General features: G+C 39.8%; 2 protein-coding genes and 1 long non-coding RNA gene across 3 annotated transcripts; all 3 read right to left on the reverse strand.

Annotated features, from left to right (window-relative positions):
* Positions 1-2,985: 2,985 nt before the first annotated feature.
* Positions 2,986-8,860, reverse strand: LOC128809175 (uncharacterized). Its single transcript, XR_008437643.1, has 5 exons — positions 8,534-8,860; positions 8,367-8,454; positions 7,765-7,828; positions 4,700-4,772; positions 2,986-3,149 (listed from the first exon to the last, which is right to left on the reverse strand). It is a non-coding gene; the product is annotated as an uncharacterized LOC128809175 (long non-coding RNA).
* Positions 8,861-13,022: 4,162 nt separating this feature from the next.
* On the reverse strand, positions 13,023-54,765 carry LOC128809131 (mucin-5B). The gene is made up of 48 exons (XM_053980862.1): positions 54,684-54,765; positions 52,762-53,017; positions 51,209-51,323; positions 49,784-49,871; positions 48,754-48,887; positions 48,120-48,345; positions 47,216-47,341; positions 46,384-46,501; positions 45,032-45,170; positions 44,339-44,440; positions 44,068-44,137; positions 43,713-43,850; positions 42,970-43,134; positions 41,985-42,079; positions 40,362-40,488; positions 37,093-37,345; positions 36,071-36,123; positions 35,590-35,690; positions 35,137-35,288; positions 33,290-33,428; positions 32,465-32,575; positions 31,862-32,041; positions 31,232-31,468; positions 30,203-30,359; positions 29,864-29,992; positions 29,360-29,444; positions 29,121-29,158; positions 27,908-28,063; positions 26,969-27,034; positions 26,553-26,645; positions 25,661-25,902; positions 24,959-25,136; positions 24,414-24,664; positions 23,806-23,989; positions 23,081-23,273; positions 22,248-22,426; positions 21,698-21,767; positions 21,422-21,543; positions 21,021-21,052; positions 20,404-20,581; positions 19,695-19,799; positions 19,035-19,075; positions 18,349-18,471; positions 17,016-17,111; positions 15,559-15,687; positions 14,648-14,687; positions 13,851-13,974; positions 13,023-13,294 (listed from the first exon to the last, which is right to left on the reverse strand). Exons 1-48 carry the CDS (start codon positions 54,763-54,765, stop codon positions 13,120-13,122), a joined length of 6,393 nt encoding a protein of 2,130 aa, XP_053836837.1. The 3' UTR covers positions 13,023-13,119.
* Positions 54,766-63,636: 8,871 nt separating this feature from the next.
* MUC2 (mucin 2, oligomeric mucus/gel-forming) lies at positions 63,637-117,382 on the reverse strand. The gene is made up of 58 exons (XM_053980695.1): positions 117,313-117,382; positions 115,415-115,679; positions 112,871-112,985; positions 112,628-112,718; positions 112,125-112,234; positions 111,687-111,903; positions 111,120-111,245; positions 110,332-110,449; positions 109,889-110,027; positions 109,250-109,360; positions 108,200-108,269; positions 107,699-107,836; positions 106,991-107,155; positions 106,344-106,438; positions 105,324-105,454; positions 104,414-104,665; positions 103,897-103,949; positions 103,521-103,630; positions 102,954-103,105; positions 102,384-102,522; positions 101,711-101,821; positions 101,231-101,410; positions 100,013-100,252; positions 98,605-98,761; positions 97,278-97,406; positions 95,271-95,421; positions 94,515-94,558; positions 93,736-93,945; positions 93,352-93,381; positions 92,553-92,987; positions 91,636-91,974; positions 90,571-90,723; positions 88,806-89,402; positions 88,001-88,153; positions 86,626-86,850; positions 85,532-85,669; positions 84,131-84,361; positions 82,896-83,051; positions 81,131-81,727; positions 80,296-80,478; positions 76,044-76,891; positions 74,688-74,862; positions 73,888-74,135; positions 72,576-72,759; positions 72,249-72,453; positions 71,425-71,612; positions 70,721-70,784; positions 70,297-70,397; positions 70,106-70,137; positions 69,757-69,931; positions 69,023-69,127; positions 68,384-68,424; positions 67,636-67,758; positions 67,096-67,194; positions 66,314-66,442; positions 65,581-65,620; positions 65,172-65,301; positions 63,637-64,063 (listed from the first exon to the last, which is right to left on the reverse strand). Exons 1-58 carry the CDS (start codon positions 117,380-117,382, stop codon positions 63,889-63,891), a joined length of 10,188 nt encoding a protein of 3,395 aa, XP_053836670.1. The 3' UTR covers positions 63,637-63,888.
* Positions 117,383-121,896: the final 4,514 nt, after the last annotated feature.

Genomic DNA, 121,896 nt, shown 5'->3' on the forward strand with positions numbered 1-121,896 from the left:
CAAATGAGGCAGAATTTTAAATGTTGTCCAAGATTGCAAATTACTCACAGGCCTGTAGAGACCCAACAGCAGCAAACACTGCTTCAGCCATTATCAGCTCCTGTGGGTTGTCAGAAAGGATGTGGGTTTGTGATTGATGCTCTGTAGGGCCAATAGCACAGCCCTAGTCTTCCAACCCTTCCTGCCTCTTTTGAACATCTCATTCTGGGACTTCCACCCTGTCTGACCCAGTACTTTGCAGATGAAGCCAAATGTGAAAATAAAGCTTTCTGAAGCTTTAAAAAGTGTCTTATTCTGAATTGGTTTTTTATACAGACCTCTCACTTCCCAGACAAGAACAATATCCTAGGGAGCCAACCAATGAGAAGCAGCACAGTTTAAATTCATACACACACCCTTAATACAAATTCACTTCCATAAGGAGATAAGCTTTCTGCAAGTTCACTAATCAACCAGTATAAATGGAAAAAGCAGAATGGGAGGTGTGATTTCACAGCTTAATTTTCCAGGATTTACATTTAATTGAAGTCAAAAGTGGAATGAAATTAGCTCCCATGCTAATTTACATCAGAAACTTTTTTTTTTTTTTAAACAGGCCAATATTTGCTCATAAGCTCAGGCAAAAAAATAAACTAAGAACCAAGCCATAAAATAGTTGCAAAATTATAATATACTTGAACCACTCAGGACATTGGGTGATGTACACAATACATTTGATATGCTCAGAGCTAAACTCTGCAGTGACTGATGTAACTCTTGCCTCTGCAGAAACTTACTCTTGGTGAGTTATCAAAAGAAGCTAAATTCTCTAAAGATTCTACAGAATCTTTAGTAACATCAGGAGGAAAAAACATGACTGCAGCTAGTTTTAGCCTATTTCTTAGAATGTGTACTGCACAGAAGCATTTCTGGTTTGTGAACAGGAGTTGCAACTTAAGAAGGAGGAGATGGGTCCATTGTCATTGCAACTAAGTTGTTTCTTTAATTCTGGGTCATTTTTGCAGGAAAACAGTCCTAGTCCTAGTAGAGCTGGGTTTGTCTCATTACTGCTTTGTTATCATCTCCAGTGACCACACTGAAAGCCTTTGGCATCCCTACCTTTTTGCAGTGCTGGCCCGTGATCTCCCATTGTGTGTTCTGAGCAACAGGCTGCAGGATTTCTCCAGACCCCTTGTAGATCTGCTGCTCCCCAGGTAGCTCTTGCCACTTACAGTGACATTGCATATTTACCAAACCCATACATTTGTTCATCTTTGTTGTGGAACTCAGTGGTATGTGACAAAAAGACTCAGGGCTGGACGTGTATGGGAAGAATAAAGATTCCAGTCCTTTAAAGCTGTTCAAAAGCACTTGCTCAGTCACAAAACATCTAAGTTTTGTCCAGTAGTGTTTTGTCCTGCTTTCAAAAGTGCAGGGATTTTAAATTGTAGCTGCTTCCTTGTAATTAACTAGGCACAAAAGCTGAACCCCTGGAAATTGTACAGTAAACACTACTGCTTACTGGCATATGGGAAAGAACAATGAGGGCTCAGACTCCCATGCTACAACCTAAGAGCAGCACAATATGCTGTATTTTGGGGTGATTGCATTGTAATGGCATGTGATTTAGGGAGAAATAGTTGCTTTTGCCAACACAGAAACAAATTTTGTCCTGCCATTATGTTAGGGCCCCTTTTCACCTCTCCTGTGCAGAGTGTTTGCTGAAGTCTGTCTGGCCAGTTAAGCAGGAGGTTGACTGTGCTGCAGCAGACTTGTGGAAAGCAATTAAATGATTTATTACTTCTATTGAAAATGGGTTTTGGAAAGCAAACATTGTTCAGTGCAATATCACCACTAGTGACACACAGCAGTTTGCTTCTCTAATGTTTTCCTTTAGGACCTCACGAAACATGGGAGAATACCACTGGAGTAACACTTGGTCCCACAGGATATGTAATCCTGAGAAGAAAATGTGACTGTGCTAGGATAAAGGAGGTACAGTCAACTTTTCTGCAGTATGAACACCAAAGAGAGTCTGAATTTGTGACAGTGAATTTCAAACGTGATTCATGAAACAGGCAGTCTTACAAACCTCCACAAATCCCTGCCAGGCACAGAAAAAAAAAATCCAGGTTCTTGATTTAACTTCAGGCTTTGAGATTGTCATATTCATGGTGAAGAAAGAGTCACAGATTCAATAAGGGGACATTCAGCAACATTACAGTAATTATAACAGAGATTACAAAGCTAGTGCTAAAAGTCCAGTGTGGGAGCTGAGTAAGGAACACTAGTTCAGGACATGAACTTTGTTAAGTGCTCAGTCTGGCAAAAGTCCTGGACATGCCACTACCATCATGATTTATGTCAAATCATGTACTGAAAGCAAGAGGACGAAGTTTAATTTGGCTCTTTGGACAGAAATACACCAACGGTCAGGAACATGTTGTTCAAACAGGCAATATGGACTTCAACGTGCACTGAAAGTATCAAGGTGGCCTCTTGACTCATGCCACTAAAACTCATGCATCTGGTTTACGCATGAAATTTAGTATGACTCTCCAAGTGAAAGACAGTTCTGAGATCACCAGATTCCCTTCTGGTATCTAGAAAGAATAATATCAGGTAATCCCTCATAAATTTATTGATCTCTGCCTTAGACCAAATAGGTTTTTTACCTTTGCCATTTCCCAAAAAAAAAATTGTTACAGGGCCTCACACATTTGATGGCTTAAAAATTATGTACTATTTCAAATTACAGACTATAAAGCAAATAGCTCTGTAAAATCTGTTGATTGTTCCACCCTTCTTGTATTGACTTTCTGGATACAGATGATATGTGCATAAAAATATGCAAATGGGCTCTTTACCTTTCATCTGAGAAAGCTGTCAGCATCAGATCTGTTTGGTTCTCTACAAACATTCATTTCTACAGGCACATAATAGAAGGACTATTGTTGTAAGTAGGAATTAGGAGCACTGTAGCACAAAACACATGAAATAACAGGATTGATATACAATCAAATGGATGTTTTACTTATAAATCTAACACTTTACTGTAAACAAAAGAATAACTCTCTCTTCGCACCATTTCTTTATTGTCTCACTAGAGTTCTTCTGACTTCAGTGAATTTTGTTCTGCCTTATATTGGCCTAAGTAAAAGCAGTAACACCTGCAACAAAAACACAGCATTGTTTCAAAGATACTTAAAGGGTAATACAATCAGCAGTGCTTGATGAGTGATACTTTCTCACTATCTGTATACATTATGCTAAAACTGATGTAAAGTTATTATGCTCAATAACTGATGATGGAAATGTATTGACAGAATATCATAGCAATGTGAGGGCAATAGGTTGGTGCAAGCAGAAAGGGGGAAATGGTTATCAAAATACATTTAGGAAATCATAAATTCTATATACAGAAATAAAAGATGATTTAAGAACAGTAAGCATACCCATAATGACTATAAACAAAATTCTTAGATGCTAAATAGTCTGATATTTAATGAAATGGAAGAATGGAAGACCATCATGTTATCTTCAGAACCGGCTTAAAAAAGAATTTTCCCTATGTTTCCCTTAAATCCAAAAATAATTTCCAGTAAATCAAGAAAATATTAACCTAGGATTGACATGTGGTCAAACTGTGGTGCTTTTTTCTTAAAATGCAATCTTTGTGGATGCAGTTTAGTCTAATACTTTATCAAAATATGAGAAAGCATTTCAATGCTTTTAGGTGCAACATAGACTTTTGACTTTTAATTTGTTTTGTTAGTAGCTTCGTTGTATTAATTCTCATCTTTAGATATTGTAAAGGAAAGATTAAGACCTACCAGAGTGAATGAACTGGCACTTTATAAAGTTTCATTTCTGGAATGCCTACTATACTCCTGGTATTCTTCAAAAGCCAGAGCCCAAAAATATTTTTAATATAGCAGCATAGCAATCTAAATTAAGACCTTTGAAAAAATCACTTTGGGAGTTTTTACACCTTGCCAATTTGTCGTATTTAAAAATACTGCAAAATTTCAGACCAAGGTTATTTTCTGACATAGTATTATAAACCTATGCTCAAAGAAAATCAGGATTTATGTAAAAAAGATGCTTTGCTCAGTGTTTGTAGTGAACCCTGTAGTAACACCATCATTGAAGGGAAAAGACAGACTTGCAAAAGGGTTTCTGTTCCAGTGATGTAATTACGCACAAAAATTTATAACAGCAGAAATTACTATAATTTGCAGTTATTTTGTTAATATTTTGTGGCACAAAAGCCAAGGCTATGGTATAGGTATAGATTGAGACCAGCTGCAAGTTAAGCAACTAGAAAGTCAGTCAGTGTGCCCTGGCAGGTTAGAGCCACAGGCCCAGAGAACAAGCAGGAGGGTTTTTTTGGTAGTGGAGAAGGTACTGGAGTAGCTTTCTCTGCCAAAAAGGGGCGCAGAACACTGCCATGTTCTGCACTTGTCTTTGCATTTCTTAAACAAAAACAAAAACAAACCCAGCTAACCAAACAAAAACCCCAAAGAAACTATTAGAGATTTTCAGTTTGGTGAAAGCAACTCTGTTGCATGTTCTGATAAAGAATGCATCTCTGGAGAGAACAACATAGAATCTTACATTCATAGAGTGGTTTGGGTTGGAAGGGACCTTCAGAGATAATCTAGTCTAAATTGCCTGTAGGGGCATCTTTCACTACAGGTTGGTCAAAGTGCTATCTCACCTGACTTTGAACACTGCCAGTGATGGGGCATCTACAACCTCCTCAGGTAACTTGTTTCAGTGTCTCACCACTACTATTAAAAAAAAAAATTTTTCTTTATCTACAGTTTAAACCTAACCTCTTTCAATTTAAAACTGTTGTGCCTTGTCATGTCACTATAGTCCACGGTAAAAAGTCTTGCTATACCTTTCATATAAGCCTCCTTTATATATTGAAAGGTTGCTGTAAGGTCTCCGTGGAGCCTTCTCTTCTCCAGGCTGAACAAACTCACCTGTCAGCCTCTCTTCATAGGAGAGGTACTCCAGCTCTCTGGAACTAACAGGTCTGTGTCTTTCTTGTGCTGGGGACTCCAGGGCAGGATGCAGCACTCCAGGTGGGGTCTCACCAGAGTGGATGGAGTAGTACTCCCTCAGCCTGCTGTCACACCTCTTTTGATGCAGCCCAGGATGCAGTTGGGTGTCTGGGCTGCAAGGGCCCATTGCCAGCTCATTTCCAAGTTTACATCCCCCAGTATCCTTCAGTCCTTTTCTGCAGGGATAACTCACCATTAATTAACCACACGGATGGCACAGATACCAGGAATTGCCCAGTACTAGTTGCAGAACTAGTTGAAGTAATCCCTCTTTAGGATGATGGCTCCTTTCCTGAGAGATTTATCTGGGGGAAGGTTTGGGAAGGCAAATGCATACAGAGGGGGTATGAAATACAGGAGCTGAGCCTGCAGCAGGAGAGTAGACTGGGAGAGAAGAAGCAGGGGCTCCCTACAGCTGAGGGCAGACCTAAAGCCAGATTTGAGAGATGAAGGACAGAAGGAGGCTTCCCAGGGATCCTGAAGACAGCTGACAAATCAGAGGTGCTGGCAGGGGCTGGACTGGGGGAAAGCTCCTACTCTTCATGAACAGAGCTCACAGGAGACCTGTTTAATCAAACTTTTTAAAACAGATTCACCTCAGAGCTCTGCACTCCCTCTCAGGGTCATCCCGCTGCAGATTATTATTCTGTGTTCTAGTAAATCCAGTTGGAAGATTTCTGGGGGGGATTTTTTTTTTTTTTTTTTTTTTTTTTTTTTTTTTTTTTTTTTTTTGGTAAGGGAGAGCCCTTTTTACTTTAAAAGCATTCCACTTCAGTGAACTGGCTGCCTAGGGATCCTGTCACACCATGTTTCTGTCACATCATAATACCATTTTCAATGTCTTCTTGCACCAAATGATAGGTTGGGATTTTCAGTGAAAGCAAAGGCTTTTCTCACTTTTAGGTTCTGCTGGTGTTAAGCATATATTCCACTCTAAAGGACAGTGCTGACCCATCTCAGGGCTTGAGCTGTACTGCAGTCTGGATATATAACTAATTTCGTTTTCTTTCAAAGAAAGCTGTGCAGATGACGCAGGACCTGCTAGTCCAGACAGATTTCATTAGCAACAAAGATAACATGTTTCAATGTTTGCTCCCTTGTTTTGACTGCAGGAACAAGGAGAAACAGTTCTTAAATACTAATAATCCCTTGCATGCATTATTAACAGCCTATTTTGTTCAAATAGCCAAGCCTGCAGTGTTTTACAAGCTCCATGTACAGAGTAATTCCTCTTTGCTGATGATAATGAAAAACTTTTTTATTATTTTGTTGGAAGACTTTCTTAGGTAAGGCAGCCCACCTTAAGAGGAAAATAAAAACAAAAAATGTAGTTCAGTTTTAAAGCTGTAGTAAAAAGCTGTGCTTAGAAAAAAAAATCCTGAATTATCACATATTTATAAAATAGAAAGTAGAAGAGAATCAGGCCCAAAGCTATTAGAAACTAGGGAATTCAAAGTGATAAAGAAGCATTGAAATGGAAGTGTATATGGAATCCCACAGTATCTACAAGCAAGGATGATGTTACACAATGCTGTAGAACTGTTCATCAGATAAAATAACAACTCATTTTAATAGAACAGACAATTTTGTTATCAGAAGTGCTATGCCATCCCACAATATGCCCAGAGTGCAAAGAAGCTCCTTTCACTGAGTCATATTCTGCAGTGAAAAATCAACATCAAAAGCAAGCAGCTTAATTCATTAGCCATTAATAAAAACATGTCAGGAAAGTTGAACACACTTGAGAGCATTGCACTGAAAGCAAAATATGAGACTGCTGGGAAACATTTGTTTGCTTTTTTCAACTTGATTGGGGTTTAGTTTTCAGATTTTTTTCAAGTCATCGAACTTGAGGGAAAGGTGAATTAAGAGGCATAGTTTCTCCATCTGGTAGAAACCTTTGCATTGAATAATTATTCCATTAAGAAAGTGTAGATGTAGGATGACAATGTCTTTGAAACTGATTTTCCTTCTATAATGGCTATAATAGTCATTATTATGTTTTACTGTGAACAGCACAACATAGGACACAAAAATGTCACCCAGTCAACTACTTGCTCCTGGAAAGGCACAGGCATCTCCAGGAGGATGTCCAGTCACCAATTTATTTGGTGATGGAGAAGAACAAACATCCACAGGAGCTACGGGAGCTATTCTGGTTCTCAGTGAACAGACACCAGACAACAACTTCCCCATACAGACCAGCACTGCAAGCTATAAAAATTCTTCAAAGGATTTTCCAAACTACCTATTTAGGAATAGTGTGGTGAATGATAGCACTTCCTAAAAATTTTCCTGGAGCAACAGTGAACAAAGATGGATTTATAGCATATATCACATACCCAGGAAATCTATTCCATGCCTAACCTGAAGTCTGAAAAAACAGAAAACATCATCAAGAGGAAAGTTCAAGTAGGCATGCTACAACTAAATTGGGGTATTTGGGGACGTTAAGTTTTGTGCACTGGTCCTTGAGAGAAATAGCCCTTGTGGAAAGGCTAATTTCAGGCCATAAAGTAGCAGCTGGTATGGCTACAGTGCACTTTAGTAGCCTTTTGTTTATAGAACAATGTGCACTGCAGGTCAGATTAAACTCTGGTTTTAAGCCAGGTTTTTATGGCATTACAGGAAATACATCAGTCAATATAGAATAATGTCGAGATACGTGAAGAAGTGAAGTCAAGATGCTGTAAAGGAGTGGCAATGGACTTACCTCAAGATTCTCTTTGAATAGCAGTTTAGGGAGATATGGCAACATGAAACAAACCATTTCAGAGCTGGAACACAAAACAGTTTATGCACTTCAGAGACCTTCATACATTGAAGCTGAATATAACTTATAAATAAAACACACAGGAATGGCACTAACTTCACTGCTAATTTAGCCCATTTTTAAGCTCCCTTTGATTTGCTGGAATCATGCTAAGGGACATTAATGTAGGTTAAAATACGACTTATTCAGTGTCAGGGTTGAGAATGAGATCAGTTTCTAAGGACTACATTTAAATCACAAAAATAACAGTGAAGGGAAAATTCAGAAGATGACTATAAATGTTAAAAGCAAGTCAGATTAAGCCCTTATAAATAATCTATTATAAGCTATGAAACTGTTCTAAGCATTAGTCTTAGTAAAAATCAGGGCGAAAGAGTTTTTCGCTGAAAGTGCTGCTGGTTGAGATGTTCAAAATAGGATATAGGGTTGGCAGAATTTGTGGCAAATATCTGGTGCTTCCTGTCACAAATATGTAATATTGGCATTTGGGATCAAATCCTTACATTGCTTAAAGGATTTAGATGAGATAGGGCTATACTTACCTCATACTAGGAAGTCAAAAGAAGGAGAGGTAGGAATATTTCCAGAGGAGGGCTGGGCTGAGGTAAGATGCATAGCAATTTTCAGTAACTAAACAGAAAGAGTACAGTGCTTCAAGTTCTGATTTTTACAGACTTTTTTTAGCTAAATGGGATGAACCATTGCCTACCTATTCAGTCTTTCTTGCTTTCTGGACTGGATGCTCTGGAGAATCTGTAGTTAAATAATTTTATTTCCAACAAGAAGGATAGTTTAAAAACAGGCCTTTGGAGAAATATCTGTGACCGGAAGTGTCAATCCACAGTTACAGGAAACCACTGGACAGATTGCATTTGAATTTTAAAAAATAATTAAAGCCAGGGAGTATCAATTAAACTGCTTTACAGACTACTGATGGAAATTGGACCTTCACCTTCTTTAGAGAAAAGTAAAGGGCTTTAAGAAATGACAACGTTTCTGTGGCTTCATGATCAAACTGTGGCTTACTCCTGACAGAAGGCCAATTACCCAGGCAGGCCTCCAATGAGGCTGCTTTCCTGAGAGAGGAGAGGCATTTCGATTGTCAGAGGTTTAAATGGCTGTGAGAATGGCCTTGTACAAGGTAAACTGAGACTCTATTGTTGCCCTAAAGATACTGAATAATCAGATCCTTTGAAGTGTAAAAACAAGAAAGATTTTCACAACTGATACCTTTGTCTTGGTGTCTCTGGAAAACTGTCACAGTTTTTCTCCAAAAGGATGTTTTGGATGCCAGGTAAGTAGCAAATACCATGTTGTATATCACTGCATGAAGGCTTTATGAACTTAAATGTTACAATCATATGAAATAAACAATCCCATAAAAGAAACAGAGGCCTACCTTTGTCCTTATCTTAGATCAGGAGGGAAATATAAACAAGGCCAAGAACATGTCTTTGAACACATGCAGCTGTAGAAGCATCAGACACAGCTCTCGGACCACTCAATCTTTATTCTCCCCCTTACCTAAACGATGATCTATCGAATTTGCCAGATTATTTTATTTTCTGGTTCATTACTAATCAGATAACTTTCCTGAGTGATATTTAGACAATTTTTTTTCATGTTTACCTTGCAACTTTCCAATTGTTAAGCTGGTACACTGAAACAAAGTAGGTGTAGCGTTCTTTTAAACAATCCCTTCTGTATCAGAGGGCATTTACAGTTCACCGTCTTTGTTCTCAGCTCAAGATTCTAGATATCAGAATAGATTGATATCAATAAAGCACACCATAGATAACACCACAGGTTGGATTCCACAGCCAGGGGATCACTCAGTAGAGAACTAGGTCAAAGAATACCGTCTCTCCCCAAATAAAAATTCAGAGTACAACCTGAATTTTCTTCTCCTCCTTGCAAATACCAACAACTGGTAACAAAAGCAAAATACATAATCAGCGAAACTACATGAAAGTAGTGTTGTGAACTGACCTTTCCAAGCCTCAAACCAATAGGCAAGTCAGAGTTCATCTTATAACAGCAATCCAGACTCAGAGCACACCAGTAAAATGATAAAGTGTCTTAGGAATTGTTCACCTGACATGAGGCAGTATCTCTGACAAATATTTATTTTAGCAATATGTGACAGTACTTCCTGGTGTGTTGGCTAAGAACTGTTCAGTGAGTTGGGAGTACCATCCTTGCATGATAAGGAAAGAATGGCTACAGGCTGAAACCAGCTGAGCCCTGGCCCAGCTGGCTCAGCTGAGCACTGGTTCTCCTGGGGTTACCCTACTGAAGTTTATGCCAGTGCAAAGAATTCATGCAAAAGGAAGAAACAGTACTTGGAGTCATGCCACTGATTTTTCTTGAGTTCCACCAGGGAAATGTTTGACTTGCAGAGACCAGTCAGTAACCAAAAGAGATGGCCTTGGGCTACAGATGAAGGCTCGACCCTGCACACGTGAGAAGCAGCCACACAGCAACAGCAGCAGGATCATGATCAAATCAAGCTCTTTCAGGCAAAGTCACCTGTGTTTCACTTTGCCTGTTCTGGTGGGGAGCTTGTGGCAACAGCCTAAAGAAGGACACACAGACTTCTGCTGCAGTCCAGCTTGCTCTGTACAAGCAGAAGTGCTGCTGCTGTATGCAGAGGCACAGGCTCTAACCAAGAAAGGCCAGCTTGTCAGCATCTTGATCAAACAGCCTCCAGACTGATTTTTGGCTTTGTGGGTAGGGAGATGTTTGACCCATTGACTTGAGTATTGTGTGTAGTTTCAGTCACCACAATATAAGATATTAAACTATTAGAGAGAGTCCAAAGGAGGTCAACAAAGTGAAGGGCATTGAGGGGAAGCTGTATGAGGAGGGTCACTTGGTCTGTTCAGCTTGGAAAAGAGGAGACTGAGTGGAGACCTCATTGAAGTTACAACCTCCTCGTGAGGGGGAGGGTAGGCTTCTCTGACCAGTGATAGAACCCAAGGGAACAGCCTGAAGTTAGCAAAAGATTCTTCACCCACAGGGTGGCTGAACACTGAAACAGGATCCCCAGGGAAGTGGTCACAGCACAAGCCTGACAGAGTTCAAGAACCACTTGGACAATGCTCTCAGGCCTATGGTGTGACTCCAGGGGATGTCCTGTGCAGGGCCAGGAGTTGGATTTGATGATCCTCGTGGGTCCCTTCCGACTCAGCATATTCTGTGGTTTTGTAATATTTACTGACTGTCTTTATTTACTGATTGTCTTTTAGCTGAATAAGCTGAAATTCTCATTAAAAAGGCTTTACCTTGCTGGCAGCTAAGTAAGACTCTGCACCTCCAAACAGAGAACCAGGAAGTTCTCTTTAAAACCTGGCCATCAGGCCTCTAAGTAGTATCACATAGGCCAGTTAGATGCTGGATTCAGTGAGTAAATGGAATGCCAGGTGTAACTGGGAATGAAAAAGGAGCATGTGAGATTTCACATGATCAAAAGCATCCTGGAGATGGAAATATGCCTTTGGTTCAAGCATTTCACTTGCCTGAAAAGCAAAGTGCATGCCAAAAATGAGCAAGAAAGCATGCCTTTAAATCAATGCCATTCTCAGCTTCTGTGCAAAATCTCATCATTACTGAAACAGACAAGAGAATAGAAATCTAAAGACAGCTGGTATGATTAGATTGTGGTTTATTGCCTTCTCCCACCTGAAGATAATGCAGAGATGTTAAAGGTTTCTGATCCTGTTCCTGCTAAGTCATCTTGCTGACAATTATCAATTTGCAGGGTTGGCTGGCTGGTTGATGAGTCTACTTACTATTCTGATGATTATTCTGATGACTCAAGAATGACCTCTTCCCCCTCAGGGAAAGGCAAGGAGGAAAGAAAGGGATGTCTTGGTTTTTTGGGGGTTTTTGGGGTTTTTTTTGGTGGTATTTTTTTGTTTTTTGTTTTTTTTGTGGGGTTTTTTGGGGTTTTTTTGGTTGGTTTGTTTTTTTTTTTTTTTTTTTTTGGTGCTGTTCTTTGCATTGCAAAAGCATTTCTATTAATAAAAACAGTTTTCTGGACTAACGTAAAATTTGTACATAAGCCTTAGTCAAGCAATTGTGCCTTCCAAGGGAGCTGCATTGCACAGAGTTAACTGAATTATTTGGAGGTTCCTATAACTTACAATCAAGCAATGTCAAGGATCCCCACAATTGTAAGATCAGTAACAGAATGATGAAACAATACACATCAAAGAAACCTGACATCTGCTGAAAGGATTTATTATGAAAAATAAGCAAATTAAAGATTCCTTGGGGCTCAAGAGCTCCAACACTTAAAAAATGGAAAGCTAAAGTATAATGAATATCATACCAACTTGGTCAGTTCAAAAGCATTCCCTGCAAAACAATTCTCAAAAAGCCTCCACAGCAGGCTGCAGGACACAAAGAAAGTCACAGTCTTCAGTTCTCTTTTGGGTCACAAAAGACAAATTGCTCAAATAACAGAACCATCTGCGTTCCTTATCTACTCTCAAGACATTGTTGGATCATCTTCATCCCTGTCCACCTGAAATACAGTCACCAGTACCACTGGGCATGCTAGCTGGGAATCAATTATTTGTAACACAAATCATAGTCACGTAACCAGTAGTGAGACTAAACTAACACACAGATCAGAGCTTGATGTTGGCAAATAACAAAAACCCCCAGTGAGATAAGGACTCCCAATAAGGGTGCAAATATATTCATTTTGTAGTGTATATGTAAGATCCATATTTTTACACTCCTTATATAATGCTCACTGTGAAGAAGGAAAAAAAACACCTTGACTTCCTCCAGTGACCCAGAGTCACAGCCAAAGTAGATTTGGGGCCACTGGGGAGAGGAACAGAAATGTGGCCCTGAGCCAAGTCCTGCCTCTGCCTGAACTGCAGCTGTGGAAGTGATTGTTGTTTCACTTCTAAGGGAAATTAAATACATGTGGTTATGGTTTAAAAATGTGCACTTTCTTCAGGCAGGACTTTTGAAAGGCGTCACTTGTCTCTAGAGTGTCTTGTAATAACCTTGGTTTATACATCAGTGTGAGATTGAAGACATCAGCCACTTTGCCCCATTAGCAGCATCACTGAAACAGGAGAACAAGTCCTCTTTGAAATGCAGTTTATTCTACAAACATTTAGAGGAAAATCTTAGCTAATTTCCATAACTGCATATAATACCAGAAAGAAAAAGCGCCACTATAGTCATTTGAAGGTTACTTACAGCTATTTTCTAAACTACTCACTTGCTAGGGAAGGATTAAATGGGAGATGAAATGTTTCCTTTAGTTTATATTCATGTTATCCTCTTTGGGCATTTTGTTTCCACACATCCACATTCATCTACGTACACATATGTGAACTGGACTGTTTTATGGTCTGGGCAAACCAGTTCCACCTTCACTTTGTGACTTCTTTTTTCATGGCAGCAAGTGCATTTGTGTTCCATTTCACTGGCCTCCAAAGAATACCTACAGAAATGAGATTTTTCATATCAGTCTGCTGCCTGTTGTCTTCCCAAACTCATCTGTATTTGCTGCTCCAAATGCATGTACTACTAAGGAACAAAATTTCCTATCTATTTTTCTGCTTATTCATAACAGCCTTTCCTCAGGACGCTATTGGCCATGCAGGGCCAGACGCTTTGACACCAGTGGGGAAAATCCCAGTAACTTCAGTGGATTTTCGATTAGGCCCATTCTAGCAAGACAGAAAGGAGCAATTCATGCAGAGAACAAAAGGCAGGAAAGCCTCCTAGAGCTGTTCAAAAACCATACAAGGACATGTTTTAAGAGCATGTCTAATAAATTTAGCTGATGTCTTTCCCAGGGGATCTATTTTCCTGGCAGATAAGTTAAGGCACTCTATGACATTGAAGCCATTGCTAATGACTGCTCTTCTGCATGCCCAGTTTCCCATCCGGGTCCTTTCAAACAGCAGGAAGGGGACAAAAAGCTGCAGTCTACTGGTGACAAGAACCCAGGAAGACAGGCCACAGAAGAGGACAGAGAAAGGCTTCCTACTTACACAGAGTAGGTACTGCACATCCCTTCACAAAAGGGCACTGGGACAGGAGCAGCTGACTTGCAGTTGCCATGGACGATGTACTGCTCCTTCACATTGCGTTTGCATTTGTGTGGTAGGTCAATACCTGGGCAGAAGAATACTTCTGTTAGGCTTCTTCAGACTGGGGAACAAATGTTTTGAAAGGTATCTGCTAGTAAACCAAGGACAATCCATCCTAGTAAAACTTCTCACAGTTCAAATGCACAACCAAAACCACAAATGAGAGTGCAAAGAGGCATTAATTCAGCAAAATTATTCCCCACTGGTCAATGTACTTTTCCATTTGTGGACTAGCTTTAACACGTAAAGATACTGTTGAATCAAGACCTAAAGGAGACATGAAGGGTTTAGGTTTTTCTAAAATTGCTATAAATTACATTTGTGGCTCTATAACAACCTGGGATTTCTGAGTAGATGCTACAGAAAAAAAACCCCAAAACTTTGTTTCCATGCAATTTGCAGATGCAAGAACACAGAGAATATTTTCTACAAGTTTTCTTATCAGGAGTATAGTTCAAGCTAACAGTATTTCAGTTATTTAAAAACACAGAAAAGGAGATAAAAAATTTTAGTGTTCCCATTGGAAGAATGAGGCAGATTTTTAGTCTCGGCTGTGAGGTACAGAACAGTTCTGCTGCTGTAAAACTGTTTTTCAGTCTGTGGAATGTGCAGGCTCTCAGTGCATGCAGAAATAGGGCTACAAGCAGGGAAGGATCAAACAGTATTGGAACAGAGAAGCAGTGATTTAATGCACTCACATGTCTTACAACAGCCATCTGAAGACACCTCAACTGTCCCCTGTAACCAGAGTAACCAGAACAGTCAGCTGAGATGCATATAGACAGACAATAGCAGACAGTAGCAATTATGAGAGTTCATTACAGTCCCTCATCTCTAATCCACACAAATTCCTCATCAGACCTATTTGTGTACCAATTATATATAAAGCTGCTTACAAACCCATACCAAAACAAATCATCCAGCAAGGAAGGAGAGAATTTTCTTAGAACAATATATCCTCTCACAAGCCAGGTAAGATACCCTGTAATACATACCTGATCTTATTTAGGTCCTATTGAAACCAGCATTAAACCCCAGCCCCAGAGATTGACAGCTGCCCTGGAATTGAACACCCTGGCCTAGGCAGAGCCTACCCGAGAGTTAATTCAAGTATATGGCTGTCCCAGTCCCTGCTTTGATCTGCTATGAAGTCCCAAAATGCTACTGAAAGTTACTGGAAACCACCAATAGCTGAAAGCCCAGGTATGAATATTACCCCTTGCTCATTCATGTTCCACCTCCTCACTTAATGGTACACCACATGTCAGAAAACACTTTGTTCATCAGTCCTGCAAGGATCCATGGTGTGTTACCACTTGTACAATTGCATTTTATAACACTGATGTTTTTCAAGTGATGAAAAATCCTTCCTTGCTATTGATCCAATACCCTTCTCTTTCAAGTTCTAATGCTTATCCCACAACAATGTAAATGGTGTGGGCTTGTTTGCAAATATTTTTGGCTTATTTCCACAGGACACAGGGCTGGAAAAGCACATTTCCTTCAAACAAGGAAAGATCAAGAAATACTCATTCAAAACAGCAAATATAACTCCAGGCCAGGATCAGGGCTCATTACAGAAGTCTTTTTTTGGCTGTAAAATACTTACTGGCACACAGTTTGCTTCTTCAAATGGTAGGCAGACCTTTATTGTACTAGTCAAGGAAAACTGGCCTGCTGATTCAGTGCACGTATACTGAGTGCAGTTGTCATATGGATCTTTATAACTCTTTCCAACCTGATAAAAACAGAAAAAAATTATAAAACAAAATCAAAAACAAACAAATAAAGACAAACAAACACAAAAAAAAAACCACAAGCCAATGGAATATAGCAATAAAATTAGAAAACTGAAATAGTAATAAAGTCAATGAACTGGCAGAGACTGGGTTGCTCATATCACTCTGAAAGGGCAGAGAAGTCTGCAACTCAGATTTACAAATTATGTACCAAGCTTGCCCACTACCAGTATATGCAAAATCACTTCTGTGGCCTCACTCCAGGGGGAAAGAATGAAAGAATACCAGAATGAGCATAAAGGTATTAGCAGAAATGCCAGAAGGTAGGTATGCTAATGTTTGTGGGCTAAAATATACACAAAAGAAAAATAACTCTTTCAAAGGATTTAAACAGTTTTCTTTTTTAATAGATGGAAAAAAATGAAAAGGAATGAAAGAGAAAAAAAAGTCTGTGCAATAGAGATTAATGGATAACTGCAAAGCCTCCTCATGCGGAGATAAAAAGTATATATTGGATCAGAAAAATCTAGCTTGTAAGATAAATTATCAAGGAATAAAAGGATGAAACAGAAAATATGTAGAACACAAGAGCTGTCAGAGAAGCAATTGCATGTAAGACAAGCCACTGGTTGAAACAGCATCATTAACCATACACAGGAATAGCATGCTGTAATAAAACCAAAAAAGGCCAGAATAATGGAATCACAGTATCATTAAGGGTGGAAAAGACCAAGCCATAGTATCATTGAGGGTGGGATCATCAAGCCCATTCTTTAGAGACTCAGCTCCTGCCTACACAACACTACATTCACAAGACATGATGTATTAGCTGTGTGTGTTACCAAGTCACACAACAATACAACAGCTGTGTCACTTGATTTCTGCCTCAGCAAATCCAGAACTAGTGGCAGCACAGCTCTATCAGCTTGCTCAGACTGTATCCCTGTATCTTCAGGGCAAGATAATGAAACTGCTTCAGATGGGAGCAATGTGATGTGAAGCCAGCACATGTATCTCTGCAAGAGCAGTATTACACCATGTCACCATCCCTTCCAAATTCTTTCTTGCTATCTCACGTCATGAGAGTGGAGGTAACATGATTTCCATTCCTGCCAGAGAATATAATTGTCAACATGGTAGTGCCTATGAAATGCACACAGCAGCTATATAGGGAACAGCTATATAAACATCTACATTCACGTTGGAAACACAGACATTTTTACATCTCCTTGAGGTTCTCCCAGCCTTGAAATGCATGAAACTGGTTAAAAAATGCTGAGGTCGTTTTGATAGTTCTGCCTTGTGTGCAGAGCAAGGGAGTGCTTACCTCAATGGTGACATTGCCAAATGGAAAATTTGCCACACATGCCACTTGCTGGCACTGGCTGCAGCACTGACCCTTCTCTTCCACATAGCGAAAACCCTGTGGGAATAAAGTTTCCATTTATCCATGTTAATCTGTGTCTTGTTGCTGAAGCATCTTTGGATCAAAGCTACACTGAAGATGGCAGAAGAAATGAGCCAGCCTTCTGGTTTCAATTTTGATGTCTTTTGAAATCTGTTGGAACCATATTAAGCCTGACAATCAAAGCTGGTAATTTTTCTACCTTACTGAATAATGACTTCTTGGTACTTCAGTTGCCATGAAGACCCTGTCATTGACTGACGCTGTTAAGCGGGATGGGAACACAGAACTCCAGATCAGAAGGCTAAGAAAATGAACTCTCTCCTTTATTTCAAATGTACCGCTCTATATATAGAGAACATTGAGAAGACTAATTTCATTGGTCTTAGAGTAAAAACATCCCACACCATTGGTGGGCAGTGAATGACGCACAGTAGCAGAACATATCTATAAACAATGTGAATAACAAGATAGATTAGAGAATTATTTACATTCTTTCCCAACTGTTTCCCAGGCTCTTGCCTGGTTAGAAAACCTTTCTCTTTCTCTCTGAGCTGAGAATATCCACAATTGACTATTCTTCTCTTCAGACTAACACACAAAAAGGTCAAATAAATTAATTTTGCACATGATTACTTGCACAATCTGCCACCACTGCTTGGTCTAGTATCATTATCTATAAGAACTATTGCTGTCAGTCATGCAAAGATTTTCTCCCCTGTGTTTTAGGTATGCATTGGTCTTCTGGTGACTGTGGGTGTGGCTGGCTTCAGGAAAAAAGTGTAATGAAAGGTTTTGTCCATTTTTAACATTGGTGGTGCATCTGTCCTTATCTGGGTATGCATGGAAAAGCAACCACCCTACTTATATTCAGTAACAGATTGAACAACTTGAGTGCTAATTCTCACAAGTACTGAAAAGTAACTGAGTATTCCCCATCCACAAGAGAAAGTGTCTGGAAACATATAGAGCACTGTGCAGTTTCCTCACAATCTTCATTCATGAGCTGACAATGGACAACATGAACAGAATGACACAAACATCTTGTCAGACTAACAGGTTTGCAATCATTTCCCTTCAGGGCACCTTTCCAAGGGTGACCTCTTAAATTTTCTGGAGCAAAAGTAACAGCACCTTAAAAAGGACTTTACAAAACAATTAATAGAAGAGTCTATCCTGCCTGTGTTGCACAGATAAAGCAGTTACACTGTTCCTGTTTCAACTCAACAGCCATTGTAGTCAAGGAGGTGCTGACCTGCTGACAGGTGGTTTGGCATTGCACAGGAAGGCACTGGATGCGGTTTGTCTGTGTCATGGGATCCTGCTCATCCATGCACACACAGTTCTCACAAGAGCTTTTAGGCACCATTGCCCCTGGCTGGAAATACAGGGGAGAGAGAAAGCCATGACAAGAATTCAGAGGGTTCTGGAAGAAACATCCCCCGGCCTATCAAAAAAACTAATGCTTATGAGGTTTATTTTTGGAAGAATTTCCTGAAATGAATACACATCCAGATCTCTAAAACTTCACCATTGGTATCACAAAATGAACACAAAGCTGACACTTCCAGGTGCATCAGTGATGTTAAATGAGTTCTCATAAATTCCAAGCATCTATTTTTCGTCAGTTTGACCAAGCAATAATCTTACAACATTCAATGAGATTTAAAATTTGTGTTCAATCACAATTCTGACCCATTGACTCCGAAGCATAGGCAAGATCTCTTTTAGTAAGCAAGTTACTGGTCTCTAGCATTACCTATTGAGTAACCTATCCCAGAATCACAGATTGCTTGGTGTTGGGAGAGAAACTACTAGCAGGAAAGAATTACAAACCATTCTAATCCTGCTTTTTGCATGAGTGTTGAAAACAATAACTTCAAATAATTCTGACTTAGGCAACATTAACTCGTAGGAAGAAGTGTCTGGAAGAAGGCCTACCTTGAATTCAACTCCTTCAGAAACACATACAGCTTTTGGTACTGTAAGGAAAAAAATGAAAAGGTTGTGCTAGGAATGATGCAGTTTCTGTACTTATCTTTGAATTGTGAGCGATTTAGAGAAGTCAGAGTAGAGCTGAACTTAACAGCCCACAAAAGAGAGGGGAAAAAGCAACTAGTACATGGTGCTATTTGGTATTCAGAAGTCCACATGTAGCATCTGCTTAGATGTTATGCATCAAGTGGGGATAATTCTATACCCTGGTATTTTCCATAATGTAAAATCTATTTGCCTTGTGGTTTTTTTACCCATACTTGAAATTACTTGACCTTTTCTTTATTGTTAACCACTGTGCAGGTAACAAAGCTAATGGGCTTGTGTGTGAATCTGGAAATATAATTTGGCAGCAGAGCTTCTGGATGGGTTCAGTTTAACCATCATTCAGTATGTGGTCAATAGCTTACACTCCCTGAATACTGAATATAGAGACCCTGAACCAGTTAGTCTAATTACAAAAAAAAAAGAAAAAAAAGAAAAAAACAGCCCAATTGTAAAGGCTGAGAGGGAAGGGAAGAGGCTTCTGCCATGATGTTAACTCATTTAGGAAAATCAAATACTTCAAAGAATAAATAAAACATCCTAAGGAAACAAGGTACTTACTGCAGGAGAAGATAGGGCAACAACCATCCTCAGACATAGCAACCACTGGCTGGAAACCTAAGTCACATCCTGTTTTGTTGATAATGCAGGTTTTTATATCACATTCTGCAATAGACAGCAGAGACAAAGTGAGCCAAAGCATCCCATGCAGCAGTGTTACTTGCAGACAGACCTTGAAAAAAACCATCCTATTACCATTGCCAGGATTCTCTGTCCTGTGTCTTGGTATAGATACTGGGAATGGCCAGGTTTAGGAGGAGGCTACTCCTGTGCTGTGGTGAGCATTTGGGACTGGGAGGGTGCAAATGCAAAGCTGAGGGCAAACATATGTCAGGAGCCTCCACAGAAAACCTTAGGGAAGCCTGGAAGATGAACACAACCTCTCTTACTGAGTGAAATCTCTGTGGTGGAAGGATCACCCTCTCAGAAGGACAAGAGCCAAAGGATCCTGGAAGGCACCTGCTGGTCCCAATGATCCAGAGGAGATTTTCCAGTGTAAATATCTGTCAGGTCACAGCACTAATTTAGAGTACAAGCTGGACCAGAGGAGTTCTTTTCTGCTAGCAAGAGCTCCTGGCATATAGATGGAAGAAATGACCATTCCAGTGTGCTTATTTGAATCTGCTACCTGTGGGGCACCACATCTCACTTTAGGATTACTGATGAAGGCAAATGTTGTCATATTGTGGCAAGTGAAGGATCTACTCACCGCAGACTGTCTCTGTGCAGCAGGGGTCTTCCAAACGTGGTTTTATTTTGCGTACAAAGCCTTCTTTTGTGCAGTTGATAGGTGGAGATTTAGCACAAGGGCGGGGGAAGCAAGAGATGTTCAAGGTCACTTCATCACAAGTACAGTATTGGCAGTCATGTTCCCAAGCATCTCTAGGCTTTAAAAACAAGAGGGATAGCAGTTCAGAGAGCAAAACCTGGAAGTATTATATCAATGAATGCCTGCTGCAAGCCAGCGTAGGACTGAGTTTACCTAATTTATTGTGTAGGAAAATTGCAATTCAAATCCCAGAGGGAGAAGAAGAGAAGAATAAGAAAAAATGTCATTATTTGCCACCTTCCTTTGGAGGTTTATGTGTTTCCAGGAGGAAAGCCTGATAGTTCTACCAGGAAACTGATTCTCACAAACTGCTCTTTCTATTTCTGTACCTCAAGTGATTAAACAACTTCTGGAGTTAATAACATCTTCTGATTTTCTCCCCAATGTCATTGCAGTTCACTGGTTTTTAAGCTTAGAATTAAAAGAAACAACTTATGCAGTCATTTTTGCAGAAGGCCACAGAACACAGATAAAGACAGTATTGTCCTTTCTCTTACCTGTTTCACTGACCCATCTTGTGCAGTGCAACCTATAAATGAATTAGATGTTACTTTAAAGGTAACTCCATCAGGGAAAACAACAGAAGCAGAAAAACAGGAACAGAAGGAAAGTATTGAAATCTGAGAAACAGACACCAACAGAAAGAGAAATTCAGAGTGCAAAGTTACAGGTTGTAAACATAAAAACATCTTAAACATGCTATTCTTTGTTCTTTTGAAAGTTGCGTATTTTGTATATAAGAGCAGGCAGAAACTCTGAATCTGGAATGCTTCCAGCTTCACCAGAAAGGGTCAGTAAGAAGGTCTCCCCATTTCCTCTGTACCCAAAATAACCCCCTTAATATGCACGTCTAGTCAGGCTCTTACCCCCACTTCCCACCATTTATACCATTTCTTACCACAAACAGACACACAAATGCCATCATAATCATTCAGCAGAATTTTTTCATCAGGACAGTAGCATCCTTCAACAAACACTGATGTGCTATTTTGGGAAGGAAGGGTGTCCATAACGACTCCTCTGCACAATCAGAATATAAATGAGAATGAACAAGAGGCAAAAACGTAGCCCAGGGCAATCAAGACACCTAAATCCCAAGGGAATGTGAACTTCAAATTTCCCCGGTAATCTCCACATTATGGACTTGAACAACGCCTTATAGGAGATGACCCACCTGCTGAAGCAAGTGTTTCTTTTTGCTTCCCCGCATGGCTTGTACACCTGATCCCCAGGACAGCTGGCCTCTGTGGAGCATTGCAACACACAAGTTAAAAAGCCCAGACCCAGGTGCACCCTCTGATGCAGGGACACGAAGGGACAAAGTGCCCGCAGCAACCTCGCGGTTCCCACAGCCCGGCGAAGGGGCCCTGCAGCTCCAGCAAGCGGGGCGGATGGAGCCAGCAGGGTGCAAGCGACAGGACCAGCAGTGCTCGCCCTGGTTCACGGGGTGGCCCGAGCAGGGCAAAGCACACAGAGAGAAGCGGTGCGTTGCCATGCAGTGCCCAAGCTGCGGGGAACACACAGAGCTCCTCGGCTGAACTACGCAGGAGACGCTGTGGGCCTGGTTCCCCCTTGTTTTGCACCAGGTCTGGGCTGGAACAACCTCAGGTTTGTTCCTGCTTTTTCTCAGCTCCAGAGCAGCAGGGGAGGACAGAGCAGACCAGACTTGCTTCACCCCGGGAGGTGTTTTCCGAGCTTAACTCACTGCCCGTTCCCAGGCTCACCGCACTGCCCGCTCGCCAGCCTCCTCCAGTCCACGCAGACCCCGTGGAGCCCGCAGAGCGCCGCGTAGGTCTGCATGCTCTGGCACTCGGCGCTGGGGTGCTCCTCCGAGCACCCGCTGGCCACACACGCCTCGTAGTAGGGCTGGGGGGGCACCACGCCGTGGCACTCCGTCAGGGTCCTTCACAAAGCAAGGAGAAAAACCTTGGGCTATTTCCAAGGAAGAATTCAACTCAGAGCCAAAACATCCCCCCTGCCCCAGGCAAAGCCTCAAGGTACAACTACAAATTGTTCTCATAGGCAATACACCCCCACAGCTTAATAAAGAATGAGCTTTACCTGCCATTCCTTACAATGCTTTGAAAGAAAACAATATTTTGTTGGACTGCTACCTGCAAAGGCTCCCGCACAACTCATAGCTGTAAGTCTATATGCTGACATTTTTATGCTAGTGTGTTTGAAAATCCTGCTTTAAACCACAAAATTATTTTAAAAACAGACACATATATTTGCTTACTATATTCTGACTATGTTCATATCATTCAGAGCTTTCAGATACCAAATTATACCTAGTTCCCACTTGGCCTCTCCAGAACTGACAGGCAGAGGGACTGCCAAGCAGCAGACACTATTAAGAGAGGACTGATTTTGCTGATGCAGCTGAAAAGTATCTGCCAAGCTCAAGAACACACACATCAGTTCACTGCTCAGTTTCACAATGTATGCAAGACTTTGTATTTTTTTCATATCCTAGAATCACTTCACCCAAGCCATTTAGTGAAGAATGAAATTACCCTGTGGATTTATTTTTCTGATACTTTTGGAGTTGTCTTACCAGATGATTTTACACAGATTAGAAGGCACACAATGCTGATGATACTCAATCTTCGATGGTTGTGAGACACCAGGGTTACAGTATCTGTTGGTAGGATATGGGACTTTCCAATCTAATGCCATCTCTTTGAAGGACTTGACAACCTCACCATTCCTTTTCATAGCATCATCAGATTTCTGGTTGGTGCAGGTACCTGGTAGCAATGTAAAAATAACAGTTCAAGAACAGTTGATGCTGATGAAGCTGCTTTTAGAGAAAATCTGGGGGGAAGTTCTCCTTGTGTGAAGGGAGCAACATGTGGGGTCCTGGAAAAATTCACACAAACTGTCTCTAGAAATTGAAGGCTCAAAGAAACAGTTTGCCAGCTGCTCATGGAAACCAGAATTGATGTGTTGGTTCATACATTTCTTCTGGTGGCCAGAGAAACTGAGATGGCACAGGACTCTCCTCTCCACATTTCCTACATTCCTTTATGAAGCAGATATGCTGAAAAAGAAGAGCCTAGAAAAATTCTATCTCCATCCCCCAACAGATTGAGGATGTGGACAGAATGAAAGATATGACTTAAAACTACATTTCCTGACAGTGTCTTTCCATTAAATAAATTTATTAACATTTGTGAGAAATAGTGAAGTTGCAAGCATTTAGAGATTTTGCAAGGGAATGAGAGATAGAAGGAGGAAAATTCAGAGCAATAATTTTTGTCAACTGATGGGAACACTCACCACAGAGTCCCATGGTATTGTTATAAAACTTGCTGAAAGGGAGTTTTATGTAAAATGCAAGTCGACTATAGGAGATGTAAACCTCTAATTCAGGTATTTTGATTATGGCATAAAGGCCAGAACTGGTTATCCTGATACCATTCTTAAAAATGTCTGGAACAACTTTCTTATTATCAAACAAAATCTAAAAGAAAAGAAACAAAAGGTTTTTATGGACACTCCTTCAATGAGTAAAGAACATGATTAGTGCAACTGGAAAGCAGAGCAGCACAAATTCAGACCTTAGGTGCACCAAATGATGTCTGTCAAGGGCAGTCATTTAAGCAGTTGTCTAATATTCCTTTTTAATATATTACAATTTATATTTGAATACTCATATCAGGACAAAAAACACAACTTTCAGTTATGTGATAATTTCCCAGATTTTTAGAATATACAGATTTTATTGGTACAAAGCAAAAAAGAGAGAGAAGAAGCAAAGCAATTGCATTTCTTACCCATTCCATATTTTACAAGCTTAATCCTTTGTCATGACAGGACAACTGGAAGTAGAGTAACATAGCTACAGCAAAACAATTTTGAGAATTCATTTAAACACAATACTTTACCAAGTTTGTTTCTTTTCCATGTTCCATTGCTTGTGTCAGAATAACAACAGAGTTGGAGTAAAAAATCATGAGGGACATTGAACAAATTGCTCCACCAGTGGCAGCACAGTAGTAGTTGTCTATGTGAATCCAGAAGTTGTGAGAGTCAGGATGAATTGACTTCACAAGGACATAGGTGCAGTTTTCTTTAAAATGGTAATATGCTCCATCAAAAGTCACATAATGCTCATTTCCCCATCCACTGCAAATACCTGGAAGACAGAATGACAGGCTTCAAGTGTGACTTCTGAGCTACCTGTAAGTACAAGCTGGTTTTAACCTTTTTGCTTGCTTCCAGTGAGAGATAAAATATCAAGTTTGATAAAGAAAAATTACTCTAGCAAGGACATCTACTTTTAACAGCCAAGATTTCAGATGGGATTTCTGTTCCATTGTATCCTACTGAATTGATATGAACATAATATTTGATGTTGACGAGACAGACTTTTCTTTTTTGAGGCCCAGCTGAACATAACATACATTTCAGGAATGCTCCTGCCACTTACACTGACATTCAGAGACTTCACAGCAACCAGTTTCATCAGAGTGTTTTGTGAACGGGAAACCATTGACACAGAGTTTCAGTTGCTGAGGTGGGCAAGTCATGACAGATAATTTGATATTGTTTCCTTCTCCCAGGCAAGTGGCAGTATGGCAGTTTCCAAAATTCCATGTTTCATTAAACTATTGAGTAATTGAAAGAAAAAAAAAAAAAAAAAAAAAAAAAAAGAGGCGAGGCAAATAACAAAGTAATGTCACAAAATCTTTAAAATCACACACAGCAACTGTATTCCATTCAGTTAATTGTCTAGCATGGCAAAATTTGGTGTCTACTCTGGCTCTGGAAACCAGACAATATGAACCATATAGAAATACAGAGAGCTTTGATATCTACTTTTTTGGTGTATATATATTAGGGTCCTGGTCACTTCTGATAGTAGGACACTGCCAGATGTGGCTTCTTAGTCTTTGTTCAGCTTAGGTAGCTCTGCTCACATACAATCATTTAGGTGTTTCAGGTGAACAGAAGAATCTTCACCTTATTCTTTCAGTGAGGGATTTCTGGCATACTTCTAAATGATGTCATTCAGCCACACCTACAGTCCAGCTGTAGTGCTGGATACCAGCATCAGAGAACACCAAACCTTGGCTGCAGGCAATGCATGAATGGTGGAATGATTAAATACATCTTCTGCAGAGTCTCTCACCTTTCTGGGAGGAGTGAGTGCAAGACAATCGCTCACAGAAGTCCTTGTGGGAGCAGGAACTTGGTTTGTTACACCAGGAGCAGGTGTTGGTGGACAGGTTTCAGAATGTGGATCACAGACCTTGAGGCTATCAGTATGACCAGTTTTACACTCTGCCCAAATTAATTCAATCTGACACGATTTATTACAGACAGAGTAAGCACAATGACCTGATACATTCACTGGCAGAGAAACATTTTCTCCTGCAAGGGCAAAACCCGAGTGTTAGCCTGAGGCCTGATCACAAAGCAGCTGCATTCTCAGCCCTGCATTTAACTATCTCTACCCAACAGCCACGCTCAGGGAACTGTCTGTCTGCAGCTCTGGGGATTCAATGGCTGAACTGGACAGCAATTCATCCAAATGGCAAAGATGGAGGGAGAGCCATAAGGCCCAATCTGAAATTCTGCTCTTAGGTACAGTGGAAGGAATTGAAAATGAATACAAGAAGAGCCAATACTGAGTACATCACCAAGTGCATCTGCTCTTCACAAATACCAGGAGGTAAGTGAAGCAGGAGCTACTAACAGATGAAGAAGAGTCTTTCCTCCCCTGCTTTTGGAATATTATTGTCAGTTACAAGCTCATGTTCAGCAGTTTGGGATTCAAGGCTCTGCTGACATCAGCAACTGCTCTAAGTTTCCTTACACCAGGGGTATTCAAACCAGAACATAGTTATTGGGTATGGGAGAGTTGTAGTTCTGAAGGTGTTAGCTGCAATTCAAAGATGTAACGACTTCTGGTAATGTCTAATTGTGACAGGCAGAATAAGCACTTGTCGAAGCATTTTTATCTATCTGTACATCTTATCATGTCAACAATGGTGCAGAAAAAAACCGGTATGATTTCTCACCCATTTGTATCAATTGTCCATTGTCATTGCAGATGCAGGGAGTGGCTACCTCTGATGAGGGAGGTGCAGATGTTACATATTGCATATGTGGTTCTGCAGGAAATCAAATAAATTAGTGTTTAAATCCTCGACTACTCTACTTTCAAGCCCTATGACATCTCTTACATTCTCTACAACTACAAAAAAAAAGAATTAAAAAAATATTTTTGAACCCCCACTACATTCTGTACACATCCACACTGAAACCATATTCTCTATTTATAAACACTCCCACTATTACACAATATGGTGCTATAATAGTATACACACATCCTCCCACATCTAGGGTTTTTTTCCCTATACAGAATACAATAAACAGCTCTTCTTCTGTCATTTATTCATTTCAATTTAATGTTTCTAGTCCTACAGTACTTCACCTGACTTTGGAGAGGTGATTTCCAGTGGCACTCCATTTGGATTTTTAATGCTTTCTTTCAAAGAAACTGTTGGTTTAAATACAGACAGATAATGTAGACATTTTACTATGCCACCTGCAGTCTGCTTTCAATAATCCTCCCTTTACTAGGTATTACTCCACTGTACTTATTCAATTTTTAAACATTTTCAATAAATACCAAACACATGGGTTCACCATCAAGTATTTAGCTCTTCTACTCACATGAGTAGAGAAGCTAAAATTTCATTTTCCATGTTGTCCTTGTATAATTTGCTATCGGGATTATTCACATATGTATATGTATATTATATGTATATGTATATGTATGTATGTATGTATTTTAACCACTTATTTTTATTTGTAAAAATCATGTGGCAAATTCCCCACTTTTCTTTATATCTTTTAGGAAAAAGAGATAAAGAAATTTTCTGATTTTTCACATTCCATTCATGCTGGAAAATGTCTTTTGAACTGGAGTTAACTGCCAGGAAGCTTTATTTTCATATTCCAGTGACCCCTATAAAACTCACTTTTTCCAATGCAGAAAACAGTACGATAACAAACAGAGTGTGTTATGGGTGATAAGAAGGGAAAAAAAAACATTTAGAAGTATGAAATATTGAGACTAACAACACCAGAGTGTCAACTGTGATATGCTCAAGCTTATTGTAAAGTTTGTATGAAAAAATTGCTGAATCTTTCTAGTCTCTCTTAACCTCACTGACAGTAAGGTCAGCAAGAGTCTGTAAGATTGCACTTTTGGTCCTCACCACAAGACCCACAGTTTTGAAACTTCAACAGTCTCAAATTCAGCTGTTATCCTAGGCATGCTGGAGGAGTCTTTTCCCAGAATGGATAAATCTTATTACCATTGTGGACTTCCACAGAATCACCACCAAGCCTCTTATCAATCTAGTACCTTGTGCTGGTGTAGATGGAGTTCTGCAGTGGGTAAGGGTTTTAATGATCTGTCCATTAGGGCCACAGACAGCTTCACTACACTTGGTCCCATACACGTGTCTGTACACAGTTTCATTTAAGGTGTAGGTCTTCCCATTGTAGCAGCACAGGCAAACTGAGGCAGCAAAAGAGAAAATGCCATGGCAACAGAGGATACTTGCAATATAAATACAAGTGAAAATCAAACCACACTCTGCATTTACCCTTCTGAAGGTGACAACATCAAACATGAATTACCTGACTAAGAAACTTTCTTAGTTTCTATTTGAGAAGCTGCACTGTGAGTCTATCTCATTTATTTAAAATGTGTTGGATTTTTCTGGTTGCTGGTGTTTCTTGGAGTCAGCTTGCATGGAGGAATTACTGGTTGGTAAAAGTGTGAGAACTGGTACTGGCCTAACTCAGCATGGAGTTAGGAGAAATCTCTCTGGGCAGGGAATGTGACTGGGATTATTGCCTCTCTGAGTGACAAGACACTGGCTCAGGAGCTGTTGCACAGCCATTTCCATCCACAAATGAGGAGCATGCAGTGGTACACAATTTCAATTAAATATATTAGAAGCTCTCCAGATTTTGGAGACTGTACATGTAGGAACCAAAGGAAGTGTATATATTACTGTAACAAAATCAGCTAAACTGCAAATGTGTTATCTGCTGGGTCAAGCCCGGTGTTTTGGGATGTGCTTTCTCCCAGATATGAGAATGAACTGACACTGTACCTTAACCAAATGTGTCATTTAGGCACACAAACGCATATCTAATAAGCTAACGGTCTATTTTATTAAATGAATGGTCAGGGAGCAGCACTTCTACAAGATTTTCCCTGTTCTAAAAGTACTTATTAAAAGAGGCAACATGAATGGCCTGCTACAGACTACAATCTGTCTTCATTGACTACCAAGGAAGTGGAAAAGTGGAAAAGTGGTATTAACATGCGTAAGATGAATCCTACATATCACACCTGTCTCCTTCTTCCTCATGATTATCATTTACACAGTTATTGAGGTCAAAGGCTGCATTTTGCTTATCAAAGTATATCTGTGCTGCTTTGCACCCACATATTAAACTACTTGTCTGGTCTCCTATTACCAGTACGTTTGCAGTAACATGTGATGTTAGGTTGTTGCAGTCCTGCCATCACTCAGTGCATGGTGAGGGTGGTGAAAAGTTACCTTTGGAGTCTTCAGCACATAGTTTCTCTTCAGGATCGCTGAAGAGAAAGAGTAAAAAAGAATTGAAATGAATTTGTATATTTGAATTTGAATAACAGTGTCTGCAACTGTACCTACTTTTACAAAAAACCTACTCCTGGATTTAATGGTAGTTGCCACTGCCTATAAACATTAACAAAACATCTCCTAGTTTGTCCTTTCCAGTCCTATTCTACCTTTCTCACCATCAACTGACCTACCATGAAGTGCAGCTGGGGAGGGAGACACATTCTCTGCTCTCCTCATCAAAATACGGTTTGTCAGGACTACACTCTGGGTAACAGCCTGGAAAATTAAAGTATTCTTAGTCTGGTCATACAGACACAGGAAAGCACATAAATACCAAATATAGATTTGATCCCCAAATGAATGTGATTCCAGTATGAATGTTGTTTTTACTACCAATTATTTTTTCAAGTCCTCTTTTTACCTCTGTTCCCAGAGATTTCATTTACTACATTTGTCAACAGATAATTATTCTATACAATTTTATATTGAATGGTGTTTTATCTCTTTATATATTTAAAAGCAGCAGGCAAATGATGCTATTAATGGCACCATCACACAGGGAATTATCAAGGCATGGTCAATGAGCTTCTGGGACAGATGGGATAACCTTTCAGTCACCTTGATGCTTCAGACATTTAAAACCAGACTAGTAGCTGCAACTCCCATAAACTGCATTAAAGTCAAGGAAGAATTACCTTCTAAACTGTACAGCAAGTTCCCACATTTCCCTTGTGGGTTCCTGCAGGTCTTTAGACAAGGGGCTCCACAAGGTTTATAGAACCACTCATGTTTGTCAGGTGGATTGTAATAATCGCAGAACACAGCTGGAGCAGAATAGAAAACATTTAGGTCTCAGACACTGGGCAGGGACAATTTTAAAAATCTTGTTTAAAATATTTTAATAAGATAAACATGATAAAAAGAGCTTGTTCAGTCACACATGCATAGCAATGTAGGTGTTCTGCTCTTCTGTACCCAGTGTGACTGAGCACAAGGGGCACTGCTTTCTGTGTGCATTTCCCTGCAGTACTTACGGCAAATGGCAGGGGTTCTCCAGTTGATGCAGACACCAGCTCTGCTGCAGCTCCTCGAATAAGCAGCAACTGAGGTACAAAAGCACTCACAGTCTCCCACACTGTCACAGCCACAGAAGTCAGACACACAAGATTCATAATATGGAATTGGGTTCACCTGTCAAAGCACCAACAGAGCTGTCACCACAGCTGTGTCTGCTGCACTGTGTTTTAATGAGGGAAAGGGCTCTGAATTTCTGTCATGCACATGGTTTGTGACAGACTGGGATTGTCATGAAGGAGCTATGATATTTTACAACAGGTAGTTTTCTATTTTCACCTGCCTGGTAGAATTGGACTCTAAATCTTCCTATTCTTATATGTGTAATGCTGCCACTTACACTTAAAACGCCTTCCCAGTGTGGCTTCTGCAGGAATTAACTACCTTGTTTTGGCTTAGCACAACTACAACAGTGTGTGCACTCTTCAACTGAGAGACAGTGATTGAGTATGAAAGGAAATCCTATTTCCACTAAACTTCCTGTCTCTTGTTTTTTAACCGCTGCCAACATAAACTAACAAAGGAAATTAAGCCGAGTTTGTTTTTAAAATTGTTTACTAAAGTGCACTGAAGCTTTGTATAGACATTCTAATTAAGAAGATCAGCCTTGTTTCTGTTTAAATTAATTCAATTTGTGACTCAAATAAACAAAATAATTAGTCTCTTTAGATAACTTGAATGAACTTCCCAAGGATCATCATACAAACAGTTCTAGGCTAACTTATCTCTACATTTTACAGATACCTAACTTTCTACTTCTGGTGGCCAAATATTATCCTCTTTATCTTCAGTTGTTCAAAACAGGCACTGCTGCTTCCTCAATACTGTGCAACAAGTTTTAATTGGCATAGCTGTGAAATGAGGTTTTGAGAGAGGTAGCCAAGTACTACTATGTAGTAGCTTCAATACTAAAAATATGCTGCAAATGTGCTGCAAAACAGCAACAAATATCTAGTGTGAAACTATTGAGGATGAGAGAATAGGATTACCTTGCTGTGACAAGCTTCAAAGATGTTACTCTTAATGATGCTGCAGTGCTTCTGTCCCAGGGCAGACTTGAACGGCTGATCCGCACACAGGTCTGTCATGTTTATATTTGAGCAGGTGCTTGTTATTTTCCAGCCGTTTCCAAACTCCTGGATGCTCATCTCCATGGACTGCCCTCTGGTTGTGAAGTCATTCCTTGTGCGGCCGTCAAAGTCTCCACAAAGACCACAGACTTTTCCCTGTGTAAGTGTGTAGGCACAGTTAATGCTTTGGTTATTTTGAGTGCAGCCCACCCTTTGACAGAAATAAACTATAGAACCTGTAAAGGCAAAAGTAAAGGTGCAAGTTTCTAAACTGAAAGCAAAAAAATGGCTTAGAAAAAGTTGGACTTCAAGTGACCTAAACATTCCTAATGTGTTACCAATACTTCTAGCCCCAAATATTCTGGAGTGTTTTATACTAACTGAACAGTGCAATAAAACACAAGGTATGGCCTGCTTGCTGTTTCTTCTTGTCCACCACACCAAACTTTTTGCAAGCCTTTTTTCCCAAGCCCTGGAAAAACTGGGGCTCTAGTTCTGGTGCATAACTCTGACTTTGAAATCATAACTCCCAGTCCACCCCCTACTTACCTGGAAAGATGGTGCCACGTGAACAACAACAGTAGTCTTTTGGTCCCACATGAAGTTCATCCCTTGATTTGTTTCAATTACAATATAACCTCCTCTGAGGTCCACTTTGTAATTTTTCTCAGCTCCTGGATCAGTGGCTATCTCCTGAATTCTTCCTTCCAAGAGCCTTATTTCACTGTTCTACAAAGCAAAAGATACATTGCATGGAAGGAAATCAAATAGAATACTTAGTGCAACAGCACTGGCACTCTGCCTCATTCTTCGTCTTATTTTTCTGTCATCTTCACACTCTGTCTTGGTAGATAGGTGAGCCACAGTCACAGATGCACTGAGCCTACTGTCACAAATGCAAATACACACACAAATGCACATTCACAGAGTGTTGTTGATTTCTTGCATCTTTCTCCTCATCCACAGAAGTGTTCAATCCCTGTTAACATCAAATACCTAAGCCTTTCCCAACTTCCCTGCCTCAGCTTGTTGGCTGTTTGACTTCCATAGGTACTCTTTAGCAGCAACTGAGAAGGAATACAAGAGAATGATACAGTAATTACTACAAAATCAAGACTACAGCTCCTTGGTTATAACTAGTTCTAGACAAACCTCAAAAATCAATGTGATCTTTAGGGAGCAGATGGAGCGTGACTTCCCACAGGCGTTGTTCTGAATCACAATCCGGAAGGTGCCAGCATCCATGTTATTAGGGCAAAAATCCTTAGGAAAACAGATAACATTCTATTAGATCTTGTCAGGCAACTAGGCCAGTCATAAGCATTTTCGGAGCTCTAAATGAATGACATACTGATCTGACTTCTTTATTCACTAAAACGATAGAATTCTGGAAGTATCTGGTGGAAGATGACCTGGTGGCAGATGCATATATGAGCAAGATTTTCAAAAAGAAAAACTAAGGGAAGGAATGAACTTGTCATAGCAACAGTCCAAAAAGGTAAAAATATATTTTCTTAAAATTAGCAAAACCAACTGTAATTTGGGGATGACAAAATGTCTCACTGAGTGCTGTCTCATTACATGCAATTATTATATATGAGGCTTACACGTTAACCTCTGCGTACTTCCATCACAACAAAAATAATGTCAGTCTTGGATGGCTGATGGAAACACTTTTCAACACCACACCAATTCCTTTCCCTTGAAATTGCTGGAATGCCTTCAGGAAAGGGCAGTCCAGCCAAGGAGTTAATCATTTGGGATCACACAGTGCCCTCTTGTGTCACTTCTGAGAGTCAATTTGCCTTGTGTTATTTGGAAAATCTCACTCTCAGATCTAGGTGCAAGAGGAGGGGAGTAGGCTCTGCTCATCAATTTGCCTATTTTGTATGGGAATGCCTTTTAATTACCCAGACTGAAGCCTACACTGTGGGCTGTGAAAAGCATATGCATGGGAAATTGAAAATAAATTGATACCTGAGCTAGGATATAGTCACAGTCTCCCAGGAAATCAAACTTCTCTCCATCAAAGCTCATGTAATGCCCATTTCCATACACAGTGCAGGTTCCCTTGCAGGGATTGTCCGTGCAGTTCCACTGCCTTTTGTTGCAGGTGCTGGGAGGCAAAATGCAAAGAATAACAACGTTTTCATTAAACATGGGCTTTCCTTAACCCCAAGCAGGGGCAGAATAATTAAAAGGTTTGTTGTTTGCAGGTCCTCGCAACTGCTCTAAGATCCATTTCAATCAGAAAGTTCCCGTTTACTACCCTGAAACATTTATTCTATTATTTCCTTCAAATATATTTTAAATAATTGAGTCCTGGCAGCAGACAGTGGGGGTTTAGGAGACAAATTCAAGGTGAAGAACTGAATATTTCTACCATTTCTGAATTTTAACCTGTGAGGGATCATATTGCAGTTCTGTTACAGTGGTGTGAACAAATATTATCTGTCTTTCCTTGGGTCTGGCTGAGATGGAGAGAATTTTTTTTCCCTCATCAGCCCTTACAGAGGTGTGCTTTGCATTGGCAGCTACAAAGGTGTTGGTAACATCTCAGTGTATTGGCTACTACTGAGCAGCACTCCCACAGCATCAGTGCAGTCTCTTCAGCATTCTCCCCCTCACCAGTAGGCTGGGGCATGGATAAGGTTTTGGGAGGGGACAGAGACGGGACAGCTGTCCCAAGCTGGCCAAACGGATATTCCAAACCATGTGATGTCTGCTCAGCAATAAAAGCTAAGAGAATGGGAGATTGGGGTGGGAACAGAGTGGTGTATGTTATGATGTTTGTTTTCTGAAGCCCTACTCCTTTGAAAGTGGGCTGGACATCACCTGCTGGTGGGAACAAGGGGATAAATATTTGGTTTGCCTTTTCTTCCGCACACAGCCTTTGCTTTTGCTTTATTTTGACCCATGACCATCTTGTTTTCTCCCCAACCCTGTCCTGCTGAGGCGGGTAGTGATAGAGCAGCTAGGTGGCCACCTAATGTCCAGCCAAGTCCACCCACCACACCTTGACAAACCTCACCTCTAGTTCAGGAGGACTGTAGACAGAAAATTTAGTTGTTATAGCCATGACACAGAGACTGCATTTTCTTTCCCATGTGTGTCCTCTTCTCATAAGAAAACTAAGCCCTCACTGCACTGAAACTTCTTAATGACTCTGTGATAGCAACAACAGCTTATCAGGTTTTGACTTCACGGGTTAAACTTGACTGCCTGTACCAATGGTGATTAGACCAAAGTGTTTCTAGCTCTTATTTTCTGTGCATCCATTTGGCAGAACTATACAATCTCATCCTTGCTAAATAATGGATAAGGATTGAAAGCATTTTACCCACCATGGTCAGTAATAACAGCGAAATCTATGGCACCAAATTTGAGCAACTTGAGTATTAATTTATCTTGAGAACTATGCATCTGGAAGCACTGCAAGTCTCAAGGGAGGGCCATTGCAATTCCTCTGACTAAATTCAATCATTTTCCAGGGTTCAGCTGTGCCCAACACACACAGACTCAATTCCCCCTTATTGAATGAGCAACCACACACCAGCCAGGGTAAGGTTGATGTTTCTGAAGCTGGTGGGGAAACAGAAAAGGATGGAAATTATTTAGCAGAAGATATTGGTGCTTTTTCTCCCTAAGTGCAGGCTCATGCAGCATGATGCAGAGAAATACTTCCCCTTTTATTTTTACTAGCAGCCCAATGGCTCTCATGATGAAGAGGAAGGCTTCAAAGCACACCCTGTCCCATGGGTGCACTATGGACTGATAGTTCTAACAAACTTTGCTATAAAACAAGACTCCCTGGGATAATTTACCATGTGTTGCAGTCCACTTTGATGGTTTCCCCAGGTTTATAGAAGTGTCCTCCATGAACACAAGGGCATTGATCTTTGGGAATACATCCTCCACTGCCATCCAATACCAGTCCATCGGGACACATGCAGCCAGAAACACATTCTGTGACATACTGCATGTTAGAAGATATAGGAGAAGACAACTTGTTAGTGCACAGAAAGAACAGGGAACCAGCAGAGGTGTGCTAGCTCTGGATGCCAAGATTTTAGATTTTTAAAAAAACTCCTTAATTGCAAGCTAGTGGAAATCCTGCTACAAGCATCACAGGTACATTGTTAGCTACAACTGCTGTGTTATCAGTGAAGCAATTGGTGTGTGCCCAGCATGGCATGTTCCCATCAGTGCTTGATAAGGACAATCCTACATGCACAGCCATGCTGCGCTGTGCCCCTGCTGGGAGGTGAACTCCTTACACAGTGCATGTCCTGCGTCTTGCAGCTTTTCTGACACTCTGATCCAGTTGCTCCAGGACCTGCAGAGCTGCAGTTGAAGTAATACATAGGAGCTGGGCAATCTGCAGTAGGAGAAAACATTTCAGGAAGGTAATTTAGAGAGAGCAATAAGGATGACATCAGCAATTGCAAAACCAGCCAGAGGATTTCAGAGGTCAGCAGGTGTCTATCATTTAAAGTTTCTAATAGTTTTGCTTCTGCCCAATAACAGTGAAGGGAGAAGGCAGATAACTGCTAAGCTTTGGGAAATATTCTCATAATCTAAAGAGTCTAGTAAGTCTGGTGACATTTTACAAAGACAAATGTTATCAATAACTAACACATTTCAGGGAGAATGGAAAAATGTGCAGAATACTAAAATGTTACAGAAAGTGAAGATAACACAGAAAAACATTATAAATACTGTCTGACACCATAATGCCATTATTTAACAAAATCTCACCTTTCACCAAGACAGTTTCTCCAATGCAGTCTAATCTTCCTTGAATGCATTTGCTAAAGAGATTCCATAAAACAGAATACATCAGCTCTTTGCACTTTTCTACCTCACCAGGGAGAAAGGCACTGCAAAGATTCACTTGTCACATGATTAACAAATTCCTATCAAAATGAATATTTGTTACAGCTATCAGTTTCACAGACATGCATTATAATCCCCAGAAGGAAGGTTAAAAGACCCAGCTCTTAAAATACTCTTCCTTCATCTGGCATGGGTTTATTGTGTGTTTTCCTTAAATCAAGTTTTTCCTAAGCATCCATTTTCCACTCCATGAGATAAGACTAATACTTTCTTAAATAAGAGATCTCTTAAATTACTAAATGAATATGTGATTATAAAATAGTCTAGAATCCTCAGCTGGAAGACAGCTAGAGAGAGAACATGTAAACATCTAAAGATAATAAAGATTCCTTCCCCTGGTAGTTGTTTCCGTTGATGCCCTAAGGTAGTTGAAAATGAGAATAATGACAATTGTTTTTCAATGCAGATGCAAATTAATTACACTATTTTAATTATTGCCCACCCACCCACCCACCCAGTTTCTCTCTCTCTCTCTTTTCTAAAAAAATCAGTTTAAAAACTGAAAATTGGGTGGTTTTTTTCATGGACCATTTTTATTTTTTAAATAATCTGCAGGATGGTGTGGTGGTTTTCACTTTGCTTTTTCATTTCAAAGCCTGAAACTCCTCCAAGCCTTCTGTCTTCTAGAAAACTTGCTCCCACTCTTTGTGGATATTTTTTACACAACAATGAACTCTGCAAGAGATAGATTACAAATATTGTTCTATTTAACATATTTTCAGGTTCTTGTTTGCTAGCAGGAATATGGGATCTTGACATTTGCTGTGGCTGCACTTCCTGCCAGGGGAAGATACAATCTAGGAAAAATTTGCCATTATTCCTAACTGTAAAATGATGCCATTCATGGATTGGAGAGCAGCCTTTGCATCATCAGAGCAACTCACCACATGAGTTTATCCTCTTGGAAGGAGTTGCCAGGCTGAACAATCTTGCCTTTATAGTAGCAGGGGCAGTCATCTGGAGCCACGCATTCCTCCTCATCGTTAAGGTAGGTGCCTTCTGGGCAAGCACAGCCCTCCATGGGCGCGATCCGGACCTTGCACAGCGGGTCAGGTTCATCCAGTGAGCGGCAAGACTGGTTGCAGTACTTCACACTATAGTTATAAACCATAGTCTCAGGACACTCCTCAGAGGGATCTTTGCAAGAGAAATAAAAGGGATGTATGGCCTTCTTTGCGCAATCATCTCTTATGACTTTAGAATGCATTTCAGCACACTGGTAGCCATAAACATGTTTTTATCAAACTACCAGACCTTGTCTCCCAGGATTCTGGGAGAATCTACTTGCATAGCCTATATGACACTGAACGCTGAAATACTCAACAGGGTGTAAATTTTTGTAATTTCCACAATTTACATTTCTATCTTATGCCAAGAACTGAAACCAGTAACTTCTGAATTGCTAAAATTTTATTTTCTGATCTTTCCTAATGATTTCTTTGGCTGGGGATAACTTAAGAAATGACCATATTTTGTAAGAGAGAAATTTCAACATTAAATGGCAGTGACAAGGAACTCTGCCAATTGATTGATGCTACCAAGAAAAGGGTCTTTCAGTTCTCACAGATGTCATGAGGAAAACTCATGTTGTCATCCTCTGGGGAAATGAGAAACCACAGTTTCTAAGATTTCTAGCTGAACCCAACAGGTAAATACCAAAATCTAAAAAGCTCAACTAATCTGGTAAGATAGTAAAAAGCTGGTTAATTTTCACAGGCTGACAGTATACACCACTGTCAAAGGTCTGCCATAAAATCCACAGGACTGACCCATAGGGATGACATTAAATTTGGTCAGGAAACATGACCCATATTAAGGCTGCAAGAAAGTCTGGCATTCAGATTTCTTTGAAATTCAGTGAAAACTGGAGATCTAGTCATATTGGGCCTCTTTCTGCAGATTTAACCCTGCAGCTGTTTTTCAGATACACACGGATGCACTAGAAGGTACAGGGGTGTTGATCATGGGCACCTGTGCTAATCAGCTTTGCAGCAATGCTAAGAACTTATCAACAATAGGTTCCATGCTTAAATAAAGCTCTGTATGTTTTTCCAGTCCATGACCATGGCACACTTTTTTAGATTAGTTAGTGTGCTTCACTTGTGTACACATTCAAAACCAGCACCTCTACCACCATAAACCGGTTGGTTTTCTGGTCCTAGCTGGATCAAACACGATATCCTGTGTGTAAGTCAGGCAAGGCATATCCTCCTACTTTTTATTCTTTGAAGATACAGCAAATGGTATTTGTAAGTCAAAATACACCAAATAAAAAAGATATTCATAAAGATGTTGAATATAAATTTATATCTGTCTCAATTGTTAGCTATTAATACAGTAAAATAAGCTATTTACTTTTTCCCTTTAAATTTTCATAGATGAATAAGATCACTTTTGATAAAGTAAGAGAAAGGTATGTGATTGAAAGGTAAGAAAGGTAAGAGAAAAGTATTTGATTGTAGTGTTCATGGTCACAGGTGTGACACACGTCTAAGATACAAATCACAACTGGAGGCATGAGAGCAGAGAACATGAGCATACCAAAGATACCTTCAAGCTAGCTTGCACAGGGAGCACTAGAAAAGCAGTGCCAAGACTGCTCACCCCAGTGATCTGCTGGGCAACCAGTAATGGCTCATGCTTCTGCTAAAGAGTGTGTAACACGCATGCCCAGGGTTTACCTAGCAGGATTTGCTTGTTTCACACACTCTGCTGACTGCAGTGCAGACATCTGCTTGGGATACTACCTGCTTTGGATGCTGCCTGCAGCTTGGCAGAGTGGACGCAGCTTCAGGAGCTGGAACAGTTTTTCCAGCCCCCACAATGGGACAGAACACAGAGTGAAGGTTGTGGCCCGTTTAGTCTCACTCATGGACAGTGAGTCATAAACAACCATTCTCTTATCACAGCCATGTACTCAAAAGATTATTACTTCTTAAATAAGGCCTAAAATGATTGTTCTGATTAAAACATTATTGTTTTTTCTCAAGGTTACTGCACTGTTGAGGCAATATTACTTACTGTACCTTAAGAACACAAATTTCAGCCAAACCCATGCTTTGAACCAGTCTTGATTTGCCATAAAAAATGTCAGTAATTCCATGTTGGGAGCAAAGCTTTCAATAAACAGTGTCTGTGTCTAGTGCATAACTCTGCAGGATTCCTGGACAATTTACTGTGGACTACACTGTGTTCCTTTGAATTATTTCAGCACAGGTTTGTGAAATTGTTCTTATCACAGTCTTAAATGCCTCTGGCAATGCATCACACCAGTTATATTGTTTGCCTTATTAAGTATCCCAGCTGGCCCCTAAGTCAGGCAATTAAGTAGATCATTGCTGCATCAAGATCCAAAAACATAATCATTGTTATGTTATCTATTCAGATCTGCAATTAGTCAAGAAACCCATACATCTATTTTCATGTCAACAGAGGCAAATCTCACTTGAACTATCTGACCATCAATGACAACCTGGGGTTGTTGAAGCAAAAATCAAGATCCAAGATAATGAGTTTTATTCTCAGATCTTATGCCATCTTGTAATAAATTCTGGCAGTGCCAAAGGAAAATACATACATACATGGACTCTGAACTCAGGATTTGGTGACAATGTTTATGTCCAAGAAACTTTTGTTCATTTTTTATGTAATCCGGAGCTGAAAATTTTTTAAAGATTTTCACATTCTCAAATATCACCAATATATATTTATTTAAAAATTTTATTATTTTACTGTAACATGGAAAAATGTGGTTAATGAGAGTGATGTATTTTGTATTGTCTGGGACAAGAGCACTCAATGTAATGCAAAAAAGGTATTGGACTTAAAATACATGGGGAAGCCCATGTGTTCAAAAGCAACCTAATTGCTAATTAAACCTAAACTAAAACTAACCCCGTTTTTATTTTGAGTAATATGCCTTGTGCTATTTTGCTTCTCTGAGTACTGAATTCACCTAAGATTTTACACAAGGGACATGCATTGTAAGAGCATGAAGCAGTCACAAACTGAATTTTATAGAATAAGTGCTTATTCTGTTTTTCAAAGGCTCTCTAACTTGATGACTAAAGACAAAAGACACTGACTGCCACAAATGGGGCTGTCCTGAAGCTGTTCCCCCATATCCCTGCCCAAGGAATTTCAGTTCACATACCACAGACACCCTGCCTCCAGCCCTGCAGGGACACGCCTGCTGAAGCACAGTCTCTGGAGTAAGTAGAGAGCACACTGCACAGTGCAACTTCACTCTTTTCAGCATTACAGGTGTCATACATGCATTTCTAAAGGACAGAAAAGGACGTGGTTATTATTATGTCTACCTTATAGAAGAAACTGCAAAACATGTAGCAATTAAAAAAGCAGTCAACCAATATATTTTTTAAAAAAGTATTATTACCAATGAAACTTATTATCTCTAAGAGAAAATGTATGCTAATGAAATACTATGCAAACCTGAGAAACAGCAAATCAGTTACAGAAACTGCAATGACATTATGTCTAACACTCATTAATAGATGAATATTTAAAAATATAGAGGCACCTAGAGTACATTAAAGCACTAAGAAATGTCTTTACCAGCCTCCTGTGAGGATGCACAATCCAGGACCTGTCAAAATATATCATCTGAAAATATTGCACAGTGATGACTGACACTTTGTGTACATATCTAGTAAGCAGCTGAGATGCACCCAATGACATGACAGGTGGATGACAGAAGATGGTTTATAGACAGTCACTTATATGTAATGACATTTTAAGAACTAGTTATATAAGTATAGCTGGAATTTAAAGCTTGAGTTCTTTTAACACTGTGGGTGTATAAAAGAGCACAAATACAGCTAGTCACTCTAGAGCAGTAGGATCATACTGGATAGACAGTGACTTATCCTGCCATTACTGATGATGTGGAAAAGGCTTTCACGAATCGTGGTTTAAAATCTGATGAGATCAGCAGGAGTAACAGACACATCTGTAAGAAACTGGTTATTACTTCTCCTTAACTGAAAATTGCAAAATCCTATTTTATTTATAGTTTACATGAATTCTGAAGTATATATATTTTCTTCTGGGAGAGGTAAAACATAAGCCATATTTGTCAAGGTATTTGAAGACATTACATTCTAGGCAAAATTTCAGGCTCAGGTATTTTCTCAGTAAGTTGTATCACTCACACACAAACACCCTGCATGAACTTTCTGTGGTTTTACAGGAACTTCTTTACCATCCACATAAATGTGTCAAGTCTCTAGCTCAGACAGCTTTCTCAGCAGCATAATAGAGCTTTACACCAAGAGAACATATGGGCAGCTTCATGCATTCAAAACTCAAGGAGACTGACAAGATTCAAAGGTAATAAATGAGATATAAACAATGTAAATTCATATTCTCTCCCTCAATGTGAATTTTGAACCAAGTCAGAGGGAATCCGTAGGGCTGGTAAAACTCTCAATTCAATTCCACACAGAAACACTGGTTCTGTTAGTTGAAGAGTGAACAGTTTTCATTCTTTGAAACTGAAATGTTGAACTGATTTTTTTCGTTTTGCTTCTGGGTCATGCAACAGAAGCCAGTGATGCCAATCAATTATTTATTGGGCTGTAGCCAAAAAGGCCCGTCTTGCACAAACTCTTATTTTATAACTTTTCTAATCAGCATCAGTGAACTTCTTCGTGACCGGTCACTACTGTAACCTATTTCACTCCCGTAGGCCAGACAGCCTTCATGTGGGATCAGTCTCTGGACTAGATTAAACCACCCATTTGAAGCAGTGCCTTACCTTGATGTACACAGAAGGGTCTACAACAGAATGGCAGGCAGCAAACACACTGCTTGTATTGGACAGAAGAGCACACCAGTGCTGGGCAAATTTTTCTGAAGTGGGAAAAAATATCATTGTCCATAGTCACATAAACCACATTACTGTCTGAATCAATATTCTTATCAGGTATCACATTGAACTAGAACGTCCTGAAGCGTTTAGGTAATGCTGGATGGAAATACAGGTCATTAACTTATCAAAGGGATAAGCATAGTTGGATGGATGACCAGCCATTTTCATAAAAGAAAGGTTTCACCTGCTAAGTATTAACATTATTACTGCAGCTGGATTTCCAGAACATGTACAGAACCTCCCCATTTTCATTGTTTTTCATCAAATTTTCTTAATTTTTTACAGCAAGGTAATTCCTTATAGTCAAGCAATAATATCAAGCATGTAATAATCAGCGAGCTGTGTGGCTATGATTAGCCACTGCTAATTGCTGTAGCCATTGGCTGCAGCTTTAATTATATGTGGCAGTACCTAGGAGAGGTCAGTCCAAATACTATATATATCCAAATCCAGTCAGAGTGAAAAATCAGACAGGATACCTAGTGCAGTGCAATGCTTGCTTAACTCAGTACTGTTGGTAACTTCCTCCTCTGGACTTCAGCACAGCTGTAACAACCTAGACTAGATGAAGAACTTGCCCAAATATTGGCAACCAATGGTGCTCTGCCTTAAACTTAAATTACTGTCATTGATGCTGTATGTGCTTTTCAAGTCATCAGTGAATGTGTTGGCTCTTTCTCCAGCAGTGCTGTCTTTTTGTTTTGAAAGCAAAGCTGTCCTCTCAAAGACCTTCAAAACACAATATTTTTTCTCTACTAATAGCCTCAAAGGCAGAGGGTTTTGATGTTTATGAGATTTCTAAAGTTTTTTTGATTATCCATCATGTGAAAATTATTTCAGACTGATAAGTCAGGGATGAAAAGCCTGATACCTTTATCCACACTGTTTGAACAAGGATCTTCAAAGCTGTCCTCAACATCAAAACAGCTGGCTCTAGTTTTCCATGAGTTACCAAAAGCAGAAGCTGAATCTTCCACAGCTCCAGTGACCGTTCTGAAGTCATCAGTCTGGATGTTATTGAAATTGCCACAAAGACCTTGTGTGGGAGGCAAAAAAAAAAAAAAAAAAAAAAAAAAAAAAAAAAAAAAAAAAGCAAAAGAAAATAAAAAATTGCTAGATGCATGAAAAAAGGAATGGCTTCTAGATGAACACTCTTAGCTCTGTAATGGACCTTGCCTGAGACAAATCCATTTTCCTTCAGAGACTTCCTGATGTTCGCACAAATCTGATAGGACCCTGTGTTTAGAGTATATTTATTATTTTTCTGCATTGCAGTAGCACTTAGTGATAGCACAGGGATTAGAACTGCTTAAATGTGCTTTAGTAAACACTGGCAGACAGAAAGATCTTCCCCAAAGGCTTATAAATAAAGGAAATGGCAAAAGAAAAACAAAGTGGGTCAGAGAGACAGGGTGTAATCCCATTGCACAGATAGGAAGCAGAAACACAAAAATCTTAAATGGTGTAAACAGGCAAAACCAAGAATAGAGTCTGCACTTCACAAGTGTCTGATGAAGGCCTGTTTAAACAGATGGAGTCTAAAAGATTTGCACACACTAAACATCACAGAGATTTTCTTCAGCACATTGAAGGGTTTAGCCTTATGTGTCCTACCAGATGTGAGGTTCTGAAAAGAATGATCGACTGTTATGGAGAGCTGCATTACAGGTTTCATTTGCACTCGGATCTGCACTCCAGCTGAACTCAATATTTTGATGAAAAATGTAGATTGTCTGAAGATGGTGATGCCATCTAAAGAAGAAAGAGAAAAAGAAAAAATATTGTATGCACTTGCAAAGCTGAGTAAACAGGAACTTCCATTTGCCAGTGCATGCAGTAACACGAAGATTCCCATACCTAGTATCCACCTAACAGTGAGTAGGCTCCTGTTCTTTTCAGAGAAAGGAGCAGGAATTCCTCTGCAAAAGATATAGGCTATTCTGTGGAAGATGTGAAGAATGGGATTTACCTTTTTTTACAGGCAGTTTCACAATGAAATTGTTCATGTAGATATTTCCACAGGAACATATTTTTATAGTCTGCAAGGAAAAGGAAAAAAGCCCACAGTAGTGAGATAGACAAGAGCAACCTGACAAGCTTCTTTAAGCATTGAGAAGTAGTGTATTCAAAACCTCATCACCTCTGGGGTCAGTGTAACTCAGTGTCCAGAAAACATACAAAGAATGTAGGGAAAACAGAAATGACCTCCTATGTATTGCTAATTAAAGGCAGTTACTCACAGTTCTTCCTAGTGTGACCAATACATTCTTTAGGCAAGTCATTGTCCTTGAAGTCCCACACTGAATGATCTCCCCAATCACCACAACTGTGTCATCAGTGTTCTGAGAAGACATGAGAAAGGTATGTGCAGACATTGTTAGCATGTTACAGGCTGGGAGCTTGAAGAGAAAAACATGCCATTGAAAGGCTAAGAAGGAGTAATGAAAGAACTGTGATATTTGATAGCTAACTACAAACTGTTTATTTCATTGCCAAAATCAATCATTTCACTAACTTTCCTTTTCACTCTTTTCCCTTGCTATCAGCTTGTGTGGATCTCATTTGCAGGCATTCACAGATAATTCAGTCTTTTCGCAGAAATTTTGGTTCATCTACTTCCTTCTGACAGTCACACATGAAGAAAACTTCAAAAGAAATGCTTGAATCAACACTAATACATCCATTAAGAAAATTATTTAATTTTAAAAAAGTACAAGTATGTTGAAGCTGCAAAACTTTGAAGCTAAGCATCAGCAATTGATTTGCAATCCATTCAAAATTCAAAAATTTATGGGGTTTAAGACTGAGCATGTGTTGAAGTGCTTTGCTGGAATGGTGCCATTTAATTAAATTAAGTCATATAAAACTCCAGCACTGTTTAAAGCCTCGTGCTACTCAGGAGATTTAGGAGTGAAAAGAGAAATTGCTCATACCTTAGCTAAGACATAATGACAGTTGCCATGAAAATTGAACCTCTTATTATCAAATGTTGTTATATGGAATCCTCCATCTATGTGGCAACTTCCAGAGCAGGGCAGAGAGATACAGCTCCAGTGGCCTCCTTTGCAAGTACTGTGCAAAACCCAAAAAGCAGCCATTAGAATAGACACAGCTTCAAGGGAACAAAGGTGCTACACCATTTTAATCTGCACAGATGTGGCCTCTTTGTATTTTTAGCTCATTATCTTGGCTTCTTATTCAAACCCTGTGTGTGGAAGCCTTTATATTAGGCCCTTAAAGTGTAAGGGTTGAATTCCTATCAGTGAGAGAGTTAACTGCACTGGGCTTTGGACTGGCTCCCTCAGGGACACACTGAGATGGGAAAACAAGAGACGGTTTTCTGGGCATAATTGTTTACTTAACTTTTTAAAGAAAGAAAGATCTCCTTCAAGCAGGATCTTGCAACATCTTGTGTTACTGATGCAACTGTTCAGCAAGTTACTGATATGATGTTTCAGCAGCTAATTGTGGAGGGCCTGAGATAATGAGCAATTGTCACACCCATGCACACAAGAAGAAAGCAGTCCAGCCACATAGGCTTGGGCTTTGAGGGGAGTAAATGAGGATGTGGTAAGATGGGAGCTACACAAAGCCCATTAAGTTCAATTACTCAAAATTTCTGGGATTTGAGGAGCATTTTCTCTAATCCAAAGGGGCTTGCAGAATGTTTGGCCATGTACCATACCATATTTAATTCCTCCCTATAGTAAAACTTTAACTGATGGTCAAAAAATGATGTTGTGTCACAGGAGCCCAGATAGTACATACAGAGTAAGAAATAAAACTGTTTTGAGAGTAATATACCTAAGATCTTATCACCTTTCACCAGTGCAGATGGAGATGGGTTCAAGCTGCCAGGTTTTTTTCTAAATCAAATCATTCTCAAGGATCAGGACTTCTGAGATCTGGCCTTTAAACAGCCTTGTGGAGATCCAGATGTTATTGGAAATGCCACTTATTAACATGGTATGACTTCTCATCTCACTCTAGTGGCCAAGGTTTCTGAATTAATCAGTAAAGAGTCTCATTTTTCTACATTCTGAAACCTTGAGTTCAGTTTTCACAAGCAGTTTCAAGTGAAGGTGGGTAATAACTGTGTGGTTGAGGAATACCTCTAAGTTTTCCTACACTATTGGAATTCAGAGCAATGTTTTGAATTGTTATTTAAGACAAGTGACAGGAAAATATTAAAAAGAAAAAAAGGAGGAAAGTACAGAATGCAACTTATCAGTGTTTTGAAATAAAAATTTCTGCCTTGTTAGTGCAATCAAAACCACAACAGTACCAGTTCTGGCAGGGAGTGGAGTAAGTTCCTCCAGATGAGTAGACTTTGCCTTGAAATGTACAAGGGCAGCTGTCTCTGGGGATGCACTTCTTGCTGCTGAGGTCATCAAGGATAGTTCCTGTTCGGACACAATGGCTAGTTAATATTCCTTTGGTAAGTCTGGGAAATGCCATCAAGGAAGATTAGTGTATGGAAAAAACTCTAGAGTATTCAGCACTTCTTAAAATGAATGGGATACTTTAAATGTATCCCAGGCCCTTTCAGATGTTAATGGATGGGTAATATTTCTTACTAGAACTCAAATGAAAGCAATGCAAAACTCAAAAAGTATTTCCTTTTACAAAATTTTTCGCTGTGAGCAGGATAATGAAGTGCCAGATTGCAAGGGTGTGAGCCAGTCTCCATCCTTTTCTAATAGTGAATCTAACAGAAATCAGAGCCTCATCTTAGACTATTTCATGTGCAAATTTACGCATGCACATACCTGGAAATGCATGTATGTTTTGTGTCACTTAAGCTACAGCCAGATTTAGTGTCATAGCAGGGAGGCATCTCATGAGACATCTTCACCTGCATTCTTACTGTCTAGAGAACACCTCTTCTTTTTCCATATCTGCACCATTTTTTCCCTGTCTAGTCCTTAGAAGTGTTTGCCTCCTTTCTCCAGTGTCAGGATCTCATATCTTTAGAAATCTGGCTCTTCCAAGAAGAAAGCTGGTGAATTATGCTAGAAACAGCTGTGTATTTGTTGTGTGAAATGGTAAAGAAAGGGAACAACCTCCCTTTTTGTCCCTTGATGTGTGTGATCATTGGCAGAAGTGAGCTGCCTTACCAGGAGGACAGAAACAGCCATCCGTACATGGGGCTTTACAAATCTTGCTCCTTTCTGGATCTGCACATGTGTCAGCACAGGAATTTCCACATTCCATGTACTCCATGTTGTTTGGGCATTCCTGATCTGCAAGACCAAAACGGAGTATGTTAACGATATATTTATAATATCTCTCAAATTGCTGTGTCACTACCCAAACCCTTCTTCCTCCTTTCCTCCATATCTTGTTTGCAAGACCTTCTATCCAGATATGTTGTGTTTGTTTACCCTCTTAAAGGAATGTTTTATGGCCACTTTTACTTTATCTTTTGGACAAAACTGTGCTGCTGGGAAAGGTGAGCTATTTCACATTATTTTACTAGCTCAAGGTTGGAGGAAGTCACAATACAAGCAAAGAACACCAGAATCTTTTAGGTAGTCATAATAGTTTATTATTGCCTGAAGCATCAATTCTTCTGGAATTAATTTGCTATCCCAATCCACACCAGCCATTTGGTCTTCCCCCTGGATTTAAAGAGATTTTCTGCTCAGTAACTGGACTACTGAGTATGAAAACACAGGGTAAGATAAGTACAAACATATTGCTCTTCTCAGTAACTACTTCTATCTAGTTGTCACCATGTTGAAATAAGGCTCTTTATGAGTTAACTGTGCAGAGTAAAATTAAAAAAGAATTCAAGAAAACTTAGTTGTAAGAAGAAGGTGGGCAACATCAAGGTATAGTTCTAATTTAAGGAGCAAAATCAAGTTAAATTTGTAGAAGTTTTTCCATTAACAATATTTGTGTCAAAATATTTTCACAGATTAATTCAAGGTAGTTGCCAGAGGTCCTAGCTTTGCTCTGCTGGGATCAGAATAATTGTGCAAATGTCTGAAATAAATCTCCAGAGCTGTAGTTACTTACAGCAGAGTTCTTTGGTCCTCCATTCCCCAGGGTCTCCCTTCCTCAGGACACAATCTCGAGAGTACTGATTTAAAGTGCTGCATATGCAGCTGGGAACTAAATCAGAGTGAGAAGAATTAACTGCACAGTGGCACATATCCTCAGCACAGGTCTCTATGTAGTCATCAAAGGCAACCACTCTGGGGCAGTTTCCAAAACGGGACATAAGTTTCTTGCATCCTTTTTTCTATTAAAAAAAAAAACAGGAGGGAAAGAAAAGCAATACTTGACATTTTACCACCTTTTAGGTTTTTGAAGATACACCCCAAGTTTTGATGACACAATTCCAGGGTCACAGAACAATTCAAGTTGAAAGGGTTCTCAGGTGATTATCCAGTCTTTCTGGCACTAGGTCCTTTGCCTTGGACTGGAAGCTGTCATTCAGTTGGGCATTTTCCCAATAACTATTTCTTTAATACCATAACAGGATATTATTTCAGCTATAAGATTATAAATATTATAATTTTGCTCAAATTCATGTGTAGAGTTCTGAAAAATTCAGCTTAGTGCATGCTCTGAAATTAAGATTTGTTTCAACAGTCTCTTCAACACTGTAGGTCAGGAGGGCTTGTACTTCTTGGTCCCACACACTTACATATGTACTGCATCTATTGTCTTTCCTCCTGGGATGTCTTCCACTGTGGTCATCTGGGCTCACATCAGGACACTTTTGTGATGGATCCTCTACTTTGTGGAAGTTCCCAAACTGTCTTGGATGCATTTTATACCCTGCAAAAAATCCCAGATGCATTTCATTAACTTCCCACAATTCTTTAAGTCAATTAATGGGCTATAAAAATGCACTTACTCTCTGGGCTCGGAGGCAATATGCACTTCATGAGATACCCAAATTTAACCAGCATCCATATCTTATAGAGGATGACAGCCTGATATGACCTTTTGTTGGGCTAGAGTCAGGAATCTGGCACACTTGTATCAAGACCTGCTGTCAGCCCAGGAATTTAAAATCATGTAAGAATCTTGAACTTTCTGTTACTTCGGATCATTTCTAAAGACTTCTCTTTGTTTTGGGTGTGTTTGATCTTACAGAGTTTTCTGTTAACATGTATAACAGTCATACAGGTATTACATAAAGGGATGTTGCTACAACTTTGGATTCAGTCCTGCAGCTGATATCCCAGGATGAAGGTTTCTTTCCATCCATAGAACCTGCTGCAGGATTAGAGGCTCAACTATTTGCAATATCTAAAGGTGTCAGTGGATGGCACACAGTTTCTTCGAAGATACTTTATGTTTTCCCTGATGCTTTCATTTCATTATAGAGGCAAAAATAATCACAAAGAGAATGATTAAAAAAAGAAGAACAGAAAATGCACTCATGCATTTCCTGAAAGTATGTTATTGTCAGTGGGGAACCTGGCAATACTGCTGCATGATAGCCAAGCAATTAATTTTGGTCAAAGAGGTTGGAGACTCTTATAAATATGAAAAGTGCAGAAAATCTCAAATATCTCAGAACCTCTTAAAATACATCTCCTGTATATGGAAATGTTCATGTGCCTGTCAGGAAATCTGAAAGTCTGCTCAGAGGAAACAGATATCAAGTTTCATGTCATGTATAAGGAGGTCTGTTCTGGGTGGAATATGTTGTATTTATGACCTACCATCCAAAATCAAATCATTCTTCTCATTGCCATCATAGTTCCCACATAGACCACATATTTTCTCTTTATATGTTTCTTCCAGGTCCAGCTACAAAAGAGGAAACACAGAGTTTAAAGGCTTTTCCCCATACCAGCAGCGCTTGTTGCAAAGTGATTCACAACAGAAAAGTGCAATGGCAGAAATGCCCATTCCCAATTTGTAGCAATCTCCTTTTCTGGTACAAATCTCTCATAAAACTTATCTGCAGACAGGCTGAATTCAAATGTGAAGAGAATCCTCCAGCAATTGTCGTTCCTGCCCACTAAAGAGGTAACTGAAGCATGTTGAATACTGGATTAATCCCTGCACCAGTGTCTCCCAGTATAGAGAAACTGGTATAAAAACATTTGGTACATCTTGCAGGGTACCCCAGCTCCTCTCTGAACAGGTCAGAAAACTATGCTCTAATGCTGGATGCTGTAAAAAAGCAGCTTCTGACTAACTTTTAGCCATGTATAATGGGTTTTCTAGTCCATAGGGTGATGGAAAATTTTATAGCACTTCTAGGTGTGGGTCTGCCAAGTATTACTTGTTTTCCCCATGCTTAGAGGAAATAAACAGCCAGGTTAGCACACTATTGTCTTGCTTCATAAAACTATTGCACCTTATCACTCCTACATGCTCGGGGAACAGTACTGGTGCCACTCAGGTCCACCCAAAAAAGGCAGTGCTTTTCCTACTGTTGTGTCCACTCTGCAGTAATGTACAAATACTGCCTTTAAAACTTTAGATATTAATTAGTACACAGGAAGGGGGAAAGCAGATACTTCAATAAATCAGAATTTCAATATCACCTGATTACTTTCTGATATTTTTTCTCTGTATTCCCTTTTTACCCTTTCTCTATCTCTCTGAATGACAAAACATGACACACAATCTCCAGTTAGTTAATCTCAGTCCTGATTGTGAAGGATAAGTGTTCACACACAAAAGTGTAAATGCACTGGTACAGAAGAGGATATTCCAGGTTGGATGTTTAGAGGAAAATTCCGACATAGCATCACTTTGGAATGAAAAAAGCCAAGGTCTGGACTGGTCACACGTATCAGTTTCCCATACAAGATGGGCACGAGACAGAGTAGCAAGGCAGAGCTGGAGGGCTGTTGCTGCCAGTGCCCCATGGAGCAAGGAAATAACTGTAGATGTGCTGTATCCAGGATTAACCCTTTTGTCAAATGAAATTAGCTGGAAATACCATGGGGTTGTGCTCCCATGCCCCTGCCCTCTGAAACTATTGCCCAATTTGGTATTTCTCTATCTGGTTATGGATAGAGTGATACCTCCCTCCCATAATCTCATATATCAACACAGTGCCTGCATCCAGCCCTGCTTTTCATTACTGATGAGGTTCACCAGGAGGAAAACAACTAACTGACTGTTCATACTAGGAGAGTGTCAGCCCAGTTCCACTTGAGTGTCAGGCCCAGCTTGGAAGTGACTTGGAAGTAAGTACAGGTGTCCTCAATCAGAATGCTCTTCAAGCTGAAAGGCATGGCAATCCTGGAAATTTGAGGGGACAAAACAGATTGCAGTGAAAAAAAGACTGATGAAATCCTTACAGATATATAGGAAGGAAAACTAGAGTTAAAAGGAACTAAATAAGACATGGGAACACTCTTTGCAAGGTCAGACTTTGTCCATACAATGCATTGCATTGTCCACTGTGTCCTTTTACCAACCTTAATCCATAACACAATGCATTTTGGTCTTGTGTCAATACTACATCAGCCACTCAGCTGATAGAAAGCAGCCAAACCCAAGGACTTAACCCAAAAGTTTATAAAGAGCAAGATGAAAATATTGGGAAAATAACCCTCCACATAAGGACACTGCAGGTTGTCATCATCCTTCCAGGACCTCCTTGATATTTGGGATTCACAAACAACTCTGTTCTCTTCTCTGTTCTCTGTTATGGATGTACTCATGCAACTCAAACCTACATTATTTTCCATCTTACCAAGACAATTACCATTCTGTTTGCAACAGTCTAAAAACTTAGAAGTTGAGAAAATGGCTAGGAGAGAGGCGATTTTTTGCCTCTTTGATCTAGAAGACACATATGGGCTTCAGTGCTATAATTACAACACAGTGGTGCTATTCTATATTTGGTTGTTTCTAGAAGCCTGTCAAGACAGCCCATATGCTTACAATTTTCTCTTCAACAAAATTATGAGGGGTTTTCCCAGAGTCAAAGGTTGCCTAGGCCCTTCATAATTTTTTGCTGGGACCAGGACTCTGCACTTCTCATGAGGACTGCCCTTAATATTGTGTCCAACTTTCAGCTATTGTTGCATATGATTTTTACTTCGGGAATATTTTTACCCTTCTCTTTGCAGTTTCCTTTGTGCTTCACTTTGAATTGGAATTAAAGGTGTGGATTTTGACTTCTAAAAATTCTGCCTTTTCTTATAAGAAGATCCCTGGGCAAGTTGTGATCTGCAAAGCAGAGCAATTTTCTAGACTAATCTATCTGTAAATGGAAAACTATCCCTAAAATAACCATCTGTTCCTGAACAGCAATATAAAACAGTAGGGTTAGTACCACAGAAATAATATTTTGAGAAAAAAGAAAAAACCACCAAGCTTCTACATATCTAAACTTATATAAAGTGTTGGGGGTTATGTACTTTCCTCTATCCCTCCTTCTCTAATCAAAGCAACATTAAGGAAACCTTAAAACATCTTCTTAAACCTCAAAACATCATCTGGTTTTATAATATACATATTGCTTACTACTAAACTTGTTGGTGTTGGTCCCTGGACCGTGTAGTTTAGTTTAAATGCTTCTTGCCTTCTCAAACCCTATGGGGAGGACTCTTCACAATACCCTGTTCCAAAAGCTATGAACATCTCATACACAGCCACTGCTTTCCAGTCAGACCACCTAACATGTAGCGATAAAAATGCAGCTAAAACCGATATTTCAGTCTTTACTCACTTCTTCCTGTTCACTGTGATTCCCGTCTCCTTCACCTCCAGGACCACTCCATCAATGGTGACAGTGAAGTAGATCAGGAAGCTGTTCTTGGCACTGCGCCTGATCTGAATGTTAAAGTCCTGGTAGCTGTCATTGCAGTGTGAAGCAAAGACATATGTGCAGGTTCCAGGAAAAGTAAACTTTACATGGTCAAATGTATGGAAGTGGAAATTGCCCCAGGTGACACATTCACTCCTACTGAGAGTAGAGACCTGGACTAAAAAAAAATCATAGGAGGGGAGCTTAGAAATTCACCCCATATGAGGTAGGTGCTTGTCCTTTTTTTGCTGAAAAACATTAAAGGGGCAGATTTTCAAAGGCAAAAATGATAACTCCTGGAAGATACTAGCCTTTGGGAAGCAATTTCATCTCACTGAACTTTTGAAGTCCATGACTTTTGAAGTACAGAGATACCTGCAACGTGAGCAGATTAGCCCAATCTCCTTTGAAGTTAAGAGTGAAAAGCAGAAGTTAACAGTGAAAAGCTGAAGAGGTTCAGCTTCCTCATCTTACATATATGCCTAGCAAGAAGATGCTGTAAACCACATGCATCTCTCCATTGTCTAGAAAGGCTATGTCTATATTAATGCTATAGACATATTTGCACTGTAGATATCTAAAGTGAAGTGAGGAGAATCCCATTCTGGATGTCTAAATCTCATTTAACTCAGGCAAGACTTTGTGTTGAGTGCTTTCCAGGAGATCTCACAGGTGGCGTGAATTTACAGCAAAGTGGCAGCTGCAGATCTCAGTGGTTGAGGCTGCTACCAGCCTCAGCTGTTGACTAAGAGAAATTTGGTTTTCCTTCTCAACCAAAACTCATGTTTTGGACCTCTAAGCTGTACCTCTGTCAAAGGTATAGATACATAGTCTAAGTGCATATAAGACTTTACTTCAGAAAGCAATTTTCACCCCACTGAACTTCACAAAGAAAACATGAATCACCTTGAATTAAATTCTACATGCCTGCTACAAAATGCTTTCAACATTTCTTCAGAAAGAATGACAAATAAAGGAATGACAAATAAAATTTCTTTGTGTTGTTCAGGTAGCACGTTTAGGACTATCAACACAGCAACATCCACCATAGATCAAATCAAAAACAGTTACTCATTTACTCAGTGAACTCTAAAATCTTATTAAATATTCCTGCCTAAGAATCAGCAGGGAAGAACTGAGAAATTCAGATCCTTATGTTATAAATGTGCAGCCCAAACTCAAGAACCCAGTCAGTCCTTGCAGAAAAAGCTTTTTAAAGGGATTGCTACTGTCATAGGTGGTTGCAGCACTGAAGTGGAGTAGGGCAATTTAGCACTTTTCTACAGAGTTGCGAGGGCAAGTGAGACAGTCTGGCTATCCTGGAAGTGAAATTGCTGGAATTACTAAGGCAGCAATAACTGGTACATCAGCTGTGTATTAAGCAGCTGGGAAAAGTATAAGACATTAAAAATCAAACCAGGAGGCAGCAGTGCAGCAGACCACAAAAAATGTGATTCCTGCTAACACAGCATTTCATACTGGTCAGTCAAGCCTAGCTGGTGATATGGTAAATACTTCTTTTAGGAAGAATATGTGTGAAATGTGTTGAAAAGGGTGTCACCATTTTTTTAATTTGTTTTTTGGTGCAAACAGCATTCAGAGAGTCTCCTCTAAGTTTAGTCACTTAGGATATAAAACAGTTGACACACTACCTAGTAATGAAAGAAGAAAATAAATACCTAAATGGTTGACAATCAGGATAAAAGTGTACAATGTTTAACAGTATCTGGTATGTCTAAAGCTCTTCCCTGAATATATTACACATTTTCATTTGTCAACTCTATTTCTCACCTATGGAGAGCCATATGAGAGCAAGTAATGCAAGAATTAGATTATTTTCTTACCTATCTGAACTGGTTCTTTGCCCTTGCAAAAACTCCAAATTAGGCAGAAGATCCAAAATGATCTCCCGTTTTTTATTTCCATCTTGCCATGAAGTCGTAACTTGAAAATCCTTTCAGGGAAGTGTTTTTTCTTGGCTTATAGGCAGATTTTTTATAGTCCAGGAGGTTGGCATGAGAACAAAACACTGATGGCAGGGTCCCTGAAAGGTGGAGCTTCATTAAATTTTCTTTCAGTCATTCATTATTAGCACCCAGAAACCTCCTCTCTTTCAGACAGGACAGGTATCCAGTTCTTCCTTGCTTTATAGGGACAGAGAGCTGTCTGTTTCTACTTTCCTCCTTTGAAAGTAAGTCCCCTCACCCTCCTCCTACAATTATTATTTCTTTGGCATCAATAGTTTTTATTTTTTATAACATCTGATTAGTTAGGAGCAATCACTGACCTCTTTCAGAGTTTTTCTCTGTCTTGCATATCAGCAGAATCCCCCATCACAAGAAATATGTTTGTTGCCTCTACCAGCTTTAATGGTGACTTCTAAACAGAGCAAAAAGTATTATCAGGTCAGGCATAATGTATGGTTTATTTAGAGCAAAATCTTTTGGCAGGAGAGTATTGCCCTTTAAGAAGTGTATCTAAAATATCTTACAAGAAAAGGCCAGATCTACTGCTTCAATAGACCAGAAACAAAACCAAAAGTGTAAAAATTCTCACCTCAACTGCACAAATAGGATTTAATTTATTCTGTATGCACACAGAACTGGTGGATTCTCCAAACATCATAAGGGAGCAGTGCCCAAGTCCCATCATAATGTAGACCACAGTTCGTTCCTTCACCACCTAAAATACACTGCTATGAAAGGGTCCCTTGGTGCCCTCAAAGTACTTTAATACCCTACCACATACCCATAAAAATTCAGTGAGCTCAGTCATGAACTCTACAGCCCCTTGTAGGACATCCTACAAGGGTATTTTGATATCAGTAATTTTAGAGTCCTTTCTAGAGATTTACTTGCTCTCTTGACACAAACTGACCTTGCATTTCTTTTCCTCATTTGTGCCATGGGGGAACTGCTCCTGACAAGAGAGGAAGCTTCTCACCTACTCCCAGAAAATCAAACATGGATAACAGACATTCCCATGCTTCCAGCTGTTCTATCCCCTTTGGGAAAACAGTAAAGTCAGAGTGATTGCCAGTAGTTAAGTGGGCACAGATACAGTTTAAGGTGTACATAGTTTTGCCCCTTCTCACAAGGCCTCAGGTCAAGCCTGCCCATGCACCCATTGGGGAATAATGAATGCCTTTTACCTGGTTGGCAGGCAGCAAGCTGGGCCTTGGGAACAGGGTCTTGCTCACTGCTTTGCCAGACTTTGTGCTGTTGCCAAAGTGGAGTGTCCCAAAGCTGGCCCACTGCTGCTGCCCTACACAGGTACAAGGCGCTTTACAGAATTGCAGGTGACAGCATCTGCCAGACGGAGATTTGCTGCTGCCCTTGCTCTAAAGAAAACTCTGCACTAGCGTGTGTGAGCATTGTGAAGGACATGAAACATGAGTTCGTGTTACCCCTTTGCCACTGTCCATGTCTCATTAATTCCATTGTCAGTTGCACTTGAGGCAGGGCGCTACTGGAAGGCAGTTCTTGAAGCCCTGCCATTTTGGCTGGAATACAGAACCAACAGACTTTATGGCGCTGGTGATAGAAGTCATGGACTGCTGCTGCTTTTCCTTTTAATTACAACACATCTTCTCTCCTGATCTCTGTCCAAATAGGTACAAAGATAGGAGAATATCAAGTAGTTAAATTTAACCATGAGAATATGACATTAGAAATATGAGGATGATCTGAAATTGAATATAGTGAAATATCAACACTCAAATTCAACAGATTCTCCTGGTCATTTTTATACTGAGTTCTTGTTCAGGCCACAGAACAAGGCTAATGGCAGGTGTGGGGAAGGGCTGTGAAGCCCAGGAGGAAAAGCATATAGGTCAGTAGACTGCAGATACAGACTAAGAGAGTGTAGTTGAGGGTAAAGATGGATAGCTGAAATACATTAATTTTCCAAAATCAATGCTAGTGTCAAAATCCAAATGCAGAACTCTGCTGAGATAAAGTCCATGTTTCTTCAGTCACTGTCCTCTTCCTTACCAATTCCCACCCAAGAAATCAAAGTATCTATTTCATTCATTTTGGTATGAGAGTAGAAGGAAGAATCAGACTCTAGGAATATTATTCCTGACTCTGGAAAAAAAAAAAACCTTTATTCCCACTGAACTGCACAAAAGCAGCAGGCAGCATGTAATAACTTCTTGCCAAAGATACCCTTCAGTTTGGAGTAGTCCTTTGATGACAAAGACATAGTGAGGTTGACCTCTGCAACTTCCAGCCCTTTGTGTTCTACATGTGGGGTGATTCAAGGTAATGTGAGGATCGGCAGGAGGAATGAGCTAAGGCATGCTTTCCCCCTGTAAGTCCCACTTAGCACTTAGGCCTGGGAAGAACATGAACAGCGCATATTAAAAGTTTTCAAGGAAAAGGCAGAATAAAACAAATGATTCATTGAACCAACATTCACTTATGCTCTACACAGCAGAGATAGTAGTATCAGTCATCTGGGATCCTCCCCTGAGAAAAGCAAGAGCAAAACTCTACTCAGAGAAATAGGAAACCCAGTCCTCTTGCTCTGTACCTAGCCATTTTCTTACCTCTGCTTGTCTGCTCTGTCATTTATGCCATTCCTTTGCCATTTCTTGGGGAGCAGAGTTTCTGTCAATGACTAACCAGAGCTGCTGCTTCTGGCTTCTCCACAGATACTGCGGGCTACACTCCTTAGAAATCACTGGTTTCTTCAATCCTCTGCAATGATTTCAGGGCTACTGACAGGGGGAGGATATTTGCATTCAAATGAAGTTTTTATATTCAAGCGTGGAAACACTGAGGTTTTCAGGAGAAATACATGGACGCTTTTCAGAAGGAAATGCACACTGACAGGGAGTTTACAGGCTGTGTTGATCACTTACCACTGAATCATTGCTATTGGCACACAAGTTATAACTACAACCCCCACAGTGACAAAGTGGGATTAATAACTCTTCCCTTTATTGGACCCTGCAGGATAAGAAGCCTTCCTTCTTCTGCAGCTGTATTAGCAAAAAGAACAACTCCTCTTGGCCCCTTTACAGCCCATTTCATGGATCATTTGCCATTAAAGGGTATGTGATTTTAGTAAATACAATAGGTAAATATTAACTCAGTTTCTTTATCACCACTGACTCACTGAAGATAAGCCATCATGAAGCTAATGTAATACACTGGTGACTCATAAAAATATACTTTTGCTATAAACTTGGTAAAAGACATACTCAAGTAGGAGGTGTCTGGTGGATCAGTGCCCTTCATAGCCAGCCACTGTACTAAAGTCTGGCAGTTGTGTTTGTATCACATCCTTCTGTCAAAAGGGGATGATGATTCCATATGTGCTGTAAAGAGTTATGGCCATCCTGAGTCAGTTCAACACTGGGAGGTTGAGCTTGGAAATCCTCTAACAACCTAGTTCATTTCAGGCAAAACTGGTGCTGTTCCTTGAAATTATTATCTACTATAAGATGGTGTTTTGCAAGCACTGCCTAGAAAATAACCCTAGAGAAATTATGTGTGCTCTGTTAACAAAGTAATGTTAGCCAGGAAAACATTTCACTTGTCAGGCAGTTTGTGCCAATAATCCACATGATAAAAAACATCCAAAGTGATTTTGCCAAAATATTTTACATAACTGGTAGTTATAACAGTCAGTAATTACCAGTAGAATTCAAGAACAACATGAGTTATCCTTTTTAATCCTTTGCATGATATCATAGAATTTAGGAAAGTTACATTAAAGATTTATTTGAGCTATCAGATTTGTGTCTACCACACAGTTTGAAACAGATGTCATTAAGTATAAGGTGATCTGTAGCAGGCAGTGGGAAAGGAGGGAATGGATATCTGCCATTAATTATCCATTAAAATACATGATGAATGCCTTCAGTATTTCAGTTTTGGTAGGAGGTGGTTGAATGTTTTGAACATTTTGCCTTAGAATGGACACAAAGCTCCTTAACCTCTAATCTTGCCATAGGACTCCTTGACTTTTTCTGAACAAATCAAGGACATTAGTTATTCCTGTTTGCAAGGAATGAGTCCAGCTGCTCTTTTCTGTTTTTCTTTAAGATATAGATCTTTCAAAATCCACATACAAGGAGTAATGACATGGCTGATTGGTGCTCATGCACACAGGTCTCTTTGACCTATTGGCACTTCCTCATGTAAGAGAGACTCCCTGCATAGAAAGTCACCTCATCAGGAGGTTGGACCCTAGAGATTTTCTACTTGAAAGGTTTTACTTTAAACAACCTTCCTGGTGGACAAATATGGGGTAGCAGAACAAAGGGAAGCATATGAATTTTCTGCTTTAATATTTAGAACTTTCATGGCGTTTAGGCTAGAGCAGATTCTACCTCTTTTTAAAAAGGAATTTCTTATTTCCTGGGTACCAAGATAATTCAGAAGAGGCCATTGCATGCTTAATACTGAAGTCTCTATAACCTTGAAATTATATGAAATACATACCCGGTAACCATGTCCACCATGACTGAAAGTTACTGCAAGCCAAAAGAAAGGCTAAGAGATGGGGCAGAAAACAAGTTAAGGTGGGAATCTAAGCAACCTTGGCCTAGGGTTTTTTGTGTGGAAGGTAGAATTAACCACCCAAGAACTACCTGCGCTTACGTTTTGCTCAGACTCCCTGTACTTTTAAGGAGAAGAATGATCATACAGATCCCATAGATTCTGCAAAAAAAAAAGGGCAAGAAATGCTCAGCTACGCTAGTCCAAATGGACAGGCTATTGAAATTTAACTGCTGTGTCAGGTCACAGGCACTGTGTAAAGCCACATTCCTTGATCACTGTTCCTGTTGCCTTTTGTTACTGCTTAAAGGAAAGCTGCATGGAGCACAGGTGCTCCTTCTCAGTGCCAGCTCTGCCATGAGTTTTTTCAAAGTCTTAGGGTAATGAAAACATCACAGTGGTGATTTTTACTGTTCTAGAGACTAGTTTGTGAAAAGAATTCAAGCATTTTATGTAAGAGTGCTGAAACACTGGAACATTACAGGGAATTCAGTTTGTACAAAGCAGATTTTAGAAGCATGATGCTGAAAAAGAACTTATGGGATTTTCCATATTAGTGATGGAAATATGGCTTAGTCTGCTTAGACCTGTTTGGACCTTAGTCTGCAAGGTTGCAAGTTAAGAACTTAGGTGTTTGTGGTAGCCCGAAAAGAGTAAGTTAATTTTGGAAATTTGGCCCTGGAAGAGGGTTGCTCAATTTTAAGAACTTGTTCTGCCTTAAAATATCCCCCTACCCCTCAAAGCTTCCACTGGGAGGTGAAATTTCAGAAACAGTATATCAATGTTGCAGTTATTTAAACATATTTCATTTTTTGTCAGACCTAAAACTACAAGAATGTTTTTCCCTATGATCTCAGACTTTGTAAGTCTGTTCTGTCTTTTCTTGGTATCTGAGTTTGCTTTTCCAGACAAGTGCAACAGTACATAACAAGCACAGTAACTGCACTATTATTTACTTAGGGTTTTGCCTTTGCTAAAGTCCTTTCACTGGGACATATGTGCAGAGTTGTATGTGCTTAGTTCAGTGAAGTGCGGTCTAGCAAAGTACACTCAAATGGTAAACACACTGAAAATTTTATCTTACCCTTCCCACAGAACAAAATAATACTATTAAAGAACATAGTTAGATCAGAAGATAAGGCAGTTATTAGATCAGAAACCCCTACCTTGTATTATTTTGGGAAGAATTCTTCTTGGTTTGCATGTGGCTTTTCCCCTCTTTCTGAATCCCATCTGCCTCACCTCAGATAGCAGCAGTGATTTTTTCCATATTGCTAACAAGTATTTTCCTTTCTGTCTCTGGTGTTCTCAAAACACTTATCCAGTAATGCTTCATAAAACAACTGTGCTCTGTTTATGAGCAAATCTTCTGTGAACTCCTTTTTAACTGCAGATGGAAGTTCTCACTATGTTGCTGAAGAGTCCTATGAACAACACTGAGTTTCCAGTGCACCTCCAAGGGACTACAAGGAAATTGTTTGAGATTAAAACTATCTCAGATGAGAAGACTACAAGTGGGAATGAAACCCATGTGATTTTGGAGAGCAGGAGCTGGGGCCTTGGGTTTTGGTGCCTTCAAAGGCTGTGTGACTGGAAGTCCTACTTGCCTCCCAAGAAGGCTTCCCCATTTTCCAAGACAAAACTGAAACTGTTAAGTACTGAGAGAGGAAGAAAAAGAAACAGAACAGAGAAACCTTTTACCACCAGTGAAAGTGGGAGGCTAGACAGAAAGTCTGGAGGAGGTGAACACAGGACTCAGGCAAGGAGACAAGACATGGGTTCTTGCTACTGGTCTCTTTTTGCTAGACTCCAGAAGATAAGGCAGTTCCTGGAGAATAGAGTATTTCTTTGAGGACAGAGAGAGTCAAGCCCACTCCCTTCCAGCACTAATGCTTTCTATGAAGCTTCCAGGGTCCTTTGTGGTAGGTCTGACCTGGAAGACAACGAGATCAGAAGATTCCACAATCTCGTGAGTCTCTAATGTGCTGATATCACCCTTTCAGAGAGGGTCATGGGAGACATTTCCTCAGTTTTTTTTCTGGGTTTGCCAGAAGAATATCCTCTTGTGGCCTGCAGACCAGCAGCTCTTGCTTAAGAAACAAAATGCTTCCTGGGATCAGATAATACAGATCTCAATTTACTTCCAGGAGGGTTGTGAAGGGGAGCAAAAGTGCTGCTCACTGCCACTATTAGCCTTTGTAGGGATACACAGTTAAAGTTTCTTTCTTTCCTTTTTCTCCCAAGTACTATCAGTGGATTTCTCCACTGGAGAAAGTTTAATCTGTTCAACTCTGTCATCCAGTTCCATTAGAAATGCAGGTGCAAACTGAACCACAAAGTTCTAAGGTGACTAAGAATGCAGAAGTGGGTGGTGGTTTGACATGTGCAGTGTGACCTGGAACTGCCAAGAACTTGTAAGCAAGAATTCTCTGACAGCATGTGCTTGTGACCCAGCACCAAAACTGAGAAGGCTGCCATAATCAGAGCACTGTAAAAAACAACACCTTGCATGTAAATTCTTGTCAGAATAATTGTCTTTCCAGGGCTTACTAAGAGCATATACATGGCTGTGGGGAGAGATCAGCATTCATTCTTCTCAGAAATAAGACTCTCTATGTGATGAAATAAAAAGTCCCTTTCAAGGCAGCTTGCTTTTTTGTTATGAAACGACTTTACATTCTCAGCCATAGACTGCCCTGCAGTGGTGAAGCTAAAATCTGCAGCCTTACTGACTTTTATCCAAGATCTTTAGAATTTCTCATTAAGAAGTAGTTTGCCCATCACTAGAAGGGACAGAAAGAGCCTGTGCAAACTACAGACCAAATGAAAAAGAAATGAAACAAGGAAGATTTTATATTTCAATGTTAATACAGTGTGCAGCAAAATGCCACTATTGACTAGTAATATTTTATCTCTTTTTCATAGGAAACAAGGCAGATTTGATCACACCTTGTATCTGTCTCCAGAAGTTATTTGCTGACTTCAGTCAAATTTAACTGTAAAAATGAAAATCTCATAGACAACTACATGTCAACAGATTTTAAGAAAAGCAGTTTTTGAGAAAAGTTCAAGGAAATGTATGGTTCTAGTGTCAGCATAGAAATTGTTGGATAACAAAGGATCCACAGAGGAGAGTGACTTTGTATGTGCCCTGGGAGAAAACTCTGTCAGATCTTACAATGAATGTAGAGATAGAAATCCTTAGAAACTAATTCTTAGAAACTAAAGCAGAAACTTAGCTTCCTTTAATCTGCAGATTGCTCTGTAAACTGACAAAACGTCCTTCTTGTTAGATCAGCTATCTCTCCAACTCCAGAGAAATCTGCTTTCCAATCATAGTTTTGTAATGCTGAAAAAAATATGGAGTTTCATTTTCTGCACATCCTTATCAGTCTTATAAAAAGGCAGAAATCTTATTTGCCTTTTAAGCTGCAGTACATTTGATAGTAGCAAAAAATGGTGCCACCAATCCTTTAGGTAGCAAAGATGTTTGCTACCTTATTGGGGTTGGCTATTGCCAATAAAGATTTCATTAATAGAGACAAAATAAACCCAAAAGCTTTTTTTTTTTCACTGCAAAGGTGTGGTTTACCCTCACTGTACTCTAAGATGATTCAAGAGAAATTAACATCTTCCAGTTACCTGTTTCCGCTCTCCTTACAGTAAGACAAACCGGCACTCCTTTAGATTTGTCCTTTGTTGAGAGACAAATTAATATAAAAAATGGCTATTGTTTTCCATTTTCTGAAGAGGAAGCCTAGGATTACTAGCTTAGTGATGGGCATCTGTTTTAAAAATACTGGAATTTGGAGAGCTCTTACTATGTAGCAATTGTACATCCTGAAAGCATGGTGAGTGATCTTCCTATACTTTTTTTAGTGACAATACATAATTGCAATGAACTGAGACAGTTGCGACATACAGAGCTCTGCTAAAGTAAGTTCTGGTGCTGAACTAGAAGTCTCTCCAAGTCATCTGAATAATTTCATGATCATTATTCATCTTTGCCTTTGCTTTGGCAGAGAGCATCATATTCTCTCCCACCTTAAAGACTGGGTCTTCTGAACAGAACAATCTGATCAGCTTTTAAGGAGCCAGGAGTAGAAAGCCCAAAAATTTAGGAAACCACTTGACTTCCTATAACTTGAAAAATAACTTTTCTTCTCTCTTCAAACTCAAACTCATCAAGACTGTATAAGAATAAGTACAAAAGCCATGCTTTTTGAGATGTTCTTTTAATCATTCAGAGAAAAATAAGATTTGGAAAGGAACCAAGAGGTTGTGCACTTGTAAGCATACATATTTGTGTTCTTATTTTGTTCACAAATAAATAGGGCACAGTTATTTAATTAGAGAACAAACAGGATGCAGTTACTGGGAAAAGTAAAGTTCAAAAGTAGTCAAGGAAGCTAAGAATGGTTCACAGTCTTTTTAATTAATGATGCCAGGGTTTTTTTGCCTACATTTTGATGTTAGGCTGATGGCTCTCTTGATCCGGTTTGGGGTTCTCGCCTTGTCATTTTCTTCATTGTTCTGCAGCTCACTGGACTGTGGCCTGGCATTCAGTGTCTTGACAGCTGCAGCTCTCCACATAGAGGTACTTGTGTGACACCGAGTGCCCACCGGGGCATTTCAGAACCACGTGCTTCTCAGTGGCGCTTGTTTCTCTGCAGCAGGAGCAGCTGTGGTCCATAGAATTGGCCTCAGCAGAGTATCTGTCAACATGCAAAATGGCAACATTACTCGGTGTCAGAAGCCAACACACAGGAGAGGGTGAAATCAGGTACAGAACTCCTGTGAGAAGAGCCACAGTTGTGGCTAATGGAAGTGCTAAGCTCATCTGACAGAGCAGTGATTATAAAATGCCTAACCCAATCAGGGCAGTGTTAACATGAAGGGGAAGTAGCAGCTCTTTCTGTTCCCATCTCACTGCAAAGTATTTTTTGCACTCTTGTGTTCATCAGCTTCCTAAGCACCATTCCTAACCTGAAGAATCTGTCAATATCAGGCTATATACTGTGACAAGATCCATCTTTTTCTTGTATTTGGTAGAAGCAATTCCAGCAAGACCCTAAGATGATCAGGAATTTCAAAATACTAATAAACTTCCTGGCTTCTCAGAGTTCCATGTGATACTAAAGATCAGTTTTCATCCATGTAAGGTGCACTGTGGCAGACTCAGTGATAGGCAGTAGGTGACAGTTTCTTTGGAGAGTTAGAGTTGTTTTTCCAAAGTTTTAGTAGCTCACTACCAGGTGTCCTACTAACCACTTCCTTATACCAATTTTTAATATAGTCTCTCATTTCAGAGAAAAATGTACAGTCGAGTTACTCTACTAACACCACACCTAAAGCATCCATTTTCTCTTTTCTTAATTGTATAAAAATTGTGCATATTTGAAACTTCCTTTGAAAGATGTATGTGCATTTCATTTTAGGTGTTAACTGTTGAGAAGCAGCTTTTCCACTTCCAGTTGTCAAGTCTGACTGTTCTCTGGGCTCATTCTCTTTACAGGAAATAATCCATGTTCTTTTGTGACGATTTCTAGCCTAGATGGTCTGACACAAAGCCAGCTCTTAATGGATGAATAGGCCTTATCAGAGCTGTCTGAATCCCAAGACAATTTAATACACTTTTCTGCTTAGTATTACGACAAATCAGCTCATCAGTCACAGATTCCATGATTTTATGTCCATGATTCATGAAGCAGAAGCAGTTCTAGTTCTTCTACCATTGTGTAGTCTACTATTTATTGTTCCTTTTATATAAACAAGCTCAGTGCCACCAGGACTTAAATATCATTGTATGATGAGTTTACTTACAGCGAGAAGGTTCCACATGTTCCTTCACATTCAGTCAAGTCAACTCTGTCCACAGAGCGGCAGCCATTGTAGACAATAAAGTCTTTTCTGTGGCGCACAGAGCATGGTGTGCGGCTGTCCAGAGGGGCACCTGCAGGGAAAGGGCAGAAAATGCTTTCAGTGAAATAGCTCCAAAAATCCCTCGCACCTCAGCATTCCCTGGGCTTCACTAACGCACTCAAAGAATTGCCTTAAGTAGTCTTTCTGCTTCAGCTTCAACTTCTCCAGAGAGATCAGACAGTGAAGGCTTGGAATAACAAATATAAACATAGAAGTATCTATTTAAATACAAATTTATCTGGGAAATGGGCTGATTTAAGAAGACAATTCATTCTCTGTATTGTTGATTCAGATACACTGGCATACTTACAGGTTCTGCAACAACCGTTAGGTAAGAATGAAATAGTTCCCTAAAATAAAAAAGAAACAAAAAAATTACATTATATTATTTTTCTATATTAAAAATGCATTAAGGCAAAAAACTAAGGAGAGCAATTCTTCAGTGGCTGGAAATAACAAGTGAAATCTGATTATTGTACTGTAACATTGATCTAAATAAGCAAAGAAAACAGCCTCTTCCTGACTTGAAATTTATTAACTTACAAAGGATTTTGAAAATACAAACAATTCTTTGAAGGAAGTCTACAGTTAACATAATGAAATTTTTGCTCAGAAGCAATTCCAAAAAATGGTTTCTCAGAGTCCTCTGTATTTGAATGGGAACTATGCACAGTGTTACTGGCAGCCTACTTACTGACTGAACAGCTTGTGTTTCTGTAACATTCAAGGAAACCTGGTTCTTGTTGAGACAGAATCCCAAACAAAGCAGTCAGCAAAGATTCAGTATCTTGGTGCTGACCAGTATTTTGGCTACTGAGAGACAGCTACCAATTATACCTGGGTGAATTCTCACCCGGGTATCTTATCTTGTATACTCTATAGGGCTGTGCATGGATGCATCTGGAACTTCTGCCCTTAGGACTGAGAAATTATGACGAAAGGCCATCAGAGCTAAATTTTATTTTTGTTGTTAGTTAGATGGCTGAAATAAAATGAAGTCATCTATGTATGGAGGAGAGGGTAAATTTTCTATTTTTACTTACAGGTTTGCAGCTCTCCTCATTGAATGCTGGACAGGTAATCTCAGATGTGGAAGCGATAAGCTGGTCATGACTATTTACACAGCTATAAATGGTGCAGTTGTTGTGAGGATCATTTTTAAAGTCTCCAGGCTGAAAGTGAAATGCAAAATGTTATAAGGAAAGCTGAAGAGAGCTTAGACAGAAATTTTCTTGCCCTCTGATAATGACTTTCATCTTGTTTCCTAGTCAGTTATTTTTAGGTTAACAGCCATTTGGGATGCAGATCATGACATGGATTGCAATATGCAACATGGAGAGAATTTCAGTTTTATACGGCATTTTTCTTGAGAAAGAAAAATGTCTCTAAAGTACATGGAGTACTTTAACAAAATCATCCATGCCAATGGACTTTGCCTTCAAAACGCTAGACTGTTTTATGTTAATTAAGAAAGACTCTAAACCTTCATCCTACTAGGGCAATAGAATTGTTTCATATGAAGGCTTTAATAGTGTTTTTCAGCATATAGAAATCAAATAACATAGAAAAGCCCAAGCTTCCAGACTATGCAAGAAAACCCCTTTCAAGGGTATTGGATTTCTCATTCCAGGAAGGGCCTTACAGATAATTTTATTTCATGAGACCTACCTTCAGGTCAAAAAGCTAGGTTTTGCTTTAGATGAGATTTTGATCTTTCAGGTGCAAACTTATACTAAAGTCTTGTCTCTGGCAAGGAGGTTGTTCCCTTTCTGGAACTGGGAACTTAACAGATTTGGTGGAGAAGTAAGACATAGAGCATACTTACACTCAAGATGAGTTCAGAATTTTCTACTGTGTGTATAATACACTTGGTCTGCACACATTTTCCACAGCATTCACCTTTCACTGGTTTAAGTTCATATCCCTAGAAATTAAAAGTAATTAAAAACAATAGCACTATAATTTTTGAGAAATAAATGAAAACATGTGAATCCATTAATTGATTACACTTTGAAGTGCACTCAAGATTTGTCCCTTTTTGTATTCCAAACCACAGGAGACAAGTAATAGAAGCAGGTTATAAATGGAATAAAGCACTAGAATAAATATGCATAATAATTAAATATTACTCCACAAGGTGGTCTACAGAAATTTCCCAGCTAATTCTGCCAGTGTGAACTGAATGCTGACAGTTACACAGTCAATCTCAGGTAGTAGATTGTTCAAAGAATAGTTGATATCCATGCTGGAGTTGGTCTCTGGGTTTCAACTCCCTCTCCTCTGCTTAATATCACTCATTGATCAAACTGGAATTCACATATATGGGTATTTTGGGGTCTTTTGTTTCTTTAAGTTTGCCACTTACTGGTTGACATTTTGTGTTGCAGGGGACATGTTCACAGGAGATGATATTCAGTTGAGTGCTGACATTAATATCATTCGTGCAGACACAATTCCGACACTTGTCAACAAAGACTGAGGAGTTGGGCTACACATTTTAAGGAAAAAAAAATCACATATTAATGAGTTATTAAATGTTTAAACAGACATTTATTAATTTTTTTAAATCTGTAAATGAAGCAATGAAAAAGGAAAAAAAATCACAAAGACAACTGGGTAGCTATTTGGCTAGTCATTTAAGAAGACAACATTTTAAATACTTAGTATAATTTAATATGTCTTTATTGAGTCCTGTATAGCAATGACAAATTCTGATATTAAATGAAAAGGTACAATTACTAGACCCAAGAGAATTAGAAATCTAAATTTGGTTAGAATAAGAGTTATTTATATATCTTTTAATTTTTGAAAAGAGTCTTAAAACTGCAATAACGTGCTGACAGTAAATGTGGACTGACTTTTTTAAATGTCAGCACACTAAACCCAAATTCCTCTATGATACCGACATACATGCAGCTCTTCAATTTCTTTCCTACACAGGAAATTTTTCAGAAAAGATTTAGGCTTTGTGAAATTGTGATAAACTCCTGACAGAAATTTGAAAATTTCTAAAATATTTGTTGTACTGGATAAACCTTTTCATAGCACTTCTGATCAAGTATACTAACTGGTCTTTAAAGCATTTTTAGAAGACTGTTGAAACAGGAACTTACCAAGAACTCAGCATTCTCATGTACGCAAACCCCCTTGGGAACTGTTAATAAGCAAAGATTTAGATGTTTAGATAGGAAAAATGAATAAAAAATGTCTTCACCCCACTCCAATCCAACTCATTTCTTCCACAGTGAATCACAATTCATATGGTTATTCCCCAATTCTGGTAGCAGATAGGACATGTATAAAGTATAAAAACTAATACTGCATGTGCAAGAAGGGAAAAAGATTTGTCCCAAAATATGCAGTCCAGTTCATCGCCAAGAATGTCCACTTAACAGATACAAGCACTTCCTTGTTTCAGTTACCAAGAACTGTAAATCTGTCTTCTACTGGGGATGCTTCTAGGGACTTTTTGCTAGATTAAGCTGAGACCATCATCCCAGTTAATTCTGTAGCTGTTCTTACGTGTATTTACAAGCAGGAAATTGAACTTGAGTCACCTGAGCTATATCTGATTGCCTAGTTTCATAACTATAGCACTAATAACCAATTTTAATAGTAGTGAATTTGTAGAATCTGTGTTTAACACCTCTTTCAACCGGCTATTGCGTACAGTCTTATTAAGTGTAGTGCTAAATTATGTAATAAATAAAACTATAAGGCTAATCATTGTAATATAATTCCAAGGGACTTACCACATTGGTATACAGGACAGCACTGACCACTGGGAATATAAGAATGAACTTCAAATCCCAGTGAGCACTTGGGGGCTTTAGCTGTGCACAAGCTTGTATTGCATTCTGAGGAAAAAAAAAAAAAAAAAAGAATAAGACAGAAATCACACTAATACACTAAATAACAGCTACAAGAAATAAACACCTATCAAAGCACTTAGGATGAACTTTCCATTGCTAGGAAACAGTCCAGGTTCTCTTCAAAGAAACAAATTGCAGACAGGGAACATGTTTTTCCTCATAAATCCCGGCACTGGATATGGGGTACTGTATTAGTTTATGGTTCTTTTTCTACTATGCAATTATGCTGTGCTTATAAAGTATCACCATTCTATGCAAAGAAGTAGGGAACAACTCCTACTCTCTCCATTATTTTAGGCAACTGCTGGAAAATGAAAATCCACAGAGAATTCCATAATCTCTCTGCATTTTGCTTAAATAAAATGTAGCCCTGAACACAAGAACCATAGCTTTAGTTATGTTGAGTCCCATAACTGTAAATTCAGTTATACTGAATCATTGCAATATTAAAATGTATTTTCCCTAGCACTGGGCAAGCTGATTTTAAAAAGCATGAGGAAAGATACTATTTTGTGACTCCCTGCTATAGATCTCTGGTATTAAGGTAGTTCAGTCTTTTTTCCTTTCTATTTCCAAGAGGTATAGAAAGACTAGAAACAAGAGTATAAACTCACTGCAAGTGAAAAGAGGGCAGCAGGAGTCTTTAGGATTGACTTCATTGACCTCATAGAAGCCTTCTCCATCACAAGTGACCTTCTTTTGTTCACATACATGAGGCTCACATACAATGCCATGTTCCCCTTCCAGGCAAATACAGTCCTGACAGTCCACTGTAAACTTTTCTCCAAACTGCCATTGAAAAACAATAAAATGAGTGATTGCATAGTAGCCAATTAAAAGGAACAGAAGTAAAACCAGGAATACAAAGTACGCAGATGACAAAACAAGATTGTACCAGTGGAGACCACTCTCCTCTCCCCACCCAAACTTCTACTTGAAATCCAAAAGCATACAGCATCATACCTCTCTTGGTATCATATCCACTCCAACACAGCCTGGAAAATACCAAAATAAATTTCCATTACCAGTCATGTAACAGGAGGCATCTCTACTATACATTGTATGAGCACTGCATACAGTCAAATCTTTGTTGTATATATGGAAGGAAATAAAGAGGAAACAAACATGCATCCAAGTGAAGCAGTAAAACTCACCACAGGTTTTCACGCAGACATCCACACCAGAGTCATACAACATGGTTCCATTAGGACAGAAACAGCCTTCCACTTGTTTAGTTGATGTCTCATTCTGTCCTCTGTGAGATAAAATGTTCAGAGGAAGACCATTAATGTCATAGGCACATACAGGAGGATTCTGCCAAATAACCTTTCACAGAAAATACAGTGGCAAATGATCTGCACATTTGTGATTGGGGTTTGCAGTGTCTGTGTTTGATATAGCCAAACAACAGAAACAGAAACAGTTCAGGCACCCAGATTTAGGGTCAACAGAATAGTGCTAATAAATTTGACAGTCAGTTTAAGACATGAGAGGAGGTTGATTTTGCTCATTCACCTGTGCATTAGATACAACTGAATAGTTGTACAAGTCATAACTAACTGTGAAGGAATTTTTTACCTTGATTTGCAGGTCATCTCTTTAATAGGACCACATGCTCTGTATTCTTTACCTGAAGGACATTTATGAGCTGGAATGAAGAACAAAAAGGAGGAACAGCTCAGTAGCAATATTGTATAAAAGCCCCATGATCTTATGCCAAGAACTTAAATACTGTTCAGTCATTTTCCTATGTATCTATGATAATCTTGAGAAGCAAAGAGGAAAAATTCCAGATAGACTTATGTGTCTAAATGGAATAATTTTGTGTAATTTAGCCATAGAGATATAATACTGTACTTTACACTAAGGTGATAAAGCCAAGAGTCTACATCTTGACTATGATTTTTTCGCATAATTTTAGTCTCTTTTGCACAAGTTCTCAAAGTTCTCTCATCCTTCCCTTTGTGCTCTTACTACAGATGAAAACTAATGCACATGTCACCAAATAGAGAGTAATCTGCCAATGCCTGCAAAGCATAGAACTGCCTGCATACAAAAAATGTATGTACTGATACAGATGTTTCTGGCACATTCAATACATGTATTTTTTTGCAGGCCGATTTATCATTTCCATTGCTAAAAATGTTACCTGCAAAATTACTTAAGGAGAGCAGCTGATATAATTTATTGGTGCCTTCATTACTCTGAAAGCAGTATGACCTTACTGCTGAAACAGTTCCACATAATCTTCCTTAATAATTCAAGATGAATTATTATGGCCAGATACTTACAGCATACACCATTGGTATATTTTCTCCAGTCAATGCATGCGCCTTGATCAGCACAGATGGCAGCATAGATCTGCAGACTTGAGCATTCCAGATCTAGGTTGGGAAGTACGCAGCTATCAAAAACACAGGCTGCATAGTACTTCTCAGGCTGGACAAATGCATGGCATGGCTTGAACACACTAGAAACAGAAATATTTATCATTATTAGTTACTGAATAATTCATATATTTTTCAATGTGCTTAACAACTTATGATATGGCAACAGTGGATATGGGAGATTAAGGAGATGTGGATATGGACTATTAATGAGAGATCTGTGATAAGAGCACTTATCCAGATAGTAACCTTCCAATATATCTTAAAATATTCTTCCCTCACCTACAAAACACTTTGACACTAACATTTTGAGTCCAGGAGTTGTATATTATTGGGTGCAACCATGTGCTATCTCTTTAAAGTGATTTTGATTTTTTTCTTTTTCAGTTCTGACATACTGTTCTAAAAATTAAGATCTCTGTTTTCAGCTGGACTCTGTTTTCTGCTAAGTAAATGTGGGAAAAGGCAACAACATGGGACAGGAGAGGGCAGAGAGTATAGAAGAACATGGGAACATCAGCAATGGTTAATGTGGCAGCCAATGGTTGAAAGAAACTGTCAGCAAAAAATAAAAACCGGAAAAAGAGAAAGGAGTAGATGCAAATCAAAAAGATACAAGAAATGGAGAAATAGTTACAAACACTTTCCACTGGTAAATTAATCCTAAAATTTCCATTTAAATCAAAGACCAAAGCTTGTAAAACCAAGAGGATTGTTACCTTCCCAAAAGAAGCTCGCAGATGGAAGATTCTTTGCAAGGTTGTGTTGGTGTTGTGCTAGGTGAACCTGTAGGAACTAGGCCTGGAGAGCACTGTGGTTTGGAAGGATCAACAACTTGCCAATGATCTGCCATGGTTTCACAGTTTTCTGCAATGTTTCCATTTGGCAGCATGCAGTCATCTGCCGTGTTGTTATTGCAAGTACCTAAGGGTCGTATGGGGAGGAAGAATTCACTCACAGATTTGTTAGGAAATACCATTTATCTTTGCAGCAGGGCTGTCACAGTGGTTTTATGAGAGTGCAAAAATTGGAATAGTAAGCCTTACCACACTGTCCCTGGGTATTGTTGCCAAACAGGCTGTAGGGCATTCTGATAGAAAAGGACAAGCCATTGTAGGTCACGTTCATTTTCAGCTCAGGAATTTCCACAACACGATTTATGCCTGATTCGTAGATGCTCACACCAAACTTCTTATAAGGCAAAGCCACAAGCTGGTTGTTTACTGTCACCTAATAAATAAAGGAAAACAGAAAAGAGGCATAAATTTAGTTTGACTTTTCAAAAGAATTGACTGCTTCTTTGTTTTGCAGAGAGAATGTAAAGGTAAATAATATCCTTTGAATTTGTAACAAATGTTCCTGTGTTTCCTTTGTTACTGGAAAGTCAAACTTTTCTTCTCTGAACCACAAAAAGCCCATTAACCTCTGACAAATGAAGTTATTCAAGGTTTAAACCAGATAAATCCTAACATTCAACAGACTTATTAGAGTGACTATGGCACCAAGGACTCCTCATGAAAGTGGAATATAAAATTCTCCTAAATTCATATGGTATAAAGTTTTAGGTTTCGTGGCATAAAGGGAACGTGCTTATAGGAAAATTAAATAATGGAAATAAGACTAAAACTGTATTATTTATTTCAATACAGTAGCCATGATATACCTGTGAAACTAATACTACTACTTTCACTCAGCAGAGATTTCTTTGCTTTAGAGAAAAAAAAGAGGCCTAAATGTTGTAAATTTCCAGCAATATGTTGCAACCTAACTTGTAATATTCTCACACAGTAATGTACAAAAATAAACCAAACAAACAGGAAAAAGCTACAAAAAGCTACAAAAAGCCCCAAAAACTTCTCACTAATTTTGAAGTCCAAAAACCTTGACATCACATTTAGCAATGGAATGAAAATATAAGTGCCCTACTCTGAAAAATTAAGAAGATGACACAAGTCAAAGGTACAAATGGCGCTTTTAAGAAATGCTTCAGGCCAGCACTTTATTGTTATGTCTACCTTACATTATCTCCTCCCATTCCACATTGTTTTCCTTTGTTACATTATAGTTAATTATAAATTAACTTATTTTATATCCTTAACTCTTAGCAATTTTTCCACACTTGTGTATTTAGGAGAGATCTGCAAAGACTTTAAATTAAAAAGATAAGAAGTTGTAGAATTTTTTCTCCCCCACATTCAGAGTAAAGAAATGCTTTGAAGCAGTCTAATTTTATAATCTAAACTGTTACTGAATCTAAAACACAGATTAATTTTTTTCCCAAACCTTGTCAATATAATTATCCTGTTGATGCAGTATTAATATCTGAATCAAGAAATCAATGGTAACATTCTTTAGTACCTCTACTTGTAGAGTATTTGGTTGTGCTGTTGTCAGTCTCACTTCCTGAGTCTCATGTCTCACAATTAGTGTTCGAGGACAGGACACTACATCCCGTGTATCACAATGGTAGTTATCAATGTAGACACCAAAGTTGTCAACTTTCTTATTGATCTCTTCCACAAGGACATATGTACAATTCCCTTGATAGCTGTAGTACAGTCCATCAAAAGTCATGTAATGTGGATCTCCCCAGCCAGTGCAGTAGCCTAAAAAAACATATAGTTAAGTTAGGCCTTATGGCATACAAAATCATATCAGACTACAAGCAAAATCTGTAGATGTGGGAAACATCTCAGTGAACTTTGGGCATTTTAATTTTAATGAAGTGTATATGTCAATGCATGAACTCATTAGCTAGAAGTTATCAATAAAAACCAGGCACTTTCAGTACACAGTTCATCTGACATTAATGACAGACAACTGAGAATAGGATTCACTGTACCACAGATATATCTTTACCAATAGTCTGAACAAGTAACATATATATATATGCTTCTAGCCTATAAATGTCTGCATCTGGACATTTAAGTCCTTCTTTGGGAGATCAATTTACTCTACTAACACAACAGTTATGTAGAGATAATGACAACCTAAGCCAATCACTCAATTAGCTAAAAAGAATCAACAGAGCATTCTAACCAACACTAGAAGACTGAGTCACAGCCTTGCACGATAATTGTTCCCTGATAAATATTGTTGGTCTTGACAATAGTATCGTTTCCTCAGGAGATTAAATATTCAACAAAATATATACTTACAATCACACTCCCAGTGCCAACAGCATCCATCTTTATCCATGACTGGCACAGGAGACAGTCCATTGGCACACGTGGGTTTTGGGGGTGGATTGCAGATTATTGGAATCACCTGGACAATGTTGTCTTCTATACATATAACCTTAGTGCAGTTACAGAGTATCCATGAGTCACCTTGCTGTGTTTGAAGAGAGGGGGAGAGGGGAGACAGAGACAAACCTTTAGGAAGTAGTGAGACTGACAACAGTTATGCCTGAATATCTTCTGCAGGTTTCTAAAAAGCCATATGTTTATTGACAAGTTTTCCCCCATCAGAAATCTGAAAATGGGATGGAAGTGCATCAGTCAGCACTATCTAGGTCAGCAATATGAGCTAGAACAACTGAGAGCTGCTAAGTGAAAAGCATTACTTACAAAAGTCAAGCCAGTAAACCGAAATGAGAATCAACTTTTCTAATTTCAGCTATCTAAAAGTGAGATGTCTCACCTAATCTCATCACCTTTACACCCTCTCTAAAGAACAGTGAAAGACACTGATCAATATGAATGGCCAATATATGGTCAATTCCCTTCCACAAATGCCTAGAACAGATTAATATCTAAAGCTACGGTGAACACCAACTGTTCAGGGAAAAATGTCCAAGGTGGTTATGTTCATGCATTATGATTGCATGAGTTTTCTTCTATCTTCTACCAGTTTTGCAGACATGTATAATTTTTATTCCTGCAGATCTACTGAGCAAGTTGGTAGGCATCTAAACTATGATGAGGCTTTAGAAATATACAAGACACGAATTTGTCTGTGTCAAAGGTGGAGGGTTCAAAAAAAAAAGAATAAAAATAAGAACTCTGAGTCAAATTCCGTAAGCATTTGAATGCAGTGATCTGTTTCACAGTGCTGAAACCAATCTGTGAACCATTCTCCTGAAACCAATCTGCGAACAAGTATGACTCATTCCAAATTCAGCCCTGTGGATTTTTGTTACGCTGCAATGTAAGCACGCAAACAACTTTTACACACTCTAGACTTATTCAGAAACAGAAATAGAAGAGATAGCTTAGGACCACTTAGCTCTTGGTTTCCTCTTCATCAGAACTATTCTACAACAAACACTGAACTGAGATCTTTCTCCTTGCAGAAAGCTTTTAAAAAATTATCCTTGAAGAGCTAGTTGCAATATGTAAGCTATCAATCCAAGTATCATTGGAAGTCCTGCTGATGCCCAAGAAAACTAAGGAAATAGAACAGACTGATACTTCCTTTCCTATCCAGATTAATGCCTACCTCTATGTTTCTAACTTTGAAGTTATGTGTCTAGTCTCCATCCAAAGCACAATGAAAGTATGAAATCCACTCACCTCATAAGTTTCATTAGGGAAAATAGTACAAGTTTTTTTAGCAGTGGTTGGTGTTAGACCTGTAGTTGAACTTGAGCCATTAACTGGAGGAGTTGCACTGTGTGTAGAGCTTCCTGTAGTGGTGACTGCAGTTGATATTGTAGTAGGCCCAGATGTAGTAGTTGAGACGGGGGGAAAGGTTTTGAAGGTGGTGGAGATGGTGGTTGTTGTGTTGATTGTGATAAAACTACTAGAGGTGGTTCCTGAAGTGGTGGTAAAGCTTTGTGTTGGAGTAGTACCAGAGGTGGTGGTTGACACAGGGCTGGCTGATGTAGGTGATGTTGGAGTAGTAACAGTTGCAGAGGTTGTCATTGGGGTGCTTGTTTCTGTTCCTACTGTGGTGGTGAGTGGAGTGGACACTGAGGGTGTGGGGCCTGAAGTGGTGGTCTTGGTGGTTGATCCTGTTCCAGTGAATGGGGTTGTTGATACTGGTGGTTGTGTTCCTGTAGGGCTGCTTGGTCCGGAGGTTGTGGTGGTGCCAGGGGTGGAAGTGGTGGTAGATAATCCTATTGGATGGCTTGAGGTCCTGGTGGTAGTGGTCTCATGGAAAGGTGTTTCTGTTACTGGTGTGGTGCTGGTGGATCTTGAGGGCGTGGGGCCGGAAGTGGTGGTCTTGGTGGTTGATCCTGTTTCAGTGACTTCAGAGGTGGTAGCTGTCACTGGGCTTGTTGACACTGGTGATGTTGACTGTTGGCTAGTGGTGTTTGCAGTAGACACTGTACTTATTTCTGTTGTTCTTGTTGTTGGCAGTGGGGTAGTTGAAGGAGTAACTGGAGTGCTTGTCTTTGTTGTCTCTGGTTCAAGTGTCTCTTTAAGACAGGAAGAAAACAGAGTATTTTAAGTAGAGAAATTGCATTTTCTTCCTAATGTCATCTCATTTTCCAATAAGCATATGTAGTTCAACAAGCCTAAGCATAGGGTCTTTAGACAGAAATTGTTTTATTAATGGTTTTGCATCATTGAGGGATTATTAACAAAATATCCTACCTCTTGCATAGGAGACATTGATATAAACACTTTATCAACAATCAGTGTCAGAGGGAATATCTTCTGCAGTATTTAAACTTTATATTGCATGGAAGAGTCCAGCAGTCCAAGATCCCAGGGGAATCCACTGAGTAGATCAATGAACTCTGGTTAATACTGTATTCTGTCACACTATATTCTATGGAAAGACCATTATTCCCTGTGCTGCTCCATGTGGTACGTTCATACCACCATTGATTATGCTCAGAGTCATTTGATTCTACAGAAACTGAGCCATTGCTGGAGCATTCTAATGTGTTCCATCCATTTCTAATGCCCAAGCCTTTAAGACTACTCACACACAAGCTATTTTGGGATGCTACAAACCCAAAATACACTTTTCTGCTTTTCCACATGGCCAGTTTTCATTATGGTTGCTATGGAGACTCCTTTAAAATAGTTTTTTATTACGATGTTTAAAAGTGTTCATGATTCTCACAGGCCAGCCTCAGAGCCATCTATTCGTGCTTTTATAGCATGATATAAGTGACACATGGTGGAGAGAGAAGCACTGTGTACATAATAAGAGTGCAGTAATAATGTTAGAGGAATTAAGATACACTGGTTCTGCCACAAGAACAGTCCTTCAATGAAAACTAATTTACATTTGGGTGAGAGCAGGCAAACTCCTTCATGTACTTCATGCCCTTTAAAAGAAGTAGATGAACTGGCACAGTAGGAGATACAACATTGCTGCTGAAATGTTAGCTGGGATATTTTTGAAATATAATTGACTACAGTAGTGCAGAGTATAGAAACTAAAATACATGTTAAGCTGCCAATAAACACGGCTTTCTAAAATCAGCAAAGAACATGAAACCCTGGGAATTACTTATTGGTTCAGTGGGTGGAACTGTCAGGGTTCTGGTGTTAATTGGAATAGTGGTGGTAGTTGGAACAGTGGTTGTCGTGCTTGGAGGGCTGGTGGTGGAGGTGGTAGTCTCCGGCAGTGAGGTAGTGGTTGTTGATTTTGGTGTGCTCAGTGTGGATGGAGATGTGCCTGTTGGAAACAGCAGAGACAGAGAAAACAGAAAAAGGCACAAAGGCATGAGTGGGACTCAATGTGAACTCATGAGGTAGCTGCCACAGAGCTAGAGAGGTCATACCACCCTAGCACCAGACCTTCCTTTCTGGCCCCAAAAAGCACAATATTTGAAATCCATGCACACACAGGGTTGTGTCCCTTCCCTCTGAGCAAAAAGATGGTGCTGGAAGGTGCTTCTCAGCTTCTCACCAAATCAGAGAGACCTACCAATAGGTAAGAGATGAGGAGGAGCAGTGCTTTTGATCTTGCTGGGGCTTTCTATCTCCATGTCATTATCTAGAACACCACACTAAATCCTCAGGTAAGAGCTGAGATGGGAAGCTGTGATCCGGGAAGGAAGCATGCACAGCAGTATGCTCCTGTCTGATTGACATGTGGTTTTCACAATGTCACCCTGATAAGTGGCTTCTTAGAGTACTAATGGATCTGATCAGCCAAGACCACAGTTCACAGAAAGTCACAGTCTGCAGAATGAAATTGTTCCCAAAAGCATATCCATCCTTTCTACATCTATAACAGCTGACAAGCATAAGCACTGACAGGGCAAAGGAATGGGAGAGTGGGAAGAAGATCTACACAGTTATGTCCAATCAGTGCCTAAAATGCCAGTACTGAAAAACCAAAGCCATGCCAAAATTGCATGTGTGTCCAGTGAATGTGTTCTGCCCAGCTGAGAGACGAGGTCCAGCAGCAGCAAAAAAAGGCAAGATTTCCCATCAGTTCAAGATCTGTATAAGCTGAGCATCAGCATGAAACACCTTATCTGAGCCTTTTTGAGTGAGGGAAGACCAGATCTTTTGCTCAGAACCACAAAACCTTGTTCCTTCTTAATAGCCAGATGAAAGGCAAGTTTTAAGCAAAGGCTGTTCCAGTGTTGCCCTGAAGTTATACCCATCCCAGATCCATCTGAGATGCACAATTTGAGGTGCTCATGTACCTTCAGGGCAACAACAAAATGGGAGCAAGAAACAGCACAGGCCGGAGAAGTACCTGGAGTTGGTATGGTGGTGGTGTATGTTGGTGTTGGTGAGGATGTGCTTGAAGTAGTTGAGGTGGGCATTGTTGATCCAGGAAGAGTGGTTGTGCTCAGAGGGCTGGTGGTGGAGGTGGTAGTCTCTGGTGGCGGAGTTGTTGATTTTGGTGTGCTCGGTGTGGATGAAGGTGGGACTGTTAGAAAAAGCAGGGACAGAGAAAACAAAGGCAACAAAGACATCAGTGGGACTCAATGTGAACTGAAGAGTAGCTGCACATGAGGCAGCTGGCAGAGAGCTAAAGAGCTCAGCTTAGCAAAGCAATGGTCCCTAGCACCAGCCCGAGCTTTCTGGCCGTAGATAGCAGAATATTTGAAATCAATGCACAGAAAGTATCATGGCTCTCCTCTCCTAGCAGAGACTGGGCATAGTACTGGAAGATGATTCTCACAAAATCAGAGAAACTACCAATAGGTAAAGATGAGGAGGGGTAATGCTGTGGGTCCGGCTGGGGCTTTCTATCTCTGCCTTATTACCTGAACTCCTAACTAACTCATGGACTAAGAGCTGAGATGGGAATCTGTATTGAGGGAAGGAAGAATGTACAGCAGTATGATCCTGCCTGATTGGCACGTGGTTTTCTCAATGTCAATCGGATAAGTGGCTTCTCAGAGTACTAGTGGATCTGATCAGCCAAAGATACAGTTCAAAGAAAGTCACAGTCTGCAGGATGAAACTGTTCTGAAAGGATGGCAGAGGAATCCTTCTTCCTACATCTATAACCACTGAAATGTTTTTTGCACTAACAGGGCAAAGGAACAGGAGAGAGGGAAGAATGTCTACACAGCTATGTACAAATAGTGCCTAAAATGCCAGTGCCAAAAATTTCCAATCTGTTCAAGATCTGTGTAAGCTAGGCAGCAGCACAAAATTTTTCATAGTAGGCTCTCTGTCAGGGAAACCAAGAACTTTTCCCTAGAACCACAAAACTCTGCTCCTTCTAAATAGTCAGATGAAAGGCAAGTTTTAAGCAACGGCTGTTCCAGTGTTGCCCTGAAGTTATACCCATCCCACATCCATCTGAGACGCACAATTTACCTCATGTAAAGGTGTTCATGTACCTTCAGGGCAACAGGACAGGAGCAAGCAACAGCACAGGCTAGAGAAGTACCTGGAGTTGGTGTGGTGGTGGTGTATGTTGGTGTTGGTGAGGATGTGCTTGAAGTAGTTGAGGTGGGCGTTGGTGGTCCAGTAACAGTGGTTGTTGTCATCAGGGCGCTGGTGGTGTTGGAAGTCTCTGGCAGCAAGGTAGTGGTTGTTGATTTTGGTGTACTCGGTGTGGGTGGAGTTGTGCCTGTTGGAAACAGCAGGGGCAGAGAAAACAAACAAAGGCAACAAAGGCATCAGAGGGACTCAATGTGAACTCAACAGGAGCTGTGCATGAGGCAGCAGCCACAGACATACACAGGCCAGCCCACCCTTAGTGCAGCAATTGTCCCCAGAACCAGCCCTCCCTTTCTGGCTACAGAAAGCAGAATCCCTGACATCCATGCACACACAGGGTCACAGACCGCCTTGCCTAGTGATGATACTGGGGATAGTGCTGGAAGGTGGTTCTCACAAAATCAGAGATCTACCTATAGGGAAGAGAGGAGGAGCAGTAATGCTTTTCATCTACTGGGAGCTTTCTGTCTCTGCCTCATTATCTGAACATCTCACTAACTCATGGAGTAAGAGCTGATACAGGAATCTGTGGTCAGGGAAGGATGTATGCACAGTAACAAGAGGATTAAGGTCTCCACAGGAGAGGAGGACATAGAGCCCTGTATTCTTGCTCCTTCTGAAACAGCCAGCCGAAGGGCCACCTTTGGGCAAAGGCCATTTCAGGGAAAACACAACAATTAGTCCAATCTCAGATCCCAGAGAGAGGCACAAATGGAGGTGCTCACAAGACCTTCAGCTCCCCACAGCAAGGAAACATGTGAAAGCACAGATCAGAGAAGTACCTGGAGTTGGTGTGGTGGTGGTGTGGGTTGGTGTGGGCGTGGATGTGCTTGAAGTAGTTGAAACGGGCGTTGTTGAGATAGGAACAGTTGTTGTTGTCTGTGAGGTGCTGCCACTAGTGGTGGTGCTGCTGGGGGGCATCGTGGTGGTGGTGGTGGTGGTAGAACTGGGAGTCTCTGCTGTTGTCGTTGGAGCGGTGGTTGATATTGGAGGGGACACACTGCTCGTTGTGGGTGAAGCTGTGGAAGTTGTGGTGCTCGTGGTGCTTGGAGTTGGAAGACACTCTGGTTTGTTGGGGGTGCAGCAGACACTGATCTCGTAGTTGAGGCAGACTGGCATTGGTATTATACCTCCTATCTGCTGATCTTTATTGTTACAGATGAGCCCTACGTTAACATTACATTCCACTTTCTGCCCTAAATCTGCAATGGAAGAGCTAGGGAATTTCTCTGCTCGGCAGGAAATATTCTCAACTTTTGCACACTCCCAGGAGGGGTATTGCTTCCAAATGTTCTCAAAGGTTTCGTAGTCACCACTGTTCCTGTCAGAACCATCCGGGTAAGTCACATCGATCCAGTCCGACCAGATGCACTCACATTCTGAGAGGTGACAACGAGACAGACAGTTAGAAACAGGACAGAGACAACAATGCAGGGCACCACTTCACACTCAGGTCGTGCTCTGGGCATCCCCTGCACTCAGCAGCGCCCCACAGGCTGCTACTGCACTCAGCCAACACTGGCCATAAGAAAGCTCGATGGTGTGGCCAGCCTCTCCTTCTTGGCCCTACAAACCACTCCTGGCCCAAATCAGGACACAGGCACTCATGACTTATGTGTGTGTCCCCCACAGCTGGGTCACGTGGCTTTGTATGGACTCTCGTGTGCAATAAACCTCTCACATAAGACCCATACAGGCGGCAGAGCGGGACTAAGCAGACACTCCTGCCACTCTCTCAGCTGCTTGGGCCATGCATATCACCTCAATATCGCACAGAGAAAACAACCACTCGGAAGGCACCCAACGACAGGGAAAGCAGGCACTGGACACATGCTGCTGACTAAGCCTCAGCTGCTTCCCAGTGCTTCCCAGCACTTCCCAGCAGCACACAGATCGATGAAGACAAGCACCAATGGGAATGCTGCCCAGAGTTTATGTCTGTCAAATGTGGCAATCTGAGCTCTGAAACCAATCCCCAGACTCGGCCAGCAAAAGCCAGGAAAGCATCCCACAGCCCAAACAGCTGGTAAGGAGTAGAGATGGCCACAGAAACAAAACAGGAGAGAAAGAGAAGAAGGTCTGCACAGCTGTGACCAAACAGAGCCTGAAGTGCTACCGCCACAAACTTTAGCCCCACTCCAACTGCACACCTAAGGTCCAGTGACTACATTCTGGACAGCTGGAGCACAAAGTCCAATAGCAGCAAAAGCAACATTCCCATCACTTCAGCATCTGTCTAATCTGGGCACAAGTATGAAATACCTCCTTGGAGCACTGTTGAATCAGGGAAGACAAGACCTTCCCCAAGGACCCCTAAATCCTTGTTCCTTATGAAATAGCCAGAACAAGGGCCAGACTTGGCCACAGGTTGCCCAGAAATTACACCCATCCCTGATCCCTTCCACAGCCACAAATGCATGTGCTCATGAATCTTCACTACCTCCCACAGCAAGGCCAGAAATGACAACAAAGCCAGAGAATTATTTGTTGGTGCTGTAGTTGGAGGCACAGGGCTTTTGGCAGGAATTACTTGGTTTCAGATCATACTTATAGGAGTTGAGATGGTTGGTGTAACAGTTGTTGCTGTCGTCGTTGGTCTGCTGCTGGTGGTGGTGGTGGTGGTGGTGGTGGTGGTGGTGAGAGTCTCTGCTGACGTGGAAGTGGGTGTCACTTCTGGTGTAGGAGATGCTGTGCTGGGTGTGCCTGTTAGAAACAGCAGGGAGAGAGAAAACAGACAAAGGCACAAAGGCATCAGTGGGACTCAGTGTGAACTGAACAGAAGCTGTGCATGAGGGAGGTGCCCCAGACCTAGAGGTAACAGCCCACACGTAGATCAGCAAAGATCCCTAGCACCAACCCTTCCTTTCTGGCCCCAGAGAGAAGAATCCTTGAAATCCATGCACAGAAAGGGTGATGGCCCTCCTTTCCTAACTAGGAGACTGGGGATGGTGCTGGAAGGTGCTTCTCACAAAATCAGAAATACCAAGCAAGAGAGGAGTGGGAGTAATGCTTTTGATCTGGTTGAGGCCTTCTATCTCTGCCTCATTGCCTGGACATCTCACCAAATCCTGGGGCAGGAGCTGAGAGGGGAATGTGTGGTTCGAGAATGAAGCACACAGAGGAATATGTTCCTACCTCATTGTCACGGTAGTTCCCCTGATTCGATGTCAGCCCTCTGAAGGGCTTCCCAGAAGATTTGTGAATCTCATCAGCCAAAGACCACACTTCAGAGGAAGTGACAGTCTGCAGAGTGAAACTGTTCCCAAAAGCCTGTCACAGAAATCCCTGCTTCCTATATCTATGAACACTGGCATCCACTAGCACTGACATTGCAAAGGAGGAGAAGACAGTGTATAAAGTCTGCAAAATTTTTCCCAGAAAGCACCTGAAATTACAGTGCCACAAGAGTAATCCTCACTGCAATTTCACACTTAAGTCCAGTGACTAAATTCTTGACAGATGAAGGAGGTCCAAGGTCCAACAAGAACACAAGATTTCCCATCAGTTTGGCATCTCTTTAAGCCCAGCAGGAGTACCAGCATGAAACACCTTATTAGATGCCTATTGAGTAATGGAAGCCAAGAGCTTCTCACAAGAATCCCTGAATTCTCATAACTTCTGAAACAGCCAGCCCAAGTTCCAGCTTTGGGCAAAGAGCATTTCATGGGATGCACAGCAGTTACACCCATCCCCAATTCCATACTGAGGCACAAATGGAGGTGCCAACAGATCTGCATTATTCTCAAAGCAAGGGGATACAAGATCAGACAAGGCAGAAGTACCTGGAGTTGGTAGGGTGGTTGTATATTCTGCTATGGGTGTGGATGTGCTTGAAATAGTTGAGAAGTTTGTTGATGAGCCAGTAACGGTTGTTGTTGTTGTCCTAGGGGTGCTGATGCTGGTGGTGCTGCTGGGGGGCATTGTGGTGCTGGCAGTGATGTTGGGAGATTCAGATGCTGTCGGAGTGGGAGTAGCTGGTGTTTCTGGTGTGCTCGGTGTCTTCGTAGGTGGGGCTGTTGGAAAGAGCAGAGACAGAGAAAACAGACAAAGGCACAAAGGCATCAGTGAGACTCAAGAGGAACAAAGCAGAAGCTGTACATGAGGCAGCTGCCACAGACCTAGAGAGGTCAGCCCACCCTTCACACAGCAATGGTCCCCAGAAACAGCCCTTCCTTTCTGGCTGTCGAAAGCAGAATCCTTGACATCCATGCACAGAAATTGTCATGGCGCTTCTCTCCTAGTGAAGAGATTAAAGATGGTGCTGGAAGGTGCTTCTCACAAAATCAGACAGACCAACCAATAGGTAAGAGATGAGGAGGAGGAATGTTTTGGATCAAGCTGGAGCTTTCTATCTCTGCCTCATTACTGGAACACCTCACTAATTCATGGAATAGGAGATAAGAGTGGAAACTGGGAAGGAAAGCATGCCCAGGAGTATGTTCCTGCCTGATTGGCATGTGATTCCCCCTGTGTTCCAATGTCAGTCTGATGGAGGGCTTCCCTGGGCACTAGTGGATCTCACCAGGTGAAATGTCAGCCAAAGACCAAAAATTCACAGCAAGAGGCAGTCTGCAGCGTGAAACTGTTCCCTCAAAGGCTGGCAGGAGAATCCTTCCTTCTTACATGTTTAACAGCTGACAACCACTAACACCCAGAGGGCATAGGAGGAGAAGAAAAAGAGGAAAGTCTACACAGCTGAACCCAAACACAGCCTGAAATCCTGCTGCTATAAGACCAAGTCCCACTCCAACTGCGCTCCATGGATCCAGTGACTACATTCTGGCCAGCTAAAGGACACTGTCCAACAGCTGCAAAAGTAATGTTACCCATTACTTCTAATGGGTAGTCTAAGCATCTGTCTAAGCTGGGCACCAACATGAAATACCTCCTTGAAGCGCTGTTGAGTCAGGAAAGACAAGACCTTCCCCCAAGAACCCCTAAATCCTTGTTCCTTATGAAATAGCCAGAACAAGGGCCAGATTTGGCCACAAGACTCTTCCTGGGATTCCCAGAAGTTACACCCATCCCTGATCTCATCCAAAGCCATATATGGAGGTGTTTCATGGACCTTTACTACTCCCACAGCAAGGCCAGAAATGACAACAGAACCAGAGAATTATTTGTCGGTTCTGTTCCTGGGGGCAGTGGGGTTTTGGTGAGAATTATTGCTTTTGGGAACATACTTCGAGGAGTTGAGATGGTTGTTGTTGATCCAGGAACAGTGGTTGTTGTTCTTGGAGGGCTGGTGGTGGAGGTGGTAGTCTCTGGTGGCGAGGTAGTAGTTGTTGATTTTGTTGTGCTTGGTGTGGATGGAGGTGTGCCTGTTAGAAACAGCAGGGACAGAGAAAACAGACAAAGGCACAAAGGTATGAGTGGGACTCAATGTCAACTGAACAGAAGCTGTGCATGAGGCAGTTGTGCTGGGAAGGTTTAAGCTGGATATTAGGAAGAATTTCTCCAGAGAACAAATGATTAGACACTGTAATGGACTGCCCAAGGAGGTGACAGAGCCACAGTGTCTGGTGGCTTTTAAGACAAAAGTGGATGTGGCACTTAGTGCCATGGTCTAGGTGACATGGCAACGGTGGACATGATGATCTCAGAGATCTTTTCCAACCTAACTGATTCTGTGAATATATTCCTGCCTGATCATCATGTGGTAACCCTGTGGTGCAATGAAGGCCTGATGAACTACTTCCCTGGGCACTAGTGAATCTCATCAAGGCCACAGTTCACAGCAAGGGGTAGTCTGCAGAGAGATTGTTCCCAAAAGTCTGGCATGGGAATCCTTCCTTCCAACATCTATTACAACAGACAACTGTTAAAACTGACTGGACAAAGAAGGCGAAAGGGAAAAAACTTGGCACAGCTGGGTCCAGACAGAGCCTGATATACCACTGTCACTAGACCAAGCCCTACTCTAATTGAACTCCATGGCTCCAGTGATTCCATTCTGGCCAGCAGAAGAATGGTCCAAAACCAGCAAAAGCAACATTTCTCACCACTTCAGCATCTTTCTAAACTGGGCACCAGCATGAAATAACTCCTTGGAGCCCTGTTGAGTCAGGGTAGCCAAGACATTCTTCCCATGATCCCTGAATACTTGTTCCTTTATGAAACCGCCAGCCCAAAACACCAGGTTTGGAACAGGCCATTTCCTGGAACACCTGGCAATTATACCCATCCCTGATCCCACACAGAGGCAGAAAAAGGTGCTTATGGATCTTCATTACTCCAACAGCAGGGGAACGTGTGAGAGCACAAGATGTAGAAATACCTGGAGTTGTTGTCATGGTGGTGTACATTGGTGTGGGCGTGGATGTGCTTGGAGTAGTTGAGGTGGGTGTTGGTGATTCAGTAACAGTTGTCGCGCTTGGAGTGCTGGTGGTGCTGCTGGGGGGCATCATGGTGCTGGCAGTGGTGGTGGGAGTCTCTGGTGGCAAGGGAGGGGTTGGAGATTCTGCTGTAGTGGATACTGTGCTTGGTGTGGATGGAGGTGTGCCTGTTGGAAACAGCAGGGACAGAGAAAGCAGACAAAGGTACAAAGGTATGAGCAGGATTCAATAGAAACTGAACAGAAGCTGTGTATGAGGCAGCTGCCCCAGATCTAGAAGGGTCAGCCCACACTTAGCACAGCAAAGATCCTTAGCACCAACCCTTCCTTTCTGACCACAGAGAAAAGAATCCTTGACAACCATGAGGATGATGGGTGATCCAGACATCCAGAGAGGGTGATGGCCCTCCTCTTCTAGCTAGGAGACTGGGAATGGTGCTGGAAGGTGCTTCTCACCAAATCAGAGAGACCTATCAATAGGTAAGAGATGAGGAGGAGTAATGCTTTTGAACTTGCTGGAGCTTTCTATCTCTGCCTTATTACCTGAACACCTCACTAAACAGGAGCAAGACCTGAGATGGGAATGTGTGGTAAGGGAAGGAAGCATGCACAGGAATATCTTCCTGCCTGTTTGTCATGTGATTTTCCAATGGCAGCCTGATAAAGGGCTTCCCAGTGTACTAATGAATCTGATCAGCCAAAGACCACAGTTCACAGCAAAGGGTAGTATGCAGACTGAAACTGTTCCCAAAAGCCTGGCAGAAGAATCCTTCCTTCTTACACCTATAGTAGCCAAACACCATTAACAGTAAAAGGTAAAGGAGAAAGGTGGGAAACTACACACAGCTGTGCCCAACTAAAGCCTGAAATGCAAGTGGCACAAGACCAAGTCCCACTCCAACTGCACTCCATGGGTCCAGTGACTACATTCTGGCCAGCTGAAGGATTAAGACCAGCAAAGGTAAAAGCAAAATTTCCATTACTTGAGAATCTGTTTAAGATGAGGCACCAGGATGAAATCCCTCCTTGGAGTACTGTTGAATAAGGGAAGTCAAAACCTTCTCCCCAAGACCCCAGAATAATTTTTCCTTCTGAAATAGCCAGACCAAAAGGCCAGCTTTGGGCACATGACATTTCCTACGATGTCTAGAAGTTACACTGATCCCTAATCCCATCCAGAGCCACAAATGGAGGTACTCGCAGACCTTCAGTACTCCCAGTAGAAGGTCAGAAATGACAACAGGAACAGATAATTATTGTTAGTTGTGTAGTTAGATGCAGAGTAATTTGTTGGGAATTACTACTACTGGGAACATACTTCCAGGAGTTGAGAGGGTTGTTGGTGATCCAGTAACCATTGTTGTGGTTGTTGTTGTTGAGCTTGGAGGGCTGCTGGTGGTGGTGGCGGTAGTCTCCAGTGGCGAGGTAGTGGTTGTTGATTTTGGTGTACTCGGTGTGGGTGGAGTTGTGCCTGTTGGAAACAGCAGGGGCAGAGAAAACAAACAAAGGCAACAAAGGCATCAGAGGGACTCAATGTGAACTCAACAGGAGCTGTGCATGAGGCAGCAGCCACAGACATACACAGGCCAGCCCACCCTTAGTGCAGCAATTGTCCCCAGAACCAGCCCTCCCTTTCTGGCTACAGAAAGCAGAATCCCTGACATCCATGCACACACAGGGTCACAGACCGCCTTGCCTAGTGATGATACTGGGGATAGTGCTGGAAGGTGGTTCTCACAAAATCAGAGATCTACCTATAGGGAAGAGAGGAGGAGCAGTAATGCTTTTCATCTACTGGGAGCTTTCTGTCTCTGCCTCATTATCTGAACATCTCACTAACTCATGGAGTAAGAGCTGATACAGGAATCTGTGGTCAGGGAAGGATGTATGCACAGTAACAAGAGGATTAAGGTCTCCACAGGAGAGGAGGACATAGAGCCCTGTATTCTTGCTCCTTCTGAAACAGCCAGCCGAAGGGCCACCTTTGGGCAAAGGCCATTTCAGGGAAAACACAACAATTAGTCCAATCTCAGATCCCAGAGAGAGGCACAAATGGAGGTGCTCACAAGACCTTCAGCTCCCCACAGCAAGGAAACATGTGAAAGCACAGATCAGAGAAGTACCTGGAGTTGGTGTGGTGGTGGTGTGGGTTGGTGTGGGCGTGGATGTGCTTGAAGTAGTTGAAACGGGCGTTGTTGAGATAGGAACAGTTGTTGTTGTCTGTGAGGTGCTGCCACTAGTGGTGGTGCTGCTGGGGGGCATCGTGGTGGTGGTGGTGGTGGTAGAACTGGGAGTCTCTGCTGTTGTCGTTGGAGCGGTGGTTGATATTGGAGGGGACACACTGCTCGTTGTGGGTGAAGCTGTGGAAGTTGTGGTGCTCGTGGTGCTTGGAGTTGGAAGACACTCTGGTTTGTTGGGGGTGCAGCAGACACTGATCTCGTAGTTGAGGCAGACTGGCATTGGTATTATACCTCCTATCTGCTGATCTTTATTGTTACAGATGAGCCCTACGTTAACATTACATTCCACTTTCTGCCCTAAATCTGCAATGGAAGAGCTAGGGAATTTCTCTGCTCGGCAGGAAATATTCTCAACTTTTGCACACTCCCAGGAGGGGTATTGCTTCCAAATGTTCTCAAAGGTTTCGTAGTCACCACTGTTCCTGTCAGAACCATCCGGGTAAGTCACATCGATCCAGTCCGACCAGATGCACTCACATTCTGAGAGGTGACAACGAGACAGACAGTTAGAAACAGGACAGAGACAACAATGCAGGGCACCACTTCACACTCAGGTCGTGCTCTGGGCATCCCCTGCACTCAGCAGCGCCCCACAGGCTGCTACTGCACTCAGCCAACACTGGCCATAAGAAAGCTCGATGGTGTGGCCAGCCTCTCCTTCTTGGCCCTACAAACCACTCCTGGCCCAAATCAGGACACAGGCACTCATGACTTATGTGTGTGTCCCCCACAGCTGGGTCACGTGGCTTTGTATGGACTCTCGTGTGCAATAAACCTCTCACATAAGACCCATACAGGCGGCAGAGCGGGACTAAGCAGACACTCCTGCCACTCTCTCAGCTGCTTGGGCCATGCATATCACCTCAATATCGCACAGAGAAAACAACCACTCGGAAGGCACCCAACGACAGGGAAAGCAGGCACTGGACACATGCTGCTGACTAAGCCTCAGCTGCTTCCCAGTGCTTCCCAGCACTTCCCAGCAGCACACAGATCGATGGAGACAAGCACCAATGGGAATGCTGCCCAGAGTTTATGTCTGTCAAATGTGGCAATCTGAGCTCTGAAACCAATCCCCAGACTCGGCCAGCAAAAGCCAGGAAAGCATCCCACAGCCCAAACAGCTGGTAAGGAGTAGAGATGGCCACAGAAACAAAACAGGAGAGAAAGAGAAGAAGGTCTGCACAGCTGTGACCAAACAGAGCCTGAAGTGCTACCGCCACAAACTTTAGCCCCACTCCAACTGCACACCTAAGGTCCAGTGACTACATTCTGGACAGCTGGAGCACAAAGTCCAATAGCAGCAAAAGCAACATTCCCATCACTTCAGCATCTGTCTAATCTGGGCACAAGTATGAAATACCTCCTTGGAGCACTGTTGAATCAGGGAAGACAAGACCTTCCCCAAGGACCCCTAAATCCTTGTTCCTTATGAAATAGCCAGAACAAGGGCCAGACTTGGCCACAGGTTGCCCAGAAATTACACCCATCCCTGATCCCTTCCACAGCCACAAATGCATGTGCTCATGAATCTTCACTACCTCCCACAGCAAGGCCAGAAATGACAACAAAGCCAGAGAATTATTTGTTGGTGCTGTAGTTGGAGGCACAGGGCTTTTGGCAGGAATTACTTGGTTTCAGATCATACTTATAGGAGTTGAGATGGTTGGTGTAACAGTTGTTGCTGTCGTCGTTGGTCTGCTGCTGGTGGTGGTGGTGGTGGTGGTGGTGGTGGTGAGAGTCTCTGCTGACGTGGAAGTGGGTGTCACTTCTGGTGTAGGAGATGCTGTGCTGGGTGTGCCTGTTAGAAACAGCAGGGAGAGAGAAAACAGACAAAGGCATCAGTGGGACTCAGTGTGAACTGAACAGAAGCTGTGCATGAGGGAGGTGCCCCAGACCTAGAGGTAACAGCCCACACGTAGATCAGCAAAGATCCCTAGCACCAACCCTTCCTTTCTGGCCCCAGAGAGAAGAATCCTTGAAATCCATGCACAGAAAGGGTGATGGCCCTCTTTTCCTAACTAGGAGACTGGGGATGGTGCTGGAAGGTGCTTCTCACAAAATCAGAGAGACATACCAATAGGTAAGAGATGAGGAGGCATATTGCTTTTTTATGTCTCTGGGACTTTCTATCTCTGCTTCACTATCTTAACACCTCACAAATCCTTGCAGTAAGAGCTGTGTGATGAATTCATCATCAGAGATGGAAGTGTGAAGAGAAGTAAGTTTCTGCATGACCATCATGAAATTTCCCCCTCGTGGAATGTCAGCCTAATGAAGGGCTTACCAGAGTTCTAGCAGATGTCATCTGCAAAAGGCTACAGTTCACAAGAAGTGGCATTTTTTAGTGTAAGACTGTTTCCAAAAATCTCCCAGTGTAAGCCTTGCTTCTAAGATCTAGAACCATTGTCAGGCACATGTACTGATATGCCAAAGGAGAAGGAGAAAAGAAAGAAAGTCTGCCCAGCTGTTCCTAGAATGAGAGTGTCACAGACTAAAGCCTCACTCCAATTTCCCTGCATGTGTGGGTCCAGTGACTACATTCTGGCCACCTGAAGGACAAGGTCCAACAGCAAGAAAATCAAGAATTTCCATCAGTTCAGCATCTGTCTAAGCTGGGCACTAGCATGAAATTTTGCCTGGGAGTTTTTTGAGTCAGGGAAACAAAGACCTTCACCCTAGGACCCCTAAATCCTTGTTCTTCTTAACTCACTGGCTGAAAGACGAGCTTTGAACACAGGGCACTTCAGGGGATGAACAGTAATTCCTCCAATCTGCAATCCCATGGAGACACACTGAAGGAGGGGCCAAGGCACCTTCATTTCTCCCATAGCAAAGGAACACATCAGAGAACAGTCCAGAGAAGTACCTGGAGTTGTGGTGGTGGTGGTGTATGTTGGTGTTGGTGAGGATGTGCTTGAAGTAGTTGAGGTGGGTGTTGGTGGTCCAGTAACAGTGGTTGTTGTTGTCGGGGCACTGGTGGTGGTGGGAGTCTCCGTCAGCAAGGTAGTGGTTGTTGATTTTGGTGTGCTTGGTGTGGGTGGAGGTGGGGCTAGAAACAGCAGGGACAGAGAACAAAGACACGAATGCATGAGTGGGACTCAGTAGGAACTGAACAGAAGCTGTGCATGAAGCAGCTGGCACAGACCTAGAGAGTTCAGCCCACTCTTAGCACTGCAAAGGTCCCTAGCATGAGCCCTCCTTTTCTGGCCCCAGAAAGCAGAATCCATGCACAGAGAGGGTCATGGCCCTTTTTTCCTAGTGAAGAGATTAGGCATTGTGCTGGAAAGTGCTTCTCACAAAATCAGCAAGACCACGTCAGCCTGAAGAAGGAAGCCTGTGCAGCCCCACCCAGATAATGCCTCTAGCAACAGGAGTTTGAAGAATGGCCTACTCTTTTCTCACACAGCAGGTCCCTCTGGAAATATTGTCTCCAGCAGAAGCTTAAAAGTCCAAACCCTCCTAAGTAAGACTTCCTTGCAGACCAATGTTTTCTAGGATTGTGACCTGACTTTAGTAGCCAATCGCCCTTTATTTCTCCAAAGGCAAAGTAAGATCACAGAGTATTTTTCTCTTAAATAGCTGTAGATGTTGAAGTTACTGGAGTGGGGACTGATGGTTTATACTCACATGTTGTGGAATGGATGTGTATGGGCATGGTGGTAATTTCTGTTGAAGTGCTGGTTGTTGTCTGGATGGTAGTTGAAGTGGAAGTTTGTGGTATAGTAGGTGTAATTGTAGGCTCACAAGGATTTTGTTGCCACTCACAACAGTTTACTCTGATTTCATAATTATAGCAAAGTGGCCACATAGTTACATCCTGCTCATCATTTTTACAGATTAGCCCATATTTAACATTACACTCTACTTTCTGACCAAGTTCTTCTAAGCTAACATCAGGTTTATCCTTAGCCCTGCATTCAATTTCTTCAGGAGCTGTACATATTTTGTTTCCATGTTTTCTTATTTCATCATATGTTTCATAGTCACCACCATCTTCTTCAGGTTTACTAACATCAAACCACTCAGTCCAATCACAGATTAGTTCTGTGACTATGCATGGAGCTGCAAGAGAAGACAGAGGTTTCAGACTTTACAGAGAACATCCTGAGAAGATCCATTTTTTGTTTTCTTCCATTAAGGACTAGAGGACTGCATTACAATTTGTAATCTTTCCAAAAAGAGTTCTAAAATCGGTTCTGTATTACCAAGTCTTTAAACTGGAAGTTTTGCATCAAAATAAAATCACCAAGCTGAAGCCTTTAAAGGTCCTTCTTCTCTTTATACTAATGGCACTTTTGAAATTATAAAAAAATTATTCATTTTTGTTTAAAATGTATTTTTTTCTGTATTGATTGTCTTTAAATTATTTTTCCTTTAAATATTCCTTTGATATTTTTAACAACCTTGTTTTTTATTTATAACTTACTTGTAGTTACTGGGCGGCTTGTAGTGGAAACTGAAATAGAACAAAAAGAGATAATTTCAAAGAAATAAAAGAGTTTGTGGTTGTTTTTTTTTTTTTTTGCTGACATTCCTAACATTGTTTCTACTCTCCCATTAGGATATGGAAAAGCTAACTTTTTTTTTCAAAAATAGGAAGGCACCCTATAGATTTATATTTACAATTTCTTTCATGAGAAATAAATCAACTCAAAATGCTACAAGTCTTTCTTAGTGTAGTGTGATAAAACAATCCATAAATATTGCTCTATCTGTGTCAACTATAATCCTGTAAAATTGTATATTCTATATTTAAAATATTTTCCTTAAAGAAAATAATTTTTAGATCACATTTCTATTGATGATTTACCGGTGGTGGTGGTGGTGGTGGTGGTAAGAGTACTATGAGGGGAGGAGGTTGAAATGGTTGTAGGTGAAGATGTTGGACAAGGATAGACTTCAGCAGGAACTACAGAGCCATTTTCTGCACAAACATATCTTATACATGTGTCTCCATCCTGTACTACTCCCACAGTAGCATCTACTTCATAACTTGTTCCATTGATGACACAAGGACACCCTGCAAGAAAGGACTTTACTTTGCAATTTTTCTACTACCACATAAGAGGCAGAGGCAAAATTCTTATGGAAAAGAGAGCATTTACATGAGTCATGCATGTTTTTCAGACCTGTACCCGGAGCTTAGATCTACTATATTGTGCTAATTTATCTTTACATTTAAAGCAATGTTAGAACATATTTAATCAAGTCCTGAATAAAATGCCTGGTGGTACAGACTTAGAAAGTAGTTTTTTTAAAATGTTCTAAGAGAAATAATAATTGCAATTTACTATCTGACACTTTTATATTATTAACTATATGTTCAGGAAATGCAAACTCGTAGTGAAATCCATTCATTTGGATATGGGACATAAGGAGAAAGACTGAAAGGGCACGACAAAAAGGTTTAACCAGAAGTACTAAGCGCAAGGCTCAACAAAAGTGCTGCCAAATTTTCTTTAGTCACAACTTTCACTAGCACTGGAAAGAATTATTCTAAATAAATACTAAGCCTTTGTAAAGTCAGACAGAGCAGTTCTGTACATTTTCTTTTCTTCTTTTTTCCAGAAAAACCCAAATGTTATTTACCTGGGACTGGTTTACACTGTATGGATCCTGATGGGACACAGACACTAAAAGAAAAAATTTCAAAAATTAAAATGTTGCTGATATTTTATGACACCTGTTAGCAGAGTCAAGAGCACAGAAACATAGATATTTGTCATTTGATCTTCATTCGCACTGCTGGATATTTTTCTTGGTATATTTTCTAGTATTGCCTACCATTTTTCTTTCAAACTAAGTCACCACTTTCAGTTCAATTGTGAGTTGCAATACTGCAATAACAACTGTTTTGCAGAGTGAACTTACAGCTAGATCAGATTATTCTCTGGTCACCACGTGGAGCCAGAGGTGTAAGTGCTGTCATTGCTAACACTCTAAGCATGAACAATTAGGACTCAACTATCTCTTTCAGGGCAAGAGTATTCTAGACTACAGTGATTTTGAAGTCCCAGTTTTAAGTGAGAATGCAAGGCAGAGTAGCCCCTGTCTTCCCAATGAGTAATGAGATTTGAATGGTTGTTTTAGAAGTTCATTGATGTTTCATTATATAATTTATGACAGTTGACAGATATAATTAATGAATTTGCTAATGCACTTATTATAATAACACTACCAACCTGAAATCTGGATTATTATGGGCTTGGAAAATTATGAAATGCAAGAATATACCAGCTCTTCACCTGAAGTTGCATCTCTATTTGTTTGAGGGCCAGTAAAGTAAATGAAGGACTCAGCATACACTAATTATTTAGTGAATTACTGCAAGTAATTTTTATATACCATATTGTACAGTTTTCTTTTGTGGGTACTTCTTGCCCAGGGAGTACATGAGTTCCATCCTCGAGGTAACATCCACATTGATCTTCAGTCACACAATGCTTTGTCTCTTCATTATAAATGGGCTTGTCCTTAGGGCATCTGGGGTAGCAGCCTATTGATGACAGGTAGAACAGAATACAAGATGAAGAAAAAGTACAAAAAGTTAACACAGTGATATGTTGCCTTCTGAAGGTAAATTATTCTCACTGAATCAAGCATAGTGAAAGAATTCTAAAACTTCCCATTCAAATCAAACTGTGGACAATTAGTCTTTCCAAAAGACTTCAACAGTTCTCACTGATAATAGTGGTGTGAGGAGAATTAAGTAAGAAGTTTTTTTAAGAAAACTAGTGAAGTTTCTTTTTCTTAGTTCAATACCTTGGAGAAACCCCTAATTCATACTCATTTCTATGGGCAACTAGTAATTTTAAGACAAAGAAATACCCCAATTTTTGTATAGATCACTATATCAATAATATTTTTGTGTGGAATATGGAAGCAAATTCACTAACAAACATGTTTTTCACTACATTTCTTGCAACATTAGACCTTTTTTATATGTCTTGAATACACCAGGTATCTCTACCTGGTGTACAGGTAATTATCTACAAACAGATAATTTATCTGTGTTTTTCCTTACCCTCAGGAAGTGATCCAAACTTCACTGCAAGGGAATAATTGACTGTCAATTGTCATTCCATTTTTTTATGTAAGTACACCTTAAAATATTATTCTGTTGTTGTTATTATTGTATCTCCTTCCTCCAAATAAACTCTTATTAATTCCAATTATTAATGACATGAAGTTCTCTTTTTATTGTACTGGAGCTCTAAATAGCCTTTAAACTGAAGCACCATGTAATTAACTGGTACTTAAAAGTCACTTTAAACTGCCAGACTGTACTTAAGGTATCCTAAGAAAAATAGGTGTGCTCTATATTTCTTTTGAAATACAACAACAAAAAAAAATTAAGAAAGATAATTGGATATAAAATAATCTGCCTTCTGACATCTCCCAAATCTTATCTATCTAATAATATAAGATAAATTATTTTAAAATACAAAGGCTTGTTGGGTTTTTAAAAAATATTTTGGCTAGGGATTTTAGTTGATTTTTGGTATGGTTTTTGGTGTTGTTTTTGTTTGTTTGTTTGGTTGGTTGGTTGGTTTGTTCTGTTTCTCTTGAGTTTTGGTTTGTTTTATTTTTTCCTTTTAATTTTTTTACTAGCAGTTCAAAGCAAAGCCATACTCAAGGCATTTCTTGCCAGTTCCTAAACTGGAGATAAGTGCTTTCAGTACAGACCAAAAAGACTCTATGGCTAAAAACACAGCTTCTTTCTCCAGTTTTACCATGTGGTAAACCAGAAGATGCTTGTGAAGTCTTTCACATTATTGGATCACTGCTGTCCTTTTAATGTGAAATTCCTATTGCATTATCAACCACAAGGACTGTCACCTACTAATATTGCATTTACAAAGGAAACAGAATCTCCAGTACAGATCCAATATATAGCAGCATCAGTGTGTCTGCTATGAAAGATATTTTCCAGTGTAAAGGAAGGTGAATGTTGCCAACTAATCTAGTAAGATGATCTGGTACATAAAAAATGGTAAGGTTAAAAACATCCAACTATCAGTGACTTGCTTCTTTGCCATATCAAAGATTTTCTTGCTTTTGAAATACTTTTGCATGGGATTCAAAATAACCGTGATGTAATAATAATGCATGTTTCAGGATATTATCCAAACAGAGAACTAGTTTTGTGGCTGACAGCAATGTAACTATCACTCATTGATGTTAATAAATAATAAATTACATTATAGGAAACGTTTATGTAAGACTGGAGGCAAACTCAATGTAGCAGATTTAGGAACATCTCATCAAGTTGACTGACTAGTCCATAATTATTAAAAGATATCTGAACAAAGTTATACAAAACACAATATAAAGTGACAGGGAATTTGTTACCTTCCAGCAGTGGTATTGTAAAGTTGGTGCTGACATTATTGATCATCCTACAGGTTGTGATATTACTGCCACAAGGCTCGTAGTGCCAGTCACACTCATTGCGAGGGTTGTAGTAGTCACAGAATATTGCTGATGAGAAAAGAGAGAGGCTGATTAAAAACAAGGTTCCCAGAATGCATTTCTGAGCAGGTCTTTAAAGGTACAAGCTACATCAATCAACAAGTTAAGCTGGCCAAATTTATCCAAATTTATCCAATTTATCCAAATTTATCTTGGACTTTCTGCTACTCTGCTTAAATTTAGGATACATCAAAACACTGGTGCCAAAGACTGAAATTTTAAATATTCAGGGCACTGGTAAAAATGCTTCATATCATAAAGAAAAACTATTTTAAAAATTATTTTAGTTTAAAATTAAAGGTATATTTCTGAGAATATTTTTCTTCCATAGCTACTAGCAAACTCCTAAATATTTTCAATTTTATACAAAATAGTTCCATCTTGCTGTATCACACAGGCTGAAATTCCAAGAGGAAGCATATGAGCCATTATGAATACAACTTAAATTTAGTTTAGATGACTAGAGACAGAGGAAGGAGCTTTTATTAACTTATGTATCAGAGCTGAATGAAACTTATAATTTTTGTTTCACTGGCTTCTTACACTTAAAAGCTCCAATTAGTCCAAACTCTGAATCTGAATTATTTTTTTAAATTAAAATAATTATATATTTCTGCTACTTAGAATCTCAAAATTTTGATTTGAGTGTTTTTTAGGTAATATTAATTTAAATACTATTTTACATTAATTTATGATGTACTGGTATGAGTACTAGCACCACTAATGGACACCGCTTAATATACATAGCACTAATTAGGTTCAGTGCTAAAGCATGGGAGTGATATATACTTTTTGCTAAAATCAAATTCTGAGTAATTTGAAGAACTGAAGGAGGAAGAGAAGAGAAGAGGAAGAGAAGAGGAAGAGAAGAGAAGAGAAGAGAAGAGAAGAGAAGAGAAGAGAAGAGAAGAGAAGAGAAGAGAAGAGAAGAGAAGAGAAGAGAAGAGAAGAGAAGAGAAGAGAAGAGAAGAGAAGAGAAGAGAAGAGAAGAGAAGAGAAGAGAAGAGAAGAGAAGAGAAGAGAAGAGCCAGGCTGAACAAAAGACAGCTGAAATACACAAATTTACTAGCCTGTTAGTTCCCTGATACGCTGAGAAAAGGTTTCACCAAGTAGCCAGCATGACCTTGCAGTGACAGTACTAATGATTTATTTGACTGGCTTTCTGACAGCAGCTAGAAAGATACAGTTGTGTTTGTCTGTTACTCACGGCAGATATCAGGAGTTCTCCAGAAAACACAGGCCTCAGCCTTGATGCACTCTTGGGCATACGCTGCAACTGCAGAGCAAAAGCACTCACAGTCCCCACCACTGTCACAGGAGCAGGCATCATGAACACAAGCCTCATAGTAAGGAAGTGGGTCCACCTGTCAGGGGAAGAAATGATGCCCCAGTTCATCTCCAAATTAGTTTTCAAATTAATATGTTTGAGAGCTCTTGATATATGGGAATTGAGCTGGGAAGGAATGAGACTGTGTCTAAGACTTACCAAATCACAAACACTTACAGGCTTGAAGCTGCTCAATATGTTTTGGGGAATAATAGACTTAAAATAATATAGCTCCTTCATAAGTTGCTATGACTGAAAAAACTAAGTAAGAGTCCTTGGCAGTGTTCACATTTTCTAATAGAGTTCCATTTTAGTGCTCCCAAAACCAAGTTGAATTGATGCCAGTGAAGTCTTATCTTCCAGCAAGCTTTGCCAACCAAATGGTGAACAATGTCAGAAAGGCTGCATTCACAGCAAATATAAAGCACGTAATTTTGTGCCTATCAGTTTTTGGAGTTTATCCAATGACACATTAAAATAAGCTTTTTTTTTTTTTTTTTTTAATTTGAGATTGCAAGAGGAGAAACTTCGACTGGATTTTTGCTGCTGAAGGAAACCACATGAAAACATATAACAAATTAATTAAATTAATAATTGTTTGTGACTTTTCCACTGTGAGTTAAGAACAAACTGTTGTAATGGTAATTAACTGTTGTTAATATTACCATACATCAGGAAAGAGATGAGAAATAAAGAGGAGTGCCCTCTGTGCACTGTACTCTGGAAGCTGTGGGCTGTCACAGTGTTTGTTGTGACAATTTGGAGGCACAGTACCAGCAGCTGTATATCTAAACTATGATGTCAGTGGTGTCTAAAAAGATCCTTTTGTGGATTGAATACTACAATAAGTAGTAGCCTCTTCAACAGCCACCTTTCATGTTTGGTATGAATTTCCATCAGGAGATGGATCTGATCATTGTAAGGCCCTCAGTACTTGTAATACTGACTATCTCTCAACAAGAGATGGTGCAAGTGCAGCAAACACAGATCTGTTCAGGATACATTTCTGAAGCTAACTTGCAGAGTAGTAGCAGTGAAACTGTGGTGATGAATATGGGTTTGTACAGCTGGGGCTGCCACCACCACTAACACAGTCCCATTGCCACAGAGACTCAGACTACTTTGACTAAGGCCACATGAAATGTTCTGACATCTGTAGCTGTACTCGAGACTTAATTGAAGATATCAATCTATTTAACCATCTCTTCATTCATTTCATGTGGGCTTTTTGGTTCTGCATTATCAGAAATGCACTGTGCTGTCCCATCACCTACTGTCTTCTACAAACCTTGGAGTGACAAATTTTGAAGACTTCGCTCTGGATGATGCTGCATTCTTTCTCTGCCCAGGACTTCCGGTGTGGTTTCAGATCACAGGGCTTAATCTCTTGTGTGACATCTGGGCACATGGGAGATTGTTTCCAGGAATTTCCAAAATTCAGGGGATTACTGTCCTGCAGTCCACTCCTTGTTGTAAAGTCATTGTTTGCCTTGTCATCAAAGTTGCCACACAGACCACACACTTTGCCCTGGAAAAGAAAATTGAGTTTTTAAATATACCATGGAAATGAGAAACAGGCTCTGGTAAAGTAAGAGCAAAACACTGACATGAAAAACAACAAATGACTGTCTGTGTAAATGATTGCTTTCTTCTTTACTGTCAAATAATTTATTCAGAAAATAAATTTTTATTTGTCTGTCGTCAGCAAATTATTCAGCTGCCATGTTTTCTCTCCTTGAAATCATTTATATCTAGTGTATTCCCATATCTCTGTCTCCATATCCAACTTAAAACATTAAAGGGTGCCCAAGTCTCTTACAGCTGAGAAGAATTATTTATTCTCCATTCTCAATTTATCATAACTAACGCAATAATATAAGCCTGAGGTAATTAATTTCTGCTCAAAGCAGTTTTTATTAAAAATTTTTAACATAATGATCACCATTTCTTCATTCATGGAAAAGAAATGACTGGGACCCATTTTTCTTGAAAGAAAATGTATCAATCTGCCCTCAATGGTGAATTTTTGGTAGTGTTATTTAAGGTCCACCAATCCCCTCAAGTAACAGTATGTCACTGTTTGTACAATGCCTCAATATTCTCCAATTCAGCATGCTGAATTTCAGGAAACAGAACCATGGCCATACATTGCAGAGGAAGTTTGGTTTTAACAGGGCTGAGATTGCATGTAAGTTTCCAAGCACATGTGCAGTCAGTCCACATCCCCTAAATTATTCTGGATGATTGACTATCAATACTCATAAACTCAAGAGTATTGCCTGAGATGTTTATCTCTATTGGAATAGCATCCTATGCATCCTGTGCAATGCATTGTGACATACTGTAAGAAACCCCAGAAGCACTTCTGCAAGCTATGACAGTAATAATGCAGCTAACCATCAGTGCACAGAGGATATAGGAAGTAGACATGGAGTCAGAATAAAAGAACATTTGTTTCCTTGTCTATTCACAATACTACTTCAGAAGAAGACAGACAGGCACTAACCTTGTAATCAGGGCTCAGCTTGATGAAAATAGTAGTCTTCTTGTCCCAGATCAGCATCACACCATTGCTAGCCTCAATAACCAGGTACAGGCCAACTGTCCTGTTCCAATACTGCACATCATCACCAACATCTCGCTGAATTTCTTTGTACTCTTTGTTCTCCAACTTCAGTTCAGTTTTCTGAAAGATAAAAGAGAAGTATTGTAACACTAACGTCTATGATGAGACAAAATATTAGACACTTGTAACAATGCAACTCATTCTGAAACCAGTAGCTCAGCCTCTGCAATGACTCACAAGATGGCAGGGAGTGGTGTAGCACCTCTGAGAGAGTTGTCATCACTTGAGAACCTACACCTTTACAGAATAATTTGATAGGGCCTCTAATGCTTGTTACCGCTGCTTTTAGGGGCATGACTTTAGAGCATTACATTTTTGGTAATGCCTGATTCCTGATATGTACTGACTGTCGTCACTCACCCCTAGGAACATTTTGATAGCCTTTGAGCAGGTGACTCCTGTAGTTCCACAAGGGACATTCTCTGTGATGATACTGAATGAGCCGCTGGAATTTTTGTCACCGCAGAAGTCCTATTGAAAAAGAAAAAAAAAGGAACATGAGAAAATTAGGTAGAATATTTCATTGTAGTTCAATCTCATAAGAATTGCAATCATTTAAATCTTCACAATGTATAAATAGTTACTGCTCCTTCAAATGTGACATCCTACACACACATATTTTTACAGATGCATAGCCATAAATGCATACTTCCATGCATACACATAAGCAGTTAACACAGTCTCAGCCTGGGAAAAAGACTGGGACAATAAAACAAAGCAAGGAATATATATTTAAATAAAAGTTTCAAGTTTCTAAGCTTAGAATTTGGATTTATTTAACAAATGATAATTAGCTCTCATTGAAACGTAGTTCTGTTACATGTAATTTATGATATCTATATCTGAAAAAAAAAAAACCAAAAAAACCACATTCACACAGCTTGCCTGCACTGAAAATACACAATTTATCCTGGCAGAATGTGTGAACCCCTTGGGAACAACGATGATAGGCAATAAGGAATGACAAAACCAAAGAGGAAAGTAGATTTTCAAGGCAATCAAATTCCTTTTCAGCCCTCCTGATGAGCATTACCTGAGTAGCCACATATTCACAGCTCCCATCAAAGTCATAGAATTTCCCATCAAAAGTGTTATAATGGCCACTTCCATATATCATACAAGTCCCATAGCACACGTCATCAGTGCATTTCCAAACTCCTTTCTGGCAGGTGCTAGAAGAGAGCAGAGAAGCTGGATTTTCAGATCTCACCAAGAGTGTGTGGTTTTAAAACTGGAGAACAAAACAAGCAACTGCCTGATATAATGTGATACTGAGCAAAATATCCAAGCCTCAACTTCAATTGTTAAGCCTGTTTTTAAGCCTATAACATGATTTTTACTCTACTGAGCTACAATCTTTAGATCTGATAGCATTTATTTTTAAAAAATGAGTGAGTTTTCCCAACAAGAGATGCCTACTGAAGACAGAGGTAACTACTACCCCCATACTGCCAGCAGAATCTGTATTTACTGAGATAGCAAAAAGTATTCCTGAAAATTAAGGATGATAATTTTGCAGCTACTCTAGTACATAAGCCCAGATATGGCTATGAATATACTGCACAGAATATATTCTAGAAGAGAGTATTCACTTATAACCCACCAGGTGTTGCAGTCCACTTTTATCTTGTCTCCAGAAGAATACCACTCATTGTTGTGAATGCACGGGCAATCTTTTTGCTCAACACAGCCCCCTCTGCCATCATCAAATAGACCTTCAGGGCACACACAGCCTGAGACACACTCTGTCTGGAACTAAGGAATATAAGGAGAAATGGTTACCTTATGACAAAGCACTGCATCTTAATTCCACTTCTTCACTCTTTAAAAACTGCATTTAAAACCACACAGTCTAATAGTGATTCGTTTTATAAGGTTCTTTTTTTCTAGGTTCTAATGTTTGTCTTTTCCTTTTTGATTGTCTAAGAACTCAAATTCTTTTTTACTTGGAAATTATGACTACTGAAAACACAGTAAAGAGGAGAGGGAAACCATTGTGAAAATGGCAACAGATTAATACCGGGGGGGGGGGGGGTGGGGGGGAGGGGAAGGGTAGATTAAACCAAAGAGAAATAAACTGCTAGTTACAACTGTATTTGCTGTGTAGCACCATGTGAGGTAAAGAATACGGAATAAAAAAACAAGACACAAAGAAAAGTTGAATGCATACATGATCGGTTTGAGGAGTATGACAGCTAAGTTGAAGAGGTGTTTGCGAAGTCCACTTTGAGGATGCATTGCAGTCAAAGTATGTCTTGCTAGAAGAACATTCTTTTTCACCTGAAAGGTACATTGTTGGTTTAGATCAATCAAGGCAAAAGAAATGTTAGTGAAAGGTGGTAGTTTCTCAGACAGAAATCTCAGTCTATCCTTATGAAAAAAATGGGCTCAGTGAAGAGAGAATAAAGTGAAAATGTGTTACTGTTTTACATAAAAAGAAAAACACATGCAAAACAAGTAAATGGAGAATTCAAAAGGGATGTAGGTTTGGGTTGGGAGGTTGGCTATGGATTTTATTCTAGTTTAGTTTATAGAATGTCACTTACTTTTCATTCTTATTTTCACTGAAGTACACTGGATCTTTGCATTTCGGCAAACACTAGAAAAGTGAAGTAAGTAGAACTGTTGCCAGAGATCATGGGAAAATATAACAGAGTCATGTATGTTATTTTCAAAAGCCTGTGTTACAATGAATACATATTAAGGGGACCTTCCTCCTGTGTAAAACACAAGCAATCCGTGTCTGCTAGAAAAGCAAACATAACACATAGATGGCCTTTTATCTTCATTTCACCGTTCTGCTTAACAAAGCCTTATTAACACTGCAGCTTCAGAATAACATTTGTCTGTGAAGGCCAATACTCACACCTCCAAAGCAAGCTGCACTTTTCAATTATTAATAAATTGCATTGCAATAGAATAATGCTTTGCTCAGCATGAAGATGTTGTGAAAGGCATTACAAACACTCATTAAAGTACCAAAAAAGCCTAAGCACCTTACACCTAACAAGCAATTTTTAAAGGGCTTTTTCCCCACAAACAAGAAGGCAAAATAAAACATACCAGCGTTCTCCATCTTTTGTGAAATATTCCCCAGATTCCAGGTATGATCCCTTGTAATAACATGGGCACTGGGAGATAGGCACACAGTTATCCTGGTTATCCAAGTATGTATTGGGTGGGCAGCCACAGCCATCCACAGGAGCAAAGTCTTGCAAGCAATACTTTTCACCATCAGCAAGGGAGCGACAGGTTTGCTGGCACATTGTAAGGTTGTAAAGGAAGACTTGATTTCCTGGGCAAGAAGATGCTTCACTGCCTGGAGGGGAAAAAACCAAAATGATAAATAAGAGATGCAGGATGGGCAATTTGGCCTTGACATCTCCATTTTGGTTTCTTTGGCTGTGCCAAATGTAATGATAAAAACATTCCCTTAGATTTTATTAAAGCACAAAAATATCAGAAGTCACAAGTAACACTAACCTAACTTTACTAGTTGAAGACTTACTTTTACCTGCTACCAATGGTTTCTACTTTCATAGCCCTATTTGTTTCACATACTGATAATCAGATAGGGAGCACAATATAATAAACTGCTAGTCTCAAATATACTGAACTGTTGATGTAAAGCAAGGATGATCAGAAACAAAGACACTGATAAACAAACGCACAGTAAAAGCCCTGATGGCTGGGATTCCATTAGTAAATGGAATTATATTAGCTAGACTGGGGAAAGAAGATGAAAGTTAAAAATATTGCTTTCTACTTTTAAGTATAAAAATTTCAAATTACATATGAAGACTATAACATGAATTAGTAAACATTATCAGCATTGCCTCTTTGTGGTCCATTAGACATTTCTAAGATACTCCAAATCCCTTACCAGTGAAATAGATCACTGACAACCAAATTCAGAGAGAGCCTGCTTATTTCTCATGGTTAATTATTTCCACAGGGATTACTGTTCCACTACTTACTGCAGACACTCTTTCTCCAGCCTCCCAGTATGATCCCTTTGAAAGCACAGGCTCTTGAGTAAGAGGACAGGGCAGCACATAAACATTCTTCATTGTCTTCACAGAGGCAGGTGTCATATTTACATTTCTGGAAAAAAAGAACAAAAGGGTCAATAAGTCCACAGGAGATCAATGGGCAATTGCAACTTGATTGCTACAAAATGTCCTGTCTGCTTTTTCTGATGTTGTTTGTATTAATTCCCATGATCAGAAAACAATGAAAGGAACGGACAAAGACCGGAGAGTTAAAGTGCTGCTTCATTTCATACACAATGAAAATATTTGTATGCTTATTCTAACCTAAGCCAAGTCTCTTGAACCTTTAAAAAGTAGTCAGCCTCCTGAGAACACATTTTTTAAAGGATATTGATACAATTCGTTCCCAGTTACTATTTAGAAACGCAGAGATCCACAAAAACTAGAATAATAAAGGCAAAATATTAACCAGGTCTGCAAAGACCTTTACAACATCTGAGCTCATACTGACTTCCAAGCATAAGCAATGATTTTAGAATTCCTTCTCCTCAGGTGAGCCTCTGTTACTGCTCAACAGAGATGAGCATGGGGGAAAAGAATTCATGGACATTCTGGCATGAAAATGATTTGGTGCTACATTCCAACCAATATATGGTTGGAATTTCCCCCCCACACTTCATAGAAACTAATGTTTCTAAACTTAAACTGTGTACATCTGCAACTCTTGAGTCTTCTTTTCAGTCCAAATATCCAAGCCAATAAACATGTCACAAAAGTAAAAAAGCAAAACAAATGTACATTATTATTCAGCAGCAGGCCATAAGGATCTCATCATATGAGATACTTTGGATGCTATGTTGCTTGAATCAGTCAATGGAAAAACTTCAGCATCTCTTATGGACAAGTTACTCACTGATGTCTCAAATGTTCAAACAATGATAAATGTCTACAGTTAACCATCTGAAATAAGGCAGTACTAAAAGAGTGCAAAATTACAATACCTTATAGTATTCTGAAGGATCAATGGCTAAGTGACATCTTGCAAAAGGACCCATTGGATTTCTCAGCAAAGAACACCAATGCTCAGCATAATTTGCTGCAAAAAAAAGATAAATTCATCACATTTCCTTATCTTCCTTGTGCCATGCCTAGTTATGCTGACACATAAATGCAGAGCAGAAATACAAATGAGAGAACTGTGTGCATTTTGGGGAGTGGAGAAACTGCATGCAATCACCACACATGTATTTCTAATCTTGATTTAGAGACATGCAATCATAAAACCAAAAACTGCACTGTACTTTTGCAATTTGTACACAGCTCTTTCCATTTGGGGACCATAAAGCTAAGTTAAACATAAGGATAGATAATGATAGGAGATACAAGCTGTCTTTGCAGATAATACAAATTAATGTCTGTTTTTCCCATTCTTCCACCTTAGGATTCTTTTAATCACCCCTTATATTTTCACTTCAGTTTGATGAAGTGCTTGTATCTATACATACGTGCAGATATTAATTATTAATGTTACAGTCCTGTAAAAAATCTTCAATGCCCCACTAAACTCTTACACGCCTGTTGCAGTAACACACAGCAGACGCTGCTCATCCTGGCAGAAGCCAACCATCTGACTTATTAATGTGCTTACCACTTTCAATGTTGAGACTGCAGGGGTCTTCCAGCTTTTCTACTTGGTCTGTGCAGGTGGACTGAGCTTTCCACGTGTTAGCAAAGGCAGATCCTGTAGCCTCAATCAGTCCGCTGGTAGTTCTGAAGTCATCACCTTCCATTCCATTGAAGTTTCCACAAAGACCTATTCGAGAACACGGTAAAAATCTTACATAAGCATTACTTATTCTCATACTGAAAGATCAAAGGAAAGGGACAACTGAACACGAACACTAGAAACAGCTGATTATTCCACATCAATTTAATGCATACTACAAATACTGAAGTTTTAGAAGTCCTGGTTTAAATCTTCAACATCTTCAAGAATAGTAATCATGAAGATATCTGTGCTTCAAGAGATTACTACTCTAACCCATATTTTCTTATGCCTTCTGATGATATTGAAGGCACAAAATACACCATAAACCTGGTTTTGTGGATAGTTTAAAATTAAACTAAATACAAAAGTTAGGAATATTCTAAGAAATACTTATGTACTGGCAATAGAGTGATAGGTTATTTCAATATCAAAAAATAAAAACATATTTCAAGTTTGCTTGAGTCAATTTTCTTTCCGTTTTCTCCCCTTGAACCAACAAGTAACATGAGTTATCACTCATATAAAGAATACATGACTATTCAGCTGTGAAACAGCATGACTTTGCTTCCCATTTGCATAGACACTTGCCTTGAAGTTTTCCTTTAACTGATTGATCCACAGTCACAAACAGCTGCATGACTCGAAACAGCTGGATCTGCATCTGAAGCCCAAAAGGAGTTTGTACAATAAAGTAGTTGGAAGATGGCTTGAATACTGAGAAGCTGGCTGAAAAACAAAATATGAACTGTTGTAATAAACCAACACACACAGGCTACCAAAAGAAACACTTCTTATTAGATTCTCATGTATCACCCAGCATGAGATCTCTGAGACCAGGATCAAACTAATATCTTTTTTCCTTTAAAAATCACTGGCTAATTAGATATGATGCTAGTGCTTACAAACTTAACAAGTTAATTACTTATAAAGAAGGGTCTCTGGGATCAGAACCAAATGGGCATGCCCACACCATGTATCCAGGTTTGGAAAGTGCTAAATACCTCTCTTCCACTTTTGCCTCTATAAAAATACACCCCTACATGAGAAGTCAGGTGTGTGACACTTGACATACAAGGCTGTGTCCCTTACTTGACACATGAGGCACATTCACTGTCATCTCATTCAGGAGCACGCTGCCGTCTGATCTGAAAACCACCACCTGTGTAATGGCAAATGGAATCAGTGAGGTTCCAGGGACTAAGGAAAACAAACTAATACAAATAAGATTAACAGCAAGGGCATTTTATACATTTAGACTGTCTAGAACTCCAAATTTTTGAAAGGAAAAACCTGTCTGAAAATTGAACATGGCAGCAGCCCTATAGGTTATGCCTAAGGTTTTGTCTTGCTATTCAGTGTTTCTCTTACATCTGCCTGCAAGAATTCATAGCAATAATGAAATTAAAAACTCATTTATATTGGGCACTTTGGCAAATAGAAAAAAATATTAGGTCTTCAGGAACTGTAGGAAGTTCTTATTCCTTATTAAAACATGTGCTACAGCTTCTGTGTGATGGTTAATAAGATTCTGACACGGTAAGAAAGCAGTTTATTAAATTTCCTCAAAAAATGCTACTCTACATACAGAAACATAAAATTATTGGGTTTTGATTTGGTTTTCTTATGTTCTAGTAATACTGGCAAGGACATGGAAGTCCATAAATATGTGAGGAAAATCATGTGTATATGTATAGAGATAGTCTATATATTCTCATAAACAAAGAGAATGCTAAAGTGAATATTTAAGAAGGTTGGATTGTATCACAATTCAAAGACAGGACTTCTTCTGAAAAAGACTCAAGTAGAACTATAAAATTATATCTGAATGAAGAAAAAAACAATGAGGTAGAAAAGAATAGGTACCCTTCCTTCCAGACACCTGGAATCCTGTGAGAAAAATCACATTGCACAGAGCAGAGGAAAGAAGTGGGAGAAATGTGAGTTGTTTTGAATCTCATGCTTTCTTAAGTTTATGTTTATTTTGAATTCTCGAGGCAGAAACCGGAGCTGTTTGTCAGCCTGTCTGAGGTTCCTTATGTATCCACAATAATGACTCCAGAAGAAAAAAGTATTCACCCACATTAAGGGAAATATGTTAATTTTCAACATATCTAGCAGAATCCACAGAACAGCACTTACATTCTTTTTATTATCCACTAACATCACAACAGTCTTCAAGCAGGTCTGTTTGTCTGTGGAGCCACAGGGAGCCAGCTCTGCCAGGAGAGCATAACTTTCATTTGCAATAGCCTAAAATCACGGGGAAAGAAATGCCCATTAGTCATGTTAAAACTCTCATGAGATGATTTCCATAACAAAGACTAAATTCATCAGTTACGATAACTTTCTTAGCTCAACAAGATTTTCCTCATTCTCTAGAAGAGCGGACACCAGATATTTTAGGGATGAATGAAACAGCTGCCTACCTCTTTTCCCCAACTGACTTTGACACTCAGACTTAGAAATAGCTATTACAGAAGTGGCCAAGATCTTCTAATCCTGAGACCTTTCAATTTCTTATATACAAATGACTCCACTGGATAATGACAGCATAGGCAGTATTCTGTCTCACTGAGTTAATCACCCATTGCAGTAAGTCCCCAGCTTCCCCTTAGGGCTATTACAACTAAATACTGAATTTTCCTGAAAGTTCAACTTCCAGCATTTCAGCTTCCCTCTTCTATGGAAGTGGAATAGAATAACAACTCCCAGCTGACACACATCAGCCCACAGACACTGTTTTACTCTACAAGAGAACAGCCCCACTGTATACAGTACCTTGGCCAACACATAGTAGCAGTCTCCATGGAAGGTGTATTTCTTCCCATCAAAAGTGGTAAAATGGGAACCTCCTTGCACTGAGCATGTGCCTGGACAGGGTAGATCTTTGCAGGTCCATCTGCCTGAATTACAGGTGCTATAAACAGACAAATAATACAAAAAATGCTCGTAGTTATTACAGGAGCTGAGAGCACTGAAAGTATCTGTGTATCTGGCAACCAGCAAGCTATCCCCAGGTGTTTTAAAACTGTATCCTTGACCATTTCCTTGAGATTTTCCCTCTGACATATGCCATAGAAACTTACCAGAAATTTTGTTCTATAGACATGCAATATAAACATTAAATTCAGAGATTTTTCAGAACATCTCCTATGACCAAGTGGAAATTTGAAAAATGCAGGCCCATTCAAAGAAAGCTGAACAACAACCAGGATCCTTACCATTCTTCACATTCTTTGGAAATGCTTTCTCCAGGTGCATACGCCTTTCCACTGAGTTTGCAGTGGCACTGGTTAACAGGGATGCAGCCTTTTTCACTGATATCATCATATACAGTTCCTATAAAACACAACATTTACTATTCCAACTCTTTTTCAAATAAGCAATTTCCACAGAGGAAAAACTCTAATTTGCCACACAGGCTGAGATTATCTAAACTTTGAAGAATACTGGCTCTATTTTTTGTAATATAAGACAAATGGAAAGCACTTTTATTCAGCTTTGAAAATCCAAGTCTGTTAATTTATATAACTATACACAGATAAAAAGGTTATTGCAAGCATATAAGAACAATCTCAGAATGTCACATATTTAGATTCTTAGTCTTTTTGGCTGTGTGTAAACTTCTTTCCTAAGGTTGACAGCAAGCCTGAGAATTTCACTCACTGTCCCTCACTGCCACTCTCTGGGCAAATGATGTCCATTGTCTCAGAACTATTCAACCTAAAAAGCGTGATTTACTATATAGTATCAAAAACCCACTTGTTGAGAATTAAAAAGCAGGCCTATTACCTGTCACTGTGTTAATATGTTTGAACTATTAAATAATTTATTAATGAATCAATTATTACCTCAGAAAATTTCACAGTTATTTTCCTCTGGGGGGGGAATAATAAGTATCACTACTCTTTTCTAAGGTATAATTTGACTACATGTAGTATTTTCGTATGACTTCCTTAGCCAAGGCTCTTGCTTTTGTCCCAGATGGAACGGCTAGAATAACACTTGCCTTCAGGGCAGAAACAGCCATCCATGTAGTGCTCCTCACAAAGGCTGCTGATCTGCAAGTGTGAGCAAGTATCCGTGCAGGGTGAGCTGCTTTCTCTATAGACCATGGTAGCAGGACAGGTCTTGGCTGAAAGAATAAGAAAGACACCAGGAGTCACTTGAGTGTTACGTCCATCATTCCTGAGAAACCACAAATCATACACCCTACTCCCTTCAAGTCAGTGGTGTCTCAAGCCAGACTCCACATGCAAAGCATGTTTATCTAAATCTGAACTGCTTTCCCTGGTTTTTACATTTACTTCTTTTGGTTTCAAATAGCTCAAATTACTCCCATCTCCTGCAGCATGAAATCTCAGGTTTTTTAATGGGAACAGAATTTGCTGAAAAATATTTCTTAATAGTAAAAGTAATAGAAGAAGAAAACAGGGAGACCATAATATTTTTAGCACTACTGGTATGAAATTTATAAAACATCCCAACAGCTTTGTAAAGAAGTAATGAATTTAAATTTCATGGTGCTACATGCATGAAACATTTGGATATTTGTAAAATTTGTGTAGCTCCTTACGGCAAAAGTTCTGTGTCCTCCATTCTCCCGGGCGGCCGCCTGCGTGCGAGCACTGGCGGGAATACTCGGAGATGGTACTGCAGAGGCAAAAGGAGTCGTCCTTCCCATTACAGGCACACTTGTCCTGCATGCAGGCTTGGATGTACATTTCCAAATTAAGACGCAGCCGACAATCAGCAAATGCAGGGGAAGTCAGCAACCTCATACACTCGTCATGCTGAGGAGGAAGAGGAATAATGTTTAAGGGATTTACAGGTATCTGAGCTTCTGGACATTTCTTATTTTACCAAAAAAACTGTTGTCTTTTGAACAGCTAGGAAAAAGTAACCATATATCCTGGAAGGGACAGTCCTCCCAGCTTCTGGCAACTAACTTCCTGGTGCACAAGGATGTCTCCATGTGCCCATGCCAAGGAAGTTCACCACAAGAAATACTTACATGCTCATTACAGCTTGGAAGAGCCTGAGTTTCATCTGGGTCTTCACATTTGGCATTGGGTTTGCTGATCTTTTGCATATTCCCATATGTAATTGAGTTGTAGCTTGCATCTATGAGAAAAAAAGTAGAAAGAGAACTTGCTGAGCCCCAAAAATTGATAACAAGGAACACCTGATTCCTGGAACTCTACTGATCAAGGGAAGCAGTTACTATGGTAACAAATATGCCTGTTAGACACAGGTACTTGTTCTGAATGATGTCTAACTGTGCTTTAAAATGTAAAGGGAAAACAGGAAAAGGCTAGTAAAGAACAAAAAGATTAATCTAGAACAGAATAAACTTAGAATGCAGGAATTTCAGGAATGCAACACTGGAACTTAATGTTTAGTCTGGAACAATCACAGAAACCTCTCAAGTAAAATTTGCTCTCCTGTGATGTTTCTATGCACAGGGCTTGTCAGCCTATCTCCGGGGACAGCTGTCAGTATGGTGGGATGACGCACCTCCCTTGATGAACTCATTGTAGATTTGAATGCCATTGTAATCCCCACAGAGACCACAGGTATGGTTATTAAATTTGTTGTCCAGTTCCACCTAAATAATGAAAAGACAAAGGAAAAACATAAAATAATTATCTTTTTTTTCTCCCTTTTTTCACCCCCCTTATTTTTTTTTTCCTACTGAGACAGAGAAATATCCCATGAAACCCAAGAAAGACCAATTAAAAATACTTTGATCATACATACCATCAGGGCATCCTGCTGGTTCCACATCAGAATCAAGCCTAATTTGGCATAAATCTTGGTGTAAATTTCATTGCTCTCAATGAGGACACCAGAGCTGTAGTATGGTGTCTTCACACTAGGAAGAAAATCACAGACTTTGCATTAGTTAGGAAACTTAAGGGTTGACATGAATGTCTATAATAAGCCAAATACCGCAAGAAACAAGAAACTACTCTGACTACCTCATCCTAACTGCACAGAGTGCCTTGTTTTAATGAGGCATAAAGTCTTCTCTCTCTGACACTCGGGACAATAACTCATTGCAAAAAGTCATTTAAAAGGCAAAGCAATATCAGAGGAAAAGCCTACCCAACACTTCGGGCTCTTTAACTTAAAAAAGTCCAAAATGTCAGATGTCTTCAAATTAATCAAAGAAAAAACACCATCATTGTGGTATTAACAGAGGATATTCAAATACTCACTAATAATTTACATCAATGAAAGGAGCTACAACATAATTTACAGCATTTCTTTACCAAAATATCTCATAATCATTTCAGAGAGAATTAATGTTTCATTGCAAGGAACTGCCTCCTTAAGAGAGAGTTCAGAATGCACAGGCAGTTACAGGGACTGCCAACACAATTTTGAAAGGAAAAGAGCATGTTAAGAGAAATTCAGTAGCTGTTTCAGTAGTTAGTTACTTAGTTTTAAGTGGACAGGACTGAGCTTGTTAATGGTGACAGAAGACACTTTGCAGAGGGCTGAACATAGATATTTTTGTGTAATAATTCCTGTCTGTCTTACATATAAACAGAACTGCTGAATTTCATTCAGCAATAAAAGAATTGTGGCAGGCAGTCTTATCCTGTGAAATCCAGAGAACTGGAGTCTGCTCAAACAGAAGTAATGTAAACTGGAATCCAGTCAAAATAACTGGTGATTTTTCTACAGATTTACCAATGTAATTGTTATCCATCAAGATTTATGCATGTGTATGCTCATCTCTTAACTAGTCTCTTGACTGGGAGAACTTTTTCTCCTGATTTTCTGTCACTGGGGTTTTTACAGCATTTACCTCGGGCATTTTTTAACATGCCCAAATGACTTACATATCTAGGTGCAAACTCAGAGATCATTTTTTCTGCTTTTGACTGCATTGTTCATCAATAAACAATGAAGTCTTGAGGGATTATGTTTCTTGAGGGGAAGCATAAAAGGCTGGACATCGTCTCAGCTTTTTGGTATCACAGCACAGAATATTTATTTTTTTTTCTAATAGTAGGACATTCGATCAATCAGTGGATCAGGTACCTGAAAGCTAATCCATGCACTTTTCTACTTTACAGTTTTCATTTCAGCACTGTGAAATGCTATTTTACATGACAATAGATAATTTATAAAAAAATAAAAATTAAAAAAAAAAAAAAAATATTCTCCAAGCACTAAAAGCCAGTTTGGCAGGGATCTGTTGTTTTATGACAAAAAAGTCTGAGACAAAAATGTTTCCATTTAAGAGAAACTGTTTTAAAAGGACTTCTAACTTGTTTTTCATGGAGTTCTTTTTAAGACTTGAGTACACAAAAAGAGCTTTTCCAATTTGAGGCAATAATGGTTTTTTTGTAACTTTGTGTCATTTTATTATGCATTCTAGTATGATCTTTGGAAATCTGAATATTACTTTCAATCCTTGAACATATTTTCATTGTAATGTCTTCCAAACTTTATAGCAAAAGCTGAATTCTGGGCAAAACCAAGTTCTCCAATGACAATTAAAAAGTTCTCTTTTTTCCAATTATGTTAAAACATACTAATTAACTCATGAGTTGCTTCACTTGCTTCAGACTATAAAGGCACACACTACAAGGATAAGCTAATGATAGGAAAGACTAGGTTAAGACACTACTTAGCATCAGTAATGGTGTCAGACGAGTTTCTTGTGTAATCCTGTTATAGGAGGAGAAAAATAACACTGCTTAGTCTGAAAAAGTACATAGTGCCACAGATAAATTAGTGTGAATTTTGACCTGTGCTATATCTGTTAAACTCCCCTGAGGAATGGCCATCATATCTTTAAAAATTATTTATTAAGATCAGAAAAAACTACCTCTCTTCTGTCAGAAAATAAGAGGAAAAGATCCCAGAGAAATGCATTTCCTTTTCAAGGATTTGCTAGACCATCTGCTAAGGTAAACTCAAGATGATTAAACAAATTAAATTAAACAAATGAAGCTACGTCATTTTAAGCCAGTGAAAAATCTGGCTCATGAGCTGCACTGTTTTCTGCACAACTGGAAGAACAATTCACTCAAACCTGTTCCTGACTTGTATTTAAATAATCCCTTATGCCTGTGTAGAAATGATAATTAGTACTAAAGCCCCTCCCCAAAGCAATTTTAATGCTGAATTTCAAAAGGCTTTTTTGTTTGTTTATTTGTTTGTTTGTCTGTGGAAATGCTTTGCAGCAGTTTCTGTAATGGTACACAGACAGTTGTGTTAAGAATCAATCCTGCTTTTATCTTCCTGGCACATTTCTCTGAATACCATTATAATAAAGGAACTTACATCCGCCCATCCACCACAACCAGGTTGGGTTTGAGGTAGACCATTATATCCTTGATTTTCATCAGAATATACTGGATCTCAGGATGGCCATTGCTGTTGAGAGCACGCTGGATGTGGACAGAGAATTCCTTGTAAGCCTCTCGGCAGTCGGAAACAAAATTATACTCGCAAACACCAGGGAATTGGTAGACATCTCCATCAAAAGTTTTGAAATGGTTGTTTCCCCAAGTGCTGCAGACATAGTGGCCATGGCTTCTTGTCCTTCCTGTTAGTGATGAAAAAGAAATAGAGATGAAAAGAAGTGCAAAAAACAATCCAATGTGAAAAACGCTGTGTTCCATTTTACAGTAGGAACCATCTGCAATTATGTTCACAGTGATTCCACAGATTTCAAGCAGGATCAAGTATCTGCCAGGTCAGCTGAAAATATGGAAATCTCAAAAGCAGAATAAGATGTTAATAAATAATTCTGAGACCAGGGTATATCCTTTAATCCTCAATGAGGTGAAGAAACTTACCTGCAACAGGTGAGGAAACTTAATACTGACCACTAACTTGGCTTCTGTGCCAAGCATACTATTTTATTCTGAATCACAGTATTAGTTTTATCAATATTAAATTTTTCCAAGAACTATCTTCTTCCCTGGTGCAAAATGTAGTAGAAACAAAACACATAGAAAACCAAGAAAGTACTACCAACTCTGGAAGACTAATAGTCTCAAGGTTATGAAAGGGCTTCTGCACAACAAGAGATTTCAGGGAATTCTTTCTTTTCCTAAAAGCAGTAGGGATTTCTATTACTGCAAGACAGGAATTTTTCAGAAGATAGGTCAGAAAATAGCTGTAGTAGGAGAAGAAAAAAAAAGTTTTTGCAATACCAAAGTATGAAGATTATTTGTTCCTTTTCCTGCTATCTATACAAAAAAAAAATACAAATTAACAACAATATCTGATCAATCTCCAGGTACTGTAGATTAGGGGTGAATCATAAAAGCTGAGCTTCCTTGGGAATCTTAACATTTCACAAGATTTTCTTGCAGCATTTAACATGAGAAAGCAAAACTGCTAAGAAAACCTCTAGGTTACTGTATTTTGATGGTACCAATCATACCAGATACATCCAGCCAAGCTGGAACATTTCCTTCCCCAGAAGGAAGGCTGCACAGAGATCCATCCAGAGCTCACAGCTGGGAAACCAAATGCAAGGTAAAGCTTTCCTCCCATTGCTAAGTTCAAGACACAGCAGACAAGCTCAATAGCCCAAACCTGATCACTGGATATAATTAATCACCTATTCCTCTAAAAACCAGTTTTCAGTACAAGTGCTCAATTCCATCACTTCAAATTTGATAGCAAATACAGTAAGTCAGACCTTTTGCAAAAGGGTTAAAAATGTCCTAAATGACAAAATAAGCTTTTTTCAATGTTATTACATTCATTTTTCAGGAACAATTTACGTTGCTCCAAAGCAACAGACAACACAATCACCCATTTCCTTCATTGCTTTAACAATTAACCTCTCAAAGTCCTACAGTTCCTTTCTGCCAGTTGCTTTCTTGCCTTACAGTTCCTTTCTTGCCTTACAGTTCCTTTCTTGCCATACCTAGTATAGACTCAATGCATGGAAAGAAAAGCAACACTGAAAATATTTTCCAAGCACATCAAACTAGAAATCAATGCAGTAGAGATAGGCACTAATCTCTCCAAAGAAAGTAGGAGCTACCAATTTTTTCTAAGCAATGTAGTCTCAGTATTTGAAAGCTTAAGCAATTTAAGGCATCCTAAAACTCCAGAGCATTATTTAAATGCCCTGCCTCCTTCTAGCACCACAGCGATATTTTAACTCTCTCCTTATTCTCCAGGAGGCAATCTGATACCCTTTTATCTCCAGAGCTTACCTTTTTTTATTTCATTAGCAGAGGAAAGAGCCAGCCAGAGGAGGAGGAGGCTGGCCGCTCTTAGCCCCATGGTGGCTAAGGTGGGTGAATGGAACACCACTGGAACCTCAGCTTTTTATAATACCCACTGGGGCAATTGATTCTGTCACAGGGGAATTCAAAGGGAGGAGGCAAGAGGAGGGGTGAAAAAACAGGTGTGATATTTGCAGAAGATAAGAAGTAAACAGACAATCATTTTTCACCATAAATGAAGGAATTCAGCATACAGGAAACTATAATATTGATTCAGTAATCATGTAATTTTTTATTGCTCTATTTCATCTACAGGATGCTGTGCTTTTAAATCCTTCAAACGCTCACACCAAGTTTAACCTTCAGCAACTCCCATAACAAATAATGAATTTTGGGTGGCTGAACAAAGAAATCCCTTGAAGAAATTTTAAGGTGAGACCTTAAAATAAAGGCTTCAAAACCAAAGAATTTTTAATTTTTCATCATCACATAGAATTATTTCTGTAAAAACTAAGTGATGTTTTTGAAGCACTTTGTTATTAACAGTAACCCTTACAAATAAAATGGCACATCATGTGCTGTAAAATTATTTTGCAGGCAATTATTGGATTTCTTTAATTTTTACAGCTCTTAGGAATGTCTAAACCAAAATACTGCCCATACTGCATATTTTGCCCAAAACATAATCGAGACTGGGTGAAACAGTAGGTTCAAGGATTTTACAGAAAAAAGAGGTGCTCTTTCAAACCTTATCATGGTGTAACAGAATGTCCATCAAAGTTATAGAGATCTTCACATAATATTAAGCTTTAGAGAAAAAGTAAAAAGAAGAAGGGAAAATGGAAAAACATTACTGTTCTTAATTCTCCTAAACGTTCTTGCTCATTCTGGCTTACTTTCTACATAAATGATAAAATTTCAGTCTGCTGTCCCACATCAGATCCTACAAAAGCTATAGGGTCAGCTTTGTGCAGAGAAAGATGGGAAGTTCCTTGGGAGAAGAAGAAAGCAGAAAACAGAATCAGGAACCAGTTCAGAATGCTGTTTCGGAAATACAGGATTTCCACATGCACATTATTTTGTGCTGAGAAGTTCTATTTAGAAGGTCTTTCTGCAACTCTCTCCAGAAGACAAAACACAGGCTCCTTGAGGCAAAGCACACTTCCTTCAAGACATCTTGTAACACATCTGCTTCCAGTCTCTACATTTCCTCATCAAAAAATTTTCAATGCAGTGACCAGAAATCTGTAATCCTCTTGATCATTTACAGTATTTCTTACTTTCATTGATCATAATACAAGTAGAACTTTTATATTTTTCAAAACATCAAGGAAACTTTTTGCTTAGCCTTTTGACTGCTCAACTAGAAACATTCTCTTATCATAAAAGCATATTCTTTAGCTGCTATTTTTTTATTAATAATTTTATCTCAACTATAGCCTAGACTTTATCTGAACATCTTCCTGTTTTCCCTCAATACATCTCAAAATGTTTTAGATTTTTTCCTTTCTCTATTTGAGAATACAAATTTGTGCTTCTCTTACCCTTACATAGTGTATCATTTAACGATCCTGACTGAAATTAAGTAGGAACCCTTTTCTCCCTCATTAATCTATCACTGGAAGAATATAACTTTATTTTCCTTCTTGGAAAATAAAAATAAACCCAGTAATAATCAGTTAGAACTAACCATTCATAGAAAACAAAGCAAAAAGACAGTCTACAGAGATCTTTCCTCAGTGGTTACTTTACCATACTTAACTTTTGATACCTCAGAGACATCTCCCCACTTGGCATTTTCTGTCTTTTATGCCACCAAAACTCTTAGTTCAGAAGTGTTTCCTAAAAATACTTAGGAGATTCCCAAAGGACTGTTTTTTGAGGTTTTCTTTTCCTCCCTGTGTTTTTCTAGATAGTTTGGCTAGAACTCTCACCTCAGAAGAAAAAGGGTTTCCATTACTTAATTCCTATAACAGTCTTTGAAAACTGCAACAGCAACTCCATGTACACAGCAAACCTGACCCCTTTTTAGATTAAACTGGATGTGTATGCTGACAGGTGTAAGTTGGAAACTTTCATGTTTTCCATTCAGGTTTCTTTGCCATAAAACTCCTAGATCTCGATGGAATCAGTCTCATTCATTTCTTGTGACTGGGAAAGAGAATCATCCCTCAGCTACAGTTGCACCATCCCTCAGTTCAATCTGCTGGTATTTTCTATAATTTTAATACATTCTGTGTAGGAGAAGAGCTATTTTTAGCTAAGCACCTCTAAATTTTAGAGACTGATTTGCGCTGCTCCAGCTTTGTCCTGCCTGTACAGGGAGCATGATTCCTTCTTGAGCTGTGAAGTTACACAGGACAATTTTCCTTCTGCAGTCTTTGCTCCTCAGAGTGACCAACAACTTCCCATTGTCCCTTCTTCTGACATATGTGTGGCTTGCTGTGACATCCCTAACTAGAGATTAAGGGACATCAATATGTCTTTAAGCACTGAGACCACTCTTACAGAATTCACACTTGAGCTTACATGGCTGTGGTAATCTGAAGAGAAATAAATACAGATGCTTATCTCCAAAAGTCCTAGGTATTTGTACTTTTGCTAGCATTAGAAGGTGTCCTAAACTCCTAAACTATACTGTCTCTGTTTCCTTATTGACAGAAGGGTAATGATCCTGTCTACCATCTGTTTTATATGTTTTTTAGAAATAATCAATCTTTGAGTTAGACATCATAGCCTGGTTATTTCTTGCTCAGCTTAACTTAAAGGTTTTTGGACTATATATTTTAACCCAGAAAAACCTTATTGGTAATGCGCATATAACATCTGTACGTATGCATTAATTTATTTACCATAAATTGTTTGACAACCTGAACTAACCAATCATTTTGCAACAAAATTAATTCCACTTTGTCATTACCATCTTTGCCCTAAGCTTACATAAGTTATCTATACCTGAGTTGACCTTTCTGTGGAACCTTGTGCCATTCCTGCTTCCAGTCAGCTTAATCAGAAGTCACCTTCCTCTTTTCCATATTGGTCAGGTGTTCAGGTGCTTCTGTTACCAAAGATATTTTTTATAATTCTGCATGCTGTCACTATGCAAGTGGCAGAAGAACTAGTGACAAGAAAGAGGATTTTAATGTTTAGGTTCTACAGCTGAGTATTAACAGAGATGGTTTTTTAAAAGTTCCTGGAGCCCATAAGTAGCAGTACAACTTCCCATAAGCTTTCACTGTATGTTTGACCTAGGACCCCCAACACCAGTGCTACAAAAATCACTGCTAAAATCCAAAGCATAAAAAAGAAAAGTTGGTTGCATGGCAAGTGTGTTTGTTATAGCAGCAGATGCAGATGCAGAAGCAGAGATAAAAGATGTGTTTTGCGTCATGGTTATGTCATTGCATTGTTTCCCTACCCTTAAACTTTTATGAGACTATTTCCAATTGTTCCATCAGCATAGCTAACCTTTGATGTTCGTTTAGTGACAGGGTAAATTTATTTTGCAATATGCTTGTTGTTAAAAATAGAATCTACATGAAAGATTATCTTAATTCTGAATCACACTGCAGAATAAAAGGGCCTATATGTATCATTATATAACCTTAAGATAAAATTCAGCTGAGACCTGATTTGGTTTATTTTTTTAGGAAGAATAAACAATTTTTTAAGAATGTGGGGTCTGTTTCTATCAGTTAACATATCAAGAGGAAATCTAACTGCACTCTTGCCACAGCAATCACAGGATGACCACTGTACAAATATCTCAAGAAGTACAATTACACTTGGTGACTGAGGTCTTTTCCATATCTGCTTTTGTAGTCCTGACTTGCTGATCACAGGCTGCCAAACCAAGCAGCAATGTTCTATCAGTAATGTTGTTCTGCAGAAGTGGCCATAGGATTTTTTTCTGCTACTCTTCCACTGGCCAGAATTTCACCAGAGCACACACAGCCTTATACATGACCATACAACTGCACATCACTGCTTTTATTTCAAGCACAGAGATTGTCTGAACTGGGTGGCTGGAACTCCCTTGGCAGCCATTCTAAAATAGCTCTGGTAAAATCTAGTCAAATTACGAATTCAGAGATGCAGCATACACAATTACTGCATTTCCTTGACTGAGGCATTTAAGCCCTCTACAGCACATCTTGACAAAAACTTAACAAGCAACAGAGACTAGCAGCAGAAGGCTGAACAGTGCATGAAATTGTTAAAGCAATGACATAGAAGTAATGGGGGTGAATTTTGACATGCATGCTGCCAACAGATTAATCCAAAATTACCAACACAAAAGGAGCCAGCATTTAGATGGATGTAAAACTGATATAGAATCAATTTCATCACTGTAACCTTATGTGGCAAGCACATTTTTCTCTCTCAGGATTTTTCGTTGAAGTGCACAGAGAGAAATGAAAGAGAAAACTATTTCTATTTCTGCTCCTTGTTTTTTCTCTTGTGGAATGTGTTTGGAGAATTGTTTACCTAGAGTGAGCGCTTGGTTAGATCGTGGTGGATTGTTTGGGCCTGATGGCCAATCAGATCCACCTGTGTCTGGACTCTAGAAAA

Source organism: Vidua macroura, chromosome 6 (genome assembly GCF_024509145.1).
Source record: "Vidua macroura isolate BioBank_ID:100142 chromosome 6, ASM2450914v1, whole genome shotgun sequence".
NCBI classification, from domain to species: domain Eukaryota; kingdom Metazoa; phylum Chordata; class Aves; order Passeriformes; family Viduidae; genus Vidua; species Vidua macroura.

Bases quoted from the DNA above. Each gene is read 5' to 3' on its own strand.
- LOC128809131 (XM_053980862.1), bottom strand. From the start codon at position 54,765: ATGGAAATAAAAAACGGGAGATCATTTTGGATCTTCTGCCTAATTTGG. The intron at 21,768-22,247 runs GTGAGCCTGGGA...AATGCTCCACAG, and splicing joins GCTGGCGAGCGGGCAGTGCG to AGGCCAGCTGTCCTGGGGAT. The intron at 20,582-21,020 runs GTAAGAGAAAGG...TTGTTTTTAAAG, and splicing joins AAGATGGGTCAGTGAAACAG to CCTAGAGATGCTTGGGAACA.
- MUC2 (XM_053980695.1), bottom strand. From the start codon at position 117,382: ATGGGGCTAAGAGCGGCCAGCCTCCTCCTCCTCTGGCTGGCTCTTTCC. The intron at 103,106-103,520 runs GTATGCATTCAA...TATATTCCTTAG, and splicing joins ATACTCCTCAAACCGATCAT to TTCCAGACAGAGTGTGTCTC. The intron at 72,760-73,887 runs GTACTAAAGAAT...TTTATTTATTAG, and splicing joins CAAATACTCTACAAGTAGAG to GTGACAGTAAACAACCAGCT.